General features: G+C 41.6%; 5 protein-coding genes across 15 annotated transcripts; 1 reads left to right on the top strand and 4 right to left on the bottom strand.

The window, feature by feature from the left end:
• Positions 1–25,989: 25,989 nt before the first annotated feature.
• Positions 25,990–35,027, bottom strand: gxylt1b (glucoside xylosyltransferase 1b). Its single transcript, XM_027272484.1, has 7 exons — positions 34,734–35,027; positions 33,076–33,286; positions 32,824–32,955; positions 32,223–32,474; positions 31,900–32,023; positions 31,574–31,746; positions 25,990–27,231 (listed from the first exon to the last, which is right to left on the bottom strand). Exons 1-7 carry the CDS (start codon positions 34,934–34,936, stop codon positions 27,070–27,072), a joined length of 1,257 nt encoding a protein of 418 aa, XP_027128285.1. The 5' UTR covers positions 34,937–35,027; the 3' UTR covers positions 25,990–27,069.
• Positions 35,028–36,272: 1,245 nt separating this feature from the next.
• On the bottom strand, positions 36,273–50,812 carry yaf2 (YY1 associated factor 2). The gene is made up of 4 exons (XM_027272415.1): positions 50,607–50,812; positions 49,994–50,119; positions 39,894–40,049; positions 36,273–39,499 (listed from the first exon to the last, which is right to left on the bottom strand). The coding sequence occupies exons 1-4, from the start codon at positions 50,630–50,632 to the stop codon at positions 39,247–39,249; spliced, it is 561 nt and encodes a 186-aa protein (XP_027128216.1). The 5' UTR covers positions 50,633–50,812; the 3' UTR covers positions 36,273–39,246.
• Positions 50,813–51,962: 1,150 nt separating this feature from the next.
• Positions 51,963–54,029, bottom strand: zcrb1 (zinc finger CCHC-type and RNA binding motif 1). Of its 2 annotated transcripts, XM_027272413.1 has the most exons (9): positions 53,945–54,029; positions 53,738–53,831; positions 53,627–53,655; positions 53,104–53,215; positions 52,885–52,992; positions 52,671–52,780; positions 52,509–52,581; positions 52,144–52,316; positions 51,970–52,103 (listed from the first exon to the last, which is right to left on the bottom strand). In XM_027272413.1, the coding sequence occupies exons 2-8, from the start codon at positions 53,819–53,821 to the stop codon at positions 52,164–52,166; spliced, it is 669 nt and encodes a 222-aa protein (XP_027128214.1). In that variant the 5' UTR covers positions 53,822–53,831; positions 53,945–54,029; the 3' UTR covers positions 51,970–52,103; positions 52,144–52,163. The 2 variants fall into 2 exon arrangements, with proteins under 2 accessions (XP_027128215.1, XP_027128214.1); XM_027272414.1 differs by having other exon boundaries at positions 51,963–52,316; positions 53,738–53,832; positions 53,947–54,013.
• A 15-nt stretch (positions 54,030–54,044) lies between these two features.
• pphln1 (periphilin 1) lies at positions 54,045–70,484 on the top strand. 9 transcript variants are annotated; one of them, XM_027272406.1, is made up of 13 exons: positions 54,045–54,161; positions 54,532–54,559; positions 55,341–55,405; positions 55,585–55,671; positions 55,874–56,095; positions 56,879–56,940; positions 58,377–58,493; positions 58,587–58,759; positions 59,096–59,185; positions 60,313–60,348; positions 61,270–61,325; positions 64,770–64,910; positions 69,584–70,484. In XM_027272406.1, coding segments are annotated over exons 2-13 (1,323 nt in total). In that variant the 5' UTR covers positions 54,045–54,161; positions 54,532–54,558; the 3' UTR covers positions 69,857–70,484. The 9 variants fall into 9 exon arrangements, with proteins under 9 accessions (XP_027128207.1, XP_027128206.1, XP_019123008.1 ...); XM_027272405.1 differs by having other exon boundaries at positions 58,587–58,765; XM_019267463.2 differs by lacking the exon at positions 55,585–55,671 and having other exon boundaries at positions 58,587–58,765.
• On the bottom strand, positions 70,305–100,614 carry LOC104934125 (prickle-like protein 1). 2 transcript variants are annotated; one of them, XM_010749721.3, is made up of 8 exons: positions 100,373–100,614; positions 80,258–80,455; positions 79,353–79,466; positions 77,455–77,592; positions 74,277–74,480; positions 74,001–74,187; positions 72,879–73,871; positions 70,305–72,779 (listed from the first exon to the last, which is right to left on the bottom strand). In XM_010749721.3, the coding sequence occupies exons 2-8, from the start codon at positions 80,441–80,443 to the stop codon at positions 71,821–71,823; spliced, it is 2,781 nt and encodes a 926-aa protein (XP_010748023.3). In that variant the 5' UTR covers positions 80,444–80,455; positions 100,373–100,614; the 3' UTR covers positions 70,305–71,820. The 2 variants fall into 2 exon arrangements, with proteins under 2 accessions (XP_010748023.3, XP_027128204.1); XM_027272403.1 differs by lacking the exon at positions 100,373–100,614 and adding an exon at positions 84,510–84,950.
• Between the last annotated feature and the right edge of the window lie 22,817 nt (positions 100,615–123,431).

Below are 123,431 nucleotides of genomic sequence, written 5' to 3'. Positions count from 1 at the left end.
CATGAAAAGATAATACCACTATAATTCTATAAGATTACGCTTGTTCAAAGAAGTTCTACCTTTGCTTCAGTGTTTCATAATGCAGATAACAGTCTTATCTCTCAAAAAAAAAGCCAAAAAAACATTTTTAAAGTTTTAAAAGTCTATATTTTAGATGCTGAGGCATGGCATCATACATTAAATTATGTACTGATACATGCTGGATGGATATAATCACTGCTGTGAAAAGACAAATTGTCTCATCATAAGCAGATTCAGATCATAAGTTGAAACCTCACAGGGATAGTTTGATATTTGGGTAATTTGCTGCCTTGCCAAGAATTGGATGAGAATATATCTCTCTCAAAATATCCCATTAAATATAAAGCTATAGCCTTAAGACTGGACACAGGTAAACAGGTAGCCGAGCTCTGTCTAAAGGTGACAATTTGCCAGCACATCAGCACCTCAACAACTCATGAGATCTCATTGGTTTAATCCGCACAAAAACACAGTCTACAGTCCTAATGCTAATCTAAGATAACCAGCTGCTGTAGCTATATAAGGTGGTGGAGAAAATAGAAAAATGGGAAGAAACAAAGCTAATAACTAACCAAAACAGAAAAGGTGTCAAATCTAGTACAAAACGTCATGTACAAAAAACAGAAGATCAACCCAGGTTACAGCTATTGATTTACTTAAAAAAAAAAATAAAAGTACACAGTGCAAAAGTGCTGCAACTCCACGAGGAAGACACCTGGGGGATTTTGTTCATTCAGTAATTGGTGCTTGTGGAAGCGTTAAGGTCTGTGTTTGTTTTACAGCTGTTTTTTTTCTCTCATATGTAGAGCTATCCTCACAGCAGGATGTTGCTCCAAACATGAATATGTGAAATCCATATATCCTGACTCCTTTTCAACCATTCTTCTCATCTGGATCTGTCTCTGTCTCATTCAAATTCCAACAGCTGAACGCTGTAGTGAGGCACTGGTAGCACAGATGAAAAAGCACGGTATCCTGGCTCTCTTTAATCTAACGATGCCTTTGAAGCAGCTGCGAATGAGTGGGACTAGAACAAAGTCAGGTGTTCCTTACTGAGGAGACGCTGGTTTAGATGTGACGGGAAGTGGGTGACATTTTGTGAGTGCTTGGGTGTTGACTGTGTGTCCTTCAGTGTGATTATACGGAGTATGGAATTATAAAATAAACAAACTTGGGAGATCCTCATCCTGAGATGATCCATTAAAAGAAGAAGAAAACGTGGAAAAAGTAGCTATGAATTAAAAAAAATTTAAGTTCAGAAATAGTTTTTTTACTTTGTCTTTGTATCTGATTATTCGTAATGTTTAAACCATCTCAAACTGTCTTTTTAAAAAGACTGAACTGAGTAACTGAACATGATATAAGCCCTTCTATGCTTTACCCATCAAGCTTTCGTTGTAGCACACTGCAGTTATGATTATAATAGAAACGGTGATTCGTCTCCGTTTTAGGATCATCGTCACTGCAGTGATACACGGCTGTTCCAGTCAATGTTTTGAAGTCATGTGGAGGATGGACCAAAACAGTGTCGGCCCCATGACGTGCCCGGTGGGGTTTCGGGGTTAGACTTGATATAGGCTACAATGGTAGCATCCAGGACTGGCAGCGTTGTGTTGATACTAAATGGGGACTTTTTTTTTAAACGTAACCCTATATAGGCCTACATCTCTGAAGCTAATGCTCTTTACAAATGGCTAATGGCCTTTTATGTAATGATAAAAAAATAAATAAAATAAACTTGCTAGCAGGGAAGGAATGTTTAATGAGTTTTGTTTGTTTTTGGTTTTGGAAAATGACTAAAAAAGATAAGCTAGTTATGGGAATGCTGACAGTGACACATCTCGTCAAGCCTCTTAAGGTCATGTGTTTTGTTTTCTGTTTTATTGTGAAACTTACCCTTCCTCTCGTTTCAGACCGCCTCACTTCCTGCTCCTGTGTTTTTTTCCCTCCAGTTTTGATTGTCTGCCCCGCCCTCATTAGATTCACCTGTGTCTTGTTACCACTCCCCTCTCTTGTGTATTTAGTCTGTGTTTCTCCTCCTCTGTGCCAGTTCATTTTGTACCCCAGTGCCTTACGTCCCAGCCCTGTGAGTTTTCGTACTTTGCCTGTTCACCAACCTCTGCCTTTGCCTAGCCCTTTTTGGATTTGTTTGCCTGATCGGATTTGATTACCGTGTACCGAACCTTCCTTTTGACCAGTAAACGGATTGCGATTCAACCCTGAACTGTTTTCGAGTCGTGCTTCTGAGTCCTACCTTTTGTGAAGTACCAGTCATAACAGACAGCCAATGTGTGTCAGAGGAAATGTATCCCCTCCAGTTTTGCTCATGCATTTTTGGCTTTGAGGTGATTAAAAATGCATAAGCTGGGAATTATCAGTTTGTGATAGAGCAAAAAAAACAACAACCTAGTTTTACTCCTCTATTTCCACATCAGCTGTATCAATCAATGTGGGTAAACTGCTGTAGTTATAACTACACCTCTGGATGGATCAGTGAATGAAATATCACATTTTGACACATAATCTTCTAATTTTGCTTCAGGCAACTTGAAGATGTGGGTGGGATATTCCATATATTTCATTTATACATCCTTTTTTGAGCTTATCAGGATGGATGTAGCCTAAAGGTTGCTTAAGAATGCCTCTGTGGAGATCTGCTCATTGAATCTCTCCACTTTATGGGAAAGCCTCGGTGCTGAAAGAGTAATGGCTCCCCCCTACATCAGCAGCTACCACAGGGGCCCTTGAGCATGGCAATTAACCCCCTATTGCTCCAGTAAAGTTGGCAAGTGGTAAACAGTGTACGGCTGTGGTTACACTGTGGTGCTCGCAGGTATGAATGTGTCTCACTGTAATATTGTGAAGAGGAGAGGGGGAAAAAAAAGCAAACATGCTCAGCAAAATAAAGGGGGGAAAGCAATCAGCGACGCAAACTCCGTCACGCTCCGTGTGTTGCGTGGTCAACGACTGACCTGCAGATGTAGATTTGATCAGTCAGCGTTGTTTGTCCTGCCAACAACAGCTAAGTCTGTCGTATATTATAATATGCAGAACAATCAAGAGTTGTGTCTTATTACAGAATAAATGACTGATTAGGGTGGGGTAATGACTGATCATTTTGCATTCATTAAACCTCTATTCATGGCCTCAATTATGCGCTAATGGCTCATTCAGACTTCTAATTAACAAAATGGATATTTTTCACTGTCTTTTCTTCATGGAGGACAACTCGCTCTACTCCTGTGGCACTTTCAAACAAAAATTTCACCACTATCTTATTTTCTTTGCTGCTACACCTGAATTACTCTTACTCCCTGCATTCATTTACTGCTTTGTTGCTTTCAAGGCGCATAGCACACAAAGCCTACTTTCTCTATGTGATTCTTTGCACAACACAAATGAGCCTCTTGTTTGTTGAGGACAGTGGGAACCTGAGTCAGTAGATTTTCAATGTCCTGCTCAAAGGCCATTGTGGGAGGAAATATGACACTGATTGAAACAAGAAGGGAAACGTGAACATCAACCCTGAAACAAGAAGGGAAACGTGAACATCAACCCTGTCACCCAAGTGTTAGAGAACTGTCTTTTAAACAGAGGCCATTGTGGGCTTTCAACAGACACGCTGCTTCAATTTGCTGCACCGCATGCAACGTAAAGAGCTACTATTTTAGACTGAAACCTCGCGCAGATTTGTAGCAGTAACAGTAAAGGTGGCTCAACTGCCTAATGAGCGATATAAAATATTCAGAGGACCAGTCCAAACACAGATTTAACAGTTGAGATAATTGGAACAGAATACATACAGAGGAGGAGATGGGGTGGCAGGCTTTAAGTGTTCCTCAGCAGGATGGTGGAGGGAAATGAAGATAGGATATGAATGAAAGGAGCCAACAGCTTGATAAGGTTTTCTAAGGACTCGCACGAGTCATGATTCCTTTTTTGGTTGGACTGCATGATCCTCTAAGCCAGGTCAATGAACTTCCCTAAAAATCTGAAACACTAAAAAAGAAACTGAGTTAACTAAAAACAAATGTGGCCTCCTCAAAAAAAAAAAGATTTACTGAAATGACAAAACAGGTAAAACAAGATAGAACATTTTAGATTGGATGACTCGGTGACCATCTGCCTTATTTATGAAATATTCTTTGTGTATCCATTTCCCAGACTAAATTTTGTGAATAGGAAAGTTTTTTTTGTTGTTTTTTGGGGATTGTTTTGCTTTCTTTCTATTGGCAAAATTTCCTGTCAGACAGGTCCTGGAGGGCAGCACACCAGGTCATCCCAACCAGGATGATTCTTCCGATTCCTAAATGCTGAAAATCAAAACGATAAAATATGAACCAACAATCTGAAGCCCTCTGGTACAACTTTTCTTTACATTTTCATAAATTTCTTCCAAATGTTCAAGACCTGAGTAAACCTCACGGTTACATCCTTTTGGCTCCACTTTATATATCACAAGACAGACATGAAATGTGTTGAAACAGTTCCTTTAAAAGTAGCTTTTTTTTTTCTTCTTCTTTCTGTCTCAGCAGTGACAATGCCAGTTGGTTGCAGCTGGTTTCGTAATCCAGCCGATCTGACACCTGGTTTATCCTGAGAGACAAACATATTCTGTTTCAGTCTCTCCTGTGGGGTGAAGGCTTTGATTAGCCAGTGATGTGCTCAACTATTGATCTGGCTGACTGCTCCTTATCTTGCTCAGTTATTACTGGTTTACTGCAAGCGTCCTGGTGGGCTCAGTGGTTTCGAATGTTGTGCTCGGAATACAGTTTCTGCTCTGCTCAAGGGAGCTTTGAGTCCCTTGAGCAGAGCAGAAGACTTGGAAAGACATTTTAAAATGTTCAATTAAACAGCTGCATAGAAGACACTCCTTTGCAACAATTCATGAATAACAATTTCACTTTACTTTAGATGATAATGCCAGCACAAAATATTTCTTTCAGAGTTAAGGAGAAAACATTAATAGCTCAGGACTGTGACAAAGCAGCAACAGTTTTGATTTCATGGAGAAATATCTAAAATTAGCATTGTATTGTACTTTGCTCCAGACTCAAATTCTTCCACAACTTGACCTTCAACCTAACTGCAACTGAGAGATGCGAACAAAGTATCTATGCGCACATTTCGATAACAGTTCAGAAAACATGCGAAGAATCTCCAGCAACATGACAAGAAATGACACATCTGGGGAGTGAAATGTTTTTGCTGGTTCATTTCTGTGTGCACACCAGACGTCACCAACATTAGAGATTTAATACTCCAATTAGTTTATTCACATATGAACATTATCATCTAACGGAATACAATTCTTCATTTTTATGGACGCATACAAGAAAAGTTGGTTTTATTTTTTAACAAAACTCTCAGAACTCATAATTTGAATGAACAATGAATAACTGTATTGTCAGTGTGACTTTCTCTCTATATAATGTAAGAATGTAAAAAACAAGGTAGGTGCTTTCCTCTTCAAGGCCAAGTTTGGTTTTGGTACCAACAACACTGAAACAGACGAGGCTGTGGCCGTTGAGGTCAACAAAAAAACTGAAATAGTTCAAGAACAAGAGAAAAAAATCTAGATCCAGACACTTGCAACATTGTGAGGTGGAATAGCTTTTTCTTTGACAAAGACCATATCAGCCTTAACACTGGATCAAAGCCCATGTGCTTACTTGGAGGAGAAAAAACAACCAGGGTCTTCCAGTGACAGAGCTGCATCCAATTATATATCAATTGGCCACAGTCCTCTCCCAGCTGAGGTCCATGGGAATTGTACATGCGGACCTCAAACCTGACAATATAATGGTTGTGAGCCGCTAGCAGCAGCCACCGAAAGAGATTGACTTTGCCCCGGCATGTCAATGTGTCTGCTGTTCAGCCTGGCGTCTGTATGCAGACCACCTGGTAAAGAGCACCAGAAGTCATGCAGCACATTCCCTTTAATGAGGCCATTGATATGTGGTTTCTGGGCCCGGTGGCAGAGCTGGCTGCTGGGTAACCGCTCTATCCGAGAGAGATGGACTGTGACGCGCTGAGCTTCACTGCAGAAACACGGGGCCAGCCAGCTGATACGCGCTGGACCGTGGAAATCAAACAGACTCTTACATCCTTCCACAAACAGCAGACCAGTCAGCAGTGCTGGAGATTCAAGAAGGCAGTTTTCTGCTCAGGATACAAAACACATTGCAGGTGAATACTGACTTAAATTGCATTCCATAAAACTAAGCTTGTGTAAAATTAACAAGTAGGCTATAGCAGGTATAAATATACCATGTAAGTAAAAGGTAGTTATCACATTTTAAAAGATACAATCGAGGTGCACTATTCTTTTGATGCTTTTAACAAAGTCTATTGACCATATGGCTCATTGGCTATTGAAGTGTTATCACCAAGTTATTTCAGCCTCTATGAATGCCTCCCTGAAATGGCCTGCTTGGAAAACGGAGACCTAACCAAGTGTCATTAGGCCTGATGAAAGCAAATTGATTTCAGTGGCAAGAGGATTTCCAGAAGAACAAGTGCCTCCATGAGATTATCTTAAACACAGTGTTTTCTCTTTTTTTGTTGTTGGGCAAAGGTGCACAGATGGCGCTCCCTTCTTCTACAGTCCCTGTGAAGCTGTGAAAAATGAGGACAGGAAATGAGACTAAAATCTGGTCCCACTCGGAATAATTGATCCGGCTTTGCGAGAAGCTGTTGGAGATGTTAAGTCACTGGGGTCTGTGGGCCAATTATGCTGAGAAAAACTAGGTGAAAGGTTGTGTAAAGCTGCACAAGTCTGGTGCAATAAATGTTGTTCAATATGTGTGTCCATTCATTTTTCAGCAAACAAAATTACATGTTTAAAGAAAAACATGTCTTCATAGTTGTAGGTACTAACTTAAATATTGCTTATTCATACATGTACAGTGCTGTACACATTTAGCAGAGTCGAGAGGAAAATGAATTCCAAATCTTAAACTGTGGCCCTGACAACATCTTACACCATCAATATGGCAAAGCAGTGCTTTGAACTAAACGCCAACGTCAGCATGGAAACAAGCTCATGATGCCAATGTGAATGCATCTGAATACAGCTGAGACTGCTGGGAATGTATTATTGTAGTCATGTATTTGGTCAATTTTAACCTTGTGTGAGTAAGAGCATCATCCATAATATTATAATTCATTCTGAGGGGGACTTGAATGTCTCTTTTCCTCCTCTCCTCGACCTTTAGCTCTTAAGACATTTAGAGCTGTGACGCTGTGAAAAAGGGGGGACTCTTAGTGATAAACCTTCACTATGAGTGCTCATTGTTTAGTTGTCTGGTCTACGCCAGAAGAAAATTTCATTCTTGGCTCTTGTGATGACATTTCTGGCCACAGCAGGCAGCTGTTTTTAGCTAAAAAAAACTCTCTAAATTTTAGTATTCAGCAGCTGCATAGCCAGATATCTTTCTCCAATAACTGGTAAAGACCAAAAACATAGTCGAGAGGCTGAATATTGGACGTAGATTGGTCAGATGGCCTCCAAATGCTAATGTTGTGCCATAATTACTGGATAATAAGGAAGTGTTTGCAAACAAGTCTGTCATTACAACTCAAAAGGTCATGATTTATCAATGCAGTGATTACAAATTATTTTGGCAAAGTGGCCAAAAAATCAGATAATGTAGATGTAAGCAAAAACTCCCTGACATAAAACTTAAGAAGTTTTTGAAAGAGACAGTTGGGCGGACCTCACAGTGCAAAGTTCCTACATTTCTTTCATCCTTTCCATTATTCATCCATTTTTGCTTTAGGCAATCTGAAACCTATGAAAGACTGAAGTGTATGTACTGTAGATCCTCTAAATAAGACGTGTTATACACTGTCAAGGCGGCTGCATGGTCTTGACTCATGTCTCTGTCTTCGGAGTGTACATGACTTAGTCATAAAGGTTGAAAACAGGATCTAACTTTTCAAAAGTATACCTAGACCTTTGCAGCAGCAAAGTAAAGACAGTGTTTTGAAGGTTAAAATCAATAGAAGATTCATATGTGAGGAAAGTAAGTTGGTACCAAAAAAAGAAAACACAAGAAACATCGAGGAATATCAATAAAAACAGCTTTAGACCAAATCAGCTTATTTGACAGCATGACAGAGAAGTGTATGCTCTGGAATCGATTACGCTAATGAACTGTTTCACACAGCAGAGCTCTGTAAATATCAACTGTCAATAAAGACAAACTCGCTACATTCTATGTGTTGCATTTGTCTCCCCTACTGACTTAACTTACATTTGCTTCATAAGATGATCGATCGAGTCACTGTTATGAAAGAATTTGTCACGTAAGTCATCAGCACTCGGCTGCATCGACAGTTCGCAGTTGCTGCTGGAGCAGGCCCTCTCATGATCGGATGCAATCGTCTCATAAGTAATTGCCATTTGACAAAGTGAAGCACGAAGGGTTCGAGTTGGTCTCCACAGTTGCACGAGGTGCAAAGGCACTGTGTACAAAACCTCGTCTGTGAACGCAAGTACTTACAGGCAATAAGCCTCTTCTAGTTCTTTGGAACATCAGGCCGTCTCATATTAAAATACTTACCTGCAAATAGAGGTATTATGCACACATTACTGTAAATAAACATGACAGATAATGCACTGTTAAATGATGAAGAGGGTAGCATAATTAGCAGTAAGACTGATGTTACAACCCCACATATTGGCTTGCTGTGGCTTGTTGGCTTGGTAACAGCTTGTGGAAGAACAACTGAGTCATTAATGACTGAACTAATTGGCAGAAACAGGTGCATACACTTAAAATAATATCGTAATACTTGATATTGAGCTAAATCAAATAAGTGAATTTCCTACTTCACAGAGAAAATGTGAGAAGAGGTCTGGCTTGTAGAGAAAAGGAGTTCGACTTCAGCTGTGTCCACTTGCTAACTCTATAATGTTATATATTAAGTATATAAACCAACAGACAATATTACAAATAATTAATAATTACTGTTAATTACTAATACTTATTGCAATGATATGGGAACATGGTGACAACAGAGGCCACCGCTTTAAACCAGAGGCCATTAGAGTAAATGTCCAGTTTAACACAGGATATTAACCTGAAATATGAAACTGGAAGTGCACAGAACTGTACTAAAATATCAAAGTTGAACCCGAAAGTAGCATTGCATGAGCAATGTGGTTTAGAAAGTAGCATTGCATGAGCAATGTGGTTTAGATATATATAGAATATATGTATTTGTTAATAAAAATAGATCAAATGACCATGTGTAATCTTTGGTTTTGGATTAACGGCACACAGTTTTACCATTTTGGCTCATTTATTTCAAGCATAAGTTCCAATAAAGTGACTGTAAGCTGCTTGCCAAACACCAAACAGCAGACAGGCAGAGTTAGCAAGTAGCTGGCGGTAAACAAAATGAAACATTTGGTCACTAAGAACCACATATTTTTGGTGGAGACCAAAATCTAGCTAAAAGAAAGAGTTAACATAAATAGGAACCTCTTACCTAAGAACTTTGACATATTCATTTATGGGTCTTTAAATGTCTTTAAAGCAGCAGCAGTAGTAGTTATAGTAGTAGTAGTTGTAGTAGTAGTAGTAGAGTTGAAACATCCCTGTTTCACCAAAGCTAGCAAATAAAATGTTACCTACAAAAGATGGACCCAGATAAAATAAAAAAATCCACTTTTTCTGACATGATAAAACAGTTACACTGACTGTCTTTGCCTAGAGCACAGTACCATTCACACTACAGTACAGTAACCCTGACTTCTACAGTATAGTAAGAAACATCACCAGTGCACATTCAAGGTGTCCGCCTATCTGTCTTCTTCTGCTTATAGCACTTTCATGTTTTTCCTTTTCCCCAGCTGGTTGGCTCTACTAACATCGACGTCTCCCTGCAGGGCTCTTTATAATCATGTAATCCATCCATTCACTAGATAGAACCTCCTTAAATCCCCCTTATATTTACCTCCATGTTCTCCTCGGGGTGTCGAGGCCAACTAATAAGCAATAAGCTACAGTGGAGGTAATACTATGAATCCTCCAATCCTTCATCGCTGATAGAGGGAAAGACCTATGGAAAGCCGTGGGGGAGAGATATACACATGGCTATTAACACTGGACCACCTCAACTGTGTGTACATACAGCCACATGTGCATACATACGCACACAAACGCACTGAGGGCTCCCCATTGACAACTTCTATATCTCCGGTCCTCTCCGGTCTTTCTGTTTCGCTCTCCCTATGTCTGAATCAGGGAGCAGTTTGTCTATATTGTGTGTCAACACACAATCTAAATGCAAATGGTTAATCGCCTCTCCTGTAGCCCACAGCCTCCCAGGAATCAGCGCACACCCCCCAACAGACATCACAAGTACGATCAAATAATTAAAGCTGCATTTTTAAAAGCCCCCATTGCTGTGCCTTTGCTTCCCAATGGCCAAGGGCCTTGCAGACCTTGTCTCCGAAAAGGGATGCTGCTCTGAAAATAGTATTTTTTTTTTTTAGCCTATGACATACTGATGTCTACAGATATCTATATATTTTTATACTTCTTTTTTTTTGTCTCTATGATTACTGCGTTATTAAGAAGTGAGGTGTAGACCAATAAAAAATGTATATCTAAAAAGGTGTAAACATTTTTGTGTATAATAAAATACATGTTTGTGCTTCTTCTTTCTTTCCAAGCTGAAAAAAAACAAGCTGTGAAAAACTTAATTACATTTTAATGCCGGTGTAGGCATTTAACCTTTTGTGACACCAATACATTAGCTACCCTCCTTACTCAATATAAGCACCAGGGAATAGATCCTTAGAGCCAGACCAATTATTGGTGCTAGTTTAAGTCTGCACTCCCTCCCACATTGTGGGAAGAGGAGAGTAAGTCCCACATACTGGAGCCTATGGTAATTAGGAAGGCAGAAGCTGCTTCTGGTGGATTTAATATATCAAGATATATGTGATAATTGAGCTTAAAGTTTTTTTTATTTTCAACCGCAAACAGCCTCTGCTTGATGCTCATTTAAAATATTTTCTTATTCCACTGGAAATGGACTGGAGAATGATGGATTCAACACTTATAAATACTTTATATCCTCAGTATTTTCTTGACAATGACGGATCGAGTTTTCCCCCGCATTGAAATCCATTTAGAGAAGATCTGTGAATATCACAGCCACCTACATCCGCGGCATCTGACGTAGCCTATGAAATTTTCTGCTAACACATAGAGCATCGTGCCGACGATAACCTACATTTCTTCCAGACAATTTTTTTGTGCGAGTTGAGGGGTAGTGGGAAGTGCTCTTTTGGAGGAGGAGGAGGAGGGGGAGGAGGAATAAGGTTTAGTGTGCAATTGTGCAAAAAATGAATAAATAAAGAATAATTTCTGGAGCAATCCCCCGTGAGCACTGAACTCAAACTAAGGGCTACAGTATTCAACTTGTGGCTGGAAGCCTTTTCTTTTTGAATAATTCTCCTCTTTCGGAATTAATTATCGTCTTCATGGTCTTGCTGGAAAGAAAATCCACGCCAGGCTACCATAATGCCATTGTGTCAAAACACACACACACACACACACACACACAATGTACTGATTGCAATGCTGGCAGCATTTGACTTCTGATGATGGGGAACTGTTTTTTCGAAGCTGTATCAGGATGCATCAAACAGGCAGGGAGGCCACCCCCCACCTGTGATCGTGCTTTCGAGCATTTTGGCATGAATCCCTAAAGACTGTAAAAAGTGCTGGCTTAGTTAAGGAGCTACCAGAGGGCAAGAGAGAAGTACCGTAGAGAAAGCGAGAGAGAGAGAGTTTAATGTACTTTGAAGCACAAGGAAAACAAACCAGATTGCTGCAGTAAAATTGCTGAGACGCCTCGCCATTAAGCTCCCCGCCACTTTCTTTAAACAACTCAACGCATCACAAAGACTAATTCACCTCGAGGCGACGACAGTGTCTTCTCATGGAGGCCCCGCCCTGTTTTGTGTATGGTACACATTTCCGTGCAGTGCATCTGTCAAAATACATATTCTCCCCGAAGCATTCCCAGACACCTCCATCCAAGGACAAATCAATTAGCAGTGAAAGACAGGCAGATGGTTTTGAAGGACGTCGGTGCCTGTGCCTCAGGTGAGAGGCATCGGATGGCAGCAAGCAACTGTCAAGTAGGATACTCATCTGAGTGATTCCCCCGATGTCATCCACACACACACACACACACACATCTCCCTGAGAGCTTCTGCCAATATCAGACACTTGCTGCCACAAAGAGGCAGCTTGCAGCTTACTGTAGGATACAAAAATCAACGATGAGAGGGAGGGAAGAGTGAATATTTCATATACATTATCAAACTGAATCCTAGATTAGCATTCCTTCAAAATTACCTCAGGTGATGCTGAAGAGGCTCTGTGGAAACTGTGCTCGTGATTTTTTTGTGCACCTAGAGAGCAAAAATGTGAGATCAGAATGTGAATAATTAAAAAAAAATACCACAAAAATACAAGAAAAGCGTATTGTACATGCAGCCGAGTAAGCAAACTAATCTTTTCGCTGATCGTTAGAAAGGCACAATGCATCAAAGTGGATAATTAGGTGATTTCCCGGCGTCTTTCATTTTACCGTCCGACTGATGAGATAACAAGCTAACTGAATTAGCCTAGCTGCTTATCTGCGGGTAACCAGGACGACCGTTTGGTTTGTTCATAATTGAGGTATGGAGGGAGCAGGTACAAAGGCGCAGCCATTTTTGAGAACCTGTGGCAGGGAATTACAAAGGCGCAGCCATTTTTGAGAACCTGTGGCAGGGAATGATAGAGAACCTGGACGCTGAGAGAAAGGCCTATCAGTTAAAAGACCCATTGTCTCCTATTCAGCCATAATTAACGCAGACAAAGACAAGAGGAACCTGTGCACAGTGGACAGCATGGAGAGACAAAGCAGCAGAGATAAGAAATAATTAATTATAAGACAAAAAGGCAACAACAACAGGAGCAGCAGCTGAGAAAAAAATGATTTTGCATAAATATTCTGCTTTCCAAATACTATACTTTTAAGATATTTCAGATCCTAAATGAACATCTTCTGACTCATATATTTTCTCTGGCTATTTTCAAAATGTTTCCCTCCATAAGCAGTATATTAACTGTGACTGTCAAGCAGGCAGGGTCCAATCATGGAAATGGACTCCACATAACTGCCAAAAGATCCTAATGCTTGCTAATTGAGATTCATGACTTTAAATACCAATCAGATAAAGTGATTAAGCCTTAGCTTGTCCAGATCTTTAAATCATAGCTTCCCCTCCCAACGCATCATCCTCTGATCGTCCATGTCTTATCATTTCATTATTAATCTTTCTTTGTTTTCAAGCAGTGCTGTTCCCCTGAGAGCTCAAACTTGGTTCAATTAGAAGAAGTAATTATTCCTCTGCAGTGCTGTAAATCTAAACAATCTATATATCTGTTCTCTCTCATGTCTCAGTTGCACACTGTCATCTTATACGTGCTAAATCACTATATACAATGAAAAACATGCCAGCATGCATACATACTCAAGTCACAAGAGTGCTGTGTTTGGAAATTGTCAAATAATGCCATGCATGACCAAGAAAGCACCACAGCTGCGGAATGAATAAACACTTTAGAAAATGGATTGACAAAGAAATCATTGAAAAATAAGATTATTGCAGCTATTTATAAAGACTTCATCAATGTAAACCTTCCATAATTCCCTCTTAATCCAATCCATCCTAATTCATGCATCCTCTGCCAGTAGTCCTTTGTCAACATGGCAGATAGTGTATGCAACACTATGAGACACCATGATGGAAAACTGATATACTGAGCAGTGCTATGTGCTTTGTATCAAAATACTTAATTGTGTTATACATAGAAATATACAGTATATTGAGCATTAGGTCTGAGCACCAAATTTACTTAGTACTTAATACACACTTTTATGACACTAACTGAATTGCCCCAATGCTAATGATAATGTCTTCGAATTTCAATACCTAAATATCCTAAGGATACATAAGTAGTAAATCTCATCAGAGTCGGTGAGCCAATAAGAATGCAGCATGCTTATACAAAGATCTAATGAGGGTGATTGGCTGTGCTAATGAGCAAATGTTAGCGGACTGATTTAAGACCAAAATCTTTCAAAGCTGACATTTTTATCAAAGTACTGGATACGTTTCAAATTTAAGAGGCCATAAACGTCTATAACAACATTTCTGAATGTTTCAACAACTGAATTGTAATCAAAGTAGTTGATTATCAAACTGATTGACCAAAACGTTTCCATCCCTAGAGCCATGCAGCTATGGCATGGCTAAAAAACTCTTACTCCTCATGATCAAATCAAATAAAAGCCAGTGTTTCTTATTGATTACCCTCTTGTTGTTGTAATATATTCTTGGCATTTCATCTCTCTTGGATCATACAGTTGAACCATTGGAAAAAACAGCATTTAGCAAAGGTCCTGTTGAGCCTTTGGAGATAGTCTGAAGATGTCCCTCCTATGTTGTACATTCAGCGTACTTCATAGATGTTATCTAATAAACTGGCTCAAGTTTGTTTCTTTATTTGCCGGTGTAATTGCCATTAGATATTGAAAATATGTCAACAGTAAAAAATCAGTCTGTATCATTACCAAGAAGCGGGAATGACCTTGCCCTGCAGTGACAGCTTAATCACTGTTGACCATTATTGAGAGCCTGAATCACCAATGATCAAAATTTAAAGCTTTAATCAGCATCGGCCAATATAACGCCGACAGTAAGCCTGTAGCCGGCGTGACAACTGAAATAGTGTTCACTTCGACAAAGAGTGTGTCTTTTTATGATGGCACTGAATCAAAAAGGAATTAACCACTTTGCAAACACAACATTACTGTGATGAGCTCGGGATAAATTATGATTAGGAATTGTCCTCATACTGCATACATGGATCATTTTAGTTGCCATCTGTTTTTATTGCCCCCCAGTGAACGAAGAAATGGAGGCAGGTTTTTTTAGTGAACACTGACAGTAAGTAAGTCTTCCACCAGCTGTCGAGTGTGAGTTCATGTACTGTACTGTATGTGCCTCAGTCAAATGATATCATCTCTAAGTCAAAATCTCTATGCCTTTTATATTTCCAATTCACGATATCCATAAATACATTTCAGGCCAGCTGCGCTATTCAAGACGTGAGGCTGTCTTTTTGGCTCCAAAATGTTAATTAAACTATAAATTGAATCTGGCCATGAAAAAAGCAACAGCCCATATCTGTGATCTGTATAGGAGAAATGGAATACACCGAAGAAGGGAGGGGCCCATTCATCTTGACTTTAAAGAACATTAGGCCGATGGCTGAGCACAGTCCATCCCTCTCACACACACTTACAGGGAATGTTCCATTGGACGTAAAATTAATTTCACATTTCGAGTCATTAACCTCTTAATGAATGAGTCCTTAGAAAGTAGAATCATTCCATCGGACGCTAGAGTATTCAGGGCGTCGATTTCACTTCTATTTCACCATCAGAGCAGTAGCACGTAAAGATTCGGAAGTCATCACGCTGTGCTTGACCTTGACTGCAGCATGACTCCTGTGTTATGCTTGAAATGCCCGAGACCTCTCTCTCCACCATTCCTCTTCGATTGAGATGTTCCATGTACAAAACCCGCATGTGTCAGTATGTTTTTAACTTTGCTTTGTTAGCCCTGTCTTTCTCCCAGTGTGATTCCACATCCGTGCTCTTGGAAAGCATGTTTCTTTCCCCAAAGTGGGAGTGATCTGAGCGACGCACTGGGATCCGGTGCTTATATAAACTGTCAGCACTGAGGACTCTGTGTATTCCCAGATCAAAGTGAGGCCTGTCTGAGCAGCTGAAGTGCCCTTAATATGTTCGCCTCAGCAGGAGGATCAATAGGCTGGTTCTGCCTGTCTCACTACTGCTGGTTCGTGACTTGTAAAAGGAGACGTTTTTTCTCAAGAGGGACACATGAAAGACTGTGACTGCTTTGGTTAGTGAGTTGGTAAAACAATAACAATTTCCTTTTATTCAGAGTATAGATAAGGAAATGGGTATTCACCTGAATCAGATGTCATTTTAAAGCATCATTGTGTAACTTTTCCATCATAGAATAACAGGTTTTAGTATTTGCCACACTGCCGTATAATCAGGTGAATGATGCCTCTGTCTTTCCAACTCTGTGGCCTGTACACCTGTTTCTGCACTATGTAAGCCTGGGGCACAATCACCTATGAGAAATACTTAATGTTTTACAGCACTAAGTCACACACCACCAACTATTTCACAGATTTTGATGAAGTTAGATCATGTTTTATGAAGTAAATGCTTTTTTTTCTGGCTGCTATCCATCAACTATTGGGTATTGACAGAATTTAGATTAGTTAATGTTCAGCTCAGTTTATTAGCCAGATTGTTTAGACTGTGAGCTCAGAGCACTGGTGGATGTTAGTGTTTGTACCACAGGCACTTTGGACCACCAGGAAGAGGACGTTTTCACGTCCAGTGCACGAACAAATGCTGACCGGTGCCGTGCCAGGACCCGAGCTGGGTAAGTGGGCATAATGGACAGAGGTAAAAAGAACAAAGGTGATGTTCACAGAGGAAAGCTAAAGAAAAAAAGCTAAAACAAAAAAAAGAAAAGAACAGAGTGAACGAGCAACAAGCCGCCAAAAGAGTAAATCTGGGACTGACTTTTAGTCAATGGTGAGAGCTTCTTGAAAACCCGGGCTTCTCTGACAACGGGGGGTGCAAAATTGCAAAAATACCAATCTCTTCACAGTGTTGCTTTAAGTCAACACTGAAGCGTAGTCATACCAACATGCTGGTTTTGCTCACGTTTAAGTAGAGCAAAGTAAAATCATAGCATGTCGGGAGATTTGAAAGGACTATTATGAACAGCCTCAATAGCAACATCTCTTGTCCATAGTCTTTGTTGTAATAACTCCTCCTTGGTTGCACAGCTTGACAATGCTTGATAACATCTTGACATGCCATGTTAGTTCTCCCATTTGATTGATACTTTTTTAATTGAGAACTTGCTGATGTAAATGTAATGATGCAGGACCAGACCAGTTCGGACCCATGGGCGTATATCTAAGCTTACTATGTATTTAAATATTCATTTAGTATTTTCAAACTATGTTTAGAATTATTTTCATGATGTCAATCGAGAATCGAACATCTTGTTTGGTGTCAGTAAGTTCTGTCTTAATTTACAGCACAGAGCAGGTAGAGTTTCAATGGTTTCTCAAAGATTCATTAAAAGGAGACGTGACTGACTGCTGTCATAGGTTTTGTCTTTCACTGCCTTGCACAATGTTTTGTTACTGACCTTTTATTTCACTTCTCTCCTCCCTCCCCAGACAGTATGAATCCGTCTTTTAGGTAGATAATCATGAGTTTTCTTTGTGCTGCTTCGTTAGAAGACCTTGTTAGTCATGGGCGATGCTATCACTGATTGATCACAACCATCCGCCTCTTATCCTGTCTTACATCCTGCACCCGGAACATCAAGAGCGCTGAGCCTGATAAACATCACTGATAAACTTTGCATGCATCTGATTATGGCAACTTGGAACCCTGCCAAGATGTCTAACCATTAGTCGCCAGGCATTTTACCCATTGAAGTAATTCAGTAGCCACAAAGCAGTCAGTGATAGAGCGCGTGCGGCTGCAAATCGTCTTCATGCGTCACTGCTTTTACCTGGGGAAATAATAGAGCTGTAAACAGATTGAGAGACAATGGAGCATTTAGAGTCCCTCACTTAGTAAGTCACATTACAAAATTAAAGTATTTGTGTTTATGTGTGTGTTTGTATGCATGTACAAGCCCTAATGGCCCTTTAACCTGTCAATCACATAGCATAACGGCAAAGTAAAGGGCTTTAATTAACGGAGTGGATCCTTATCGTCATGGGAACAGATGTGATAGGGTGTTAGTGACGTTTTGCCACCTTGAGAGGTTTGAGAATTACATGGTGTGAAACATTGCATGCACAGGCACACAAACACACGTTATGCTTCCATTCATTTGTAGCAGACATTTTGCCTTGTCTTAACAGAGATTGAGAGCCTCACATGTGTGTGTCCAAGCAGATCAATAGGTGCTCACTATAAAATGGACACAGGCGTAAATTAACACACCAGGGAGCTGCCAGAACAAGACACCTGCTCAAAATTCACCAGAGTGTTATTTCAACAAATACACTTCAGCTGCCTGAGTGTACAACAAGTAGTTGTGGGTGCAAATTGCTTCACTATTTTGATATTTAGGACATAAAATGAATGTTTTTACATGTGATCTGTAAACAGTGAATCATCCTTTTTACATTTACTAGTTACTGTAACCTATAAACAAGCAAAAAAACAAAGTCAACATGTCTTTTTTTTCTCACTTTGCACATATCTATTATACATGAAAACATAGTTATTACAGATTGTAAAAACATTTAATACACAGTATATTTTCAAGTGCGCTTTAGTGGTATTTCTTGTGCTTCGTGCTTTTGGCTAAATGCAATTATAGTGAGCTAGTGTGCTGTCATCCACATTTTACTTCCACTTGTTATGAACTGCTTTAGATAAAATGTTTAAAATCTCATTTGCTTTCTCACAAAGGCTCAAACGACATGCATTTAAAGCGTGTTCAAAACAAAGCCAACATCGTTAAAGTGACACCTTTTTTACAGCAGATTTGCAATGCGCTGACATCACCGATATAAAACCAGTAGCATCACACTTCGCAAGCTCTCACTTCTTGCAATTAATGCAAATGAAAACAGCACAGACTTCACACTATACTTCAAGTACACTCATTCAACAACTCCACACAGTTTGTAGAAAGTTAGCAAAAGAAAAAGCGGACTAATGCGGATTTCCGTCCACTACAGTTCTGTGATTAGGGTTTGTCAAGATAAACAGTAGGTGGTGCTAATTGTATGCTCCATGCCATGAAAGAGAGTGCAATCAGTGACGGTATAAAGAATGGACACCCATAGGTTTCTGAAGAGCCATGTTGGATGTACTGCTTCTTCCATCTCCCGGCTAATCTAAAAATCAACAAAGACCTGGATCAGTGGCAGGTAGAATGATACCTGGGTGCCTAAACAAGTAATTGCACGAACCTGTAAATCAAAGCGGCAACCCTGTTAATTATGCATAATTCTAACCCCTAATGTAATTTGAATGGAGGAACTGAAAAAGAAATTTCACTCAGTACAGTTGTCATAAAAGAGGAAATTCGCTATAGAGACCAAAACAGTTTTGTACCAGGCTGTAAAAATGTTTATTTCTGGCTTCACTTCACACTTCACTTCATAGATTTCTGCTTGGTCAAACCTCAACCAGTGAAAAACAATGTAGAAAACACTATTGCTCAGGCTCAGAGCTGTAAATGGTGTTTAACAATGTGATGAACGTGCTGCTTGCAGTATATAAGTACTCCACCCTCCAGGCAAAATCACACTGCTCCACTCCTCTTTAACGCAGCGTTGGCATTCACCACATACAATCCGCATATTCACCGTGAAAATTAGGTTGATATTGTACTGGAAAACATGAACATTCTAAATCTCCCTCCATCACTGCCACAGAAAATGAATAATTAAGTGCAAGCTCTTCTCGACACACACAATAGACCCTTTAGCGCCGAAACAAGTGTGCACATAAACACACCTGCTTAGATGCATATACAGTACAGACAGTCACTGTTTCACACACACTTACACACACACACACACACACAAATATATGCACACAGACAATAGCCTGCAACTCCCCTCCAGCCTGGCAGGTAATTGCTGTCTGTGGGGGGACAGGTGCTTCTACAATAGAGCGCCAGTGTCCAGGCAGGCTCTATTCAGCAACACTGTAATTACCTAATTGAAAAGCTTGCAGGGGAAAGTGAGTGTGTGTGTGTGTGTGTGTATGTGAGTGACAGAGAATATGAAGAGTGAGGTAAAAAGAGAAGAGAAAGGAAAAGATAAGCTCTGGGCTTTTGGAATACAATAAAGCTATACCCTTCACACCACATGACTCACATATTCATACACGCACACATGCTTCCATAGCATCATTTTGACGTCAACACATGTGTATGACCAGAGACGCGAGCACACGCTGAAGTATTTTCTCAATCAGATCACTCCCAGGGGTAAATATTGTTGAGCTGTGATTGAGGGAAGGAGCGAAGGAGGGAGCGGTAATGGGAAATCTATTGTTGTACGATGAGGATGCGGCAGGGAAAAGTGGAGGAGGGTCAGGGCACGTCGGGATATAAAAGCAGCATGGTCACTCTCATTTCTGATGTCAGCCTCTCTATCTCAGCGGCCCCTCTGCCTCAGCTTTAAGTTTTATAAGGGATCTATAGACAGGGGAGAGCAGATGGGGTCTGTGAGCGTGTGTGTTTGCATTTGTGCATTGTGCACATGTGCATATAAATGCGCAGCTTTGTGCTAACACACTCAAAAGAAAATGTACTAGGAATATTTTGGATAAAAAAGAAAAAAGCCATTCTGTGTTTGCTGCAGCTTGTTGTGTTGGATCACATCAGTCCAGAGAGGCAATCTTAAACCTTAAAGCAATAGTTTGACATTTTTGGAAATACGATTTGCCGATTCGCTTAGACAAAAAGATTGATACCACTCTCACGTCTGTACCAAATGTAAACCTATTGTGCCATTTGTTTGTAGATAGTCATTTTGAAGTCTGGAGTTTTGGCATTATAGACGTTGTTTTGCTTGTTCTGAGCCAGAAATTATCATTTTTGGATGAGGGCGTTTAGCATGTGGGTAGGGTTGGGTAGGGCAAGTTGGTTTGACTCAAGTTTTGCACACAGTACACTAAAACATGTTTTAGAAAACATTTGAGGTGAGACAAGGTTGGCATTGAACAGAATATTGGTTCTGATTCAAATAGCACTGCCTTGTTTTACAGTTTGAGTTTTGTGAGCCTGGTGTGTTGTGCCCAATGACAGTATTGACAGAGCCTGAGTGACATCACCCGTAGGTTTCCGAAGTGCTGAAGCCGATAAAATGCGACGCCTCCCGGCTAATATAAATATCGGCAAAGATGTGGATCACCTGCCTGACCTGAGGTGGGCCGAATGACGCTTGGGTGCTCAAATAAGGGCATTTGGGCAGCTTGCACTTAATTATTCACGGCTTATGGAGATTGACTGACTTCTGCAGCCCGTCTCAACTGACCGTTCGAGTAATTACAGTTTTTATCACTTTCACATTAAGAATGACTTTTCAAACACAAAGTAGCCACGCCTTAAAGCATCCCATGATTTATTGTCTATTGTCTATTTTTTTAAACTGGACTATAATTTACAAAATGAACATCACACTGTGCGGAAGTATTCTCGAAACTAGCAATTGAGGGATTAGGAAAAGGTTTACTGAGGTAATAAATTAATAGGGGAAGTAGGGTCATTTCTCCTTGGACCTTTTTTTCTTCACCACTGGAGCTGCCCCATGCTGACTGTTAGTTTAGAAAGAATGCACTTTTACATTTGCTTCATGGATCTGCAAGCTCTGTCCACTAATTATACTGTAAATGGTCTATACAGGGAATGCATAGCTGGTTATCTGCGAGAGGAGTAACATGAGGGTAGAATCGACCTTCCAGCTTTAAAACGACTGATCAGCGCAATGTCAAACATTTATTTTAAAACACGAGTGAGTGACTACAATGGAATCGTGCAGCTGTGTGCTTTGACACTGTTGCTAGGTTCTATATTTAGCACATCCAGGTACTCAAACCACTTCAAAACCCCTCCGAACGTCCCATTTTGTTGCAAGCAGCAATTCGACAGTCTCACATGCTTGTCTTGTTATTGTCCTTGGATGCGTTTGTCTCACTGTAGCAGCCTTGTTTTGGCTCTTATGTGTGCCTGTGGTCTAGTACAAAGCGAAGAAGCTCATATCCCCAAGGCTAGCATTTGTAAGTAGGCACAGACTCACACTCTTGAAATGTTTGGAGGTGAGAACTCGTGCAACACAATCTGTCTTTGAAAGCATTCTGTTGCCATTTCTTGAGCAGCATAAAAGAAATATGAGCATGTTTGATGAGCGTACTGGGTATTTTTGCATTCGCACTGTGGTTTGTCTTTGGAAGTTTGCATGCCCTCTGATGGGTACAGGAAAAAAGAAATCAGGCATGAGAAACTGGGTCAGACACTGAGGTGGATTTCAAAGATGGATTCTTGTAGAAATAATGGGAAAAGATAAGAATTTAGGAATACAAGAAAAGAAGAAGGACGCGGGAAGGCAGGTTAAAATTAAAGGAGGTAAGAAAGGGAAGAGGAACATGCATACCAAGTGACGAAGGGCAAAAACAAGGACAAGGACTACATTTGGCAGGAGGCCTGATAATGGTGGGAGATTCCAGAGTGCTGGCTCATCTGAATGCAGCGATATTTCGCAGAGAGCTGGACAGACATCCTTTGGCTTGGCTTTGTTTGCCGTGTCGAGTCTGACAAACACACACAGAAAATAAGCTGTGAAGTAAATAAACCAATCTGTTGAAATACCCATCACTCTACCCTTTCTCTCTTCTCTTATTATGGCGTACCCTGTGAATCACTAAAGTAGATTCGGTGTCAGCATGAGCAAAGATGTCATATTCCATCTCACTGGGCATCAAACGTACCCCGGAGTTGCACACATGTAAATAAGAAACGCAGAACATGACGCTCCATGAGTGGGAAATGTTCAGGCCTGTGACGCCTCTCTCTCTCTCATCTTCTACAGCAGTGATATGTAGACCCTATTACAACATGTAAATGACCCCCTGCTGTGCAATCTAGGAGTACGATATGACATACATGCTCAAATGTGCGGAGCAGAAGTCGTATATAGTTTAAGAGAATGTGTGTGTATGTCATCCTAATACCTCTGCTTGATGTGGTATGTGTGCATCCATATACCGTGTTTTAGATTCGAGCTGTCAGAATTGGACAGATGATGTCTCGTCTTCCTATGTGGCAAGTCACATGAACGAGAGGAAATTCTACTTCAGATCAAAGCATACGCTCACTATAAGTGACACATATGTCTCCAATCAAAGCCAAAGCTCACAGAGCCCATTTTGAAATAGGTACCACTTTCTAATAAGGCATATTTCTAAAGGCGTTCTCGGCTTTAACTTTATTAATGACTGATGAATAATTCATTAATGCATTATAGACACCAATGCACCATTAGCAAGAACCAGATGTGGGCTGTTAGTTTTGCTCCAGATAGTCAATTTTTTAAAGCTGCACTAATCGATATTTTTATTTATACAAGAGTTAGTTCCAACCAAGTAATTTGATTGAACAAAAGACATGCTGATACTTACTTACTCTGTACTTCCACTCAGTTCTATGGGATAGTTTTAGCGTCTTTCAGCTCATTGTTTTGGTCCCACGGCCCAAAACTTTACTGTTATGATTCATAGCCAAGCAAGCAGATCTTTTTAGTAAAAACAAAGCTCAGATAAACCCTCTACTCGCACACACAGCAGATGCATCTAGCGACTAGCTGGTGAACATAGTGGAACGCTGAGCTCGATATTTCCCCTCACGGGTGGGTGAGACCAAAACAAGGTTAAAAGGAGAGTTACTGTTGGACTCGCAATCATCAAAAAAAATGACTTCAGATTTCTGCTTATGTTGCTACTCCTCTCCTCAATGTCTAAATAGGCAAATGCAAACACGTTTGCCATATAAGGTGATAATATATGAATGTTATGTTTACAGCTTGTTGTAGGCTACTGCACCAAACGTATGCTGATACATCTACAGGTCCACACATCAGCTTCTGTTTACAGGTCACTTGAGACATTGATGTCACTTGAGGCAACGTGCCCCACTCTTCATCTCTGCTTGAGGTTAACAGTTCAAGACTATGTTAGTCACTATATTAAGAAGGAAGCATGTGTGGAATAAAATATAAAATAAAATTTCCAATGAGGCAAAATCAAAAATATAGTCACAATAGTGAAAAAGCCATGCTAACCACAGGCAGTGTGTGAATGTATGATGTGACTGAGCCTTTACCTGCTCATTTATTACAAGTCACAAGTTATAAGTGTAGTGCTGATGGATTAGCAGCAAAGGTTCCCCCTTGACCACTGCTAATATACACTAAATATGATGAGGTAGACTGCTCATGCTGCACTTATCCACCTCTTTGGGCTCTTGTGCTTTCAGTTTCTATAAAATCCATCTATTCATCATGTGAAAGAGAAAATTGTTTTTTTCTATTTTGCATGTAGCACTCTCAGTGGGTCCATTTTAAATGAGTCTTTTATGAGAGATTGTTTCCTCTGTTTGATCAATGAATACAGTTCATATTTAATCACCAATTTTATTCATGGACATTTTGTACATCCACCCAATCTTTCACATACCTGGAACATGTCTCAAAACCTCAGTTTCTATTTTCTTTTGATGAAAAGATCGAGCTCTGAAGCAACAAAGTGCCCTAATTGCTATATTGGTTATGACAGCCTTCTTCTTTTCTTTCATCACTAACACACTCCATCAGCCTTTTCTCTGTCCTCCCACTATGCACTCAGCTCTCCTCTTCAACATTTTGTCCTGTGACAATAGAGAAAAACGACCAACCTTACCTGGATTCTTTTTTTGTCTTCATCACAAACAGATGCACACAAACACATTGCACTCACCTACACTCATTTATTCTGTCCCGTTTCTATTTTCTCTCATCTTCCCCTCTACCCACCTTTGACCATACTCTAAACGCTGGAGGTCACATATTTATTTTGAATAGTTTCTCTTCCAGCTGCGATGGCACAAAAGAAATAAAATCGGAGTTATTTATTACGATATAAAACACGTACTTTCTGGAAAATGAAACCTTGGATGGATGATATTGAATTTTTCAACATGGTGCTCAATTCAAGCCATTGTCTTCTTCTCCCTGAGGACCTGGCCTGTTACATGTAGCATTTAAGCACACAGGTCAATAAAGGTAACTGATGAGCTCTCATATGGATATATAGTGATGAATGAAGGATATTTCTGGTGCAATGAATCTAACTACCTCTGGAGCCATAAATAGATGGTTGTATCCTCCACCTAATGGGAATAAGCATAAACACATTCCCCCATAGTTAAGGCCATACAGTGTCACATACAGACACCTTATACAGCTGTGTTATTGGTCCATCACTTACACTTTATGAGCACTTCAGAGCTGAACAGAAATGGTGTACCACCGCCATTGGCTTAGTGATAGATTATTGGCAAGTCCATTGATCTCCCCGGGAAGGTGATGGAAACATAACATCTATCTTCTTCAACTTAGATCTTTACAGGACAAACTAACAAAGATCTCTTGACTGGTAACAAGAGAAAGAATGAGGATCCACGCCCATGTCATGTGATCAAACTCTTGAATTTATGTTTAGTAGCGATTTTAATTCAAAACCCATAAATTGCCTATTTTCTTTTCAAGTTCTAATTATTCCCTTTTTTAAATGATCTCCTTATCTTATCCATATCTTTCATCCCCGATCACTCATATACATGTCAAAAAAATGCTGCCCTCTGGTGGTTAAAGAAGACACACTGCAGTACAAATTCCACAAAACAAATGATTTTTTTAATGTAAAGAGAAAAAAATAATCACATTTTATTTTGTAACACAATGAAATATAAACAAGTAAACCTGTCAAAAGGATAAAAAAAAGAATACCCTTACATTATAATCATCCCAACATAAGCACTGATAAGTGTTCAAAATACATTCAATGGTGCAAAACCCATAATTATATTTGTGAAAATGACTTTGGCATCAGGTGAGAAACTTGTAGCTTATTCACATGTTCAATAGTAATGTATGCTGTCTGTACTGTGTATCATAAACTAGCTAGGATACGGGATCTTTAGCACATCGGCATGTCCAGTTTGACACAATATATCTTTAAAAAGGAAAAAAAGAAAAAAACATAACATGTAATTATTCAGCAATGATTATGAAACGTGTAATTAATGGGGGTGGTACCTGCATCTGTGAACCCCATTTAGCTTGTTTTCTATCAGCTGAAAGTAACCTGTGTAACAGATAAAACAACATAGAAAAGGAGGAACAGTACTCTGATAGAGGTTTCATATACACAACCCCTGCCACTGTACAAAATCACAGAAAACATTCACATAATCACCTAAAACTCCAAAAATTCAAAAATTATTATTTTTCTATGCAAAATTCTCTGAAATGACTTCTCTCCCAGCTTACTGACAATGGAGTGGTTTGTGAGGATTGAAAGTGGTCCAGTGCATACGTCTCTTAAAAATAGGCCCTGGTGAAAAGCCCTTGTCCAGTTCTGATAGAATAATTTTTGTCTCTTTTAATAAGAGTTTTCACAAGGTTCAATACATTCTCCAATATGGAAAGTCAAGAGCTACTCTTCCAAACATTTACACATCTTTTGCACCATGACGAATATTCACCTTTAGTCAGTAATCAAAAGGCACTGAAAGGAGAAAATAATTTACATGGAAGAGGCTAGATGCTTGTTGGTTTAAAAACAAAACAAAAAAAACAAAAAAATCCCAAGTTATGAGCAAAATATAAAATGGTAAGGTCTGTAGAAAGACCTGGAAAATAGTTACGTGTAGAAAATATTTTACTCTAAGTTCAGTACTTTGCGATCAGGCCATCTGGCCTTCGAAACATTTCGTCAGTTTCAAGCATTTACATCATGTTCTTAGGCAGAGCAACTTAAAAGAGGTGAGCAGTTATTTGTCTCAGTCTGAGACAATCCCAACTGTCTTACTGAGCTTTAAGCAGCTGTTCACCGGTATAATATAAAAGCTCCGCTCAGCAGTTGTCCACAAAGTAGCCTACGCGTCTTAGCTGAGAAGACTAGAAGTAAACTGTGCAGGACAAGGCAAGTTTGTGTGGCCAACAACAGTTAGCGTTGTTCCTTGTTTTTCTGAACAAGCTCGTAAACGTAAGGCGAAGGCATAGTCTCTCTCCTCTCGGCCTCTATCCCATCGTTGATTCACTTTCGTCATCGTCCATGTGGTGCCTTCCTGCTGATGTTTGTCAGACTGTGCGCCAGTCTCTTGGTGAAGAGCGGGTGGCTTTTACCACAATAAGTGTGCGTCGTCTTCAACAGTTCCTCCTCTAGAGGATCCAGCAAAGAAGTCACTGGGTCCGCACCAAAAGAGTACTGGAACGACAAAATTCATTGGTTAGATCTGATGTGATGAAAAGTGTAGAATACACACTTTATGTGCTAAAACACATAATTGTAGCGACTAGAAAAGGCAGACTTGTGTTGTATGAAGGAGACGTTTGTGTCTCATGTTGCCATGTGAAGTGCCTTGTACTCTCTTATTTCTCCCCGTTTCCTCAGAGAGCTAAAAGACGGGGGTGGTGGTTGTCAAAAGGCTGGAGGAGTGGGCTTGGAAACTTAAAATGAGCAGCTGAAATCCCAAACTACTGTAAAAAACTCCCCGAGGACGGCCCTCAACCTCCTACTGTTCGAGTTGAAATTGATCAGATTCCCTCAGTAAGTAAGCAAAGTGGTGCTTTGGGCAGCATTAGCTCTTGGAAGATATCTTTCCCCGGATAAATTAAAAACTAAATCCGCGAGGCATGCTGAACTCAGATGGGACTCCAAACCTAATCTGATCGGTCAGTTGGGCAAAACATAAAAGAGTCCATGTTGTTGAAGTCAGTTTTATGCTATAGGCTTACCGTCCAGTGATAAGCGGGGATTACTGAGGAAATTTCATGTCTTCCCAATAATGAAGGAGCCTTTACAATGCTCCGAGGAAATCAAAGGGGAATTACCATTTTTTATGCCAGCTCATTTGCTTGCGGTTGGGTCCCTGATATTGGGTCACAAAGAGAATGGCATTTTTATGAGCTGCACGCACACACACATGCACACACCCGCCGGTCATAAAGTTGCATTTACAGTTGGTGTATTGATTTTGTGTGGCTGATGGGGCGCTGTTGGTGTGCAAGACACCGACTCTAAACGTACCATCGGCTGTAAAAATTTAACTGCTGCTTCCTGGGCTCAGCATCTCGGAGCCGAGGGAGGGAGGAGATGCTTTATGACGGACAAACCGCTGTGGTCTGTTTGAGACACAAGACAGGCAGACAGACAGGGAGGAGCGCTGCCGCTTGGATTTACATTTCTTTGTGTGAGGATACAGGGCCCAGACACATGATGATGATTTACATACATTTTGTCTCCAGTTCATTAAAAGTATTAACTGCTGTGGAAGAAAAAGCTCATTTCAAAAAGGGAGAATTATTGACCTGTGACATTACCGATACACGGGTACAGGGCTGAAACAGTTGATTCATCTATAAGCTGATCAACAGAACATTTTGATAATCGATCAATTAAAGTAATTTATCAAGGTGTGGTATCAAGGTACCACGTGACCCAGCCTCATTTTGATGAAAATGAGTTGATGAAATTTTGCAGGGCATGAATGTTTTAAATTGAGTGTCACACACTAATCATCTACTAAACTCAAAGCACCTGCACAGGTTTCCCCAGGTGTCATTAAATTGCTTCTGTTTGGTTTAATTGTTTCAGTTCGGTTCAATATAGGGATGACTGCAGACTTGACAACTGGCCAGAAGACCATCATTGATAGGGTGGGTAAGCCACAAAAGTTCCTAGCTAAGGAAGCTGGCTGTTCACAGAGTGCCGTGTCCATGCATATCAATGGAAAGTCTAGTGGAAGGGCAAAACGTGGCAGGAGAAGATGCACCAGCATAAGAGATGACCGTGGGCTTTACCGGATTATCAAACAGAGAAGATTCAAGAATCTGGCAGAGATCCAGAAAGAGTGGAATGAAGAGGGAGCCACAACTTCAAAAACCACCACATTCAGACGCATCCGGGAGATGGGCTACAACTGTCGGGTTCCTTGGGTCAAGCCACTTCTGAACCTGAGCCAACGTAGGAAGCGACTCAACTGGGCCAAGAAGAAGGACTGGACTGTTAGCCAGTGGTCCAAGGTCCTGTTTTCCGATTAAAGTAAAGTGTGCCTTTCATTCGGGAATCAAGGTCCAAGGGTTTGGAGGAAGACGCAATAGGTGCAGGTGTTGGTAAACCCTGCTTTCTTAAATCCAAGGTCACCGCAACAGTCTACCAGACTGTTTTAGAGGATTTCATGATTCCTTCTGCTAAGAGTCTGTATGGAGATGCAGACTTCATCTTCAAGCAGGATTTGGCCCCTGCCCATACCACCAGAAGCGCCAAAACCTGGTTTAATGCCCATGCCATCACAGTGCTTGACTGGCCAGCCAACTCGCCAGACCTAAACCCCATTGATAATCTATAGGGTATTATCAAGAGGAAAATAAGGGCCACCAGACCCAGAAACAAAGGAGAGCCGACAGCAAGCATCAAGGAAATCTGGACTTCCATAACTCCCATGCAATGCCACAGGCTGATTGCCTCAATGCAACGGCGCATCGAGGCAGTGATTAAGGCAAAGGGATTCCCATCCAAGTATTGAACATTGACATATCGTTTAGAAAGTACCATATTTTGACTGATTTGATGTGATCCTAATTTCTTTTCTGCAAAAACTGAAGTAAATGGTGATTTCTTCACAGTATTCTATTTTTTTGAATTCCTGTTTTGAGCTGGAAGCCCAAAATTCTATTTTTTTGAATTCCTGTTTTGAGCTGGAAGCCCAAAATATGTAAAAATGAACAAATATACTTGAAATCATTTGAATTGTGGGCCCTGAATCTATAATCTATGAAAGTTTAATCTTTTTAATTGAATTATGGAAATAAGTAAACTTTTCTATGATATTCTAATTTTTGGGAAATGGTCTGTATGTGTGGCTCTGCAACCAGCAACTATTTGCCAGATTGCCCCTGTTGCCTAAGCTTTCCAGAAGCTCTTCTTTTTAGCCTGCCTCCCTGTTCGCCTCTTCAAATGTGTCTGCCTCTCTGACTGCCTTCTATGGATGTTTGTGTTCACACAAACCTGCATATTAGATGAATAATCCAATTAAATTAGAGGTTTTGTTACAGTCACGGTATATAAACCTGGGTTGGGAATAGAATTCTAATGTATCATATTTCAAAATGGAGTAAAAGTGCATTTGAGGCCTCTTACCAAACCTTTGTACTCTTACTGAGTGAATGTAGTACTGTCCTGTTAGTTATTCACTGCATGACACTACACAGATAGCCTGAGGTTCTGCTGCACATGAACAAGCAAGGAAATGGATGAAATGATCTTTCCAGTGAGATTAAACACACAGAGGATCAATCCAACCCTGTTCTATCCTCCTGGCAAACCAGACTTAATCGCACATCTATGAAAGTATCAATACCTACAATGACTATTGGACAAACTGTGTGTGTGTGTTAGAGCATGCTTTGGGCCCGTAATTGATCCTGTCCTATAAAGCAGCAGTTTTAACTGCAGGCCATGGATAAGGTATGGATCAGCCATCGCGCTGATCTACGTTCAATGCTTTGTTAATAGGAAAGCAATGAGAGTCCCAATGTTGATGGCTTCATTAAGTAAATGCCACTTGTGTCATCAGTGCTGGTAAACAACCCATAAACATCCTCACGGGGGAAATTAGCTTTCACTTCAACCTTCTGAAAATGGTGGACAATCTGGTGTCGCTCACACTTGCGAAGGCTTAGGGTCAACATCAATCCAGAACCTCATTTGGGAGGGTAAAGAAACAGGGCAGTGGAGGAGAGCAGGTGTGTCACCGGGGTTATAAAGGGCCTCCTTTCATCAGACGTTGCACTAAATTACGCCTACAACACTTTGGAAAGGCTCACCGGGCTCTTTTTTCAACTTAAATGTGCCCCGGAGACTTTTAACAAGGTGCAGTTTTCAGTCATTGTTCTGGGAGACACTTTATTTTCCCAAGAAGGCTTTTGAGAGTTTTCCTGACTTTCTGCAATCAATATGTGTCCATGGAAGTAGAACTTGTAATGCAATCCTTTTGTACCATCCGTGTCTGCCTGTATCATGTCTGTGAGATGTTAAAATAAGAGTCTGGGACTTTGAACCTCAAGGGTAGACACTAAAACCGATTTCTTTTTTTTTTGGTTATTAAATTTAAGTGTAAATGAACAGCACACCTCTTGATATGATGTCCTGTCTTCAATCATAAATGAAACAGATCACCAGACACACCCAGAAACACAAGGACATCTTCAAGACCTTTTTTTTTTTTTTTTTTTTACAAGTCTGTGATAAGACGACTAAAATGAACAATAAAAAAGTTATTAAAAGATTAATGGAAGTGCAGTTAATTTTATGCACTGGGGGCAACATTGGGTAACATTAAAGCAGATAAATCTCGGCAGTTGATGCTGTTGGAGTTGAATGTTAATACGGCCTTTTCCTCTTTTATGTAGAGTTCTGTAATTTACTGTTGCTGGTTTTTCTGGTCTGAACAGTGTACACGTCCCACCGTGTCAAATCCATGAACAGAAGAAGAGGTTTACGTTGCATACTGTAACTATGGACTACTGTAACCAACATGCATGCCCACCTTTCGTATGGCCTCATAAATAGCCCTGAAGGCAGGCTGTTTGTGGTCGTGGTAAACTCCTCTGTTTCCATGGAGTATGTAGATGCCATCCTCCTCAGCTGATGCACAATTACTGCCATAGATACAATGATCTGGACGATAGTTCCACTGGCACGGAAACTCCAGCAAGGACTCTGGGAATGGAGGTACAGAAACAGTAGTCAATAAATCAGTACAACAATTAGGGCGAAATTGTACATTCGGACTGTTTAACTGTTAGTTTGTCTTCAATTTATCTTTGGAGGTTAAAGACCATTATGTGTGTCACGTTGAGAGTGCATCATTACCAGGGTTGTAGTGGAAAATGATATTGAGAAGGTCCTGGTCTCCCCAGGTTATGTTGAGTTTGTATTTCTGAAGTAGAGGCATGAGGAGTTCCTCCCAACGCAGCCCCACAGACGTCATGTCATTCTGTCAACATAAACATGTTTTACACAACAGTCTAACAGATGCCTTTACTGTGTCGGGACATTGTCATGTGTTGGAATTGAATCCAGACTTTAATACTGAACATCTGCAGCAGAAGGAGGACATCTTGTGGCCAACGAAGGCAGCACACTACTACAGTAAACCAAACATGGACCAGCTAATAAAATCTCTGTCTTCCTACCTTAAAGAACATGGTCCTCATCCTTGTCATATTCATGAGCATGACCCCTGAGTTGATGCCCGTCCTGCCGTAGAAGGGGTGGCGGGCAAAGCGGTTGTACCAAGCGATACGGGGTTCCTCGTGCTCCGGGGCCATGGCGGCCAACTGGGAGGAATTAAACTGGGACAGGAATGCCCACAGGCGGTCCACAGGCTGGAGGAAGAGGATGTCTGAGTCGACATACACGATCGAGTCGATGTCCTTGAGGATCAGCTGCACAGACGCACAAAGACAAAGATGTCACTTAGAATATTAATAATGTGCATGTTTTTCAGTGTTTTGAAAGGTGCGTACTGTTTTTAGTGTGCTGCAGTGGCCTTACAAAGAACATAACTCGACATCCTGTATTTCAATATAGCGTTCTTAAACATATGAAGACAAACATTTTTAAGTTATTTAAATCAGTAGATGTTAAAGTATAAATTCACACCAAGAATGAAGTGAGTGACCTGCAAAATATTTTACAGCTACCAATCCAATTCCACTTTCAGAGCTCCAAGTTGGGATATGTTTAGTCTTTTAAAAAGAGCTCTGAAACATCTTCTCTCTATAAGAAACTCACAGGTAAGAAGAGCCTCTGAGAAGCGCATGGTTTGAAGAGTTTCTTCCACTCTGCTGCATTCTCACTGGGGAAGCTGATGGAGTAGACTGTGTAGTTGAACTTGGAGCGAATGAAATCGGGCCACGACTCCAACTGCAACACAGATAACACATTAAATTGCTAGCAGGGATACATATATATAGCTCAGGATGTGGTCAACACACAACAGTCAGTAGCAAGAGGAATTAATTTCCCCAAATATTTCCAACTCACAGCCTCCATGAAGCTAGCGTGTAGCTGATCTTCAGCAAAGATGTGCAGGTAGAGGTGCTTGATGCTAAAAAGTACAGCAGACTTGATCATAGTGAGAGTCTCCTCCAGCCTCTCCCCGCAGGCCACCACGGCCAGGTGCATGGGAGGTTCAGGTCTGCTCTGGACGCTGCCACCACCCGCGTCCACCTGACCCCTCTGACGCATGATGTACCTGAGTGAGAGGACAGTCAGACAAATGTTAGTGAGGCTTGCTGCAAAGAATATGTAGAGATTTTTAACAAAATTCCTGTTAAGTCTTGGAATATTGCATGGCAGGCATCTAAAGGCTTCATCTGGGTGAATTATGTGTCCTTCGGCCTTCATTGGTCTTTATTGTCGATAAACAAACTCCAGACCAAAGAATAAAGTGTTTGTAACAACCCAGCCTGATTTGAATGATTAAAAATATCAACAAGTTTATGAAATTAAGTGTCAGAATCAGGTAAAAATACTGAACAGTCAAGGAGAGATTTTGAAGTGACTGAATCGTGTCAGATGAGTTCAGAAAATGACATGACTAACTTTGAAACACTCTGAGCGAGATGAATTAATCTCTATATCTCTGCTAAGGGTGCAGGGGTATGTTCAGGGTGGCCTCAGCGTGTCATCAAGCCACCCTTTAGGACCGCCCACAAAATCCTGAACTGAAAACTGGTGAAAAACTGAACCTCTAACTCCACATTTCAGTAATATATCATTCAAAGTCTTTTCACATGTTCTCAGCAACTATTCTCCGACATATTTAATGTATTTTGAAAGAATTGCCTGTAACGTCAGCGTTATACCATTTAACCAAATCAACAGGTTAAATGTTTCGTGTTTATCTTCAGTGACTTCACTCGTCACGTTACACAGCCAAACCTTAATCTGACCACCACCAACATGTCATTCCTCCTGATATATGAACTAGATCTGGAGTCAAATCCACGTTTAAGCAAAAAATACTAATCCAGCTTCTCAGATGTGAAATAGCTGCTGTTCTTTGTCTCGTACCATAGTAGTAGTACATATTTTGGACATAACAAGCTACTCGGAATACCTCAAACAATTAGTGGAGAACCTGATAACATATTAATTATGTAGTAGTATAGCATGTATAATTTATTTGGGCTCACTGCACCCCATCCTGTCTGCAGTAAGCTCTGTAAGGGACTGGAAAACAGATGAAAACCTTTAAACTTTAATAGCTCCTCCTCAAACTCTAAGATCTGGCATTAGCAGCCAGGTGTGAAAACAAACACAGCTGGATTTACAACTGCATCTCACACTGAACATATGGCATCACATAAATCACTAAATCATGACATGCACGTTTTTATTATGTTGTTTTTCTTAAATTTGCCCAAATCTAAAGCTGGTTTGGTTCTGTTGGGAGACAACACGTGAAGTTACACACCTGTGAAAGGCTCGTGTCACCGTCCCTGAACCATTACAAACATGTAACGTCAGCGGTAACGTTTGAAATGTAACGTTACTTTGCACCCAGTCAGTCAGCATCACATTCCTGTACATCACAAGTGTAGCACGGAGCACATGTTTCTATCTGTACCCACGTTTATCGTACAGAAAGGACACTTGCACCTTGTTAAAGCAGTAAAGATCTGAATATGTAGCCTTACCTATTGTACCAGTGCGGGCTTCGGGGCCCAGTTTTGTCCGCGGCCCCTCGCCTAACTCCGGGGACTCTCGGTGGGATGAAACCCCTCTTCGGTCCGTTTCCTCCGACCGGTACGTCCGAGTAAACCAGCTTACTGTAAACATACAAGCCCGAAAACACGGCAAACACTGTGCACAGCGTCAGTGCACGAATGTAACGCCGCATTTTGGAGTTTGAAAACGCAACTCGGAGCTAAAGTCATGACACAGAAACTAGCGTTTAATAACAAGTGCGAAGCTCGACGGTTTGGTGGAGCACTTCCGGCCGATGTTAAGAAAATAAAACTCAACAGGCGTTGTAATCACGCCATCTAGCGGCCTTGTTAAAGAACTACAACTCCCAATTTAATTATTACTGTCGAGCTTTGGGTGGGAAATGAAAGAGTAGCTTTGTTTACCTGTTTGTTTGAGCTGAGAGAACCTGTTAATGTCCTGTGTCCAGTGAGACAAACTGGGAACTGTACAAGATTACACACACACTGAGCTCCTCTTCGTCTCTCTGTGGATTAAATCACTGCTGTGTGTAACAATGTGGTTAAACAATTTAACAGGGTGGAAAACAATGTAATAAAACGTAATGGCTGCTGACACAAGATAGATTTTTATTGTTTTTGACGCTGCAGTATGTTATGCCTATTCATTTCTGCTGTTGTTTTATTATTGATAGGTTTGATACATATATATTAGATTTTCTACATTTTACACATTAGAAATCTTACCTTCCATTTCCAGAAAGAACATGTACTGCTACTGTAATCATTTTATCATTCATTGCAATTCCTTGTCATTTTATCATTCATTGTAATTCATTGTCATTTTATCATTCATTGTAATTGTACCATATGTTTGTGTTGACACGTGACATCCATTGCACGTCTGTCCGTCCTGGGAGAGGGATCCCTCCTCTGTGGCTCTTCCTGAGGTTTCTTCCACCTTTGTTTCCCTGTTAAAAGGGTTTTTTGTGGGCAAGTTTTTCTAAGGACTCCCTGTACAGATTGTAAATCCCTCCGAGGCAAATGTACTTTGTGACTTTGGGCTATACAAACACAATTTGATTTGATGTAAAGTCAATTTATACATTTCTGCTCAGAAACAGGTTGGGGAGAAGGAGTCATAAATAAATAAGTAAATAAAATTACAAATTGGGTAACAAGATTGCTCGGTCATTTTTGAAAGTCCCATATTAGACCCCTACATATGCACTACTTGAATCAAAACTTTCGATACTGAACCTACTGTCCACTTTAATGGCTCATTTCACCACGTTTCGATCACGTTTTCGGCCTTTATTTTGAAGGCGAAGATAAACTTCCGGGTCTTATCTGTGCTCCATCCCCTTCACTTGATTCACATCAACATGCAGGAGAGAAGCAGGAGGTCGGGACCCTAAATGGGGGAAGGGTGGGAGCGATAAGCAAAGTTAGTGCCTCCCCCCTGCCCTCCCTCCCTCCGTCTGCAGCAACTTTGAATTGATTTCACCTCTGAAAAGATCCATTCATGGCTTTAAGTGACTAGTAGTCTTTATTGAGGTGGCTCCACTAGACAACAGACCTGAACGTCAACTGCATTTTCATTTAGTGTGGGGGGGAAAATTAGGTTATTGACTGATCTAGTAAGTGATTAATGTGTGTAAAATACCTTAGATCTGCTTTAATGCATTATATATTTATGTTAAGATCTCTGACTTAATTTTAAGTCGACTCTGAACCTGCATGCACTGTTGGAGAGCACCAGCAGTTATCCAGCTGTTCACCAGATGGAGCTAAAATCTGTAAACCAGTGAAAACACAAACTGAAATTGTGTAAGCAAGTCAAACATTTCTTTGTTTGATTTTTTGTTGTTATTTTCTTATTCAGACATGTAATAAACAAGTTCACACATTTTAAAATAATTGAGCATGGCAAAGCAAAACAGAACGAAAAAAAATATATATAGATATATATATCAACAAGTGACACAAACATATTTTTAAGTGTCTTTCTGTTTTTGCCACAACCAGATAACGAATGTCTGTCCGAATAACTTTCCCACCAGTCCACACACCTAGTCCCAGCTAGTGTGGTGAACCTATGAGGGTACGTCTCTGACACATGAAACGATGCTAACAAACTAAGAGACATAGCCTGTCCCACAATATACCGAGACCATAATATTATCATGCCATGACAGTTCTCAGGATTCTGTGCTAAAATGTGAAAAGTAAAAACCTCGACAATAACACTGGTATGATGGATAATACAACCACATCAAAACATTGTAGTACAATATTTTAGAAATATCCATTTTTCTGTGTAGTATTCTACAGGTTTTTATAAGTTATTGTGTAGTTATGCTGACCTATGGTTGTTCTGCTGGGAGTTTAGTAGATCCTAAAGCTCCCTCCACTTTGCTACATCAAAATGGAGGAATTCAAACAAGTCTTTCGAGTCCATCGCACTGCACGCCATCACCTACACAGCTTACAGATGTGCATGTCCAGATGTCAGAGCTCTTCCTTTTTCTTGTCGTACAAGCACCGTGCTATATCCAGACTGGGTCCGCTGTGGGGGGCACAACAGTATGAGCACCCCCTCTGGTTTTTTCCATCATGACGCCGAGCACACGCAGCCCGGGTTGTGCAGCAGAGATTAAAAAGGAGAATACCGGTGTCGTTGACAGCTACAGCCCCTTTTTTCAGTCATTGTGCAATCAGCCTCTGAAATGAACTTTACTGTCATAAACCTGGCTTGAAATTAGCTCTTGCTTGAGAAAATGAAAGCAGGAAGGTGATTAAATATTTTTTTCGTTTGCTGAAGAAACCATATTTGCGTAGATGAACGTGAAGGAGGTCAATGATTGGTAACAGCTTTTTGTCTACAACATGTATTTACAATGTGACAGATGAAGAATGATTGGGTTTAATTTAGAACAGCTTGGATAATTATTAAAGCTGCATTAAGTGATTTTTTTTTTGTTTGTTTGTTTACAGCAAGAGGGTACAGCAACACTGCAAATTTAACTTAAAAAAAACAAAACAAACAAAGCCCTGAGAGACAGATTTTTAGCTGTTACGGCTAATTTGTTAGAAATTTATTGCCTACTTACATTTAGCAGACATACAACAATATAAGCATCTCTTTGGATTAAAGTTTCCGGCCTTCTGACCTGTTTTAGTCCAATATTCACCCAACTTTTAGCTCTGGTTTGGTCTCTACTCGGCTAGTGGCTAGTTAGCTCATAGCTGGAGAAGACCTTCTTTTAGCTAACTTCAGTCTTCTGCCGTTTCACGCGGGCCAGGTTGTTTAACAACGCCTACGTCTAAATCCAATCCAACTGTATTGCGGAACATGGATGATGTACTCGAGGGTTAGAAAACCAAACCAAAGAGCTAAAAGCTGTATATAGCTGCAGAGGTGCTAACTGTCTACAAGCTCAACATCTCAAATTAGATTCATGTTTATGTCATATAAAAATATCACTTAATGCAGATGTGTGTGGTTGTTTTATATACTGTACAAATGAATGGCTGAGAGCGGTAGCATCAATTATTGGCACACATTTAAATCAAAAAACAAAAACACCAGTATTATCCTTTAAAATCATATAGTATACCTTCCTGCACCATGTAAAAGAGGGCTTTAATCAATACCGGCCCGGCTTTATACGGACGTAACAAGCATTACCTGAACTTAACAACCCGCTCCAAACATCACGCAAAAACACCAAATGGTGCCAGTAGCAGTACAGCTGCTATGCTGTGTCAAAAACAGTCACTCTACAGCAAAGGCAGTCCAGAAGTAAAAGCTTGGAGTATCAAGATCAGGAGCATAAGGTTCGCCGTGAGGTTGAAGGTTCAGAGAGTGTGTAACAGATGGTTCAGGTTTATAACAGGTAGGTAAAGATTCCACATAGAGGAAGAAGAGGTCACTGTCGGCCACTGAAGATGAATGGTGCACATTTCGAATTTAACAAAAATATTTTTTGAACAAAGAAACCTTGACAGGCAGGTGCATCTGAAGGAAACCGTGCAGGACCATAAAGCTTGTCCAAACATTTACACAGACGTGTCTCAGGTGAGCCCTGAAGAAGTTCCTCGTCAGAGTCTTGGTAAATATTCTTATGGCGAAGCTTCGGACAGTGCGTGGGATCCTTTTTCGATTTACACCAAATGTCCAAGTGGAAATGTAAATAACTAAAAACTTCAAAAGGTTGAGCAAAAGGTTTTTTAAATATTGCTTTCTAAATGCAGGATTCCAGTGCTGTGGAGAATCTTTAAACTGATTAAACTCGCCAAATCTGATGTGTTGGCACCTCTGACAAATCCCTATTGAAATATCCAAAAGAAAGCAAGCAAAAAAAAAAAAAAATATAGTCAGTATTGTGCTGCTGTGAAGTAGAGGGGCAGGACGCTCCACCAGTGACCTGTGGACTTGCAGATGAGATATGGGTGGAGGCCGAGGGAGGTTTTTCTTTTGAAGGAAGAGAGGGGGCGTGACTCAGTGGGACTCCCCATTGACCGAGCTCCCCTCTCCTCGGGGTGAGGAGGAACGGGAGAGCCCCTTCTCTGTGTTTTCCGAGCTGGAGCCGTTCTGGCTGTGGTGGTCGGCCGTGGATGCGGTGCTGGACGACGTGGCCGAGGTGGACGAGGGCTTGGCCTTCTCCTTAAAGTCTGTTATGATGACCGTCAGGTCCCCGACCGTCACCTCCAGGTGCTGGGCGCTGCTCCGGTCGATGTTTTTTAACCTGGGCCTGGTGAGTGAGCGGAAACAGTTGGGGGATAAGTGAGCAACAAAAAAGCATTTGAAGACCATTTCTTTAAAATCCTGCACGAGGTTCCGTATTAATCAGGCCTTGCACTTTGCGTTAAGAAGTGCAAAACACCATCTTTCGATTGAATTTACCCAAGAATGAAAAGCACCTTGATCTGCCTGCTGCAATGTCACTGAAAAATTTCAAAGAGCATCTTCCAGACGCTACTTTGAAATTTATTTCTGGTGTTTCCCAGCCTCTTCACTTCCTTCTTTTGAAGTATTCTATGAAGTATGACAACACATCAACCCTAACGCATCTATAGTGTTTATTCATGCATCCTTGTAATGTCTGATTCTGGTTGATCCCTTCCACCTCATGTCAGCTTGTTTACCTCATCTTCTTGTGACTGTTCTTCTTGAGCGCCGGCTCTCTGTCGCTCTTCTCCCTCTCTACTCTCTCCTTCTTTTCCTTTTTGGGCTGCGAGGGCAACACAAACTGCTGCGTTACCTGCTGCTGCGAGACGAGCTGGGAGACGGGACGAGGCTTCCTGATCCGGGGGAGAGGAAGGAGGAGAAGGGGGAAAAGAGACATAAAGCGAGGGAGAGAGAAAAAGGGAGAGACAGAGTGTGGCAGATTAATGAGAGGGAAAATCACGGTGAACACATGGCTTCATGCTAGCGTACCACCATAATCAAGAGCCAATAATCGCTGCCAGGGTTGGTTAGGATGGTGCTGCTGAAGTGTTCTTAACGCTGGCAGCAAGCGGGCGACACACGCTGAGTGCATTCAGAATAAAACCCAGGATTCAGCCATCTGTGAGATATGTAGTGTACCTGCACAGGCTTGTTGTAGAGCCTCAGAGGGATAAACATTGACGAGCTGAGAGCTGTTTTAGTGAGCGCAAAGATGTGATACGAATTGTAAGTGTGCAAAACACACAGAATTTCAAAATACAAAGCCGGTATGAGTGCACCCGAGGCTAACTCACAAAGAAGAGTAAAGGAGAAAAGTGACACCGGTTCTGACCTCAACTACAGCATGTCACATTTTTATTAAAAGGTCACACCCAAAGATGTTTTTTCCCTTTCCTGCACTGCAGTCTTTGTCTCATAACTCTGGGGAAGGGTGTAGAAAGCCATAAATCGTGTCACTTGCAGCTCAAGGGCATTATCCATCAACAATCTCAGTTGCATTAGAGGCTTCTGCGAGACTGTAATTATATTTTCCATCGTTGTTTTTTTTCAAGATTTTGATTGAAACAGTGTGGTTTGTTTTTGCTGCCCTGGCTTGTATCAAGCTTTAAAAATCTTCCCTTGCTCTGGTTTGTTATTGATGACAGACAAACTGTGCTCACTGATACGCGAGGATGATGCACCTTCATACAAAAGGCTCCGGAAAATGCTCACGGGCAAGTCCAAAATATCAAAAAATAACTGGAACATGGTTTAACTGAATGTTCCTCCTCGCGGTCACATTTTCATCCTCCGCGAGTGTCGGCTGTCTCAAAAATGATACATTATGCAATTGGTCTGGCAACGCTTTTGCATGCATGAAGGCTTCTATCGAATTTCTGTGCAGGAGTGTGTGCACGCACTTGTGTGTGTGTGTGTGTTTTGGTGCTGGCAAGAGCCTTAGCCGAGAGGCGAGTGTGTTGAAAAAGGCCATCTGTTGAGGGAGCCTACACATCTAGTGTCTGATTTTTGCATGCGCGCACACAGTCAAACTACAGACACAGTTATATGTATGAATGCACCAATGCACAGCACAGCGTGCGGATACTGCACCAAAAGCCAAAAAAGGGGGGTGTGTGCGAATCAGGAGTGGGCGCGCGTGAAAACGTATGCACGCTTTATAGACAAATGCAATCAGTAGATGAAACTGACACACACACACACACACACACACACACACACACACACACACACACAGGCGCGCATTTAAGCGCGTGTACAAACACACACAGCAGTGAGCAGGCGAAGCATGAGGGCATGATGGGAACAGCAGAAGAGCACAGTGTGTTTTCAAAGCCCCGTCGAGCAGACGTGTTCGTAATTGGAGCTAAAAATTAACACTGAAAGCACATTTTCCTAATTCATCAGCCTGTTTTACTAGCTTTAGGATTTTAACGGGTTTTAAATGGCCTCGTATAAAATCTAAAACATGTATCTTAGAACACAAACTAACTGTATTGACGCTCTTATGCTGTAACACTGCACAGCGGCCTCACTCAAGTGTACTAACCTGTGTGTGAACCCTTTCGAAAAGTATTGCAATTACAAAACACTGGCCTCCAGGTGCTTTGTGAAAAGAATGTCCTTTTGCACTTGCCTAATGTAATTATGAGGGATGTAACGCAGTCCAAGAACAGAGTGTACAAATGTGCCTGACTTGATAAAAACCCATCCGCGGAATTAGTTTGAGCACCTGGCCAAGTGTTGCTGTGCAATGCGCCACATTATTTATTTATTTATTTATTTATTGCCAAAAAAGAGCCCTGGTGGCCTATTTAGCTTAATTTAGTGGCTTCTGCCTCGTTTTCTAAGAGGAGATGTGTGAGCCGGGGCCGCTGGTCTGCTTGTCTTGTTCTGAGGGCAAAGCTGTTGTTTAACAGTACATGGATGACCTAAATTGGGGCCCAGCTTCAAACAGTCTCTCCCAGAGTTTTTTTTCCTCTCTCTCTCTCTCCCCCCGAGTTAGTGTTGCCTTCACAGAACGTGCAGCAATGCTTGCAAAAGGATGGAGTGAAATGCAAATGGGTCTCTTGGCCTACATAACTGTCTGATATGGAGGAGATGTAGAGATCCTCTTATATGTCTGCCTTGTCAGCACGACACGGTAGAAGTGCTGACACCTCCTTTAAATAAAAGCAGAGGGCCTCTCGGAGTCTTCTGTTCGCAGGCTCAAGTAATTTGCTGCTCTTCTCGACATCCTTTTACCCCTCCCAAATACAATAAAGATACATCTGCTTTTCTGCATGTTCTAAAGCGCGCGCACACACACACACACACACACACACACACAAAAAACGGCCACTGTCACAACAGAGTCGACCATCCTGCCCTCGGGGCCAAAAATTAGCCGCGTCCAAAAATGAAAACAAGGCGACTGGCTGCCTCATTCATAACCTCCTTTTTGGTTTGTCTTTGATTTCAGGATGTGTTTTTTTCCTTTCTGTGCGATTTACAAGTGCCATCAAGACAGAAATATCACCCGAGGTTAATTACGATCTTTTCTCTTTATGACTGCTCGTGCCTAGAGCGGTAATAAACAGAAGAGCAGAGAGCGATTAGGGCCAAAACGTAAACATATTTTGTACATCCTATCCTCTTCATGTATTACAATGGAGTAGATTTCCACTAATAGAGCTAGTTCAATAACCTGGAGGTGAAAGAGGAGACGGACAACCTAATATTATGGTGAGCAAAAGCATCAGGCCTAAACAGAGCTGCTTCTGTTAACCCAATCAGATGGTTATTATCTTAGCACTTAGGCCTTTGTCTACTGGCCTCCATCTGAAAGCTGTGTGTGTGTGTGTGTGTGTGTGTGTGTGTGTGTGTGTCTATTGATTCCAATAGGAATTTCTGTGCCTAATGTAACAGCCTATTCTTTCAGACATTAATACTGCGCGTTGGAGCTGTTGTTCCAAACAACGTTTGCTCCACACCGGCCATCTATTATACAGCAGCAAATGGAGTACCACACTGGGAAATTAGGACATCAGGAGAAGGGCTTAAACACTGCACGTTCTGTTTCCTTGAATAGCAGAAAATAATGGATATTAATCATAATCTCTTTTTTCTTTTTTCTTTGACCTTTAATTCACAGAATGTAGTCGGCTATAGAGTCTATTTCGGAGGGTGACTGAGAGACTATGCCGACATGTTGATACCACCCTTTGACTCATTTTCTTCCCTCCTGCTCAAGTTTTATGAGCTTGATAAGATCGTACATTTTCAAAGTGCAAAACATTCCCCCCATCTAGCCCCAGATCAAATGAGCATAATTTTCACCCCTCCAGCTCATAATCTTTGACAGCTTTTGCTTTTAACCGCAAACTAAGAAGACCGGAGGGGCTGGAGAGTACAAATGCTGCCACTGATGCCTCACACATTTCACTGACAGGGGAACTCTGGCTGACCCCTTTTTGCAAATATATCACACACACACACACACACACACACACACACACACCGTCTATTGCTATCTCCCTCCTCTACCCTTTCACACCCCCTTCCTCCTTCTGATGCACCCACTGACCTTGCACTCGTCCACCTCTGGCCCGTGTGCTCCAAGAACCCAACAACAGCCCCCAGCAGGAAAGAAATCTCTCCCACGGTTCCAGATCTGATAGTAAATGTTTGCTCATGACAAATTCAGTAGGTGGTCAGATTGTGACTCGGGGCCGCCAAAGATCCCGTCCACAGCGGACAAACGGGTCATTGACGCAGCGGCTAACGGAGGCGATTGACACAGATGGTGCGATGGTTTGTATGAGCCAGGATGTGTTTACTGACAAATCATAACACAAGATGAGTGACTATGCGTGCTCTGGTTGACTAAACCTACCACACACAAATACACGATGTTTAAACACTAGTTTAATGAATGAGCAACATTTGGAGATGCATCTCCGAAGCGTCATGATGTGAGAATTTCCTCAAACCGTGACGCGCGTTCATTTTCTTGAAATATACCGACACGCAATTCTTCAAACCTTCTGACCGAGACCAACTTTCCACTGAAGCGCGCCTACTAACTATTTTATCTGCATACTTAAAAAAAAGGAAGACACGACTCGAGTTTTATGATGTCTTTTGGTGGGCAGACCATCGTAAAAACTGAACGCTGGGGCTGCCACTGCAGGCGCTACCTCGGGAGGAGAAGCATTGCAAAGACAGAAAGGTGGTGCAGTATGTTTTTCTCAAGTCAGGGCGGCCTTTGGCTCTTATTTTGAAATCTTTATTTTGAAAGCTCGTAAAAGGTGTCTCCAGTTCAAGACGTGGCGCCTCGGGCTGTTTGCGCTTTAAAGCGTTGAACGCTACATGCAAAAAAAGACAAGCGGCGCGGAGTGCTGCAGATGTCCGGACTGCTTGGTAACATTTGTCAAGTACATTGTGTGATGAGCACGCAGCCCACAGGACAGCTGATGGACTGAAAATAAGCGTGCTGCTATAAACAAATCTCATCTCACTGTTCTGTGATGATTGTAAGATCATTGTGAAATGGCTTATTTTATGCCCTGTTGCACACTCTCTCAATCCTAGGTGTAGGTGTGTGTCAGGTTTTCTATCAGCGGGTTGTAGGCCGCTCCTGGGAGCTCCTCCAACCCGATGATTAATGTCTCTCCCTGCCTGTACATGCTACCGCCATGTGTGTGTGTGTGTGTGTGTGTGCGCAAGAGGGAGAGAGACAGATGGCTCTCCACGTCCTGTGGTTTATGACACCTTCTACAGCCCGCTAGCCACACTACACCACACTCTCCTCTCTAACACAGGCCCGCCTGCACACACACACACACACACACACACACACACACACACACACACACACAGCAGTGTGTCATGCATCAGTGTCACCGCAGTAATTACAGGCTTATCACGTAGCCGTAATCTTGAGCCACAGTGACGTGATAACAGCCAGCTTCATTGTCCCCGGTGCACACTCAGTGTTTGTATGCTGTGTGAGCGCTTAAACCAGTAACCCACACGACTGAGCCAAGTGTGTGTGTGTGTGCGTGTGAATTATAAGTAATCATTTAGATGAGATGATCGGACACTGATCGGTGCATATGCGGCCTGTTTTACGCGCGTGACAACTGTTTATAGATGCGATTTCATTTTACTGTCGTCACATTTTGTCCCCTCTCTCCATCCGGATCCGGTAAATAAATCAGTCGCGGCCTTGGGGAATGATTCCAAAACTGAGGATGTGCGTCACGCGGCATTTAGCGCCAAAAGGTGTCGCACGAACAACACAAAAACAAACCCCGGAATTTGAGGTTATTAGCGCTTGAGGCGAACGAAAACACGCTCTGAGGGTGAGAGTCAAACGTGTCGATCTCTGCTAGTTGCACGTTCGGTGCGGTCGGGAGTGGGAAATTAACACTGGCATTAAAACAGCAGCCAAACGGTGGTGGTAGTTTTTTTTTTGCTGTAAGTTGGCTTTCACCCACACATGCTGCCTGCTAAAGAACCAGATTGGTTTTTGATTTAAAGAGATTTGTTTGATTCTTGACCCTGTAAAAAGCTGGAAAAAAAAAGTGTAGAGGAGGGTGAACCCTGCCAAGAAGTTAACAATACGTCTAAGAGAGATGTACAGATAAGGTAACTGGTTTTATGGCCGAAAGGAAACTCTGTCTTCATGTCTTGTAAAGTATAAATGTGTGCACAGGATAGAAGCACAGCTAATTCACACTTTACACTGTGCATGTCAAATGGACACGTTTGTCTCCAGGCAGCAGTTTAATGCATGCATTACATTGTATTAAAGATTACTATTCCACGGCAGCTGCGCACATATTTTTTTTACCAATGCAGCTCTTTTTTCGGGGGAATAAACAGAAAGAAGCCAGAGATAATGAAACCTTTTCTCTTTGCGTAACAAGTTCTGAATTGCATTTTTGATCCCAAATTTAGAACCCCCCCGCCATCCATTCTGAAGATAGACTTGGCCTGTGTGACTGTCTGCCGTGGCTCGCGGTCTCCGTTTCACATAATCAGATCGCTCCGGCAGGCTGATCGGTATCTCGTAACCAGTCAGCGGCCGGATTCATGCAAACGAATCGAAAATGGCAACACTTTCATTGCCAGCGTCTGCGTCAGAAAACTGTGCCTGCTTTTTATTTTTGCTCATTGTGTTTACGTGTGATTAATTGGGAGTTCTGGAAGACGTTTCAACATGTAACCTTGGACTTCAGATACTCTGGAGTACGTCATCCTTAATGACTGCAATAGCTGCAATCGAACTAACTGCACAATTTTCAGTGTTTGTGCACACTGCACATGAACTGCGAGGGCGAGCGCGTGTGTGGAGGATGATAAAACAACATCTAAAAAAGCCAAAAAAACGCTGACAGGTTCCCAGCCGGCACGGAACGGCTCGTGCTTGTTTAGGCGGAGCTGACGAAACCTGCACATCAGTCAATCTGTCATCGAGAGAGACGCCCTAGGTTAAGTTCAACGCCTGGAGAGAGAGAGAGAAAGGGAGACAAACAGCTGTGAGAAGATAAAGGTGCGGCTGAGAACACAAATGAAGAACTAATGTGTTGATCGAGCTCACTGTCCTGACCTGTAGAAATAGAACGCTGCTAAACAAGCTCCTGAACGCTCAGCGTGCACACACGGCGAGTGTTTCCCTGGTGGGTGCCTGACTTGTCAGAGCTCGGCTCGGTGAACAGATGCAGGTGGTGTAGGCGAGACACCAGAGAAGGTCACACACAAACATAATGCCGCTCTATTACACCCAGTAGTATTTGGCTAAGGGCTGTGTTTAGGTTTGGGTTTAGCAGCTGTCTGTCAGCACCACTTCACATGACATTTTCGGGGCTTTTATTCCAGCGGCGGCTGTGGCACACGCCATGCCTTCCATCTTACATTAAGATGACACTCTAATCCGGGATAAGTCCTAATGGGCGCGCTGGGAGGTCTTGCTCAAGGACGAGTATTTCCGCTGATGTAGGAATCAAACCTGTGACCTTGCACTTATCAAACGCCGCACCACTGTACGGTGACTTTCATCCATCATGATGGATTTCTAAAGGTTGGGACTGAGCCCAAAGAGTGGCAGGAAGATAAAAATGTCTCTCCCACTTTTTTTCCCCCCCAGCGGTCTTAAGGTAATGAGGCTGCATGATATGTTGTGATCCTAAAGCTCCTCTAAGACAGCTTTAATTAAATACTATAAAGCTCGCAGCTTGCCATATAAGAACAACACATTTCTCCACGTCAATCAGCGCCAATGACTGCGTCAGCTTTGCGGCCACGAAGCGCTTTCTCTCTAAAAGATGTGGGCGGAGGTCCGACTTGCGTTGCCTCGAATTTGACTTCCGAGCTGCACAAGTTTCCGAGCCGCTGACAGAATTAGCCAAACGTCAGCCGGTTCTCTCTTTGTCACTCTTGTCTCCCTCTTCCATTTCACCACCTCCACCACCTCCACCTCCTCCTCCTCCGATAAGCCAGTCCAATCCTGCTGATGTATCCCCGTCTTCAGTCAAACTCAACAACACGCTTTCAATCAGCCGCCAGCTTTGCGCCTCGCAGTAGATCATCTCTGCACATCAGAGGGAATCTAGGCTCTGCTAAAGCTCACCTTCATAAAAAACATTCGTCTTTATCTCTTGACGGCTATCTACATGCAAACTCTCTTCCTAAAATATTTCTCTGCCATGTCCTAAAATGTTTTTTTTTTTAGCATCCATCACCTCTGGTACTTGCTAAAAAGGAACAGATCCTGTCAGGAAAAAGTGCCAATTTTTATGCAGTTAGTTGGCGTTTTTTAAAAAAAGGCTTGACAAGTGATGAGCTGATTTTAAAACCACTTCCACAGAACCCACACTTGGCCGTCAAACCTGTGACCTTCAGGCTTCCTCTAACCACTGGACGCTCCGTGCCTGTGCCAACCATTAATGTATTACTTCACAGTAATAGCCCGGTCATGCTTGTTTAGTAACCGGTGAGGGAATTTGCCGTGGCCCACATTTATATTCTGCATGTCGTTTGCCCTTTAGCACCTTTCGGCTTGCTTGCTGAGAAATCCACTTGTCTGTTGTGTTCGGTCGTTAACAGCTGCGACCACCTGTGTGGCCATTTTGCTGCAGCGTTTAGCCTGCAAGGATGAGTTTGTGTTACGGCAGGAGCGTGAAGACGCGCGCCTACTACAACGCTCCTGCGGCACTGCAGTTGGGAAGACAAGTGGGTTATCAACATTAAATAAGACCTTTTTTTCCATGGACGTTTTCTAAATTTGTCAGCGAGTGTCAGGGGGGTGTAGTGAGGAATTCTGGGTCCTTGTGTCCTTGCCTTTAAAAAAAAAAAAAAAAAGCCCAGATGGGGAAGACAAAGGGTGTCACAAGCTTTTTGGTGACGTGAGGATTCAGACAGGTTCTTGGCAACGCTGCAGGCCGCTTGTTTTTAACAGAAACACACACACACACACACACACACACAAGAGTCCCTGGAGTGCCCTCTCAACAATCAGTGCTCAATTGCAATAAGCTGAAACCGACAACAGCGTGTCTGCTGCTCCATCTCTGTGTGTTTGTGCGAGCGGCGACTGTGCACTCGAGTGCGTATTAGGGATGTGTGTTTGTGTACGAATACGTATGCAGTCATGTGTAAAATTTGCATGTGGAGTGTATGTACGAGTGTGTGTGTGTGTGTCTGATGACAGCAGGCTGATTAAGCTGTTGCATAGTAATGAGCTATGGCTGTCTGTCTGGCAGCTGCTCTGACAACCTCTTTTCACAACTAGCCCTCCCACACACGTACACACAAGTGCACACACGCGCACACATGCATACTAGTGCATGCACCGACACGAGAGAATAGTTCTGAAAAGGCATGCACGGCCCCACTGATGATCATGTTGTTGTTGTTGTCGTCGTTGTTGTAGTTAAATCATTGGGAGTTAAGTTGTGCTAATGCAGGGAGAGAATAACAGGCGATGCATTAAAAGAGTGAGAACAACAAACACACACACACACACACACACACACACACTGTTACCCAGAGCCAGAGCTTCCACTTCCTCTCCTTCACCCTTTGTTGTGTTTTCATCCCGATAATGACTGCCACTTAGGAATAGCAGTTATTTCCTGCTTCGAATCACCGATGTCAGGACAAATATCAGCCACGGCGCAGAGGGCACGGAGTGTGTGTGTGTGTGTGTGAGTGTGCATGCTGCGCGTTTCATATGCATGCGTGTGTGTGTCCCCTTAAGTCTGTTACAAATATCTCCGGGGCAACAAGATGGATGTGTGTGTGCTTAAAAGATCCAAGCCGTGCCTCTCTCTCTCATTTTACAGAGGTCAGTGTCAACACCCGGGCAAGAACATGGAGACTAATGCACTGCTCAAAAGGAAGTGTGAAAAGAGGATTAAGACACGTTGAGTTTGGAGGGACACACGGACTGTCATGTCTTTTGCACAGAAACGTGCAGAACCAATGCAGAGAAAGCCTGTAAAATGTAGATGCTTACTGTCTGAACTGTGTATATATAATCTAATTACAAAAATGCATATTTTTAATCATTGCCATCATGGTACAGATGTATTAATTGCATAAAAGGGAGAGAGGTGGTAGTGAGATTAAAACTGCTCCTCATTTTGCTGGGGAGGGCAGCCCCTGACTCCCCAAGGACCCCTCTCTCCTCTCTCCTCCACCACCCTCCTCCTCCTTTTCCTCCACCTCCTGTTCCTCCCCTTTGGGACCCACTCATGCAAAAAAAAATATATATATATATAGCCAAAAAGGTAAAGTATATCCATCGCCTTACCTTGTTGATGTCCCCTTCCTGACATCACACATCATGCACTTAAAAGCTTCTGCCGTGTTCTTGTACGTGCACACGCTGCAGTCCCAAAACCCCTCGTCGGAGGAGGGCTTCGGTTGACGCTTCGGCCTTTAGAATAAAACAAAAAAAAAAAAAAAAAAAAAAATGAAGTGATAAAACAGTAAATGGGATGAGGAGGGGGAGAAAAAAAAACACACACACAAAAAAAAGAGAATTAGAAAAATACAAAAGGTGGTAGAAGAGAGGAGGAAAGGGGGGGAGGGCGAGAGGGAGACAAGAGTGAGTTCAGCTCGCATCCGCGAAGGCTATCGATGGCAAACATCTGGGGGTAAAAAGCCGATAGGATTTAGGGAAATCATCTGCGAGCGCGGCTGTGATCCGACACTGTAATTGGCGATGAGGTTTTAACACCCGCGTGCGCGCACGCCAACACGCGCGCACACACACATACACACACACACACATGCAGCGAGAGAGAGAGAGCGAGAGAGAGAGAGAGAGAGACCGTGGAGAAAACCCATTTTTTTTCCACCTCCCGTGCGCTTGTCGATGTCCGCTCCCCCTTATATCTCGGACGCCGTGACTCGATCGTTACCTTGTGGGACTCCTCTTGTCGCCCATGCCAGACCAGGGTTTATCTGGAGGTGCTGAGACGAGCAGAAGTCGTGTTATTCCCGATAATTTTAGCAAAGAAGCGATGCGCCTGTGCCGCTCGGCTTCCAGCTGTCGTGGAAACTCCGCTTGGGAAATGTTCACGTGACTCGACGCGGCCAATCACGGGCCGAGTTACTTCCCGAGGCTGACATTCCTCTTGATGAATCGACGCGGCGTTCAGGTGCTCGCTCTGAGCTCGGACATATGACCATCGAGAGGTGTTATGTGGTTATTAACACAAACGTGACCCCCCCGCGTTAACACGCCCTTCTGTATATGTACGCAGGTTTTCACTGCAGCTTATTTGAAAAGATCACGCACAAAAAAACACCTGTTCATACTGTTTGTTTTAAATGTCACTGACACATGCTCCACTTCTAATACAAAAAATGACTCTGACAATGACATTGTCTTGCACTTACATTACATATACACACATGCAATCGACGTACACTGATATTATTAGCCGTAAAATCCAAGATAAATATCTTTCTATGCAGCAGTTACATCTTTATCCATTCTCCTTGTCATGGACAGCTTTAGTTTCCGAGAGCACGTGAATGCAGCAAAAGCCACAGTAGTTAATGTTGCGTCTGCTGTAATGTGTTAACACGGCTCCCGCTCATATCAGCTCACTGTACTGGGGATCCTTGCTCATCATTGCATCTGATCTGATCTCGCAGACAAGCAGGAAAAAATGCCGCAGCAGTTCAGACAACAGGCGCAGAAAACATCGGGGAATCCCTCGCTTTATTTGCGTGCTGACGCAAGACATCATTAAGAAGAAAAAAAAAAAAAACACCCACACACATTTCCAAACGAACCAGTGCACCGTGAATTTCATTTAACACGCCGGTTATCAAAGGCTGGCACTGTTCCAAACCTTTTCATATCAAGGACAGCCAACTATATTCTCCATTATAACCCGATGATGGGATTTTACCGCAGGGAAATCCCCCCCAATCTGCTGCAATATTTACAATTTACATTCACTCTAGCACAATCATTTAATCCCTTTTGGCACTGTATTAAGTAGAATTTCTTTTATATATATATGATACATTTCAAATAAATTGCCAATGCATCATTTATTTTATCGTTTTGGCTGCTGATCATTCAAAATATGCTCAACCTTGTGCTAAATTGACACATTTGTCACCACTTGTGACACTAAATGATTCATGTATAAAACATAATCCAACAAGTACATTTTCTGCATCCGCTGTTGACTCTCCTGTAGTAAAGCATTTTAACTTAGCATTATTTATATGATTCAGTGGTTTTAACACTAGAACAAAACTAACAATTCATTTGTCATTAGAAAAAAAACATTTTATTGAGTGACACTGAAAAACATCTCTCGCACACACGCTTAATAAATCGACTCATGAGCAGTATTTATTAGAAACACAAAAATGTCTTATGTACAGAAAGAAAGGGGGGAAAAAAATCAGTGTTCATGGAAGCACATTTTTAAACATGTCCAAACTGTGTGTTATTAGTCGCTGAGTTCCTCCTCATCACTAAAGTATGCACTCTTTTTGATCCGTGGTTTCTTAGAGTCTGAGGATGTTGAAGCGTGAGCGCCGTCCTCTTGAGACAAAAGCACCTGCTTCCTCCGTGTCTCCTCCTCTTCCTCCATATGGGCTTGCTGGATGGACACAAAAGAATGCACAAAGTCCACTTTTCAGTTCAGTTGCAGTCTCGCACAGCAGTTTATTTATATTCCCTATTTGCTCTCCTTTTTTTGAGACTGCATGTTGCATTTTGTGAGCAATGTTTTGGTCACATGATTTAAAATCAGAAGAAAATTGAATCAAATTTTCTATATCTGCACATTTACCTGAAAAGCTATGGCTTGGCTTAGACTATCTAAGGTTGGGTCCTCTCCCTCTTCTTCACTTTCTTCTTCTTCACTATAAAAAGGGAAAATACACAGTGTATGAATTATAAAAATGACACAGTCAGCTATACAATATCTCTTTATCAGCTATAGAATACTTACACGTGTTGAGGTTGTTGATCTCTTTTCTTCTTTTTCTTTTCTTTCTTCTTTGGAGGTTCCCTCTCACCCAGGATGTTTTTGGGGCACGCATAGCTCAGATGACCTGTATCCTGTGATGTTATGACATTCAAAAGACAGAAAAAAAAAAGATTATACTTGCAATTGTAACTCACTCAAATTTCACAGGACAAAAAAAAACTGAATACGCACTGACCCCACATTCGTAACATTTAGTCTTGTCTGTGTAGTTCCGTCTCCTTATAAACTCAGTCGCTCGCCCGTTGTCTATGGCGATGCTCGCCCTCACTGTTCTGCCAAACAGCTGGGAGAGAGACACATTTTTAACTTTGACAAGTTAATATCCATTAAAAAAAAACATTTGTGACATGGAGACTGCCGCTTACGCTCAGTGTTACGGTGTAAATACACTCACCTGTTTGTTGTTCACTGCTCTTGCACAGTTATGAGCAGATTCTCTGTCCAGGAAGAGAACAAACGCCACACCTTTACTCTGGCGAGTGTCTTTATCTTTCACGATTGTAACCCTAAAATTGAAATAGTTATTAATAATTTTAAAAAACATAATAACTATTACATTACTATATATATTCAGTGTAAAAACAATCTACTCTTGTCTATACATACAGATATACATACACCTTATTTACCTTTTTATATGTACATAGATTTGTTCTTGTTTATGTCTACGTTTACCTGTCAAGTCCTCTGTTTTGTTTTTTAACTGTACCTATGTCTATATATGTTTGATGTTTGTACTATAAGAGCAACCGGAGTCAAATCCCTTCTGTGTGTGTACCTGGTGATTTAAAGTGAGTCTGATTCTGATACATATATATTGATTGTTGCGGTTTATGAGTTCTTTGACATTGCTATAGTAAAAAACAAACAAACAAACAAAAACCCCAAATAAATGATGACACACAGCTATTACTTACTTTACAACCTTTCCATATTTGGTGAAGAGCTGCAGTGAGACAGAGTGATGTGTTTCAGTGAGACAGTTCAGATCAGAGTGGACTTAAAACTTGTCGTAAGGACTGACTTACCTTGTGCAGGTCATTATTGGTGAGAGAGAATGGCAGGTTGGACACGTACACGGTGCTTTTGCTCGGTGCCAAACCTCCGCTCATACTGGACACACTGTAAAACCAAAACAATAATCATAATAACAATGATACACAAACAGCTACTTGGCTAGCTTCGGAAGTCCACCATGCTTGTAAAGTAATGTAAACGCTGCACAACACACTTACCAAAACACGGCCTCCGCCGCGGTTTGAATAACACCAAACAATAATAAAGAAAACGTGTTTAAAGCTGCAGCTGTGCGCTAATGTTCAGACATTGACAACAGAAGCAAGCGCCATGTCTGGACGTCTCATGCCGATGACGCGTGCGCCTCCCTCGGCCAATAAAAGAGCCGTTTGTCGCTGTAGCTACCAGGCTAGGCTAACCAAACGTTAGAGGAAGGTGAGACTGTTTCGACTGTTTGCGTGTCAGAAACGACATTTACCGCTGTGTTTATCCATAAAACGCCACACGGCATCGTTAATATTCATGTAGCATTTTTGTACGTCCGTTAACTTGCTCTCAGGTGTCAAAAAAAATAAAAATGTGGCGATGTTTGCAGCATATATGGAGGCTAGCTAACTAGCAGTGCTACATGAAGCTACAGCTCATTTCATCACAGAAACACGTCACATATAAAGCATATAATAACTTATAAACTGGGTGTTTTTATCCTGGTGTTGTTGGGTCAACTGGACATTCAACTGTTTTGCATTAAATAATCCTCAGCTATTGTTTTTATAGAAACCTCTTCTTTTTTTTTTTTTTACAGGTTGTGTCCGACTCACAGAAGTCCAAAAGTAAGTAGTTGAGTGATGAACACCTTCCTCTACATTCATGTTTACATCAAACTGAAGAAATGCTACGACTTTTAGAGCATTTTTTCATATTGCAATGTTAAATACAGGGTTCCCACGGGTGCTTGAATTCCTTGAAAATGCTTGAATTTCAATTCAGTGTTTTCAAGGTTATGAAAATGCTTGAAATTTGTGTGATGTCTATCTGTCACTGTTATTGCGCTATGGTAGTTACACAATACACCGCTCACAAGCTGAGAATACAAGCCAATTCACAATTAGTTAAAAATCAAAACAGTCAATCTACCACCATATGAAATAATGCTAATTAGACCCATATTATTATGCCATACAGTGGCACCGCTGCGCTTCCCATGACCATCATGGCAAACACAACTGGTAGGCTACCTATTTAAAGGTGCTGGAAAAATGGAAAAACTGGTGCTTGAAGGTGCTTGAAAAGTGCTTGAATTTGTTCATGGAAAAAGGTGTGGGAACCCTGTAAATATAACTAGTAGTTTTTGCAAGAGCTGCTTTGCTGCAGTTTATATTTAACCAGGCTCAAAGCTAAAGTGTCACAACACAACATTTTCCAGTCCCGTGGTTGTCATTAAGTTAAAAATCAAATCAAATGTCTAGTGATAATGTGTCTTATGTGATATAAGTGTTATTGCTGCACAAAGGAGTTGAACAAAGATCAACATACAAAAGCTTTATTGTTGTTATTTATTTTGTGGCACCCTTCCACATTTACATGAGTCTCTCACTCTTTTTCCTTTTGCAGTGACGTATAGGAGAGACCGGAGTATACGAGAGGTGTACGATGAACGCTTTTTAACAGAGAGACCAGTGAGTTGTTCTCTCTTCATCGCTCTTGACCGTGTTGCAATATGTGTTCATGTAAACATAAGTAGGAAAGTGTTTTCCCAAGTAGCCATGTCAGACATCATTTGGTGAAGGAAGGCTAAAAAATATAAATATATCGTTAGAATCATTCTTTGAATTTTTCATATTTCTGTTGTCGTCAGGAACAGGCAGTGAAAGGCATAGACAGTGAGTTAGGTTTACTCCATCAGAAGTGCCTGGTGGACTTTCTACTTCAACGGTTATGTCAGGTACATCAGGTGACCGAAGTTCTACTTCAACGGTTATGTCAGGTACATCAGGTGACCGAAGTTTGAACAGGTTGCCATGGTGAAGTCAGCTTCTGCCTGAAGACATCTATGAAATGAAACGCTGAAATGGGAAAAAAAAACAAAAAACAAAAAAACAAGTTAAGTTGACATGTAAAGTCATAAAATGTATTCATCCTGGTAGGGTCCATACCCACGGGCATCTGGATCAGTGGAGAGGAGGGGCCCTTTTGGCAGGCCAGAGGATGACTATAGTGGCCGCAGTGGGTACGATGGATATGAAGGAGGTCCGCGCTTTTTCCCGAATGGAGGAGGCCCACGAAATTACCATGAAGATCAGAGGGGCTATCATAACGACGGTCTTCATTTCCCTGCTGAACGGAGAACTGGTCCACCTTCGAGGAGGGTGAGACTGTAAACGGCATGCAATTTTAACATTGTTCTTTAGCCTACTGTAATACATATCATGTTAATACTGTTGGTATTAACATGATAATATGCATACTCATCTCTGTCCAGCTGAGGGCGCTACAGTTGAAAATCTTACTAGCCACACTGTCTGCTATATTGTAACCAGATATTTAATATATGCATATTGAATTTTCAAATGACTCTTCAATAAGGAAGACTGGATTCGAAGTATCAAAGTTGAATTTATTATTCTTGTACAAGAAGGAGCGTTTAACAGTGCAACACACAAAAGGGGTTACAGAGAAAAAGGCTCCCAGAAGAGCCTTGACAATTAGTTCTTGTACACACTAAAATGGGCTGTCTCGGACACCTCCCCATAGATACAGATAGCATCATAACGTCTTTCTCATGTCTCTAATCAGCAGTCAGCAGAATATCCCTTTGTCTAAAGGACCCGCATACACACATTATGTGATTTTAAAAACATCTGAACCCCAGTATAACCCTAATTTTTATAACGCATATCACTTGTGACATTTCAATTTCAAGACATGTTTATAAAGTCAGGCACCTACTGTATGTCTTGATATATTTTGTTTTTGGATCCATAAAATGCTGTTAAATAGGGGAGTGTTTTAAAATCAAAATGTGTTGCATTGCTTATAGTTTCAGACAGATTAATTCTAACTAATTTCCAGAACATTTGTATTTGTTTATCAAAATCGCTTAAAGAAAAAGTGCCATCAAAAGTCACTCATGGATATTATCTTTTTTATAGGAGGAGTATCCTTACAGAGGACCCAGGGAAGACCCACACCCAGGACGACCTATGGAGTTTGGGTAAACTGCATCTGTTTGACTTAGTAGACAGGATTTATTTTTTGGAAAGAAAATACAAAGTCATAGTTCCTATAACTTTATTTAAATTGGATGGCGTCATTATGGACAGCAGGGGTCAGTCTTTCTCTATGTGCTTGTGTTGTGAACAAGTCCTCTGTGTTTAATTTCTAGGCAGGGGGCGGGGGGTTTCTGCTGGAGTGCGCCTCCGTTCTCAGTATGTGTTTGAAATGTTGGTTTACATAGCAGCAATCATAAATCATGGTCTGCTCTGACCCGTATTGGCCTGTCTGACCCGATTCATATTTCTCCTGGACTCACCTGGCTCAACACTTTTATAGCTTAGATGACTTTTCAGTCGAGCTACAGTTCTCAGCCGTATTTAGGCTACGGATTGGGTTGCAAAAATCAAGGCCACAGATTTTAGTTGACGCAATTCATTGAGTCTCACTCAGTCATTTCAATAAACAAACTTTCTAGCCGTTTATGGGCAAAGCCAAAGAAAACACAGATGACATTAACAAATGCATGTTTTGCCATCATTGTTCGATAGAAGTAAAAATAAAATATTGAGGGGAACATTGATTGTGATCAATGTAGATGCTGCTTTTTGTTGTTCATTTAAAGTGGTTTCTATGATTTTTAAAGAATGGCATTATTTATTTTTTTATGTTTTCAGGTAAATTATTATTCTCTAAAACATTAAGACGTATAATTTTTAATGCAGGTGTGCTTTAGAACAGTAAAACAAAAACTGATGGTGGAAAATAATTAATTCTTCATTTGTTTTAAGGTTGCACTTGTGCTGTGTGACGGTGCCAAAATGAATGATAGTTTTGATGGTCAATTGAAGTTCATTTACCCACCCAGAAGTGAAATAATATAACACAATTTAGCATGACTCTAGATGTAGACAGTCCAGTGTAGTTTAATGACATGTGAAAAGTGAAATGATTCAGCTTAAATCTCTTAAATCAGGGACTAATCTTAAAAAAAAAACACACCGTCAGACAAATTAAACTGATTAAATTCACCACCCAGCAGGCAGAACGGGGCTTTCGCTCTAAACAAATATTTCAAGCTGTGAAAGGACACTGAGGTCATTTCCGGCATGGGGATTGGTGTGAGTAAAGGTCAGAGGTCAGTTGAACGGTAGTGGGGAGTTAGGAAAAGGGGCACACAGAGACTGGAATTGTACGGAATACACAGAGTGGTAAAACATCTGTTAAAGCCAAGATAAAAATGTGCACAATGCATATAAATGTTTATTTTATGTTGAAATTCACATCCCTGTAAGGCAGGCTGTACCCTGGCAGTACTGGTATTTTAAGGTTGCTTGTATAAAGTGACCAAATAGTACTTGCTGCCATTTTAAACCTTGTTTGTGTACAGTATGTGTCTGCAGCCGACCACACGTTTGTGTGTTTTTACTCCTGCAGTGCCCGTGCACCTCCGCCTCATGGCGTGCGAAACCAGGGCATCTACCCAGCACCCAGATCACTTCCAGAGAGCGGCGAAGACACACTAGTGCAAGCCATCCTCAACCTGGACAGAGGGTATGAATAAATTCAAATATCATATCATTGCATAAGGCATTCTTATGTATGTCCTCTCCAATTATGAGACGCTGTCATCTGTTTTTTTTCCAGAGAGGACAGAGACCACTACAGGAGAAAGGCAGCCCCGTTCCCACCAATCAGAGAGCGCTCCCCTGTCCGCCGCGAGGTGGCCCGCTCCCCCCACAGTCGCTCCGGCTCCAGTGTCAGCAGCAGAGGCTACTCACCTGACAGAGCCAAGAGTCTGCCATTTCCCACACAGCAAGGCAAGAGTATGTAGAACTTAGAGTTTCCCCTCCCCTGATGTGGTGTGGATGCAAGATTTGTTGCAGCTGACAAATCCTTAAATGTACAGATGACAAAACATTTTTTGAAATCATTTACTCCCTCCAGTTTTAATTTTATTTAAAACATTTTTTGCCTGTAAATCACAAAAAGAACATGCACTCATTGATTGCAACCTTATTTGAAAAGCAGCACTGTATACAAAAATTTGAAAAAGACCATTCAGGCCCCCAAAATGTACAAGCATTGTCAAGAAGACCTCTCTATTATTTCACTGCCTTATCAATGACTGATAATCCGGCTGACTGGCTTTTCAGGTGTGGACGGTCCAGAGGGTTACGCAGGTGTTTCAGAGCCCCCCCTCTGGGGGGCACTCTTTCCTCAACAGACTGGACATGACACTTTGGGTCTGTACATTGAGCCATGAGAAAAAGCTTGGACTTGGGTGACAGCGAGCTGATTTGTTGTTCCTCACACATCTCCTTGCATCCTTGTCATGTCAGAGGGGAAAATGTTGTGGCTTCCTACACTCCAAAGAGGTCTGGCTGAAATCTGGAGAAGGATGCAAGGATGAAAGCTAGAATGAATTAAATGCCCGTAGATGTTTTGAAATGTTTAAACCTTTTTAAAGAATAAAATGGAACGCATACAATATAACCTATGAATTCGGACAGTCAGAATAATGGATCAAAAGAATTCCAACCATGATTAAAGAAACTTGGGCAAAATCCTGTCACCCAGGTCCAAAGCAAGATGCATTATGAATATGAGTTAAGTTCCCTTTTATGTCATTCCTACTTCCTGTTGTGGAGGTACATTAGCACTTTACATGGTTCCCACAGAAATTCAATATGTGAAGATTTAAGTTAATGTCTCCACCAAAGAAGAAAGATGCCATTATGTTGTCCCACATTAGTCAGTTCAGACGTGATGCTGTGTGCATTACAGTTTGTCTGCTCTGGAAATAACAATTGACAGAAGCGGCAAGCAATTTCGATGCCTGTCGGATTTGTATTAAATGTTTTTATTGATCTTTCTGACTCTGGACACACTGTGGGTTATAAAACTAATTTGGCACCAGGCTAATGATAACTCCTGAATCTATAGAAAAAGGTGCTAACGTATCTCCTTGTTTACTGCATGCTCCCTTTGTTGGTTGTTTTGTAAGTTTTATAGATCTCAACCTTCCAAGTTCCCTGTTTCCACAAGTAGCAGAGTGGGTTTTTTTTAGGTCTGTTACCATCTCCGGTGCTCGTCATCTCTCCTTTTTCAAATATCCATTTTGACTGGTGCTTTTTACTCGTGAATTGAATTTAGCGGACCTCAGAGCGAGGTTAATCATGCTTACATGGCAAGAATGTTTGGTAATTCAAAATGCATGATTGTAACCTCTTGAAAGCAGAAAGAACATCATTAATCATATTTTTAGCGAAGCATCAGGGGAGTGAGTGTGCTTGCTAGATTGCTGTAAGATCAAAAAAGGCCTAGTTATTATATACACAGCCAGTGACCCTGCGGTTTGGTCTTTCTACAGGATATGAAGAGACTTATTCTCAGAGCAAGATGGCCGGTAAGTACAGTTGTTCTAGACAGGATAGAAAAGCTGCATCAAATTCAGTTTGGCTGTGCGTTTTGTTTTGTTTTTTAACCTAGATAATTTAAGTGCCATCTCTGTACCATTTCATTTAATTGATTTTTTTTTTCACTATAAAGTAACGAAAGCGGGATGAGTTGACATGCAGAGGATTTTTTTTTTTTCTTTTCAGAAATATACAAAGGTTACAATCGTTAAACTTAACCTATTCCCAGTCTGTGTAACCTGAGAGAGACAGAGAGCGTTTCTAATGTGTCCAGCAGCCAGCCTTCCTCCCTGCTCTGTCTGCCACTTTGTCAGGCCTCATAAAGATGCCACCGGGTCGTGTGTGGAAGAACACGGAAAGAGTATAGGATGTCTGATGGATATTCCTGAAGCCAAAGCTTCCACATCGGAGTGTTTTTTGTTTCATAGCGAGGATTTCAGAGCTCGGGTTTGTTGGTAGACTTGGTCGGTCGGTCGGCCGCAAAGCCTCTAATGCTTGAGGACAGTTGGTAGAAGGACAAATGGAAAGTGAGAGAGGAGGCGGTGTCTGATTTGATGAGAAGGAATCTGTACAAGAGAGAAAATGTACGTCGCAGTGTATCCACCCACTGGTGTTCAGAGCACGGTGATGAACCATCTGTTTCTTGATTGTTCCAGATGTTCTAGCCTCGGTACCTGCCTGGATCCTGAAACCAAAACTCAACACCTTTTTACAGAGCCCTGATTTACCATAAGCACATACTTACTTTCCAGACATACTAATTGTCGCTTTCTTTCCATTGAATTTCTGCTTCCTGCCATTTTTCTCATTTCGCTAGTTTATCATTTTCTTAGTCCATATCATGTTATTTTTATCCCGCATTTAGGTCTCATTGTGTCAAACTTTTTTTTGTCCCTTTCTTGTGTCTTCAGACAAAATTCCTGGCCTGTCAAGAGAAGGCTCCCCGCACAGCGCAACCTCAATCAAGGTGAGCCAGAGTAGATGAATATCTTTATCCAAACTGCGATACTAATTGTGCTTAAATTGACTTTATACCCGAACAAACACAAATGTAACACAAGCCTAAGCTTCTTCTCATTAATAGAAGATTTTTGTCCTAACAGCACCAGTTGTACGTGGACTGTTCTATCTATTATATATCATGGACTGTCACTGTACGGCAGGATGCATCTGGAACTTTTTAAATTCCATCCTTCTAATAAATGTTTAGTCCATTGAAGTATGTTAATGGTTTTTAAAGTGGCCCTCACGCAGAGCATAAAAGCCATCAGGCCTGTGCTTTGTTTACCTGTGTTGTAAGCAGACTTCAATCACAAGAACTCATAATGGCGTAGGGAAAAGGGCTCAAGTGTCGCCGAAAGTACCAGCCGTCCTCCCTTAAAGCGCTTAAAGAAATGCTTTGACTGTTTTGAGTAGGTATTGAATGTAGATCTCTCCTGCCTGTTTTGCAAATAATAGCTTGTTTTGCTGATATCATCCATTTCCAACTATGCAGAGGAGTGTAAATACAATCAGATGTGATTAGGCGCAATGCGTCTGGCTGTGGCCACCCAGAAGTGAAGAGGCTAACTCGGTAGCCCAAGTCATAGCTTTATCATAGGATCTTCGCCGCAAAGCCAGGAGAAGTCCCCGTGGAACTCATCAGGATGTGTTTAGAGCGTCTACAATGAACAATCGTTTCCTTTTTTTCTGTTAAAGAGACTGTGTCTGACTGTGTTTGGTGGCTGTGGAGCAGATGTAGCAGGTCAGTGGTCGTGCTTATGAGAAGTCGACGCGTGACATAAGGGGTCACAGGAAAAGCCTTGCTGTTTCCAGCGAGTATTATGCTTCATTTGCGTCAAATAAGAATGGACGGTAGAGATGGGAAAGTGGGGATTTCATTAGTTAGCTCAACAATGCGATTTGGCAAGATGAAGCTACCCTTAAAATCATGTATTTATATCTGTGAAGTTAATTAATAAATTAAAAAAGTAGCCTAAAATCACAAGAATTGAAGGGACTGTTGGCCTAACTAGTCTGAAACCACACTGCAGCTGGCCTGAGAACATTCCCATGATGCACTTTGATCAAATCTTCCTAAATGCTGCTTTTGCTGTCCAAGCAAGCAGTCTTGTCATTTATCTCATTAGCAGCCCTCAGATCTTTTTCTGAACACGCTTGGAGGACTTTGTACGTCACCATGTTTTGTTTTCTGTGATCGCTGGTTTGTCCCTTTTGACTGTCATGGTGGGCACTTGGATGTCTTTGTAAAATCATGCTTTGCTTTACATGTCAGAAATTACAAGATCCAAACCTAGTCCTTTCCTCTCCTCCTTGTGTGCATTTTTGCAAGAACCACCCACCACCACCACCCCAATCAACTGCTGTGATGAAAGTTTTACTAAGTGCCCCACCCCTCCACACACACACACACACACACACACACACACACACACACACACTGCTGCTTTTTTGCTGTGTTTGATCTAGCCTGTGGTGCATTGTTGTTTTCTGTTCTGGGGGCACAAACCCGTAACCTTGGCCAAGATGAAAGGCTGTGCTGTGCCCCCAGTAAAGCTTGCACTTATGGCCCCAGCCGCTGCCTGCTGTGGAGATTCAACAAACACACACGCAGGATTTCTGGAGCCATCCCAGACAAAAAAGACCAAAGAAGGGGACCTAAAGAGCAGCTCTGGCTCTGGCTGCAAGCCATGGTGGCCCTAGTGGGTGGGAGAGCATGTCCCGTAACCGAAAAGGTCACCAGAAGGTTTAATCCCAACACGGCATCAAATTCCTGTTAATTACAGTATAACATTTATCAACTAAGACAACTGCTCAGAATAGGTTAGAAACCTGTTGTGATTTCAGGAGAACGGATATTGTGACAGGGAAGTCAGTTTTTTTTATTCAGGTGATGCACGCTAAATTTTGATGATCCCCTGACTTTTCCTGTAGTGCCACCAATGGGTTTTGGATAATTGCAATGAAATTTGGTTCAGGTTTTTTTATGTTTCCCACAGGTTGAATTGTAATTTTGGTGATCCCTTAATGTTTTCTCAGGGCCATCATCAGGTCAAAATTGTATTTTTTTCCAACACGATCCCAGCTGACATTCCCATGAGCCTCTGCTGTTCTTCATTTTAGTGGTATAACTCACACCAAATGAATTGCGAAAGCACAGTAATGAGGAAACTACAGCAGTCCTAACTTTAAAGGTCAGTTCATGGTTCACCAGACCAAGCAGAAAAAATAACAAGAAAGAATACTTAAGGTCTAAAAAGCTTTTGTTAAATACATATTTAGTATTACATTAAAAAGGATTACTCATACCTCCCAACGGATGACCTTTTCATTTTAGTCCAGTTTGCACAAAATGTATCTGTCAAGCTCGGTATTGATAGTGTAACATCCCTTCCAGATTAATATGTGCCCAGAGAGTTGAAGTGAAAGACTCGGACAGGAATATATTTTCCACTGTCTAAGGAGGCTGAAGACTGACAAACGAGATCTTTGATACGCGCACAAGCATACACATTTCTTCCAAGCATGGCTTCAGGGAGGGAATTGGATGGAAGAATAATTGGATGATGTTTTTGAGTTGTGCTTTTTATTTTAGACCACACTCAGCGTTGTGATGTACCATCTCGTGTAATTACTCTCCTCAGTCATCTTGAGGTTTAATATGACTTAGTCCCTGGCCTGTTTCCCTTTAATATATGAGTGGACTTTAGTCATGGCTGGGCAGTTCTGCTCCCTGGCCTTCAAACTCTAATAGTATCAGGAAATGAGCAAAAGAAATTGAGCGGTGATCCAAGTTGGCCTCATTTCTCCCCTTTGCTCTTTCTTTTGGCTTTGACAGTAATACTTATGGCTACTAGAGTTTCCAGTCTACCCATTAGATGTCTCATCATGGCTTGTCTAGCCTGATTTTCTTTTCTTAAGTTATAAAAACAGCTGAAATATCAGTTTCTACAATTCACCTAGAAGTACAGTTCGTCACAATCTGCTAAGTAATGAGAGTGGTGTAAAATATGAAGATCCACATCTGTTCTGAAGGTTTGTAGTCCTATCTCCTGTCTTAAATTGTAATTCCTATGAATCCCTAATTCTTGACAAGTTAAACCCACACAGTGTAAACTCTGACTTTTCAGCTGTACATGCTAAAGGAAGGATGTGGTTGATGATGCATAAGAAAGGATGAAGCTTGGACATACAGAAAAGCTAACAGTCAGTAGGTCAGGTCATACCATCGCACACGAGTGCCTCGGCTATAAGTTGTCCGTGTAACTAGCATTGTTATCTTGACAGCAGTAAAAGAACACTTTTAAAACATTTATTGAAACTTTTATAGTCATAACTTCTATGGTTATCTGCCATACGTTTTCCTTTGAGCAGCAACTCACTCCTCTCTTCTCTCCTCTACCTTTTTTAGGAGGAGAACCATCCCCCAGAGGGAGAAAAGGAGGAGCTGCTGGTGGCTCCAGTCGTGGAGGAGAGCCAAAAGTTGTCTGCGGACAACTTCCAAGAGCGGCGAGCTCTAGCCATTGCAGCCAAAGCTCAGGCGATAGAGAAGGTACCTATCCATCCTCTGAAATCTAAATCTATTAAGTGGAAGGAAGTATTATTTTGTACCTCAGCCAACACTTGTTTTCAGATTTGATACATTGTTTTCTCTGGATAACATATCTCAAATTCTTCATTGGTATTTATGTAGCATCTGTGAAGGAAAATATGAACAATTTGTGTCAGTAGCTCTGTTGCCTCGATTGGAAAATCGCTGCATATACAATCTTCTCATAACAAGTTGGAAATTTGTAAGACTTTTCTATAAATGTCCACTTGCCGCATGCATGACACATGCTGTAACCTTGGAAAACGGCCCCGTACATATGGTGGCTGTGACTCTCCTGGCTCACACGTGGATTATTTTACTGGACAGGCATTACTGGAACAGCCACCTATTATATTCCTAACAAGGCAGGAAATTAACTTTCCTGTCCACCAGTCACAGTAGTGGGCACATCCCAAAGTCCACCAATTTGCCAGCCAGATATCATGTTTCAGAACAGTATTTAAGTGATGGGTAATTATCTGCCAAAGAAGCTGGTTGCCAGATATATCAACGTCTTCCTGGTGGCTCTTGTTAACCTTCCATCCTGACTGGCACAACTGCAACAATTGCTCATTATGCCCTGCACCAGCTTAATATCCCACATGGCTCGAACGTTACAACTCTCCCTCAGTGTTCGACTCCTCTTTACAGACGCACACACACACGTAGGCCTGCACACAGGGAGTTGGAAACAACAGAATAACGTTCATGGTACAAGAACATATAAACAAAAGCAGAAACACAAGTACAGCCTAGACATGGTATTGGTTTGTGCGTACAATAAATTGGGAGGCCGACCACTTAATGGAGCTAAAACCACCCCAGGCTCGAGGTTCCAACTCCGCTCAGTTATCTAATGAAGGCCATTCCTGCACCAGTGAGCACTACCGCTGCTTTACTGGGACCATTAAACCTGAGCCAGCTCTGCCCTGGAGCGCACACACACTGCGCTCTCACATATAGCTGCGCCACAGAGCCTATAGGCCGTTATAACCCTGTTGCTGACGCTGCAGCTTCTGGCCTGTTTTATAGCCTGTCTCTTTCTCCCCCATCTGTGTCTCCTGGTGTTCATTTGAGCTCTGTTGTGTGAGCTTTGGTTTGTATTTTCGGGGTCAGGAATAACCTTAATATGAGAGTGAACCGTGTATTCTAAGATTATGAAATCTCTGATTTTTCTTTCCAGGATTTTTGATTCTCAGATTTGTCTCTTCTTTTTTTCTTTTTTTTTTTTTGGCTTGTGTGTCCTCCAGATCACATGCATGAAGGTTGTTTGTCACTTGGCAGTCCTCACTCTGTCTTTTATGAAAGGCTGGCTAGATTAGTCATGATTGTAAGTGAAGTCAGCCCTTGTTCCTGTCACACACCAGGCCAGAAATAGAATTTTTACTAATAAAATCAAAGATGCCCAGCATTTTTTTTTCCACTTATTCTCTGTGCAAGTCTTTGTGGGCAGAAAGATGAATAGAAACACTCTGTCTTGTGTGTTGGTAAACACTTTAACCCTTTAAACCCATTGTAAACACCAATCAAAACCCGAGAGAATCACTTTCACATGATGGTTGGTTACCTGCCAAAGTGGCGAATGGAAAATGTATAAGCACTTGTCTGGTGGCTGGTATTCATTTCCCATCATGCCCAGAGCACACCAGCTAAACACTCTCGATTTAGACTCTCTTTTTCAGTCTTTAAAAAAACAAAACAAAGTCGCTCTCACATGCATCCTGTGAAGTCGCCGCAGCGCTTCTGTTGCAGTATGGCTCTCGCGTTCAGCCACTTGTCAAGTGTCGGCCAGATGTTTGGCTTTCTGTGCCCCAATCTGGTCTAGCCATCTCGCCTAAACACAGGGACACAAACACACCCGAGTCCAGTAGCTCCCCTCAAAAAGCTCACCAACTGTCTCTCCACTGTTCACAGTTCACAAGCTGAAGTTTCCATCATGGGCCAGACATCATGCTGGGCAGCGTTATACCAGCGCCTCAGTGTGTGTTTGTATAGCTAAGTGAAATTGAACCACTGAAATTCAACCTGAACCCTGTTCTCATTGACTTTGGCTACAGTACAGACTAACTGGTTATAGTGAGTGACAAGGCATGAGAGGCAATAAAGGGTATTATGTTTTACTCCTCGCAGTCCAGGCTGTGATACAAAGGGAGTTTTATTTCATTTGTTGAGGAATCTAAATATATTTGGCTGCAGCACAGACAGCCAGACAGTTCCAGCCACAGTGGGTTTTTTTTTTTTTTTAAAGAAAGATGGCAGAACTGGACTCAGGCCCCAACTCTTTCACACCGCTTTCCTAAAGCCACGATGGCTCACATGCTCACTCCGAGTCCTGTTTCAACTGGCTGTAGAAACTTTTCAAGATGTTTTCAGAAGCGGAGACAGTTTTGGACCGACCCACACCCCAAAGTCGAGAAATTGTGCTTTCCTTCCTGATTGGATAACAAGGGAGGGATTTCAGGAAGCGCGTTTGAATACAGGAAGTACATTTTCAGCACATTGTTATCTAGGAACGACTTTCCCCCTGTATTCATAGAAGTTGTTGTCAGCACTCTTGATTGGAGACTTCCTCCGAAAAGTTGATAAATTCACTGTTATCAGCTGCGGAGTGAAACCGTAGGACATTAAAAAGATTTAAAGGACAATGTGATGTTGCTAAATTCAGCACAGTAGAGCAACCTGCTATCATAGGTTTGCTTTCTGCACAGTTTTTGTTAGTCGGTTGTGTAACATCTTCCACTTCATCGTTCATTGTACATGGGGAATGTATAGAAACGCCCAGAGGAGGCGGTGGTGTGTTCATTTTACGTCAGCGCTCTTTCCTGAAACTGTTTATACCCTTATGTTAACCTTAAATTTCCCGTGAATTGCTTCGTCCTATTGTTAGATTCAGGTCACCTTAAGAGTGAGAACTGAAACCTTTTTAGAGGGAGACCTTTCAGAAAAGTTTACAGTAATTTATTCTGCATTGTATAATTTCTAGAAAATACATTTGTCAGATCTTTACTTGTGATCTCTCCTCTACCTCGACTAATGCTCTGTGTTCTAGGAACATTGTGAAAAGCTATAAATAAGCCAGTGAGTCTGAATGCCCCACAGCGCGGTAGCCACTGTGTTGGTATCCGGTGAATGACTGAAACTCACCCTTCCCTGGCCTAATTTTACACACGCAGGCGCATGTATAAACACACTGATCCGCACACAGCCTTCGTCATTTGAAGTGCCCTTGTGTCTGCCAGCGCGCTGACAGTGAACGCTTGACGCGTGACTTAATAAGTAGCAGTATCAGTGGGTTAATTCACTTCCACTTACTCAGGGAAGAGAATCGATTGTGAGAGATTGAGAGTAAGACATACGAGGCACGGAGAGACTGACTAGAGGAAGAAATGTGTTGTGAAATAGTGGAGGGACAGATGGAGAAAAGGGACAGGAGAGAGCAGCGTCCCACAGAGAAACTGAGGTGTGTCCCTGAGGCCTGTCAGTGTGGACACTGTCATCACGCTGTCCATGGCCTCATATGTGATGTGCATATTTATTTTATTTATTTATTTTAGCATTTTATGCTTCAATTAAGGTGGTTATAGTGGAAGGACGACAAGAAACAAGGGAGACAAAGCTGCAACAAAGGTCCCCAGCCAGATTAGAAGTGTGGCTGTACCACAAACTTTTCTAAGCCTCGGACTAACCTCTTAATGATTTGGACAATCGACAGAAATTCAACCATAATTGGACTTAATTAATTAATTATTTCCAACTGCTAAAATGTGCATGTTTTTTAAGTTTAGGGTACCATACCTACGGGGGACTCTCCTGCACCTGAACAAAGTTAGTGTTGCTTTAGTGCGACTTGGACATGTAAGGTGGAAAAGGACTGCGGTGTAGAATTTGTCTCGGTTTCATGTGTGTGGGGAATCCATGCGCAGCACATTTGGCGCCTTTAGAAAATGGAAACTGACGTATAAAATATTACCGTCAGCTCAGGTGACTTGATATTTTCCCCCTCTGGAATTTCATTCAGGTCATATGAAGCATCACAAGTTGGAAACAAATCTGTTTTGGTATTTTGCAAATTGAACCAGTTTATGTGGCAGCAGTGGGCTCCCTCCATTATTTTATGAGACATTTGAGGCTTGGTGTGAAATAGCAGCTCCCAAACAAGATACCACCACCTCTTCCTCATTGTCCCTCTAACAGCTGTTATAAGCCTCTGAGCCGCCACTAAAATGGGGGTTTATTGCCTCTTGGGCTACCCTGTCCTACATAAAGGGCCCTTATTAAACTCGAGAGGAGAAGTGTTTATCTTTTGACACTACATGATGTGTGTTAACACCAGAATGATCAGCTCAGGCTCAATGACAGAGTGAATATTTACACCTAGGCGCCAGGTAGAGCAGGAAGGAAACAACTTTTTCATCTCCTCAATTAAGAGCTTTTTTCTCATCGAGGGTGACCTCTGCCTGTTGACACTTTTCAGGGTCAACGGGCAAATCTAAATACATATGGATGTAAATGTATCTCCTAAATGTTTTTTGAAAGAAAGGCATTGCTTTTTATTTTTTATTTGCGCATGTCAAATTGTCATTTGCATGGAACAGAACACACATGTCATTTGACTCATTGCTGTCCTTTTCCAGGTGTACCGTCAGGACTGCGAGACATTTGGCATGGTGGTGAAGATGCTTGTGGCTAAAGACCCCAACCTGGAGAAGCAGGTGCAGGTTCCTCTCAGGGAGAACCTCGGGGAAATCCGTGAACGTTGCCTGGAGGACCTCAAACACTTCATCAGTGAGCTGGATGAGGCAGTTCGGCAGCCAGAACCTTCCGTCTGTGACTCGATCACCACAGCTACAGCCCTGACGGGTCATAAACTTTCAAAGAATGCAGTCAATCACAGCTCGTCTTACTGACACACTGGCCTGATCTGCCCTCTGTGAGACTGAGCATGGTAGGCTTGACTGCTGAAGACGATGGATATCTTGGAAACGTTTTGAATTGCTGGACCTAAAACAATTCTACTGCACAGCAAGATGGTGAAGATGCAGTGATGCATTGTATGTGGGAATGAACAGTGTTAGTTTTGAACAGACCATTTGTACTTTCAAGTTCTGTCAAATGATCTTAATAATAACTGTCAAATGTTGGCAAAAACACTTATTTAAAAAGCTCTGTCTCACATCACAAGGGAACGGTTTAACATTATTTAACCAGTTTTGATAAAAAAATGTGTTCAGCATGATCATACTTTTCCCAAGGAAGACAATGTTTTGTACTATTTTCAGATAGGAGTTATCATTTTGTAGCAGTCGGATGTATGACCTGGTGCTGCTAAATTTATTGTTTATGTTCTTGTATAAATTTGTACTGCCTGTTCAGTTCCTTTTTATTGTGTTGTCTCATTTTGCCTTTCAAACTTTATGCCCCCCCACTCCCTCTGGGAAAATCAGTCACAAAGCTTAATTATTTGGTGAAATTGAGACAAAGTTTTGCATAAACTGAGATGTCTCTGAAGGATGTAGTAAAGATGATTTCTGTTAACTTGAAGGTTTCTTTTTTGTGATGTATTGACACAAGATTCATAAATGGCCCATCAACATCATAGACCTCATCCAGTGTTTAAGGATCAGTTCACATGCCATATAGGTTTTTGCATGTTACAGATTCCTAACATGTGATACTTTAAAATTTAAATGCATGCACATCATTTCCAATCGCCACTCTTACGATGTGCATGTTACATATTACATTTTTACAAGATTTGATCATTTCCAGGTTTTCAAAAGTTCAAAATGCCATGAACTCTTTGGTGCAACTCACTATAAAAGACCAGTACAATCTGAGAGCTACACAATATTTAATTTAAAAATAAATGGGTCAAACATTTGAAGAAAACAATAATCATTCCTGAAGCTTTATGAGGAGAAAATTATTTATTACAAGCGTCTTTACATCACGAAGCATTTAGCTGGTTATGTCAGAGCAAGGGTAGTGAACAGTTCAGCTGAATATGGAGAATGCAAGAGTTGCCGCTATTTGTTTTAATATTTTGTACACCAATAGTGAGCATTGTGGAGTATACATTATAATAGACATTGTTACAGAGTAACATGGCACTTAACTGTGAAGAACACAGTTTATGAAGTGGCACCTTCTTTGTTGTTTTTCATAGAACATTAACGAGGTCTGTTTGTACACCTTTATAACTGCTATTTTCTATACCATTCACTTCAAAAGAAACAATTCTTTAAACCACAGATACAAAAATACCGGTATTAAAATCTTAACTTAGTATATACATTATCATTTTGTACTATTATGCATTAAATAATTATTTGGTTTGTTTCTATTTTCTACTTTGTCAACCTCTGTGTACAATGTGTTGCCATTTCAACGCGCACAAAGATATTGCTGCAAAACGTTTAACTGAACATAAAACATTTTATTTAAAACTTAATGGCAAATGCTGAAATGAAAGAAAATGTTTGTCATTCTGACAACTCTGCATAATTTTGGTCTGCACTGTCTAAATGTGTCCAAAATTACCAGTCCATGCATCATATTAGTGCTAAAATTCAATCAAACCCAGTATCTAGGTCAAATTTGCACACACACAAAGAACAGATTTTCTGACTATGTTACACACATCTAGTCTTTCCTTTGCTGTCTTAGCAGTTTAGTTGATTTATTCTTTTTTTGTAGATTCCACCCAATATGATATGCATCTTGAGATTTGGCCATGCACCTAGGGCGTAATACACAGTCTGTGCATATGGGTTGTTTTAAACAGCCTTTCTGTAACCAGTCCACATGATCAAAAAATCTGACTTTATTGCCTAGTGTGGTGCAGATTATAATATAAATGTACTCTGAGCTGTTAAGAGATGATACAGTTTTTGGAACGGTGGCTCTTTCTACGACCAGTCTGTGAGCCATGGCTCTGGGAGGTGAGGGCTGTAACCCTTGTTGGGTAGTCTTCAGCATAGTAGCGCCCAGCCGCTCGAGGCTGAGGGATGGGCTGGCCCAGGAAATAGCCCTCCTCCTCAGAGTCCGATGATGAGGAAGAGCAAGTAGAGCAACAGTCATCCTCATCCCTGTAGAGACCCATGAAATGCTCAACCCGTGCGTCTCCTTGAGCTGAGCCCTGAGGCATATAGTCAGATCGGGTTTGGGAGTAGGCTAAGGGCAGCCTGTGTGCGGGATGCTGTAGGAGCATGGCACCACAAGGAGTGTTTACCAGACCCTGCTGCTGTGGCTCATACGGCCTCTGTGCTTTCTCCAAAGGCACCATGTGAAGGTTGTTGTCCGAGCGGGTTTTACGGCTCCTATGGTGCCGGCCTTGGCGGTGGTGGTGCTGCCTGCTGCGCCCATGGTGGCTTGTTGGGCGACTTCTTTCTCGGCCCATCTCATCTGGGCAGTACACCCTCCGCTGTGGCCTCTCACTCATGGGATGCTTTCTCATACTGACATCAAACCCATCGTTATATCCATTGTCCACAGTGTCTTCTGAGAACTTTACCATCTGAGGAGGCCTGGACTGGGACTTGCTCCTCCTCAGAGCTGGGGCATGGACAAAGGAGGGAGAGATACCTTCTGAATGTGTGGACATTGGGGAGATAAGTCCTCCTGGTGCGGCTCCCCTCATTGCAAAAGCTACCTCCTCGTCATCGCCCTTCTCCATGTTGAGGTTGAGAGAGTTGGCACTGTGGTGAAGATGAGATGAATTAAAGGTTCCCATGTTGCTCATCTTCTCACAGTCATCTGCCACCGAGGGATCCTGCATGGCAAGGGTGTAGACCAAAGGCCTATCCCTGCCGTCTCCTTCTACTGATGCACCTAAAAAGAATGAGCAGAAGAAAGATACTGAATAGCCGTTCACTATAAAAAAGAAAGAACATTTTTCCAACAAATACATGCAACCAACAGTATCCTTACCAGTAATGTTAGAGAGTGCCAAGGAATCCATGGAGTCTCCAGCACCCTGCTCAACTTTCCTCAGCTCATCAGCGATACACTCAAGGGAGTCTTCATACCATTGCCTTGTGTCTGGCCAGAAAGCCTGTCTTCCCGTCCCAGATTGGTCCTGATCTTGGTCCAACTCAAGCTCTTGAATCTTTCTGGCACTGGCAGGACCTGGATGACTCCCATAAGCTGAGTCTCCCAAGCCATCCTGGGACTGGGCCCAGTACATTTCAGGCAGGTGCTTCTTGCTTATCAGTCCAGGGCTAAGGCTGTTGGCTCGGGATTGATTGGAAGTCTGGCTCTGAGTGGGACTGGCAGGGGTTGGAGAGGAGGCAGTAACCCCCATAGATGTAATATCAGGCTTAAGCCATGGGTCAGAGACATTTATTAGTCTGTTTCTGTCACTGCTGGGGCTGGGAGATTTTAGGGGTGGCTGCTGAAGTAGCATCCCGCGGTCACCAAACTTGAGTAGGAGCTGAGTCATATAGTCTTCATGCTGTGCCCACTCCTCTGGATCCTCCTCTCCACCGGCATCCTGGTCCTCCCGCTCCCTCCAAAACCTCTCCTCTTCCAGGCCTAGATGGGTCAGCTTGCGCCCTATGATACCCATGTCACAATCAGCATCTCTGTCACCCTCTTCATCTCCAAACTTATACTCAAACGATGGGACGGTGGCGGGGGGGTTAAAGAGCTGTGACTGTCTCCACTGTTCGGCAGGCTTGCTGCTCTTCCCCATGCGGACACTGCGCCGTGATTCACGTGAGCGAGCAGACTGGAAGGCAGAATCAGACGAGTCGGAGGCATGTATATCTTCCCCCTGACTACAGGCCTTTGAGCAATAGATTCGACCCTGCTTTGGCAAGAATGGGCAGCCCAGCAAGGATGTCTTGCACTGGGCACAACAGAAGCACTGGTCTGTGGCATGCCAGTGTACACCTTCATACGTCATCTGGGCATGATCAACACCTAAAGGATCACAGATAAAGAGAAAAGAAGCACAGTATTAGGTATAGTAAAGAAATACATCTGTGGATCTTGTGTTCGATCTTGGGTATCAAAAGTGTCTTTATATCCAAATATCTAAATATAACTCACCAATGTTTTCACCACAGGCCTCACAGTACTCCGCGTACAGTGACTCAAAGCAGCCACAACAATAGGGTCGGCCATCTTTCATGATGTAGCGCTGCCCCCCTAGCATAGTCTCACACTCGAAACAGGCAAAGTGCTTCATGTGCCAGTGACGACCCTCTGCTTCAGTGCACTCATCGGAAAATATGATCTAAGGGAAAACACCCATACCACTGTTAGTTCTGTGGAGCCCTATGGACCTGGTAATGTACTACTATCATTACTATCTATGTGTCTTACCTCATCACAAGAAGAGCATCGTGGTTTGAGAAGCTCAGCATGGTGTCTTCCGCAGAGGATCTTGCCATTTTGGTAGAAATAGATCAGATCCACCAGCAGCTCTTGACATGTGGCACACACAAAGCACGCTGGGTGCCAGCAGGGGCTCGGGCCTGCTCTGGAGGCAAAAATTGCCATTTCCCCTCCATTGATGCCTCCACCACACTGACAATCAAACACAACAAATGACCCATGAGATTTATATTTCAGGGATGCACTTTGTCAAAGTATCTTACAATGCCTAGGGCAGAACATGTTCATCATTGAGTCTATGACCATGTTTGTTATATTAAAAATACATTTGGTGATCAGTATGCTACCTTGAGAATTATTTGCATAAGGGATTGACACTTCAAAATAAATGTGTAGTACAGCCAATGCCAGTGACACAAGAGAGACTAAAAGTAATTATTTAAAATATATCACATATCTGCTGACGTTTCATTTGCAGCAATGCTAAAACAAAGAAGGCCAAACAACAGGTGATTGTACTGTAAATGCCAAAGGAACATGATCCTTTCATAACACATCAGTGAATCATACAGGGATGACAGTCATAGCAGAAATACAGCAACAGCCCAGTACATGGGTAGTGCAATGTTATCTTTTCAAGGCAACATTTCAAGCATGCGGATGGCTATTAAAAATGATTGACTGCACCTGAGACAACCCCACCCAATCTCTCCCTGGGTAGAACTCTCTGTATTAACATTGGATCAGATGCAAAATACAGTGGCTGTCATAAGTATTCACCCCCTTGGATGTTTTACCCTTTTATTGCTTTCATAAATCAATCATGGTCAATAAAATTTGGCTTTTTTCACACAAAAATGTATTGGAAAAAAAAACTCTTTAATGTCAAGTGAAAACAGATTTCTACAAAGTAATGTCAATGAAACAAAAAATATATAAAGAAATATAATTGTTTGCATAATTATTCACCCCATTTTTAATTTAATGGTCTAATTCAATAGAGGTCCATCCAATTGGTGCCAACAGTCTCACAATTAGTGACATGAAGATCACCTGAGTGTTGTGGGTGTGTCTCAAGTGATTGAGGTATAACACACCTGTGTCTGAGGGGTCCAGAGACTCGCTGGTCAGTATTCATGGCTGCCATTAACACCATGAAGACAGAAGAACACTCAGAGCAACTCAGGGAAGGGGTTATTGAAAAGTACAATTCAGGGGATGGATACCAAAAAATTTCCAAGGCATTGAACATCCCCCGAGTTCAGTGAAATCAATTATCAAGAAATGGAAGGAATATGGCACATGTGTAAATCTGCCTAAATCAGAATGAATTAATAATTATGCAAACAATTATTTTTCTTATATAATTTTGTTTCATTGACATTACTTAGTAGAAATCTGTTTTCACTTTGACATTAAGTTTTTTTCCAATACATTTTTGTGTGTGGAAGAAAGCCAAATTTTATTAATGATTGATTTATGAAAGCAATAAAAGGGTAAAACATCCAAGGGGGTGAATACTTATGATGGGCACTGTAACAATTTAAAAGTGAATGGGTTTGTTTTTTTTCACTTAATTTATCCCCATGGGGAAATTATTTTTCTTTTTTTCAATTGGAGGCTATTTCACTTTGGTATAAAAGTCATCAATTATTCGCTGAGTGTTGCTGAGGAACTGAACGGCTTTTTTTGTTTTTTTTTGTCCTGAATACACTGGCCTTGGTCATGAGTCGAAAGATCGTATGACTCCACAGAGATCATCAGAGCGTGTTTTGAACATGCAATCAAGTCTTTATATAACCCAGCAGAGCTATGAGACCCATAAGCAGCTATGAGATAGCATGCCCAGCTGTTAACCATTATTACCAGGGTGGATAGACAGGGGCCTTGGATACAGGGGGTGCTGTAAGTCGCTGGGAGTGCGGCACCATGAAACTGGAGTCTGACAAAGTGTGTGTGAATGATCTATCTTTTTGAGCATGTGCAGTAATTGTACGAACGCTTGCATGAGTGTGCACATGTGTGTAGGTGTACCTGTATGGATGAGTGAGCGGGTGGTTATTGCTTAACAGTGTGTGTGTGTGTGTGTGTTTCCTGAGCATGTGTGAATACACACAAATGTCCAACAAGGATTTGTGTGTCTGTTCATGTTCCTGTGTGTGATTTCAGCTTGTGCATGTGTATGCGACCTTGCATCCATGTGGTAGCATCTGTGTTTGAGTGGTGACAGACTTCATCTGCCTGTCCAGGGGAATTAACAAGCCTGGCGTGCTCTTCCTGAAGGCCTGGCAGAGGATGTGGTTTACTCACTGGTCAGGGCTCAATTTGCCGGAAGCCACATAACACTAATATTTATGTTTGTTGCACTGAAAGGGAATTTTTCAAAAAAATGATCAAGGGCATCTTGAATGAATCTCTGTTATGTTTAGAACCGCCATCACCAAGTAGGAAACAGTTCATGTTTTAGGATTGTTTGCAGTGTTTGTTCATAGCTCGCTATGACTCCAACCAGAATGTCAAAATGGAGTCTAGATGTCTCTCTTTTCCCAAAAGTCAAGGCTCCCTTAGAATGCTGATAGAAAAATAACTTATCTCTAAAAACATTTTCACACAAAGAATAAAGTCTACTTTCTTTAGACAACATATGCTTACATAACATTGTGAACAGATGCAGAAATGTGCCTACTCCTTTACAGAAAAACTCCTAAAATCAGCTGCATGTACTGGGTGCATGTAATTATACAAGAAAATGTGGAATTATGTGCAACATATTGTGTCTTGTTTTGGAGAGAAAAAAAGTTGGATTTTTAAGGCCCCGTGCAAGAATTACTTGTTAGACTGCACAAAATGTACAGGTTGTCATGCTGAGATATAGATGGGGTGGCAGGAAATTTGCTGAATTCCTCATGAGGAACTGGCTTCTCCGCTCGGCTTGAGCACGAGCCCTTCCAATTTCCCTGCTTCCTCTCTCGCCCTAATGAGGAAGTTTATGCCCATGATTAAAACCATCGCATTAGCCAATCAGGACTGTGCCGCAGGCTCCTTTTTTTTGTGTTCGGATGGCATGGTGGGTGTTAGTTGCTCGTGACGTAAATAACTTCAAACCCACGAGCTGATTTCCTCGTGAAGTGATCTACGTGTATGCTCATGCTCGTGTGCCACCTACATTTTCACAGCGGGTGTGTTGCAGAGCTCGCGGCAGGATCTTGGGTGTTCCTCTCCCTAGTGCCTCCCTCTTCCTCTGGGCACTAAACATGTGGAGCTCCCTCTTTTCCTCCTCAGTGAGAGAATGGCAGTAACGCACCTGGTAAAGACAGAAGAGAGGGAGTGAGTGGAGTTGACGAACCAGAAGGACAAGAGAGGTCGATTTATGACAAAGACGAAGGCCAGTTAAAATCAGAAAGCAAAATGGCACTTATTAACACACATCAATTACTGCTGATGGCTCATCATTCATCCCGCACGATCCATATATGGCTGCAAAAGGGTTTAATTAAGGCTAATTCCTCTGAAGGCTGTGTTGAAAGTGTGGCGTGAGCAACACGAAAACCCTTCCTCTGTGTTTAGAGATGGTGATGAAGGCCCAGATAAAAGACCAAGACTATCCTAACAACCAGATCGGTTGTTCTCTAAACAACAGTAAACAATGCCGGCGTGTGAGCGCACACACACACACACACACACACACACACACACACACAGACAGTGCTTATCCCTCCGAACCACAGTTACGCAAGGAATCCTCTGGCAGTTTGCTCCCTCAACCACCAGGTCTGCCGACAAACATCATAAAACCGCTCAGTCAAACACTGTGCGGCTGTGTGTTCCTATTGTGTATCTTCCATGTGTGTGTATACAGAGACCACCCCTGTCAGACAGTAGCCCCCCCACCACCCCCCGATACACACACAGACACACACACACACACCATGTCCCTCCCCTCTGGTGATAACCCCTCTGCCATATCTCCTAATGTAAACTCTATTAACACAGATGTGAAAGGAGTGCTGGTTTACACACCATAAAGCTGTTATACAGAAGAGGCTGGCATGTGCTTTACTGTCACAGGACGGTTGAGGGAATGTGGCCATTGTTTTTAGGTTTTTACTAGACAAGGCTTTACTCAGCTGCTGGCTTTAGTTTAGTTGGGGCTGGACATTCTTATTACCAATATGATAGCAGGATGTTAACCTCACTTTGGGGACGTGTTTTACATCTAATAAAAAAGCCAAACTTCTTGAATGTAAACAGCCATAAATAACTTGCTAACTAACACTAAAAGACAACATTTTCTGAAGTGTGGTCGACTGCAAAGACTGCAAACAAAAATAAAATATCTTGAAATGTAAAATTCTTTGCATGTGAAATGCAGGGAGTTTGAAGTGTGTTGAACTGTACGAGCCAAAAGCAGCTGAAATCAGTTACGTGTTAATTAAAGTTTTTGAAAATCATCTTTCAGTATATAGACTAAAAACTGACTAAACTGTCACTGATTTTATTTTCACTTCATCTCACGCAGCTTAACTTGCCACCAACATTTCAAGTGAATTCATTTAAACTGGATCTCTACTCCTTTCAGTCCTTTCATTTTTTCAACTTCAGTCACAGGCCTGGGTTTAGTTGACTTCTAGTTCATGAAATGAAGGGGATGACTTAAGAGTCTTTTGAGAGAATCTGGCAGGAGAAATACCAGCTTCATGAATTTAACACTGGCCTCTTAGGAGGCTCTTTTGTAAGTTTGTTTGATGTGTGAGCTTTATTCATGTGGGAAGACGTGTTTACCGTTGCCTAGTTTCATCGAGTTTTTAATGTTTCTGCTTAGCTCTAGTATTGATTTGTTTTTCACTTTGCTGTTAGATGATATTTTCATGGTTATGTGATATTGTAGTGAGCAATACTGTTTATGTAAGTTAAAGCTTATTCAATGTATTTTTAACATCATGTAAGAATTCACATTTTTACGCGTTTGGTTAAAATCCAGCAACCCCTGCATCATTCTTTGCCACAGACTGTCCCTTATTCCAGTCTAGCACACATCCTGTCAGTGTCTCTCATCATCTCTACCTCGTTGTCATGCGGTGGCAGCTGGTAGAGGAGCTGTCGGATCCTGTGCTTCTCCCCGGGGCTGTTGACGTACGGCACCTTTTCCTCTGGTAGACAGGAGAAATACATTTGGACCTGCGGATGAAGACAAATCAATGAACTTTAGAAGACAGAAAGAAATGACATCTGGCCTGTCCGTTGGTAGGAAAAAAGATGGACAACTAGACTCTTATAATCTATTCTAAAACTTAGACCACATAAACAAGTGAGACATGTTGCAGCCAGGAGGGCATCGGTTTATGCTTTTCTTGTCTTTGAATTTAGATCAGTCAAAGGAGAAAAGCGGTTGTGTGTCAGCAGAGAATGTGCTGCTTTGTGTGTCCTTATTTTGTAACACTGTGGGGCAAACATGTCCATCTTAATCCAGTCAAAGGCGCCTGACTGTGAAATCTCTCCACATATGAGAGACAGCCCAGCACAGGACTGAAAACGTTAATGTTTCAAACATTAAAAAACCCAAATTTTGTTTGTGCATTTCTAACATGGAAATATTCAAACAGTTTTTGAACATGTTTATCCTACATGCACACTAATGAATGTGTTAAAAAAAAAATCCATAGCCAGATGTTGGGCATTGACATGTGGCAGTACTAATCCACAAGTATGGCATAGAGAACAGAATGTCTGCACACATAACCTTATTTGAACTATACCCACATGCTGTTAGCATCCTGGTTTATACTCTCATCATCTCATCTAAAGGAAAATTCCAAATCTGACACTATAATGGGCAATAAGTATGTTTTTAATCTTAGTCCACAAATAAATTTATGATAGGATTTACATTTTTTTGCAGGCCACATCCGTATACTTGACATTTTTTGACAATTTTGGAGAGAAACGTGTAAACAGTTCGAGGTACCAACCTGCTCAGGCCTGACTCCCGGTGGCACCCACGCATACTCCTCCAGTGCACACCCAGAGTCATCATCTGAGGTGGAGCTCCTCTGGAAGCCAACGGATATCTTCCCCATTTTTCCTCCAACACGTGGCTCCATCTCCAGGCCTCGAGGAGAGGGACGCTCCCCTCTTTCACTACGCTCCAGGTTCATCACACACGGGCGCTGTAGATAAAAAAAAATGGGAGGATTTTAGGGAATCACATTTACAGAACCTACCTTTTTTAAATTATCTTTCATTCCCTCTTTGTTTACCCAAAGCTTTGGCTTTTACGTCTTCACTTCTTGTCACTGATTGGCTGGGATAATGCTGATCTAGGCTTTTTTTGCATTTACTATAAATTCCTCTGCATTTTGTATATGCCTACAATTAGTTTTAATCTCTATGTTTCTCAACAAGATAATTGTTTTTTTTTCCCAGAAGTGGTTTAAGAGTTTAACATAATAGCTCGAACAAATACCAAGAATGTTCTTTCTCTTTCCTGTGTTTTAAAGAACAAAGTTTCTCCTTAACATATCAAACTATTTCCATCCTTTCACAATTCTACCTCATGAGTCACACAAGAATAACTAATATGTTATTTTCCATCCCATTAGTGTAGTATGTCATACTTCCTCTGTTTATCCATTACAGAATTATACTTGATAAAGTGCCCAAAACACAACTTGACCACCTTAAAAGGGAACTTCAGACAAACTTAGGATGATATATTATGGAAAATCACACAGCAGGCTTTTTCCAGTATTTCATTCAACAACATTAAGATAAAACCGTAGCATCGTTAGGTACAGAAGGTTTAAATGCCTGCATTTCCATTTCGATCTTATCTGTATACAAATTCACTTGCGCTGTCTTCCAAATTTTAAGAACTTGTTAGGACCTTTTACTGCCCCAGCTAACAAATGTGCACATGCACATTTAGACGGTTCTTTTAAGCCAGGATAGTAATGCTCTGACGTAACATGATGCAACAGAAATTTCCAGCTGTTAACCACCAAACATCTGTTGCTCTTATCCACTGCGTTACAAAGTACTGAGGGTTGTGAAACACGTGTCGGCATGGCCTACTACGCAGTGATTTACAGTGCGGGAAATCATGATTGCACAAATGAATAACTATGATCAAGACATTAAATAAAGAGGCAAAAAAGTCAAATCTTCGATCAAGACATTAAATAAAGAGGCAAAAAAGTCAAATCTTCAGTACTCTCTGCATACGTCCACTCAAACATTGCAGCATGAATCCACCTTCAGCTGCACTTCAAACAGCAAAGCTCTCTACAAGCTGATAACAGTTACGTGAATAGGGATTAATCAGTCTCGTCGTTGTGTGCCCCCACCCCCTTCTGCAGTAGCCCCTCTTATCTCTGCGCCCATGTTCCTAAGAGCCCTCGAAGCCTGAAAACCCGCACTTTGGTCTCAAGGTGTTGAAAAGGCCACTTGTGATGTGCTCTGCTCTATCTCTTTGACATGCAAATCTCGACCAGAATAGAACTTGTTTGGGTGAAAACAGTCGGAAACTTCGCACAGTCCCTCAAAAATTCATGTAGGTTTGATCTTTTACACAAAAGCAGCACAATGAGGGACATTAGAGTCTCGGTGGCTTTTACTGACTAAACGTCATGCCTGTTAACTCTGACCTTAGAGTTATTTTGACCAATTCTTCTCCCTGGTAATAATCGGCTACTTAGGGACTGCATGTATTTGTTTTTCTATTTTAAAAAAATTTTTTTTACATTGCTCAGGTCAACCCTAATTTCAAGCTCAGTATGTTAATGGAGCAATAACTTTCACAGAGCCTATATCACACATTTTAAGTAGCACTTAGCTAGAATTATGGTAAACATAACAAATGGTGCGCCCTGATTACGATCATTCCAGCTTCTCTACTTTAGAACCAAGCGCTACTGTATTAACAGTTTTTACAACTTTCAATGAATAAGCAATGGGATGCAGCAACCTTTATGTAACTGTTTGATAAAATTTTATAGCATGAAAGGGGTGAAATAAAACATAAATATAGCGAGAATAAAATCAGACTACTCATACTTTAGCAAAAATAAACAAATACATAAAACTTTCCCTTTTCTGACCCTTTGTGTCGGGCCCTGCTGATACTTTTTCTACCGCCCCTTATCAGATAACAAACCTTTAAATGGAAAATGGAAAACTTTGTGTTTATTTAAGTTTATCACAGCACTTAAACACGTCTTTACATCCTAAATTGTGCTCACAATTGCTTTTTTACTTCTCAAAACTTTGCGATAATTCATTGATCCCTTCAAGACTGTTTTTCTTGCTCGTGACCCCTCCAGTGGTCACTCCAAATGCTGTTCTTGTGCAGCTCCGGCCTCGTAGAAATGTCAACTCTGTCTTCTCAGTTCACCCTAGAGGTTTCCTACAACACCATGTAGTCAAACCCCAATAACAAGACTGGGGAAATATTAGCATTGCCCCAATTAGCATACAGTTGAATGAAGCCCAGGGCCTCAAAACACAGAATTCACAGATTAGAAATGCTGTTAAAAGTCAAACCAAAGCTCTTATCATGGGACAAAAGGGTATTTGACTGTTGCTTTGTTCTTCAGTGACTAATCTATCAGGTTTTATGGTTGTATAGATAATGTTATCACCCAGAAGCTTTTCTTTACTGGTTCTGTTTTATCTCGTGGAGCCTAGTTAAGACCAGTTGGTGCAATTAGATGAAGTCAATTTTCTTAAGCCACCATATCAATGGCACTATTGTTGTTTGTAAGATTTTTATGCAGCTTGGGAGTTTAAAAATAAGAATTAAAGCTTCTGTTTATTTGGTGACAACATGAGTGTGGGTGTGGTTAACAACTAAATTTAGACATGACATGAACTCATGTGGGCTCCAACAATCTAAACACCTAATGCACATGAGTATTTTCATAATCAGTTAATATGGCAGTTATCTTCTCAATGAACTGGAATATGTCACAAGCTCAGATCATTTACTTCACGTTTGTGCTCAAGATATTGAGTTTTCTGTCATATGACAAAATAAAGCAGCAAATCCTCCCCTTTGAGAAGATAAAACCAGAGAATGTTTGGCAATTGTGACTAAAATGATGAATTTATTGTCAAAACAGTCCAACAGCTAATCAATTAATCGACATATTTCATCTCTAGTTTGGTATCCTTTCATTCGCCACACTTTCTGGTACTGCCCTTCAGCTCTCCTGCCTCTCATCCCTTAAGTTACAGGGCGCAGATTCCTGAGCCACCATACACAGCAACTCACATATCACCGTGTCACCGGTTGGCAATAACACAATGGCCGTCTTTGTCAAAAACAAAAACAAAATGTCCAACCGTTCCTTCTTTAAATCCCGGGCCGCGGCGGAGATGTGACAGGAGGTTAAAGAGGTTAAAAAGGGAAAATGTTTTGAAGAAGGCATTAAAGAGTCACGACACTAGGTCTGTGTAAACATGGGCCAGATGTAGCTGGCTTAAATGACACTTTAAAAGGGGGCTCTCCTTCACCCAGGAATTAGTTAGTCAAACACGTACTAGTTTCAAATGAACACAACACCGGGCGAACTAAAGGAATACGTCCTAATTCCAGAGAACAGATTGTGTAAAGTGTATCATATCCTCTTTGAGCGGAGATAATTATTAAAATATCAAACTGGTGAATTAGTCACAGCTTTAGTTACATGCAGTTAATTCAAAGGATAGATTTGGAGAAACTGAACACCAAAGCGTGGAAAAAAAAAAGATTCTTTTTCATGAGATTTGCTTTAGGAAAATCATTAAATTGTGGAGTTCAAAGGCCGAGGTCATTGCTCTTTGACTAGTGAGGAGTGTTATTTTAAGACCAAATGGGTGTCAGGGGGTGCACAGGAGACTTAACACAGCTGGAGTAAGACCACCTATACACTCACACACAAGATGCAAGACCTACACACTATAACACAAACAGGATCACCTCTCAGACACACACAGCACTTTAATATTGAGCCCGGGCTTAGCTGTTCATTCTCCTCAGCTCTTTTTCAACACTTCAGGCGTTGCTTTAAACCAAGGGAATCTACCACAATCCATTGCATGCCTCCTCATCAACAGATCTAAGCAACGGTAGAACTTAGGTGCGAGTATTTTCCACAGCAGAGTTGCAAAAAAGTGTTCTTCATTCAAGAAAATACTTCTATATTTGCAAGCTTCAGGAAATGTACTCATCTACTTTCCTCTTACCTCCAGGAAAAGCATCTCTCTTTCCACCTTCACATAAAGCTCTCATTCACTTCCACAATCCCCTGGTCAGACAGCGCTCAAGGTCTGGCTACATGTCTGCAGCATCAAGCTCAACGGATCCACGCTCTAATCAGATCCAGATCTCACTCAGTCAGGAAGTATTCCCCTAATGTCTCAGCCGTTTGAAAGCCACAGCATCAGCTGTGAGGGGGGGGAAATCTGAAAAGACGCACTCACTCCGCAGCAGGGGAGCAACTCATTCGGCAGTCCGCAATTTTCGAGGTCCAAAGAGCAAAGAGGAGGGCAGTGAGGTGACGTCTCTATCTGGAGTGTCTCTGATCCCTGTGAGTGTGTGTGGGAGTGAGTGGATGTGTGTGCTCATGGGACAGCCAAGCCTTGTCGGCCCCTCCCTCATTCCTTCCCTCCAGAGCAAATCGCCTGCCACTGCACTTCAATCACGCGCGGGCACACACACACACACACACACACACACACACACACACACACACACACACACACACACACACACCACCTATCCCTACACCCCTTCCTCCCCCAGAGTGACACCAAGCCTTCCACCCCCCCTCCCAATTCGGCTGCAGGATTCCTGAAAGCCAGATGACATTTCCACTCTTCTCTCACACTCTTTCTCTTTGTCTTTTTTCTGTCTGTGTGACCTATTCTTTTTTTAATTTTTGTTCTGCAAGCCAGACAGATGTTTACTGCCTTTAGAAGAAAGTAGTCAAGGGTAAACAATCCCAAAGTCAATTTCAAACTCAGAAAAAAAATGGTTTGCTTTCTTTTTTTCAGGCAGGCATAAAAGTTTGAAAGAGCACATCCTCCAAACGCAATTGATTTCACTATGAAACATTTGTAGTTATACGCATCACAATCACCAACTTCCCTCCAAGACAAAAATTTCTATTTATAATGCGAGTGACTGCGACCTCCCACTCTCTGTCATTAAATGGTTCCTGGGGACATCCAGTCTGATGCACCTCATGTCATTTGCTCTAATAATGTCACATTAATTTCTACTTAACTGCTGATTACATCACGTGGTGGTTAATGCAAGTGCTCTTGGCCCAGCTGCTCCATTATCCCCAACAACAAAATTGATCTTTTGTGCACAAATCTGAGCTGAATTAGATCGGGGTTTGATCATAAATGCTATTTGATGAAAATGAAGCCCTGTTTTTAGAAAATGGCTAATCACACAAAACTAAGGCAAATCAGACATTTGTTAACTTTAACTTGTAATAAGTTTTTCTTTTTATTTTGACCACCTGGAGGCAGCAGAAACAAACTGTATTATCACTAACTATGTACATCCTGCAGATACAGAGCAGCATTAGATTGGAGTCATGTTTGTGCCTCCCCTGATGAACGTTTTTCATCTCCACCAATTCCTGTGAAGGATATTTGGGTCTTCAGCCGCTCGATGCTCCACGATGTTCACAAGCTAATCCCTAGACTTTGTCTTTCGGTTGTTTCATGCCGGGCAGATAGTGTACAGTAGGTTTTTTAGAGCTTTTCCCACTGACAACTGCCAAAAATTGCCATGAGTGAGAACCAAAACAATAGATGCAGGACAGAAAACCAAAACAATGAGCTGAAAGACACTATAAAGCTCCATAAAGCTGAGGCGGGAGATAATTCTATGTTGATTCATAACGGCAAGCGACCATTTTTCCAGACAAGTAGCCCTGTGTTCCATTGTAAATGTGAAAATATTGATTATTCTCCAACATATTACGACCTTGACAAACCGTTCACTCTAATTAAGAGGTACTGTATAATTTAAAAGCAGCAAATTACTTGTTTTGCAAAATGAAACTGCTTCCGTCTCCTTGAAGTTTTTCCGGTTAAATATTGACTGTGCTTCCTCCCAAGTCAGCCTCATCCATTTCAGGAAATTCTCACGCAGGGGATCTGTCTGTTCATCCTGTCACTGATACCGCCACCCCCTTCCTATTTTGGAGATGTGAATGAACGAGAGGAGAGGGGTCCCCTGTCCCCATCTCTCACTACTTCAGCACAGCATCACAATGACGTTATTGTCAAAGAGCACTTCACTTCAGGAAACTCCTGACAATCTGGCAGAACTAGAAGTGAAGTGTTTTTGTTCCAAAGTGAGTTATCCGCTATGAAAAAGGTAATGCAGACATTCATTTTAAAAGTGTGAATAGTCGCACTTGCTGTTCAGAAAAAAAAAATGCAAAAACGAGGGCAGAAAAACTAAAAACAGGACACACACACACACACAAAAAAACATCACTTGATATTCCTGGGGAAGTTTGATGTAATTTATTTGAACAAGCCCTGCACCATCCGTCATTGTGAACGGCTGAAAAGCAGCAACAGCTTCATTTAAAGAGTCTAAAATGACAAATGAGTTTACTCAATTGTCCAGCAGACAAAGACGCCCTCTCCCCTGACAACCCCACAAACTGACTTGCAGAGAGGGCAACAGAGCTGTTTGTCACATGCCAAAATACCTGTTACAAATGAGAAATGACTCTGTTAGCTAACTAGCTCGATAGAACGAGTGATTCTCTGTGTGCATAGAGATTGGGATTGTCTATGTGCTTTGCCAACAGCTCCTTTCCTGGCATGCCAACACATATTTGAAATTGAGTGAGAGGGGAGAGAGGAGCTTGGCAGTCCAATCTAAGGGTAAACCTTTCAGAAAAGCTCTCAAGTTTTCCAGGGGTCTTGGCGCCACTTCGCAAAAGCCACTTTGTGTTTAACCCTCCGAAAGATGTGCATTGAGTTTCCTGAGATATTTATCTGGATATGCATTGCGAAAGCTCTGGACATCGTACTTGAGGCAAAGGGGTAAAGAGGAAAAAACTCTTCTTTTTTTTTGTGATAGAACTTAATTCAGATGACGAAAAGAGACAATGAGTGCGTGAGGAATGCTCTGGTGTGAATAGAGGACAGGTCAGAGGATGAGTGGCTTTATTCCCAACAATGGGCAGATATTAGCCCTTCAGACCAGCCCTGGGCTTGTGGCCAGAGATGCAAGATTCTTTAGAAAACACAAGAGGACAGTTGACCTTGCCGTCTCAGCTGCTTCCTATCTGAAGAGAGAAGACGTGACGTTGCAGAAAGTATCTGAATATTGAGCGTTATTGTCAGTTAGTTTATCTTTTACATCCAAGGAAAATCATAGAAAGAGGAATTTGACTTATTATCTTACAAATTTGTAGAATTTCAACTTAACTTCAGACCTCTTTAGGGGTCTTTTGGCGGTTTTAATGGGTCTTAGCCATTATAATGCAAAGACATCATGTATCAGCTCTCTGCAAAGCCATTGGACATGTGCTGAATGGATGACACCCTGGTCTCATTCATATGTCCGAGGCTGATGAGCAGGAACTAACTAATGGAGGGTTTATGCAGTGGCCTTTGACCCAGCGCTTACAAATACAAACATATAATTCACAAATAGCACATATGCACAGTTTCACCAATAGCTAGACCTGCTTTAAATTTGTCCTGTTTTCATGTTGGAAAATGGCAAGTAGGCTACTCAATGTTATTCAAAGTTATATCACTTCCCTTCACATTTAACAAGCAGCTACATAAGACCGATCCATCCACAACTGTTCTAGAGCAGGGAAACACACTGGCTTTAAAATTAATCTGATTTCACTGAGGAACCCTGGCTGATATCCAGTATTATTTAAAAGAACATTATTGGCTCAAAATATCAGTCTAACCTTAAGCCAAGTAAAGTCAGAAGTAATTTGGACAGAAACCTTTTGATCAAGTCTCAAAGGACTTTCTGAGCAGAGTTTTGTTTCCTTGGCAAAAGCTTTATACCGGAGTTCAGACAAGATCTAGTGGCCTTTTCTACACTTGAAATCCAAGACCAAGTCTGGACTACACACTGACTGCACGCACACACTCTTACACATACCAGGCACACTTACTCACTCCTTCTGGCTGCACATTTCATTTATCTATTGGAACAGAACTCAACTGGCAATTTGACCTTTTCTTAACCTTTATTGTGCTGAGCAGACGTGCTCTTTTCTGCAGCACTGTGCTTCATTTTCATTTATAACAGCCATTCACACCTGGACTCCACAATCAGTACTGTGTTTCATCCCCAGGAGGCGAGAAGGGTTTGAACCGATCCCTTCGAATGCAAATATCAGGGGAGACGTCCCTCTGGTTGTTTAAAACAGAAATAAACAAGGAGAGTGACATGTCCCAACTCGTTGCAGGATGGTTCATCAAAAACTTAACCAGAGCATGCAGGCCATTCCTGATGTTTAAGTAGCATAACGTATAAATACATGATGCAATATACAAGATAGCTCTCCTGCGCTGGATTAAAACCAACATAAGAATTGAACGAAAAAACTGTCCTGCACATTTTCAACACAGCTTAGTTCAAGCCATGTTCATATAATGCTATTAAATGTATAGGTGTAGGAAAGACAGATGTCAACATCAACAGTCATGCTTCCTGTCTCACCGCCTTGAAAAGGCTGTGATTGGTTTGAAACGTAGTTGGTACGAAAAGTCATCCCACCAAGTCTAACAACAAAAAATCCCAATGAACTGTGCAAGTTATGGCTATATTGGTTAGGTACAAGAACAATCTTGAAAAAGTTCCTAACACAACAAGTAACACTGTTGAACCAAAGCTGAGACACAAACCCAGACACATAAATCCCCATGGGGGCATTTCAGACTCTGAATGTGAAACTTGTTTTTCTAATGAAGTCACTAAGGACATGACTGCAAGTATATTTTTTCCTTCAGTCTGTGGCAGTATGGCTCTGTGTCATATGTTCTAATTTCTTGGTAATATATCTACACGCCTGCAAGACAAATCCCCTTGACAAGTAGCTTTACAGATAAAGACATATCTGTATCGTGACTGTATCTATTTCTGATTTTAATCAGCAATGTCCCACTTCCATAAGCCATATGCACAACGGCTGACAAACCAGCTCACACACATATCTACTTCACAAAAAGACCTTAGATCCACGTCTCAATTCACATCCATTATGATTCCCCATTCAGCCTTATTCACGCCGACAGACGCCTCTCAGCAGCCTTTCACACCAGGAAATAGATCTTTAGTCCTCGCTAACAAGGCCCACCAGCTCGACTTGCCACTGCATATCAGGTCCTTTTTGGAAGTGCTGCTCAGTGGTCTCACCAGTTCTGTGTTAATATTCCCTGACACTCCCAGGCCGAGTGTGATTTAAGTTTCTGGTCATAAAACCCTCTGCTGAGATTTGTTAACCACTCCGGGGTGTTACCTACACACCTCTGGGACAATAGGAGTGGCAATAAAAGTGTGGTAAAATGCAGGAAATTGTCAAGTACCTGTGATTGAAGCTAAGGTAGGGATTGGGTTAGGAAGCTCCAGTTAAGATTTTGCTTGTACATACCATTTACAAGGCAGTCAATTTTTTTATACTGATCTCTTTTGCAGGGCTGCAATGTTGGTTGGAGTGTGACCACTACACTAAAATATCTCAACAGCTATTGACATTTATGGTGCCCAGAGGATGAACCTCAATGACTTTGATGATCCTCTGACTTTCCTGCATTGTTATACAAGATTTGTGAATTGAAACACATTTTCAGTTTTCCAACTTCAACCGAGCCGCCTTCTTCTACAAGCGTGCTCCTTGACTAGACAGGAAACCGAAGATCTTGCGTCTGCAGACAGTGTTTGTGATTTCTCACTCAATCAATAAAGCTATCTGCTTCAGGGTTGGAAACCAGACCAGACTTCAGTCATCAGTGTACATCCAACGGATTAAATGTTCTATTCATTCTATTCCAAAATAGTAGGTATGTCATTTAAGATAAACCATTGCAACAAAAACTAATCGCTTCTTCAATGCAGCTACTGTTCAGCCTTGTGTCAATCTTGATTGTGCTTTTTGTTCTGTCTATGTCTCTGCATATGTAGCCAATTATTATGATGTTAAAGTGGATTTTCTGTAAATCTCTTCACTGCTCATGGGCTGATTAAGGTATGTCGAGGAATTATGCCATTTCAGGGCTAAATGGGGTTGTCAAAAACAGTACGAAAGCTTTTCCAGTACATGTCTAGAGGTAACTTATTCATTATTATTATTTTTCTTATGATTTGGCAGGTTCTATCTCTTTAACTGCTTAATACATGTCATTACCTGAATTAGACTGCATGCAAGTCTGGCTTGGCAAGACATTTTAGCCTCAAGGGACCATCTAAAGTATCCTCTTGGATACAAACTGTTTCATCAGACAACTGTATAATTGTATAACCTCTGTGGAAAACTGATAACAGATGATGAAATATAGAACTCAGCATTTCAAAATAATGGTAATCAAGGTCTTGGATACAAAAGACATACATATACTTATTCCACCGTAGTCTATCACTACAATTACACTGTATCCATACTGTACTGCGTTAATTGTTAACAAAAAGACACACTCCAAAAGCTGTAATTTAGGAATGAATCACTAATTATTATCCTCTTGTAAAACAAGTTTTGTTGGAAGCAATGGAGCCTGTACTGCTTCTATGGTGCAGTCATTTTTTTTTTAAATAACACCACATACAAGTGATATTTCAGGTCACTCCGGGGAGTAGGATACTGTGTGCACAGTGTTCTTCCTACTTATATTTTTGTCCAGGACATTCAAGCATTTGGGATGAGCACACACATATTTCACCTGCCAAAATTAACCAAATCTTTTATTTTTTGTCTTGTCATATTTTGCAACACGGGTGAGCCTATGATGACTGACTATGAATGATGACTGGAGCTAAAATAGGACATCTACATTAAACAGAATCAGTATTAACTGACCACAGTGTGACACATCCTTCATAGTTGCAATAATCTTCATGGGAAAAAGGGAGTGGTTTCACACACTTTTACAAGAAGTTCAGTGAAGAAGTGAGAACCAGCATCACCAAACTGTAGTACCCATTAGAAAACAATAGAGCTGCTTATCATTATAGGTGTGTGTGTGTGTGTGTGTGTGTGTCAGAAAGAGTTCAGTGTGTTGTGTGCATCCCATCCAACAATAATGTGATATTGTTAAGTGATGCATTCCTTCTTTAACAAAAGCCAGAAGTCGCCGTAATCACCGCTGTAAAAGGCTGCTGCGATCATACAGCCTCACATACAAAGTGATGATGATCCTATACAGAAGATATTTGTAACTGCAACAGAGGTGAGCGATGTGCTGATGTCAGGGGGGGAAAAAAACAATCGAGAACCAGATTGTCTTGTTCCTGTTGATGGGAAAATGGTAAGCGTCACTGCAGTTTTGCTTCACTTAACTGGTACTTGCACAATGTACCGTGTTAATGTGGGGGCCAACAAACTGTAATATTATAAATAAAAATGAAATATTTCAGCTGTTCCTAAAGTTAGAAAAATAAACTTTGGGCTACAGATGTAACGTTGACAGACAACAATAAAGATAAGAAACCAGATTCTCTTGTTCTTGTTAACAGGAAATTAAAAGTGAAACACTGCAGCTGCACTCGTCTGACATAAACTTGCTTTTTTAATTTTTTAATTGTATATTTATTGGCCTCAACAGTACTTTGAACTCGAAGTGATGCAGCCATGTGATTGCCCTTACGTGCAGTCTTTACCACCAATCTACGTATCCATCTAACTGATTTACGGCGTGTCACTTGTTTTAGCCAACACAAACAGATAAGTCAATGTTGTAATGAGTTGTGCCACTCAAACCACAGGAAGGCATCGCTTATGAAAAACAACTCCATAAAAAACAACACAAAAGAGAGGAGAGCAAATGTGAAAACAGCTTCATCTGATGACATATCATGCAAGATTAGCAGCAGCGTTGCATCACATTTTAGTATGGGAAAGCTGTATGCAGTTATGTGTGTGTGTCAGTGTCAGTGTGTGAATCCCCCATGAATTTTGAATAAGAAATAAATGTAGGCCAGGGATTGGGGTTGTATACACAGAGGCTTAATGACAGGACCCTGGAGGGATGGCACATCAGTCAAGTGGAACGGACAAAGACACACTTATACACACACGCACATACACTCTGACTGTGTATTACACAACCAGCACCCTTACATTCACATAATTTAGCATTGGAAACGCAACAAGAGCTGGGAACAGCAGGTCTGACCAAGCTTGCAGCCTTAGGCACTTTGTCACACTCGAAGGCTGCAGTTTGGCCTACATGGGCCTGGCACAGTTCTCAAGGCAGCATAGTGCCGGAGAAGGGCGTGTGTGTGAAACCATATAGCCTGTAGTTCCAATGGCAGATCCCTGAGGTGCTTTTTGTCTAGCTTTGTATGGGTTACTGAGCCAGCGATTTGAGAGCGAAAGACAGCTGTTTTGTTATCTGTCTCTTTTCAAAATCTGAGTGATATCAGCTTAGGTCAGCACGGCAACGGTAACATTTTGGTGGCGGGTTTGGATGCCACGAGGGCGACAGATATCGAGGCTATATGTTATATGAAGGTCGCTTTGAGCTCCGTGCTTAAATAAACTCACTATCACAGAGAAAGTGGCGTGACTGGCCGTTTTGCGGGGTGTTTGTCTCCCCTCCTCTCCCAGGGACTGTGGTTGAATTTGGCCAGGCAGCCGCTGTTGGCATTCCACACTGACCCTCGAGTAGCAGGCCTGAGGTTCATGGGTAAACAGACAAACCGTTTGGTGGGCTCGCTGTGTAATTTTGGAGCCTGTCTTACCCTCTCGCCGTCTCCCTCTCCCCCGCCCTGCATGTCTTTCCTCTTGGCCAGCCATATCCTCAGTTGGCCTCTCTGTTAATTCAGACCTACCTGACAGTTCTGACTAAAACCTTCTGGGTTTACTATCTGTCCTACTCGGCGACAGGCTCAGCTCTCTGAACACACACTGAAGACTAATCTGCAACAGATGGGAGACGGACCGAAGAGGAAGTAGCATAAAAGGATATACAGCATATTTGTACCCCTCTGAACCAAACGATAGGGTTTCAACGAAGCCGGAGGAAGGTTGTAATGATGTGGACAGCGGCGGCTCCCAGGGGCTTAACTGGACATATGACTTGGAGATATAAGCTGTCCATCCACAACCAGATGTCTGAAAGACCCTGAGGGGGATTCTTGAGGGCTTTCTGTGAAGGGAACATGCACACAAGCTCATTCACACACTCTTAAAAGATATGTGTAAAGCACTGAATAAATAAAAACACATGGAAACAAGCATATGTGCAGGGATACATACATTGTGTACACACATAAACAAGCCCGCACATGTTGGATTTCACGTGTGGCTGGTTAGAGATAATGAGCGCCTTAACCCCCCCGCTTACTGTCTGGTTTTTGAGGTCATTAGTGTAAACACAAAAGACATTTATTTACTACCCCATTAATGCAAGTGGCAATTTAAGCTCCCTTTCTCAGGAGTAAAAAAAAAAAAAGGAGCGGATGGATCTCACAGTGCTAAAACCCAGACAACTGTCAAATCACTGTTTGTATTGGTTTTGCAACGAGCACTCGGAAAGCCCCGAGCTTTCATCAGCTAACCACCACAAGTGAATATCTGTTACATTCTCTCACTCTGATGAAATTGTCTTAGCTGGAAGACGCACCGTCTCTTGCCACAGAGCACGACGGCAGTTAATGAGAGGTCAGGTTATATAAGAAGACAGTTTATCTCTTTATAAGAAAGTGGAGGCTTCCCTTTGAGGAGTACATACCATCCAGAAATGCATGCCGTGGTTTGTGCACGAACGAATGTAATTTAAAGCTGCGATAACAGATTTTTTTTTTTTTTTTTTGGGCTTCTTAGGGGCAGTGGAGAGAAGCAGTTAGGACAACAGGGACAGATTATCACCTTTTAAAGTGATATGTCGAACATGTCATACAGTTGGGTATTTACACATCCAGTCGCTAAGGAGTAAAATTTGCATCCAAAAAACCAAAACAAGGAGCTGAAAAACACTAAAAGAGAGAGCAGATTGGAACTACAGAGTCAAGTGACAATTGTCTCCCTGTGGGTTCGTCACTAAGATTGACTACGTGAACATTACAACAACATCATCATTGTGATGTATTATTTTAATGTGGATTTCACACTAAAAGTTTGACTCCCGTGAGGACTTAAGAAAACGCAAATGTGCAGCTTTTGGCAAATTTGATGAAAATCAAGTAATTTTCTCCACCCTCATTTACAAAGTATTTATTTCAACAGGCCACTTCCTGACTCCGAGGGGCATCAGATTGAATGTATTCCTCTGGGTGGCGTGAGGCAGCATGGAGATACTGGGACAGATAGGGCATGTCTCCAGAGACTTCTGCAGAGACAGGAGACCACCCAACATCTGAGGGTTTACATGAATGTCAAGTTAATGTTTCCTCATAGGCATGTCTTCACCAAATTGTACAAGTTCTCGAAAAAAGCTTTAAAATTCTTCTCTACTTCATCTGCTTCTGTTTATTGAATCAGATCGAATATGATTAGCTCATGGAACAAAACAGATTCATGAGAACATCTCGTGTCATCCGAGGCTGTGTTCATTTTGCAAGAGAGGTGAAGTGGAAGTCAGAAACGCAGGGAGAAGAAGAGGGAGCAAGGAGCAGAATGACTCTGATTAGGCCTGAATTAAGACATTCAGCTCAGGAGTTCGTTTTAGCCTCAGGAACGCACAGATCAACACATGAGACCACATGAGACCAATTTGACTTGTCATGTTTTCCTGCACACACCCAAACACTGATCCCAAGTATTACCTTGTATATTATGTAGTTTTTGACCTAGTTCTGTCATTTAAGTCTGACTATTTTTAGCTAAATAATTGCTTGCTGCATCAATTATCCATAGTATACTTACATACTGTGTTCATGCCAAAAAAGTCGGTGTCAATTGCATTTCAGGACTTTTTTTTTTTTTTGCATGATGCAAAAACTTGCAAGTTTTAACTGTCCTGATGGAACAAAACTATGTTTTGATCACACCCACTGTTGCAATGTAAACCGTGTATCTCCAAAAAATGTCAGCATTTCACTAACAGCGGGATTGTTTTTGGTTCTGCGGCGATGCATATTTGACATTATCCAATGGATTCGCAAAAGGGTGGTCCTTCATCTGAACTAAAACATGAAACCGCCAGACATCAAACTATGAAACATGATCACCAAAATTGAAATTAGGAGGTTTTTAGCAGTGATGTAGGGCCCAACAAACCAGAATCTGTTATGGAGACCTTTTATGTTTTTCCCAATCAAAAACAAGACTGAAAGCTATCATTTGCGTTCTGCCTCAGGGTGGTCATTTGACTGGGAATAATTACGTGGTTTGTTGCGCAGCAATCTTGTCTTCCTATATGCGACTGTTCTTGTATCTATACTGTTTAACTTTACTTGAGCTTTAAAGCCTTTTAATTATTATCATCTAATAATCATCACCTTTAATGTCTCCATAACCACTGCGACTGGCGACTGGCAGTGTCTGGGCAGGTGTGTGTGTGTGTGTGAGTGTGTGTGTGTGTGAGTGTCTTTAATCATCATCAAATAGAGCTGTGTGTATAGGTAATTAAGGTGGTGCCAAATCGACTCTCACTTGGAGGCACGAGTCAGAAACTCTCAACAACACCTCAGCTTTGCCTCGCTTAGCAAGTGCTGCGGGCAACTTTATTTCAGCTCGGCTGCAAGTTTTAACACAGAATTGAGTGCAACTCCCTCTCAGAGTCCATTACTCAGTGTCTGATATTCTTCTAAGCCCTGGATTACTTTTCCTCCCCACAAGCTGACCATAATACCAGGCTTGTGGAGCCAATGCGGCCTGCAGGGTTTGGTCTGTAACCACTCAATGAGCACAAGGATCACGATTAGTGTTAGTAGATCAAGGCTTGCTGTACCCAGCCCCAACACACACTTTTGTACACCGCACCCTTCACCTCCTCAGCCTGTCCATGGTTTATGGCTACTGTAAGCCAATGTACATACATAATATTAGCCCTCCTTTCACCATTTATGGTGCAATATTTCCTTCTAACCTGAATAGACATGTAGTGAAATAGGCGTTGGACTGCAACTAATGATTATTTTCCTTTTAAATCTGATCTTTTGATTAATCGTTTAGTCTATAAAAGCTGAGAAACCTTGCCCAGAACCCTAGCTGACATCTTAAATCAGCTTGTTTTGTCTGCAACAGAAGAAAATCCCCAAATTTGGATATACAATGATACATAAAACAGTGAAATGCAGATGATGTGTCACATTTGAAAAGCTGTGACCAGGCAAAGTTTGGCATTTCTTCTTTGTCAAGACTGGTCCCAGTACTTTTTGCATATAATCCACTGCACCAGTGATGATGCTGACGATAACTAGTATAAGTGTGTGGTCTGAATATTACTTTGAGACTCATTTTATTTCTGTTCTTCCAAGAAATCAGTCTGTTTTTTATTGTCCAGTGTTCTGTTTCTCCTCTTCGGTGATTGGCCCCTCACTGTTTGGCCCTTCACACACAACTACAGGGGATAGCTGCTTGGCAAGTGTGTGTGCGCACGAGTGTGTGAGGGTGTGTTTTCTGAGGTTTGGAATGATTTACACAACCCCACACTCGATTAATTCCAGTATGACAGCACAAACTTGCCTGTGTGCACACATGTTGGTCTGAGGTATTAGGCTGACAGAAGCGCACAGACAGAACAGTGTTGACTTGCTAATAGATGGAGGTCTCTCTCTCTTTTTTAGAGGCGCATACACACATACAAACACACACACACATATCACATTCATGTTTGTATTTCTTATTGGTACCATTTATTTAATCTAACGCCAATCTGTGCTCCAAGTCAAACACCAGGACAGAAGAAAGCTGCGAATGTTGCCTGACCCCTGTGAACCAGAGTCAGCCAGCAGCTAGCCATCTAAAATGTATACACTATTAGTTAGTGTTTATAATATTATTCACTGTAAATGTGAGAAACAGCTCTAAAACATTATGTATTCATGGCACAGGGGACCAGAAATTAAGGATTTAAGTTACCTATCCATTCAAAAGATTTAGATTTAGTGTCTGTGTTGTTTTAAATGGCAACAATCAATGGATAAAATTGATTCTGCTTCAGACATAAAAGGTAAAACACGGCACATCTTGAGCTCTTTTTACTGTGGCGATCAGATGAGGTGTTTTAAACCGAGGAGCCAATGGCTCTAAATCCAGAACACCCTTGGTCACTGTGCAAAAAGGTTTTCCAGGAGAGTGTCCAACAATTTCAAAACAATCTCCAGGCTGGATTTCCTCTCTGGCACTCGAACCCCGCTGGAGAATGAGAATCTGGGTTGCATATGAGCATGGACTGTAGGATGAAGACTCTCTAATCGAGGGACACTGCTATGAAAAATGATTGTGTCGATTTAGAATCCGTCCATAAACAAAAAGTCAGCAGGGGCCTCAAAAAAAAAAAAAATCAATCCAATAAAAAAGTCAAGGACATAAATAATCTGTCCACTTCTCCTGCCAAAACTATGCTCATAATGTGTATGACGTTACGTGTCCAGTCATTCTCTATCTTTGGTAGAAACCGTAAAGGTCATCTCCTCAAGAACTGCTTCCCCTGTGATTCACATCCCTCCTCCTCTGCTAGAACGTCTTCCTCCCCTTCTCCTCCGTTAGACAAGTTTAAACACAATCAACCTTTTCACCCTCACTCTCTCTTTTTTTTTATTTGTTAAACCGGCAATAACCTTTGAACAAACTTCACCTTTAAGGGGCACAAACACCTAATTGATGCTAACTTAGCACGAAAACTGGAACCTGGGGTAAAAGACTAGCCTGGCCCTGTCCTAAGGTATTAAAATCTACCTTCCAGCACCTCTGAAGCTCACTTACTATGAAATTATATCTCATTCATTAAATTCGCACAGAAAGCAAAGTGTAAAAATGAAAATTGGTGGTTTTATGGTTGACTGCGTGTGTCCGGATTCAGGTTATATTTTGGTTGGGGACAGTGACCTCCAGGAATTTCTGCTATCAACAAGACTCCATACTTGCATAAATTAAATGAACACAATATAATATTATAACTTTGCAACCATTGAATAGAGCCAAGCTAGCACTATGACTTTCCCTGTTTCACATATTTAAACTAAGCCAACCAGCTACTGGCTCTAGTAAAATATTTAGTGTGCAGATATGCGAGTATTTCCTAAAATGTTAAACTTTTTCAAACTAATTCTACCTCTGCATCCAAGTTTTTGTGGATGGTAGAATTAATTATATAACATGTAGAGACAAAGATCTTGTTCAGCATCCATTAAAGGCATAAAATCAATGTTATGTCCCATAGCAGGCAGTAGCCGAGCCAAGCATACCAATCATTTGAGCTACTGCCTGACTTGATTCTCTCCCATGTGGTTCAAATGGCTGACCAATTAACAGCAGCTTAACTCCTGCTTCCAAACACCTCTCTCTCTCTCTCTCTCTCTCTCTCTCTCTCTCTCTCTCTCTCTCTCTCTCTCTCTCAATATCACACACACACAAGCATACTAAGTAATAGACATGCAGATCCATGAGCACTGGCGCCCAGTACCACACACAGACAAGGACACACACACACACACACAGATACATACTCATTAACAAAGGCTTAGCATTGCAGAGTGTATACCCCCAGCAAAGTGTAGCATATAGTCTGGCTGACTGGCCTCCCACAGAGGGGAATACACCTCAGTCACCCGATCCTAGGCTGCTCTCATCCTGGATCAGCTAACTACACACAGCAGTTTGTCATTCAAACACAGTGACCAAGGCTGCACGGCGTGGAAACTCTACAACACTGCCAGTGACCAGTGTACTTTTTATTTTATTTTTATTTTTTACTTTTTTAGATTTATTTCATTTATCTTTTTTTATTTTAAACTTCTCTCTCTCTATCTCTCTTTTTTTCTCTCTCCCTCTCTCTCTCTCTCTCTCTCTCTCTCTCTCTCTCTCTCTCTCTGCAGCATCTTCACAAATCTCTTCCGCCACTAGGTGCCACCACTGGCTTCAATACAGATAACACAGCACTGAAAAAGTCCATCTACAGACGTCACTATAGGACACAGTTTCAGTGTTCAAAAATGTTCTTTATGCTCTGCTTTAAATGCATGATCATGCAATTCAAAAAAACAAATAGCATAACAAAGAATAAACAAGAAAAAGCGGATACCTGCTTTTACATGGAGAAAATCACATGAGCTTGAGATAATTAGATTGCAGTGAAAGAGGCTTGTTTAAAAAGTAGATTTAAGTCTGAGGTATGATTGAACATGAGAAGATGCCTTCCTTGGTCAATTGTTCTGCGTGGCTGAAATGATGTGGCTTCACTTTGTAATGTTTCTGTGGATCTGGGCTGCGGTCTGTCAACACTAATGTGTTTCTGAAGGGATCAAGGGCTGCATGAAAAGACTCGTACGTAGAGAGAAAACTAGAGAGAGAGAGAGAGAGAGAGAGAGACCACCTGAGTGACAAGCAACAGCTGAGTTCACACATCTGGAAACCAAAATGCAACCCCGCTATTAAGTGCGTCTTTACGCACACGCACTTTCCAGGTTAAAAAAAAAAACCCAGTTTCACTTTTTTCCCTCCTCCTTCAGGAGAAATATCTCACAGAGCCTCAACTAACTATTTTGCTTTTCGCTTTGGTGTGCCTGGCCATGAAGTCATGGAGAAGCAAATCAATTCCATCTCTCAACCTTGTTGACGCATGTTGATTTTCAAGAAGATGGAAGAGAAAAAAGAAACAGCATCTCGAGAAATGACTCTAGTGAAACCCCCCACACTATTAAAAAACAACGCAGCAATATTTATAAATGAACACTATTATTGGGATAGTTATGATCCAAAAAACTTGACGCTCACCTCTCAAGCTGCAACTTGGTCCGCGGTCGAGATCTTGAAATATTCCGTTTATCAGAATAAAATCACGACTCTGGAGGCATCCGGACTGACTGCATCCAAACAAACAAACACACAGCTCAGAGTCGCCGTATCACGTCCCGAATCAGCTCGATGGATGTTATATTTCAGTGCATGATCATGGATAAGGACAGAGAGATGCGGACGTTCACCAGGGTTGAGCGCTGCGCAGCTCTGGCACCAAGTTAAAGCGTCGAGAAATGACATTAGCGCTCCTCTGCGCCTATTGGCTTATACGCGGAGGCCCCCTCCCTCCTCCTCCTCCACACACACACACACACACACACACACACACACACGCCTCCCTCTCCTACAGGCAGACAGCATACTGTATACATCCATGACTTTTTGGATATATCATGGAAACATAATCAAGTCCACATGGTCTACTTTTCAAGCGCATGAGAGTTCCCATTAGAATCTATGTGTTAAAAATACCATAAAGTATGATGAGGTCATTGTAAACTCATTAGTGTAGGGAAACTGTAAATGTCCATGGGAATACAGTGGCAATTATGTAATAAAATGGGTTCTTCATAAATTATACAATTTAAACACACAGTCCTAGATTGACTCTTACATCAGATTTAGGTCATGAAGGTGAACACACCAGTTTCCCTTCTGTGTCAGGGAAACTGGTATGTTCCCTGGCATACTGTATGCTCACATGCATGCCCCACAAAGTAGCCTCCTGAAACTCAAAACTGACACTTCGTCATGATGTTATGCGTGGAGGTGTTATGTACTGTACAGAAGCTCACACCAAGCCCTGCCTGATATATGATACCACGTATGTCCAGGATTTCAATAATCCAAAGCGGCTTCATTTACTTGCAGACTCAATGGCTCACTAATCAATAAAGAAGTGAGCGAGTGTCAGCTGTTTACAAGGTGTTTGGAACAGGATGCTACACCATGCAGTGCTCAGTATACAGTAGGGAGTGGTTGCATTGATTAAACAGATTAAAGGTTAAAGCCAGTGAGTGTATAGTCAGAATAAACGTGTTTTGAGTTTGTCAGACCAAAGAATAAAGTATTATTAACCAACCAGCCAACTAACAGTGAAACAGTCTCAGCGAGATGAGTTGATCTCTATCTCTCTGTTAGGGGTGCAGGGGTAAGCTCAGGGTGGCCTCAGCGTGTCATCGAGCCACCCTTTAGGACCGCCCCAAAAATCCTGGACTGAAAACTGGTGAAAAACTAAATAATAATAATACTGTAATACATTTTATTTAAAAGCGCGTTTCAGGGTACTCAAAGACACTTTACAGAGGGTTAGAACATTAAATCATCAAAACAATATAAGAGAGTGCACTAAAAACACATTAGACGTTAAACATTAATTTTAAAAAGGTGTGTTTTTGTTAGAGATTTGAAGGTGGGCAGGTCAGTACAGTCACGGATGTGTTTGGGGAGAGAGTTCCAGAGGGAGGTGGCAGCTGCAGAGAAGGCTCTGTTGCCCCAGGTTCGGTGCTTGGTCCTAGATGGAGGAGTCAGGAGGTTTGCATCAGATGAACGGAGGCTGCGGGATGGATTGTGGCGATGGAGCAAGTCAGTGAGGTAGGAAGGGGCCTGGTTATGGAGGCCTTTGTGCGAGAGGAGGAGGATTTTGAACTGAATACGCTGTGGAACTGGGAGCCAGCTGAGTTTCTGGAGGACTGGAGTGATGTGATCACGGGTGCGGGTGTGGGTAGAGGTAGAGGATGCTGTTGCAGTAGTCAATTCTGGAAGTGATGAAGGCGTAAATGAGGGTTTCAGCAGCGGGGAAGGACAGTGATGGGCGAAGTCGGGCTATGTTCTTAAGATGGAAGAAGGCAGTTCTGGTGATTTGGTTAATGTGATGTTCAAAGGAGAGGTTATTGTCAAAGATGACTCCGAGGTTGCGACTGTGGGGGGATGGAGACAGGGTGGAGTTGTCGATGTTGAGGCGGAAGCAGTGTGCGGTTTTGGTGAGGGATTTGGGGCCGATGATGATCATGTCTGATTTGTCACAGTTTAGTTTGGGAAAGTTGGTCTGCATCTAGGATTTGATGTCGGCGAGGCAGTTGGAGAGAGTGGAGTGAGTGGCGTCGCTGGGGGTGATGGAGTTGATGGAGATATAAAAACTGTTTTAACCTCTAACTCCACATTTCAGTAATATAATCGTTCAAAGTCTTTTCACATGTTCTCAGCAACTATTCTCCAACATATTTAATGTGTTTTGAAAGAAATCTCAGAATTGCAAGCTGGTGATTTAAAACTGATTCCAGAACAATATGACAAAGTCCATTTTGCTCTTGGTTTTCGATGTTAATGAAGCAGGAAAGATTTGTGTCTTTTAGGTTTAAAAACAATGGTTGCTCCCACAAATCTGATCTTGCATCATGAGAATGTTATTTCAATGAAACAACACTCACTTTGGCTTGTTTGGATTCTGATTTTCACAGTATTTAAAAATGAGATTGTATTTCAGTGTGCAGGGGGCATGACAGGGAGATGTTGAGATCAACAATTAATTCACCAGAACATGTTAAAGTATTGAATAACTAATGTAGAACTCAATGTCTAGAGCATGAAAACACCAAAGATACAGGCCCGTGACCTGTTAAGAGGCCTGTGTCATAGTTTAATGGAAAAATAATGAACAAAACTTTACTTATGATACTATGTTAAGTCATGGTTGTCAGGAAGGTAACTCACACAAAGTGATCGAGTTTCAAAAGGCAGCAGATCCTGATTTGTGCAGTGAAGAATTTGGATTGAAGTTGAGTGAAGAGAGAGTTTGAATGTCCATGAACCTGGCAGTGGGAAATACAGCACAGGTCAAACAGTATGGCTTATTGTCCCTGCCAGCCAGTCAGTCAGCCCACACAGCGAGGAACCCATGGATGCCCTCATTCACCCTGCTGGCTACTGCTCTGACAGCCTCTGACAGCTTGATTTACAACTTAAGTTTCACAATTTAGTGTTTTAGCTCTCATCCCGAGAGACTTACAATGAGTGCAACAAAGTAGAGTGAACTGCAATTCAGAAATCTACAGTGTGTGGCTGTTTGGACCCTGACAACAGATATAAACAAATATTTCAGTTATGCCCCCGAAAAAAAGTTGAACATGGTAACGAAAAAAACTGAGATCAGGCATTTTCAAAGGTTTGTGCTATTCTCACTAGTCAATTCACCCGTTGTGCGCCACATCACACACACACACACATCTACAGCTACACACTTAAAGCACACACGTAGTTGCTCAACTTTTTAACAGGAAATCTGATCATCTTCTGTGTCCCGATTGCTCTCTTTCCACCTGTTCTCCTCGCCTCCGCGCAGAATAGAGCCGGCCTCTGTGCTTCGCCTCGGCTCTTTGTGCTCGCACACAGACATCTGTAACATTAAGCCTATTTACAGCAGACACAGAGAGTGGGAGAGGGGTATAAAAGGTAAGCCTATAGGCCTACACATGCAGCCAGAAAGGAAGCTGAGGATCAGTGCAGCGTGGAGAGCACAAAAGGGGCCTCTGGGTCAGTAAATCCTGCCCCTGTCACCTTCTGGTGCGTGGAAACACAGTGCGGTTGATGAACGTGTCAGAGCCAGGCGTAGCACGTTGTACATCTCTGATCCTGCCTTTTATCTCCGTCCTTTCTGCCCTCCCTCCCTTGTCTTCTCTTTTCTTTATGGAACGCTGCTTTGAAAACAATCCAGATTGATGTGGGACTGCGCGCTTTGTGACGGCAGCTTGGATGTCATGAGCATTGAATGACAAACCGCTGCTGCACACGGAGGTTATCTTCCTATCAGCGTATCTGTTTGTTGGAAACAGCAAAAGGCATCTTACACAAGTACTACACCAGTCATGCAATGGCCTGCTTAGTTATCCCAGATATCTGTCATATCTGTTGGATTGGTAAAACACAGTTACAGTCCTAATTTTGCTTCTCTGCCCATGTTAAATGTGGAAATGTTCAACTGTGGCGCATGTGACAGCGGTGAAAGTGAAACTAAAAAATATGGCTTAAGATTGCAGGACTGGTCTGAAAGGTGATATCTGGTCATTAAAAGCTCTGGATAACCACACACCGTGTCGTTAACGTGACTGATGAATTCCTGCATAAAAGTGACATATAACCCCGTGAAAAATATGTCGGACAGATGAGATAACGACCAGCTGGGGAAACTACAAATAGCCAAAAGCACAAGTGCTTATACTTGGCACGAGAAGCTTTTGGAGCTAGAATTTACCTAGCTGGTAAAATAGTTTGGGATCATCAAGCCATATGCAGGAAAAAAAAAAAAATCTGCTTCCTTTCCTAGTCATGACCCAACGGGCCTCCTTCTCTCTGTGACCCTGTATAACCCAGTTTCAAAACCTCCAACCCCCTTTTGTGAGAATGAGGTAAATGGTTCCAGATTTAGCCTAAAGGAAAAGTGTCAATCAAACTGTGGGAATCTGGGCTGTATTTCGTAATGGTCCATTCGTCCCCAAAAACATCATCTGAAAGAGACAGTGAACAGGAATGTCGTCTGAATCATCCTCTGACCGCCTCACTAAAAATAAACTCGAGGGCTGAGCTTCTTTCTCCTCGAGATGAAAGCAAAAGAACATTTTTCTAATAAAGTCGACAAAAAGAACATGCCTCTTCTTTGCTTTTCTATTCGGGATATGTTATAGTAAATGCATGTCCGGTCACTGTCACTCATCACATGTATCTACCTGTAATCTATGTTGTCTTTCTCCCCTGTTATTAGTCTATCTGCACGTGCCATCTCTGTTGGGGAGGGTACACTGTTATCACTGAGCTGTCATCAGATCCATCAGTTCACTGAAGTCAGGGAAGGTTTTGGTTACACTTACTGGAAGGATCCACAGTCGCTTCATGACTCTGAAGCCCATTTTTCAAATTCTGTTGTGACCATACATGCATACATGGGCTGTTTTTGTTGGTAAGAAGCTGGAGAAAGGAGTTTTGTATTTTCAAAGTTATGTGGGCTTCAGCTACAGTGTGTAGTCACTCCCGAGGTATGGAATGTTATCCCAGTTTAGCATAAAATGTGGATTTAGTGTTTCTTATATTCTTTAAAATCATCATTTCCTTCTTGCAATCTGATGCAACAAAGCATGCATGCGAGCTGAAAAAGCTTCAGTGTGAGTTTTCTTTCATAATGGACAAAAGAGGACAAAGGAGAAACACTGGAGGGTAATAACAGAAATATCCTCAGTTCATTCAGAAGCTGAGCTGAAAATAAACACACACAGAGGCACACTCCCATATCCATTGTGTCCGTTGAGCATATATAGCTGTGTGAAGAGATATTTTGAAGCTCAAAATCTGTTGAAAAATGTAATTATGTAGTCCTGCCTCTTCCACCTCCTGGCTAATCTAATCCAGGCTGTAAACATGTTTATTTCTGCTGTGAAGTTGGACTTTTTAATATGGGGGCTTACGGAGACTGACTTGTTCTGTAGTCAGCCTCAAGTGGCCGTTCAAAGAACTTCAGTTTTTGGTCACCTCCACACTGGCTTCATTTCACAGCCACGAAGGTTGCGGTCAAATTTGAGATAATGACACAAGATGAAAATTTGAAAATGTGATTTTTATTTATTTATTTTGCCAAGAGTTAGATGAGACGACCAATGTTCTTCTAACATACATCTATAACTAACAGCAGGTTAGAAGAGCAAACTACTGGAAACAGTTCGCCTAAAAGCAGTTAGCAGAAGGTAACAAAGTTTGCCTAACAGCACAGCCCACAACTCTTTATGTTAAGCTCAACTGCTCCTACCTGCATGCACAGCAATAATCAATTTAAAGAGGTAGCCATAACTCATAATGACATGTGCACCTTAATAGGTGAGATGTGGTATGACACCAGAGAGGCTTAGCCAACTAATTCAACTAATTCAGGTATTTTTATGAGGGGAAGGGCTCCGAGTGGAACGCAATCTTTCCTCATTTCTGGAATTCCTGCCACCTCTGAGGGGTAATTGTTGAATGAAGTAAATCAACAGTCAGTTACCCCCTACAGGGACACACACACACACACACACACACATACAGATGCACACAGTTTCCTGACTCTTTAGTGTGGTGTTTTTTTAGACAGGTGTGTGACAGCGAGTGAGTGCACTGGTTAAATGTTAATCCCATTAAGTGGATGTGCTGTTCATTGCTCAAAGGCACAACCAGTCCCTACACACACACACACACACACACACACACACACACACACACACCACCAACAACTCCTCTGGTGATACCTTTCAAACTGCCCTAATTAGGCTAAGGACACTAAGGACATCCGGCGTGCTACCTCCAACCTGTGCAGGACCTCCAGCAGTTAAGCTACCATAGCTGGCATACCTGAGCACTTTGTCAGGCACTCGAACCCCCCAGAGCTGGGCTGTTTCAACTCTTGAGTCTTGACCATATTAGGTTGGGTGCTTGTTAAGCTCAACTCGAGTTGATGGAAGTCGCCACATCACTGCCTGCGGCTTCCTGTTGCGTCCCCACTCCTGAACACAATTACTGGACACGTCAGTCACTGTCCAGCCAAAAAACCCACACTTGACTTACATAAAGGACTTAATGGTAGCCCTTAAGGTACTAAATAGGGCATAGATATCAAATATGTCTGTTGGTTGATATATAAATGCTTTTTAGTTTCATGTGTTTGGTTTTTCAGATTGGTCTTTTATGGGGAAAATAATCTGGTGCAAAAGCATTTATCATTGATGAGCTAAAAAAGTTCTGTTGTGTCCATAATTAATTTAATATTTTAGACATCTGGGTGATGCTTTTCTTCACAATAAATTACTTCCTTTCATAATTTCTTCCCCCTATTTAAGTTCTGTTATTCCTTGTCTAAACTGAGGGTCTAAAGATGTTGTATGTTGTACAGATTGCAAAGCTCTTTGAGGCAAATTTGTGATTTGTGATTGTGGGTTTCATAAATAAAATCAACCTGACCTAAAAGTTCATTTGTAGAGATCAAACCTTTCCATCAGAGACGTCAGTTTTACCACTATAGTCCACATTTTTTACCCTTAACCTGAACTCTATGTAAATGCTCAACTCTCAACTGTAAACTCAAACTAATGTTTGGCCTACAGAGAAACCTCATCCACATCTGCAATGTAACACCTGACTGTGTCTCTGGAGTGGAGTTTCCCCCTCAGGGCAGTACTGTAAGACAGTGAAATCTCAAACTCAGCCAGCAGCGTTGGTCGTCCTGTAACTCAAGATTTCGGGTTCAGATCCTCATGGTGGGTCACAGGAGCACCGATTTCTGATTGTTAATGAGGTTTACATTCATCTGCAGTGTCAGTAAAAACTAATGATGATAGACCAAGCAGATGCAAGCAAATCCAAATCTTAACGGTCAATAAATAGGCTTGACTTTAAATATGAGTTACAGGAAGTGCAATTATTATTAAAGTAAATTAACATCTATTAAACCAAAGATGCAAATAATCACACAAGAAATCCACATTAGATCACATCATGTATAAATCATTATTCATCCATCATTGGTATTATAATTTTGACAATTTTTTCTTGACACTAACAGTACTATGCATGGATCAAATCTGTGACCATATATAGAACCAGTCGTCTACTCGTGTATCTGTAGATCTTAAAGCGATTACCTCACCCTTTGAGTTAATGCTAAACCTCTCCTATATGACACTGTCTAATCTTTAAGCCTTCGCTAACCCAAAGACCACTGTATATGACCAGCTTTCCAAAGCAGTCAAACAAAGGAGCGCATTTCAAAAAGGATGCAACATCGGGTGTATTTTAAAGGCGCAGTCATTGACTTTAATGATGACAGATTTATCTTGTATGGCATTTACAGGCCAGGTAGCATGGGCGAATGTATTAGTTACTGAAGTGAAGATACAGTAGCAAAGTTGCACTGTATATATCAACAATGTATTCATTCAAATGTTTTAGATTTCAGCTTAGATCATTAAAAGACAAGTGCAGATAGACAGTCTCGGGGCCACGTTCAGCTCAGTTGGTAGAGCAGTCGCCCCATGTGTGAAGGCTCAGTCCTTGCTGCGGAAACCCAGCGTTCGAATCCGACCTGTGGCTCTTTCCCGCATGTCATTCCCCATCTCTCTCTCCACACATTCCTGTCACTCCTCAGCTGTCTCTATCAAAAAAAGCTTGAAAAGGCCAAAAAAAAAAAGAAAAGTGAATTGACTCGTGCGACAGTTACGTCATTTATTTGTTTCTACTTGGTTTAGGAGAAGGAGCTCCTACAAGTGCACACTCGACTGTGTGTGTGTGTGTGTGTGTGTGTGTGTGTGTGTGTGTGTGAGAATGCATAAGGGGGGTTAAACAAATGAACTTACTGAGGCGAGCTAAAAAGCAAACAACATAAGGCATTTAGGCACGTTGAAAACACACACACACACACACACACACACATACATGCACCACCTAGCAGATAGAATGACAGGGGGGGGCCTCACTGGTATGTTTCAGTCTAATAAAGGAAGTAACCTGTCAACTGTGCATGATATCACATCACCAATCAACATTCATCGTGCTCACAGGAGGTTCTTGTTGAATTTTATGTGTGTGTATAACGTAGACACGAGCAAAAGTTTCACCTACCTGTGCACCTTTTGTGCATTTTAAAAAAAAAGTATTTTTAAGTAGCAAGCCATAGCCCCCTCCTCTTCCTCCTCCCACCTCCTCATGGTTCAGGCCTCAGGGAGGAAGTGTGTGACAGCACGGAGCTCCTGGACCGTATTGAGGAATGTCTCACACACAGAAACACACACATGTACGAAACACACACACACACAGACACACACAAAATCCAGGGTATATGTCAGACAAGGGCAAGAGTGGAGATCGGAGGGAGGGAGGGAGCATAGAAAGAAACGGAAAGGAAATGAAAGGCAAAAGGAAGAAAAAAAAAAGACCTTAGAATGCACTCTCGCCTTGGGAGGCCAGAGAGAACAAATGTCTTTGACAGTCCAGAAATGAATTTTCCTGCCGTTGTTACAACTGCAGCCAAATACGTCAAACCCTCCCTACAGTCCCCAGACCGCAGCGCGTCAAAGACAGATAAAATATTAGGAAAATACTTTATTTGAAAACTCTTTGAAGGTTCCCTAACAGAGGTGTCCCAGTGGACTCTGTGTCGTACCCTTGTTGACGAAGTGTTCGGTTCCAAACCGCTTTTACAAACAATTTGGCATCCATTTGGCAATGGTATTATCATTTTGTCCATTAAAGACTTATCGTGGAAGTTTTCTTTGTTTGTTCTAATTTTGCGATATCAGTCATTGATCAGGAATAGGTGCCTTTTTGGAATGGCACGCAATTTACCATTAGGTCTGCAGCCTGGACTCCTTTACAAGGAACAGTTTTGACATTTTGGGAAATTTGCTTTTTTTTTGTCTTGCAGAAAGTAAAATGAGAAGATCAATACCACTCTCATGTTTGTACAGTAAATATGAAACTACAGCTAGTAGCCAGTTAGCTTAGCTTAACACAATGCCTGGAAGCGGAGGGGAAGCTTGGCTCTAGCCTTCATAAAACCACAACATGTTGTTTTTGTGCTTTGATTTTTGTACAATTTAAATAAACGAGATGTGACATGTTAATTTGTGAGCTTTAGCGGTGCGGCTAGGCATACTTTTGTTACATTTGGCTAGCTGGTTTTCCCATTTCCATTCTTTTTTACTAATTTAACCCACTGCCTGCTTTATTGAACAAATCTGAGACCAGCATCAATCTTCTCATCTACATGTTGACATGAAAGCTAATAAGTAAATTTCCCCCCCAAAAAACTGCAGTGGGTGGTCAAAAAAAAAACAATGGGTACTCTTCCAACATCACTGTTCCATGTCATTCATTCAGTCATACATGTGGTCAGAAGCATTACAGTCCTTTGCACGTGTAACCATAGAACAATCTGTTTTTCAAACATGTCTCATATCTCCCTTTGCACATAAACCCAGAGGCTTTAGAGGTGAGAACCTGGCTCAGATAGGCAAATGAAACCCAATGAGAAACACATGTTACGCACATGGACAGTCTCTCTGGTGTACGAACGAGAGCTCTTACCCACACACATTCACAGAAACTCATAGATGTGTTATGTTTCAGATGATATATGCACAGAATGTGTACACAAACACGTGCACACACACGGGGTAAACAGTGATCCGGTCCTCATAGCATATCGTAAGTTATGATATATATACGGTGATGATGCAACGCTGTGTTTAATGCCTTTATATCAAGCTACACCCTCTGAAATGTGTAATGTACGGCCTTAACTAATTTTGACAGTCTTATCCAGCAGAAAACCAGTCTCCCACAGGCCCAAGAGAGAAAACAAGTGTAGATTTTGGTCAGATAATGTGGCCATTATTTTCTTTGAGAAGAAACAAAACACTCTCTGGCAACAGAAAAAGTGTCTGGCAATTTTACAGAACCCTGCACCAAATCATATTGATTTAATATGTATATTTTGGAGTTCAGCTAGAGTTAGCCTGATGCATCTCCTTCTGCATTATGTCTGTTGCTCACCAGTTTAAATTACTCCAGAAAGTGTCGTCTGTTCCAAAGCTTTTAGGAAATATTTGCATAGTCGATTTCAGTTACTCGATGACAGCAAACGTAATAGAAGTCCAGGGGCCTTTCCAGTGGCTGTGTGCTGTTTTTTGCGCTCAATGGTTTGAACCTGTAACGCACAGAGTTGGTCTGTGTCCGCCGCCAAGACATAATCCAGATAAAGAAGAAAAAAAATACTCAGAGTACTATTTCTCTCATCTGTATAATCATACTGACTCAAGGGGACACAGATTCTCTTTGTTCCATTAATCATAAAATCAAAGATTGTAGAAAAAGAGCTTCAGAAACAGATGTAGAAGTATTAGCTTGCTTCATTAAGGTCGCTTCAAATTCGAAGTTTAAAGCTACTTCGACTGGATCCACACTTGGCAGAAAAACGGATGGAGGTTTGAATCCTAAGAAACAATAACACATTGTGATCAGCTCCTTTAGGATCCAATCACAATCACAAACCTTTTGTCCTGGCCTGCCTGTATCTCTCCCTCTTTCTTTCTGTTGAGTAGTCCCTTGTGTTTCTTGTCGGTCCCATGTTTGACTCTCTCTGGGTGTGGCATCCAATCATCCGCCTCCTGCTGCAACCTTCACACCTGCATCTCATCCACACTGCAGTGCACTGCACTGGTTCTTCACGTCACTCTCCAGATGGTTCTGTAAACTATATGCTGCACATACGATGGACACGACTCTGCTTCTTATTTGAGCAAATGATCTTTGAACAAACAATGCTTAAATCTTGTTCTCCTGTGGTTCAGGTTCACTCTTCCATTTGTCTGTCAGTCTCCCACCAGCCCAGTTCCACCACTCTCTCTAGAAATCCCCTCAACTTCAACCAAACACTATCCGAATGTGTTTTACTTTTCTGAATAGACCTCTTTTTTAAGCTGTACGCTAGACAGCATTCATAATCTCCACACAGTCAAAAACAAATGGATGCTAAATGAGATCAATATGTTTTGAGTTTGCACTACATTTGAACACATAAACAGGAAGTAGTTGTCTGCTCTTAATTAGACTTTATTCTCTCGTGACATTAACTGTAGTCTGTTTCAAATGAATCTACAGACGAGGAGGTGAAGAAATTTATTTTCATGTATTTCATCAAGGCTCGTAACTCATATCTCAGCGAGAGATATGAGTTTTATAAAATGATAAACTATTATGATTATACAGGAATTACTCTCAGTAGCACTGATACAGTTACAGAGCTGCACTATAACAGCTAAACCATGAGCACACATTGCTATACTGTATGCACGAAAGAGAAAATGGGATCTCATAGCAAGGCCGTAAGGAATCTTGCACTGTAAGTAAGACATGTAGACTGGCTGCAGATTTCACTATATGTTCCATCACCATCTCCTCAGCCCAGGTGGGTATAGTAAGGTTGAATTAATCCATTCAACATGTGTTCTGTGTATGGGTGTGTATGTGTCTTGGTGTATGTCTAGGGGCTCTAGAGGTTCATCTGCGCAACACGTGCCAAGGAAGTTCTGTCATCACCTCCGTGAAGAGTGGAGGAGAGCGGCGAGAAGGACGGGAAGAGGGGAGACAGATGGAGGAATATCAGGGGAGGGGAGACCTATAAAAAGAGAAGGAAGGAGGGGGAATATGAGGGATAGGATGAATATGGGTGGGACGTACAGGGTGGAGGAGAGGGGCTGAAACTTTCCTGGGGAGGATGTGAAAAAGCTTTCCCTGTTGGGTTTCGCCCCTCAGACAGAAATCTTGGCTTGCGTCCACTGAACATGCCTCCTCCGTGCCTGCTCCATATATCATTCTGTCTCTAACACTTTCTCCCCCTACTCCATCGCTTCGTCTCTCATCCATCTCTCGGAAGTATTGAAAGGAGCTCTGGGCCAAGTCCGGACACATACACTCATAATCAGACTCTGAATCGCTTTATTTGCCAAGTGCAATAAATGGACAAGGATTTGTTTTAGTGTAGAGTCCGTTGGAGAGACAGGTCAACAAATAATGAATTAAAACAAGTAAACACTGGAACACTTGGCAGAGGGTATGAGGATGGTACAAAATATATAACAGACAGTAGTCTATACACACAGACACATATACATATCTCACTTTAGCATATTTTTGTAGTCGATGATATGTTTTTTATGTAAACTATCCATTTGCTGTGCAGTAACAGCTGTCAGATGGATTTTATGTAGTACACCCTATCCCCCTCTAAAATTTAGTAGCATTAAAAAGTAGCATAAAATAAAAATACTCCAGGAAACTTCAAGTACCTCAAAATTGTACTCATGTACAGTAATAGAGTAAATCATAAATATCATAAGTATCATAAATTGATGTTTATTGGCTGTTTCTACCAGTGGTTACAACACAGGGCGGCACGGTGGGGCAGTGGTTAGCACTGTCACCTCTCCACAAGAAGGTTCCTGGGGCCTTTCTTTGTGGAGTTTGTCCGGCTTCCTCCCACAGTCCAAAGACATGCAGACTCTACATTGCCCGTGGGTGTAGATATGAGTGTGAATGGATACTTGTCTCTATACACTGTAAATAATGTTTGTGGATTTTACGGTGAAAAACTGCCAAATTATGACAGTGGAACACATTTTACGGTGAAAAACTGCCAAATTATGACAGTGGAACACTTTAAAATACGCAAATGAATATTTCAAGACCTTTATTTATATGGCTATATAATACAGAATAAACTACTGTTTTATATTAGAGACTATTAATTATTATTAATTACAGTAAAACACCGTAATATTTAATGACACATTTTATAGCCTTTTACTGTCGTGGTTTTTCAAAATAAAAGCTACAGACATTTTAATATATGGAATAACATGCTTACCTTAAATGTGAAACTAACAGTACTAATAACCTTTTACTATAATATTAGAAAAATACTATTTATTTATTTTACTATACTAAAATTAAAAATAAAACAAAATAAAATCCTGGCAACCACAACCACGATTATAACACATTACAATACCAAATATATTTTACGTATCTGCGAGAAACTAGAGAAGTATCCTCTTATAGTTTGTGTTTATAGATACTCCACCCTCATGACGAATTTCAATAACATTCACAGCTCAACTTAACTAATAACACCCCAGCAGAGTGATTAGCAAGACGAGACGCGCCAATTTACCCTAATGAGCTGTGTCTAATGGTAAAGTGTGTCAGTGATGTAACGCTACACCTGCCTGAGCTCTCCCGAGGGCTGCTGATGGGTGTAGAATAACACACTCTCGGGGGAGTCCAGGTAGGTGTGTGCGTGCGTGGAGATCAAAACAGTTTGTGAGAACTGTTAGGAACGCTGTTTTTCATTCACCCACTGTCACCCACAGTGCATCTCCAGACATCTGTAAAAGTGAAGATGCCACCCTCGGGAGCCCATATGTTGTTTACAACCTTGTCGCTGAAACAGAAGGAACGCAAAAGTTAAAATGACTACAATCTTGTCGAATCATTTCATCTCCCTCTGTTTGTACTTGTGCTGTGGACGCTCTGCAAACACTCTCATTACAGTGATTTACAGCGAGTGAGCAAAACAGTCCGAATGGCTCAAACTCAGAGTGAATACTTGGCTCATAACGGCAACAAATGGGAAGCTGTATAGAGTGAACGTGTGACCTATATGGTACAGGGGAGTCTATTTGACCATTTGTCCCTGTCTACTTGCTAATGTACATAGATTATTATTTGTCACTTGTTGTTTGAGGTCAGTCCAGTTAAGTGAGGTTCATTTATCTATTAATGATTACAGCACCTGAAGATCTGCTAGGGTTATCTTAACTTTAACCCAGTAAATCTGCTCTCAGTTCACTCCATCTACCTGATCTGTGTTGCTGCACATCACACTACATTAGAGTCCAATGAGGCATAAAGCCACCAGCACAGTGCCATGCTGTGCTGTGCTAACCAGCTGTGCTCCCCACAGGTTAGTGACTGGAGAGGAGGCAAAAGATATAGATTCCTCATTCTAATCACATCTCAAGATCACTAATGGGGGCTTTCAATGAAGACACGATCAATGAATGCTGATGTGCGCATGCAGGCACACAGACGTAAGACGTTTATGCATGCGGCACACCACCATAGATTTCTGCAACCGAGCACGGCATTGCCATCTCCTCAAGTATGTAAACAAGGACTGAACACCGGGAGGCTTGACGGCGTCTTCTGCTGAGGTTGTTTGTTTGTTTGATCGTGTTCCCAACTTTTCTATGAGAACGTGTTGTTTGACGGCGCCGAGGAACAGTGTTTGAGTGGGTTGGAAATGATGCAGCTTTGAAGCGAGCACAGATGAAGACGAAATAAATACACGCAGAGGAAAGACAGAAGAAGTATACAAATAGCTGAAACAGAGTGATGGATAGGGGAAAACTCATCAGTGAAATGTACTGATCCGAACCAAGCTGCATCTGCACTGCACCTGGTTTCTTCCTAGTCCCTGGAACCCCTATAGTGCCATGTAGCGTATATGTATGTTGTAATGACTGGGTGCCATCGCTTTTCGCTGTGTTCTTGCTAGCTATGACTCACCGTCACTGCTGCACCAGGCTGCCGCCTTGGCATCACACACACTCAGCCACCATGGCAGCCAACACCCACAGAGATTGTGTGTTAAGAGAGAGCGAGAGAGAGAGAGAGAAATATATAAGAAATTTACAGCGAGATAAAGGACAAGACCTGACACAAAATATAATTTTCTTATCAGCAAAAACCATCCACTCCTCTAAAGGTGTTTTTTTTTTTTTTTAAAGGAACCTTTTAAGCTGTTTGAAGGAATATAACCATCTGCGTGCAGCAGCAGGGAAGACAGGAATTGAGATAAAACCTGCTGCTGAGATCAATGAGTCTCAGAGGACCAGAGCCATCAGAAGATGCCCCCGTGGATAAGCTCTTAATTTTATTCCTGGAGCAAATTATGTCTGAATTTGGTTAATTTCCTTGAGAGGTGTATAACAGTAAGTGCATAATACTACACTAAAACCACTTTCACACTTGTAAAGGAAGAATGAAAGGGTCAAGGCAAGATTGATCGTAATTGCTGGAACAGTAACGGAGCTTTCTACGTCGCATTTAGTATTATATAAAAGAACAGCTTGAATCACAGCTTGAAAAAAAAATTAAAAAAAATAGAGGCCAGAGATGGTTCAGTGCAGCAGCAGACTTAATGATTAGTTTAGCAACAGATGACAGGCCTCCAGGATATACACAGATTACATAAGGTTAGAGATCCCTCTGTCACACACACTGAGAGGCACACAGTGTTAATGATGAACTGGTGTTGTCTGCAGTTAATTGGCTGGACTGTAGCCTGTACTGGCACCGAGTGCGCGTGTGACAGAGAGAGTGTGTTTGCTGAGTATTGTCTTGCATGTGCAGAATCACTGCAGTTTCATCCTCTGGCAAGCGAAGCAGCACACATGTGGGCAGAGAGCTTCGCTCATATTAACATTTCACTGTGACTGTGCTGCATAAATTCACATTTTTGCAGAAGGGGTCACAGGATTTTCATTCGTGAGGCGGTTTGGACCTGTGAAAAGTGAACAGGATGTACCATTTGAAGACAAAATGGTAACATTTGATTCATTAAGGTCTAGTTTTGCAACTGTGCAACTTTTCCAAAAATCAAATCAAAGTGTTAAAGTTGTTGATTAGTGGCATCTGGCACATAATTGTGCAGGTTTAGGTTAGACTCACATGCTAACAGCTCAATGAGGCTGTAATCAGGCACAATGGTGCTTTGAGTTAAGTCCTAACGTCAGCATGCTCACAGTCTCTCACAATGAACACGCCAGTGTTTAGCAGGTATAGCCACATCAGTTCCGCATGTTATCATTGTCATGACAGCATGTTAACATTTGCTAATTAACGCCAAACACAGAGCACAGCTGAGGCTGACGAGAATGTCGTTATTTCTGTTGGTGTTTGGTCGTAAACCAAACCACTGGACAAGACGGGCAGTCTGATCCGATGGTGGAACGACAGGAAAAGTATGAATGTCACAAAATTTAAGGCAGCGATATTTCAGCAATACAGTCTGTTTCAGTCTGTCAAAGTAATGGAATAAACGAAAAAAAAAAGTTTTACACTGTCATCCCTAGAGCCTTAAGAGCCTTAGGAAGTAAAATGAATTTTATCTATCGTTAACCTCTATTTCGAGCAATCCATTATTTTCTGCAATCCTAAATCATTTTAGCTAACGATAACCACAAATGATCTGTGAAATGAACTCAATACATTCATCCGATCCACCATGTGCACAGTAGCACATTGTTCTTTCCCAGACTTCTGGTAAAAACATGGTAAAATCATCAACCTGCTGTGTGTGTGTATATATAAAGTACTGTATGTATGGTATGCACATGCAGCAAGTCAGTCACTGTGAGTCAGTGGGTTATAGAGTCCCATGAAAAAATGTAAATATTGGTACACAAGGTAAATAAATGAATGCATTTAAATTGGAAACACAAGAGTAGACACTGGTGGATACTGGTCACATGGGGTCATGAAGAAATGCTGCTTCTGTAAGATACAATGCTTTCCCTTTGACTAGCAAAGACGGGCCATGAGGTCAGGACTTCTAGCGCTCGGAAATTTGAGTGGGCGACATGGTCAAGGGATGAATAAAAAAGTGTGTACGTGCGTAGGAAAAAACAGACTTGTGTGGATGAAACTTGTTGCTTGTTGCCAGTCAAACAAAGCCCAGTAAAAAGGTACACACACACACACACACACACAAGCATGCGTGCATGCTCTCATGTGTATCAGACTGCTACAAACACAGACACACACATACTTACTCACCTTGTACAACCAATCCTCCCAGATTCCTAATGAAAGCTTTCATTATGTGTATATGGCCACTACTTAGAGCGTCTCGCAGACTAATGATACCTATTTCCACCACTCTAAACTCTGACACCAAAGACTTCCACCGTAAATCACTCGCTACTCATTGCACTAATTAATAAAGCCGTGCCAGACTTTGTGACTCTGGGGAAATTTAATAATGTTCACAGAAAAACCTTCAAAGTCAAATTTGATTATCAAAACGAAGTAACATAGGAGTTTGTTTTCACTGACTCAGCAGTGGAGCAAAGGAGCTCTGTGGGTATTTTGAATGTGTTTATGGTTGTGATTGTGATTGTGTGTGTGTGTGTGCATATGTTTTTCTGAATGTGTGTATGTGGCCTTGGGGTTCCAGGCCCTCAGCCCTCTTAGTGGGAATGCACCCTTGTAACTGCCGAGGTCAAAGCATGGTAACCCTTAAGCTACCAGGGGGTCAAAGGTCATCCACCCTCAGGGGAATCAGTGGCGACACCCTGGACCTACAGGCTTGACTCAACAGTCTGAACGCTACATCGAACTTGACAGCCCAAACTTTACCCTTTGCAATGTCCAGGGAAGGAAAAAAAAAATTAATCTCATTCATCCCGACTGATTTATTAATTGCTTAAATTACATTGTGTAGGACCATGTTTGCTGAATAATCAGCTCTGAGAACCTTCAGCCAGACTCTTGCCCTCTTTGCAACTCACCAGGCTCATTTAACCCGCTATTAGCCTGAGGACACAACACAGTGACCTCAGTTCACCACAAACAAAACAAAGACATTCACAAGGTCGTGTGTTTCACTTTAAACGGTTCTGAAATGTTTTGGAGCTGACAGAAACTTGCAGAAAATACTGAGGTAGCAGTTTCCTGTTTTCTTGCCAACAGTTCTCAGAAAACGAGGCGATTTCGAGGTTTCTGTCCAAAACTTTTATATCTATACTGGAAAACAATGCTGCTGTAGTGCTGTTTATCTCAAAAGCACAGAAGGTGTTGTAAGATTGAAAATAAGATTTGTCCACCACTTTAGTACAGACTGAAATATCTTATTGGATGGAGTGGCATGCAATTTTGTACATACATTCATGGTCACTAGAGGATAAATTCCACATCCTTTAGTGATCCCCTAAAGTCTTTTCTTCTAGCGCTATCATGTGTTTGTCAGTTTTGTGTTATACCTAAAATTCACAGCAGTTGTTGGATTGATTGCCACTGAATGTGGTTTTAAATATTCAAGGTCCCCAGAAGATGAACTTTAATCACTTTGGCAACCACATAATCTGTCCAAATTGTCCAAATACCTTGATAAACGTTATAACAAATACTTTGATGAACATGATAAACAATATTTCTGCTAAACACCAGCATATTAGCATTGTCGTTACAAGGATGATAGTGTGCTGATTTAACACAAAGCACTGCTGTGCCTAAGAACCTACCCTAAATAGCCGAACATGGATTCTTCATTCCTAATGTATCAACTTTAACAGTGGAATTATGTTGAAAAAAACAAACAAATTAATTTTGAATGACCTTCAACTGCCAAAATGCAGAAACACAAAACAAGGCCACTTAGTAGGCATCACGTGCAAATTTGGTTTAGAAACGTCCTTTCACAAAAGTCAATCAAATTAAGCACAATTTTAAGTGTTTAGTCTGAAACTAAATAGATTCGCTGTTGGTTTGATGGATGTGCATTTCCTGCCAACCAGCTCCCAGTCTAACACGAAACCATACATCATGTGTGATTATGTCCCTCTTTGTGCTCCCTACAACTCTGACACCTCGGCTAAACTGATTGCTACCAAGAAGCGTCACAATCGTAACTCTGCAGCTTTTAAAGTCACGTTTATGTGCCGACCAACAGTCTGGTAATCACATCACAGTCTTCTAATGCTGTTACTGGGCTCCATCCAAATCCAGTTTTCATGGCAACCTGAAACATGTTTCCTGTTTTATGCATATAGCTAATCTTGTCATTTTGAATAAAAAGACAAGGTTTCGGTCAGTAATTCACTCCTGCTCCAGTCTGCATTTGAACTGAGACCACCTAGGAGATATTTTCGAGTCGATCCTGGCTGCAGCCATCCATGTGGAATAAAGACACTATTCATTGACTTACTGGCCCGATTACTGTTGACTTAGGCAGAGGTGGAAGAAAACACGAAAACATATGCTGATTTAGACGACTTCAGAACCTCCAGCCCAGCCTGGATGAATTTATATGCGAGTTCTGAGTAAGCTGCCTCGCTCTAAATAACGCAATTTGTGAACACCATCCATTTCAAATGAATTAGAAAGGGCACTACTACATAAAATGGCATTCCCTTACGCTGACACCACGTACAAAAGAATCGTCTGTGGCTGATACAAGATAATGCTTCCTTCTTTGACCTCTCTACTGTACTCTGTGATCTTTAAGTGTGTATAAACTCAATGCACAGTTTGTCCCTTACACCCTCTAATCCTCTGTTTACTGCAGATCATGTCTTAATGCCCAACTGTGTCCCGCAGAAAGTCCATGCTTGTTATTCACACCACATTGACTCACAATGAAACGCAACGTTTGCACAAGCACATGGTCTATATAACAGCACAGCCACTCTCTCTGGGCCCACGGGGGGGTGGGGGGTTAGTTATGGAAAGGAAAGATGAAAATGACCATTGAGAAAAACACAAGGTACAGCCTGTATCCTCTTGCCTGTCCTAACTCTACATTACCAGGCTTAGTACTCTTAGCTGGTATAACTTGTAAGCAGGAGGAAATATAAATAAGATGAGTGTCAGTGAGTGTGCTAATGGTTGAGAGGACCCACAATTTAATTTTAAAAGCAGTACAATGCTCCTATTTTTGCCTGTCAGTCGGTGCTCAGATTACAGTGTGGCAGAACTGGAATACTGTAATTATTTTTCATTATAATCACATGAACATCCCATCGTCAGTCTGTTAAACAATGATGTCCATCTAAGGCCACTAATTGACCTTTGCTAAACCCTTCCTGGCCTGGCATGGCTGGCCTGTCAAGCTTTGGCTTCCTCTGTTGGTTGAAGTTTCATATTAAGACTGATGAAGAGTGGTTTCTATGTTTTTTTCACTCTCCCAAAGAATGGATTAAGAGCATGTTTGTCTGCTCTAGCTGCATTAGCATCTCACTACCTATAGTCGAAATAACCCATTGTTACTTCCTCGGCCAAAGGCATTGCATTCATTGCTTTCATTGATCTGTGAGGTTACCAGTTACATAAAACCAAAAAACAAAGTCCAATTCATGACTAGAATCAACTGTGTTTGCATTTCCCCACTTTCTGTCCATTATATCAGAGCATTGGCTGTACTTAGCAACTCTGTTCTGCTCGGTTAGATTTGTGAAGATTTATACTCCGGTGACCGCATCCAAATTTGTTTTTATGAGATGAGCCAAACACACGCTCAGTCCTGATCCTAAACACATACAAAAAAATAAATAAAGCATAAATTAGTACATGAGCTAAGCAGCTAAATGGATGACATAACAGTCTTAAAATGATTGCTTCAGGCTTGGGTTGCAAAAAGTACAGAATTTTGCATAAGAGAGAGTCCTTAGGGTTCTTATTTTAAAACAAATCAACTTGAAACATTTCAAAGTCAACCAACTAATGGAGCCAATGTTGTAAATTCAGCTGACTGGCCCAGCCCACTGGCTAGAAACAAGAAGCCTGTTTTTGTCCTCTTCTGTCTAAAAAGTGTAACTAAGCAAAGAGGTAGCGATGAAATCGAGCAACCCAGCAGCATCGCAGACTGTGAACAAGACGGCACTCAAAACAATTACAGCAGCTGAAAGGAGGCTAAATCATGCTAGCTCGATTAACCTTGTTTGCTTGAGTGACCATGAGTGTGTGTGCGCGCACATACATGCATGTGTTTTCTCTTTGTGTGTGCTGTCTTTTGTGTGCATACATGTAGGGTTATCTGTGTGTGTGCCTGCTGTGGCGTTCATTAAAGACGTACCAGTGGCGTGGCCCCCTGCAACTCAAGGCTTAATGTAAATACAAGAGGCCAGGCTCTAACAGGGCCGTTTTACACTCAAAGCTCTTCAGAAGTCAGCTGCAATGCATGAAGCTACGTGCACACCAACTGCACATCACATCAAGCAATTTATTTAGAAAGCATTTTTAAAATAAACAGGCTAATTACAAGGTAGTATGGAGAGCAACAGACGACATCATTCCACAGCCTGGGGGACCATGCTAGCCAACTTCAACCACATTAAGAGAGTCGCTGTAAGTGATGTGGTCTCACTTTGTGAGAAAGTAGTAAAAGTGTAGTACAGTAGGCTCATTAATACAAAAAGCTGCTGAACATTAACAAGCGATGCTCTAAATTCTGCAGAGCCACAGGATTAGGCAGCCCTCTATAATCTGTGCGTTCAAGTTTAAGCATGAGGCAGGTTCATTATGTGGTTTGAATTTAAACTGAGTGATTATTTGGAGGTCATGAAGACACAGACATGAACTGTTATGACTCCTATCCAAACAAAATCAGTCATGTGCATGTCAAATGCAGTCCCTTTGATTGACATGTATTTATTTGGTAACAGCAGGAATTATATGACCAGTTTCTGAATGAGACGCCTGGTAAATTTAGGGTTAGGGTTGCTACCTTCAGTGTAAATCAAAACAAGGGACACCTTGCCAGCGACCTCATGCCTGGTGGACTTAAATCAAACAGGAGGTCTGGGGATCTTCCACCATTGAACACATGACATGATTGTTCGGGAAATATAGAGACAAGAAGTGTAAAGAACAGATTCATCAATTATATTAAAGATGAATATATGCACCATCTATATTTTATCTGTCAAAATAAAGTGTTTGGAAGAACAATGACAGAAAACAGGAACAGAGGATTTTATTTTTCAATATGGGCCGATCCCGTATCATATGGGATTGTTGCCGTCCCAATAAATTATTAGGGATTAAGAAAGTTGACACTGGTAGTCATGTTGATATTCCTGCTTAACTGGGTACAATATTTCCTTTACTATTCATGGTCATTTTGGAAGATCTCACAACCTATTCTGTTGTTTTAGTTTGGAGGACGTGTAAATGCTTCTTTATCTGCTTCTGTTAAGGGTTCGACTTGCATGCAGAGCCTTCACATGTCAGATTATCCACCATGTAGAATGTGCTACTGAGACCTTTCACATGGGCAGCGATGTGTGTCAACACCAGGCGAATCCATCCAGTCACATGTTTGTCAGGATCAGATCATCACCATGAGAGCTATAAGGCCAATCAATAATGAGCCGCTCAGTAACGACAAATCAGGTTGACGTGTTGTCTCTCTCACACACACACAAACACACTCCCTGCCCTGCATAAATAATAATAATTGGGTATATGTGATTAGAGGCCAAACTGAGATCCGTGTGTTTGTGTTCGAAACCCTCGCTTCGCTAATATAATTTCCTTCACCACATCCAGTTATTACAGTCTTGCTGTGCCCAGTTGCTGCTGTTCCAATGTCCACATACATAATCACATCTCAGACTGGCAAAATATGAATACCATGCCGTGGTGTTTTCATTCTCAGCTCAGCGGCTTCAACTATTTCTGGAAT

Source organism: Larimichthys crocea, chromosome XX (assembly GCF_000972845.2).
Source record: "Larimichthys crocea isolate SSNF chromosome XX, L_crocea_2.0, whole genome shotgun sequence".
In the NCBI taxonomy this organism is placed as follows: domain Eukaryota; kingdom Metazoa; phylum Chordata; class Actinopteri; family Sciaenidae; genus Larimichthys; species Larimichthys crocea.
The sequence above is the reverse complement of the archived record's forward strand: the minus strand, read 5'-3'. Positions and strand labels throughout refer to the sequence as shown.

Excerpts from the sequence above, each read along its gene's own strand:
- zcrb1 (XM_027272413.1), bottom strand. The coding sequence starts at position 53,821 with ATGAGCGGAGGTTTGGCACCGAGCAAAAGCACCGTGTACGTGTCCAAC. Across the intron at positions 52,781-52,884 it reads CTAAATGTTACGAATGTGGG|GATACAGGTCATCTGAGCTA; the intron begins GTCAGTGCGTAT and ends ATAACATCACAG. Across the intron at positions 52,317-52,508 it reads GCCAAGCCATAGCTTTTCAG|CAAGCCCATATGGAGGAAGA; the intron begins GTAAATGTGCAG and ends GTGTCCATCCAG.
- LOC104934125 (XM_027272403.1), bottom strand. Across the intron at positions 73,872-74,000 it reads GGCCTGTGGTGAAAACATTG|GTGTTGATCATGCCCAGATG; the intron begins GTGAGTTATATT and ends GTGATCCTTTAG. Across the intron at positions 72,780-72,878 it reads GGCACTCTCTAACATTACTG|GTGCATCAGTAGAAGGAGAC; the intron begins GTAAGGATACTG and ends CATTCTTTTTAG.
- pphln1 (XM_027272405.1), top strand. Across the intron at positions 58,766-59,095 it reads TCCCACACAGCAAGGCAAGA|GTGTGGACGGTCCAGAGGGT; the intron begins GTATGTAGAACT and ends CTGGCTTTTCAG. Across the intron at positions 64,911-69,583 it reads AAGCTCAGGCGATAGAGAAG|GTGTACCGTCAGGACTGCGA; the intron begins GTACCTATCCAT and ends GTCCTTTTCCAG.
- yaf2 (XM_027272415.1), bottom strand. The coding sequence starts at position 50,632 with ATGGGCGACAAGAGGAGTCCCACAAG. Across the intron at positions 50,120-50,606 it reads GACAAGAGGAGTCCCACAAG|GCCGAAGCGTCAACCGAAGC; the intron begins GTAACGATCGAG and ends TTTATTCTAAAG. Across the intron at positions 40,050-49,993 it reads AGGAAGGGGACATCAACAAG|GAAGCCTCGTCCCGTCTCCC; the intron begins GTAAGGCGATGG and ends CCCCCGGATCAG.
- gxylt1b (XM_027272484.1), bottom strand. The coding sequence starts at position 34,936 with ATGCGGCGTTACATTCGTGCACTGACGCTGTGCACAGTGTTTGCCGTG. Across the intron at positions 32,956-33,075 it reads ACGCTAGCTTCATGGAGGCT|TTGGAGTCGTGGCCCGATTT; the intron begins GTGAGTTGGAAA and ends TCTGTGTTGCAG. Across the intron at positions 31,747-31,899 it reads CATTTTCCACTACAACCCTG|AGTCCTTGCTGGAGTTTCCG; the intron begins GTAATGATGCAC and ends CTCCATTCCCAG.